We start from the raw sequence: 144,179 nt of genomic DNA on the forward strand, positions 1-144,179 counted from the left end.
AGTAAAAACAAAAAAAAACAATGGGGAAATATGCATTTGTGTCTTACATTTGCTTAAAACACCACACGTGCGAGGCGACCCGTCAGTGGGACCAGGTGTCAAAGTACAAACATCGGTTCCCTCCGCTCACCTGATCCAACATCATGAGCTGCTCTTACTGAACAGAACAAGCCCGGGCAGGTTGTCACGGCAACAGCGAGAGCACATAGTCTCACATAGTTCCTGCGTCACCGGAATTCTATGTATGTGTGTATGTGTGTGTGTGTGTGTGTGTGTGTGTGTGTGCGTTGTTCAACTCAAGCAGAAGAAGCCTCTCATGATCCGCCTTGGAGAGAAAAAAGGCTGAGAACTTAAAATTCCCCTCACGTTCATGTCCCTATGGTGAGCTGGCGTTTTACTGCTATTGGCTGGAATCGCAAGCAGTGTTTCCAGCAGTGCTTTAATTACGGATACTGGGTTAAGTCTTAAACAATGGCTTTATTTCACTGAAACTCTCTCAGAAGTTTATGGGGTAAAATAAATGTGCAATGCAAAAATAAAAAATGATGTCCAGTGTCATATTTGTCATTTCCATTTGGCAGGAGATGTTGATTTAGTAAGTGTGGGCTTGAAACCAGTTCCTAATTAGAAACTGGAGTTTAAATTCAACCATGCACAACAGACAACTAATCATAATCAACAAAAACAACTTAACCACATCACGGGTCACATGCGATGTCACATGGAAGCTTCATTTCTCCTCGGAGAAAAAAAGTAATGTGAAAAAGTTTCATATGTAATGCTGAGTGTATGAGAAGTCATGCATCGCAATGATACTGAAACCATGTCTAAAATAAAACTGGCTTGATTAATGTCAAATTACATGCAAAGAACCTTGTGAAATATTAAACTGAACTGTTTCGCGAATGCAAATGCACTCCTTAACGTTCGCAAAGATAAACCTGTTCCACAGAAACAATCATGAAAAGTCTTTGTGTCCTGATACGATCAGTTATATTTAATACTGAGGCGCAAACTGAAACTCATTATGCATCATCACACACATTTATGTCACATTTAACTTCTAATCAGAGAGACACACACTACCACTTCCTTACTGTCAGCCTCAATCAATCCCTTTAATTCCCCCTTTCTCCCATTTAAACGCTTGATTAGATTCTTTCCACAACAGTCTTTCCCAGAGCTCAGTAGTAAACATGCACACAATAGCATGGCAAAGAGGAGCTATTGTCGCTCAGAGTGTTTGCCTTCTCACAGAGGAATCTCTTTCTTTCAGGGCCGAGAGACTGTTTTCCCCTCGTCCCGCCTTCATCAGGGGTGGTCCGGGAAGATAACCTCACGGAGAAGCGCTGATAGAGATCACATTTGGGAGGACTGGTTGGAGAACGGCCCACTAAAACAGTCGCAGTTGATAGAGAGAGAGAGAGAGATTTCAAAAACACGATGAATGCTTATGAATGGGGAAATGTTGCAGGGTTATGTTGTGGATTGATTATCTTATTTAGATGATTATGTAAAGGGATTTAAGGGATGATTGGACAGGCTGACTTCTTTTTTTTTTTTGCAACCAGAAAATGAACTAACTACCTTGATTAAAAGTAGCCTACTGTCTTTTTAAAACACGCTGTGGCACTTTAATCCTGGGTCAAGCAACATTTAACATCTGTAATTAAAAAAAAGGGGGTTAGCACATGCACCAATTTTGCTTTTGCCATGCTAATACTATAGCGCCAGTGTGAAACAATGAATGTTATAGTAATCATAAACTAAATAGTGCTTACAACAGGCTCTGTGCATCCAGTCAGCGTTACTGACCTTATTGATATGCAAATAAGAACGTTAGCACAGGGTTTGCAACTGTAAAGTGAAATTAAAAAATATCTAAACTATGGTGATGGGTTAACAATATCGAGTGTAAACAGTCCATTGAAGCCGCCTGTTACATGTCATTTGAGATGAATGGTAATGGAGGGAAAGATTATTTATTTGGTTAGATATTCAGGAAAACCGCTTAGATCTTTCCGTGGTTTATCTACTCCAGACACACTCTGTCGATGATTAACAATAAAATTTGAATCCACTATTTGACATCATGCTTTAAAGGTTATCTAAGGTCACCGTGTTGAGTCCAGACCTGTTGTTTAAACTTTTTTAGTTAGGTTGCTCAGCATGAACAACGGCTCGGATGTGTATTGTCTTCAGGGTCAGTGTGTTTTTGGTGTCATGACCTGCGTGCAATTCGACACTGATTCCTCCCTGTGATTAAAAAGCAAGAACTTCCGGAATTCATTCAATACAATATAACAATATAATATGGAAACATTTTAACCATGTTTTAAAGGAGTCTCTTATGCTCATCAAGGCTGCATTTATTTGATCAAAAGTACAGACAAATACAGTAATATTGTGAAATATTATTACAGTTTAAAATAATGGTTTTCTATTTTAATATACTTAAAAATATAATATATTTCTGTGATCAAAGTTGAATTTTCAACATCATTACTCCAGTGTTCAGTGTCACATGATCCTTCAGAAATCATTCTAATATGCTGATTTATTATCAATGTTGAAAAAAACAACAACTTTTTTTTCAGGATTCTTTGATGAATAAAAAGTTAAAAAAAGAACAGCATTTATTAAAAATATTTGTTGTTGTTGTTGTTGTTGTTGTAATGTATACACTACTGTGCAAAAGTTTGGGGTCAGTAGTTTTTCTCTTTTTTTTTTTTTTTTTGTTGAGAGAAATTAATACTTTTAAATGTGTTAAATTGACCAAAAAAAGTGATAGTAAAAATTTATATTGTTAGAAAATATTTCTATTTTGAATATGCTAAATCCTGTCTTTTTAACGTTTTATTCATCAGTGAATCCTTAAAAAAAGTATTACAGGTTATAAAAAATATTAAGCAGCACAACTGTTTCCAACATTGATTATAAATCAGCATATTAGAATTAATTCTTAAAGGTCCCGTTCTTCGTGATCCCATGTTTCAAACTTTAGTTAGTGTGTAATGTTGTTGTTAGAGTATAAATAATATCTGTAAAATTATAAAGCTCAAAGTTCAATGCCAAGCGAGATATTTTATTTAACAGAAGTCACCTACATCGAACAGCTCGTTTGGACTACATCCCTCTACTTCCTTCTTTAATGACGTCATTAAAACCGTTTTTTGACTAACCTCCGCCCACAGAAATGCTCCCTCAACTCTACCGAAATTCGTTTATGTACTTGCGCACTTCTAATAACTTACTGTGTTTACTCAGCTCTTAAGGTGATTTTCTGAAGTAAAACTGAAGCGTCATCTTTTGTGTGATGTAACGTTACAATAAACTTTATTAAACTCATCAGTATATGTTTGATCATCATTCAGACAGCAGACTTGTAGGCTATTATTAATAAATAATGGATACATACAAGCAGATGACAAATACGTTATAATAACCGTAATTAAACTACTAAACTATACCTGTTTCATCTCTATACAGCACTTTGACTCTGTAGGCATTATTGTCCGACTCGAAATGAACACCGTTACTGAGAGTTTCTGATATTATCATCATTTCCATGAGATGAAATTGTCCTGAGAGACTGAGCGCGAGCTCATGAAGCTCCGCCCCCTGTGCCGTCCAGCAGCAGCTCATTTGCATTTAAAGGGCACACACTAAAACAGCGCGTTTTTCTGAGCCCCAAAAAATTACAATTTAAACATGCTGTAAAAAATGATCTGTTGGGTATTTTGAGCTGAAACTTCACATACACACTCTGGGGATATCAGAGACTTATTTTACATCTTGTGAAAAGGGGCATAATACGGGACATTTAAGGATCACTGACTCTGAAGACTGAAGTAATGATGCTGAAAATTCAGATTTGTATCACATTTATAAATAATATTTTAAAGTATATTAAAATAGAAAACCATCATTTTTACATTTTTAAATTTTAACCAATGTTTTTTTTTCTGATCAAATAAATGTAGGCTTGATGAGCAGAAGAGACTTCTTTCAAAAACATTAAAAATAGTAATGTTTCCAAACTTTTGACCTGTTCTGTATATAGCCCGTATGTATGTGTGTATGTATACATATTTAAGTCAAAATAATGAAAAAAAAAGTAAGATTCTGAATCATTTCTAATATAACAAATTCCAAATAATTAAACTGAATAAATAATATGTTTTCTGTAAATGCACTAATTAACACCCAATGCAGCCCACATTTTACCCGTTGTTTTCTCTGTGGTGAAGAACAGCCTGTATTTGTGTCAGTTGTGACGCAGTTGTTGAGGCCACGCCCCCTGTGCTTGATGCGTGACTGTGTTGTTCAGTGACTTCAGTCTGTCTCAGCGGTTATTTGAACTGATATGGCGGGGGTTTGTCACGACATCCGCCGCTCAAATGTGTAACACAACGCGCTGCCGTGAGAAGAGCAGGCTCGCTTCTGCGATTCTCATGCAAATCGATTCACAAGGGCGCCCTTAAATCTCCCTTCCTCCATCCTTAAACACACAGGCACGCACGAGGACAGCTTGCTCCTTCAAAAATGTACGTCTGTTGCCTATTCTTAGTCTGGTGGTATTAATGTAGAATCATATTAGGGGCTACGTCACGCTCATCCCACTCCTCGGTTTCATTTAAACCAAGGTTTATTTCCTGTCACAGGCTGCTTGCATGTCAGGTGTCTTCTACTTTATTGCCCTATCTCACGGAACTGGGACGAGAAGTGAACAGCAGTCACGCCATTGCCTGATATGGGAAGCGACACACTGGCAATCAACTTTAATTGATTTGCGAGATTGGGTTAACGCGCGTGTGCGTGCAGACAGCACGAAAAGACCATTTGGTGTTTACTAGGTTCCCTGGGAGGCACAAATCCCTCAGGGCTGAGCGCGAGGCTGAAAAGTTGTAGTGGAAACAAATAACAAACATCAGCAAGCCTATTTATTGCACAAAGGAAAACATGCCCTGCTTGGCTATATATAACAGATCGAGTAAACAACATGGTAGGCTATGTGAAAAATAATTAATGCACGCGGATATAGCTTAGCCTACAAATAGACACATATGGCACACATTTTATGATATTAATTATTTAAGCTTATGGTCTGTGCATCTTACATCAGCTCCATGCTATTTTCAGACAAGAAACATCCATGGTTACGTGCACAATATTAAATCTGAACTGGTCATATTTCTATAAGCTAAATGTGTCCTTTAAACATGAAAGCTTTTCTTTATTATTTTTAGGGCAAGAATTACAATTAATGAGTTGGTTAAATTAAAAATGACTAAATTAGAAAAAGACGCATGCATCCCATACGACACGTCTTATAGCCTATCTCACGTGTTCTGGGGGTTTACGAGAGGGTTTGGTGAAAAACAAACCGACATTTTATATAATGAAAGTCTTGACCTTATCCGTTGGTCTTCTGTGTATGACTTGTTGTGAGGAATTAAGATTAACAAAAACACGCAAAAAGAAAGAAGGGCATATGGCATTAGAACAACACCACCAGGGTAAGTGACGACTTAATTCATATTTTAGGGTGAACTATCCCTTTAAGCGGAAATTGATGTGGCCTGCATGCTAACATATGCAACAAGGTTTGGTAACATTGTTTTGTTACATTTTAGGATTTTTTCCTTGATTTTTCTGAAATAGCATAATCAAGCTGCACTGTTCAGAAGATGAGCCGTGATCACTGCCAGTATAGCAGCTAGTAGACTAATTTATTGTCACTAAATTTGTTATATTATACTATTTATTATATTGTTTACTTGTTCTGTTACACTGGTCAGGTTTTCTGATGTTTTCAATAAAAGGTTTTCAGCCTTCAATAAAAAACAAAATCTTACAAAAATTGAAAAATAGCATCCACAATACAGGTTAACAATGTTAGAGATTGTGAGAAATACAAATACAGCAATACATCAGAGCGTAAGGTAAACAGCATATTAATAGAAGCATATTCAATACCTCTACGACGACATATTTACAAATCAATAAAACAGTTGAGTGCCTTTTCATTTTTTTTTATCCTAGACCCCACCCATTTCTTCCTACTCTCACGCCACAGCACGCACAAGGGATCGCACGCACACTCTCAGTCATATCCTAACGCACGCAAACACACTCATTCAGTGACTTGTCCTTTCGGCAAGGTTCTATTTACATTACACACTTCCCCACACACATAGCGTGCCTGGATGAACTCTATAAACGTCCCGCAGGCACACTGCCATTAAACAGTGGTGGCTATTGGATTAAAGGGATAGTTCACACAAAAATGAAAATTCTGTCATTAAATACTCACCCTCATTCATTCCAAAACCAGTAAGACTTTCGTTCATCTTCAGAAGACGAACTAAGATATTTTTAATGAAATCTGCGCTTGTCCCTCCACTGACAGCTACACTATTAACGAAACTTTTGAGCTTCAAAAAGATCATAAAGGGGTTGTAAAAGTAATCTTTTGAGCGGTTTAGTCCACATTTTCTGAAGAGACTCGATATCACTTTATATGATGAACAGATTGAATTTAGGCTTTTACATAAACATTCATCAACTTAACAGTTGTGGTAAACAAGCTCAAGTATGTTCGCTTGACGTGCGTTCATTCTCGTGTTACGCAGGGGCGCAACTACCTAGTTTCAGAGGGGTATGCAGCAACAATTTTGGCGCCCCCCCCCCCAAAAAAAAAACCCAAAGAAATAAAGAACTGTGCCATGTAGTCTAATGAGTGAACGAGTGATAGTTAACAGATGAAATAAGTACAAAATTGTCATTGATTAATAAATTTGAAGTATATTTCACAGTGATTAATCCACTGCTGAGACCTCTGTCCCTCTAGGGGGGTTCGGGGGCATGCCCCCCCGTAAGAAAATTTTGTGCTTTTAAGTGTTGAATTCATCAATCTGGTGCACTTTGAGGGTTCAAAATTAAAAGCTCCAACCCATATTCAGTGTGCAAATTAAACAAAGAAAAATTCAAACCTTTTTTAGTAACAGTGTCTGTCTACATTAGACTGCTACATAATAATATAATATTAGTCCCATGATAGTAATAGCCATATTTTGTAAAACAAATGCACTGAAAAATAAAGGAAACTTTCACAAATAGTTTTGTACTAATTTCTATACTTAGATGTGATTGGGCCAGCCCAGTGTCAATCAAGAAAAGAACCAATGGGCCGCTGATCTAGCCTACGTGTTTAATGAAAAATGTCAACAACAAAAAAAAAAAAAAAAAAAAAAAAAAAAAAAGTTTTTTTTTTTACTAATGTATTACAACGGCACTTACCCAGCGCCGCCAATTAAGCAAAACAAAACGAATGGGCCGCCGATGTACTAGTTTTGTGGGCCATTGAGACAAAGACAAAAAAAAAATAGCCTATTAGATGTATCGGCCCAAAAAGCACGTCGGCCCACCGGGAATCTCCTAGCCTACATGCATGGACGTCACACTTTAAATCCTACCTGTTGCCTTTGACCATCCACTTATTTAGCTGCTGGCGCATCAGTTGACATGCCATCTCCTTTTCCCTCTTTCTTTTTCTATTTTTAGTCCCGACAGCTTTTTTGCTTTATCCATCTTTATCGACTCGTACCTGGTCGCTCAGCGCTCACGGCGTTTAGAAACGCACAACAGCAGCTACATATAGATTTAAAAAAAAAAAATTACCATCGCTTTGGCGCCCCCCTGGTGCTGCGCGCCCCTATGCGCTGCATATAGCGCATACCCACTTTTTGCGCCACTGGTGTTACGCAGCATGTTTGAGCTTTCGCTTCTGTTTATTTTCGCTGATGAATTTTTATGTGAATAAAATCTGTTCAACATATAAGCCATCTTGTCTCTTCAGAAAATGTTGACTAAATTGCTAAATTCATATGGATTAGTTTTACAATCTCTTTATGAACTTTTTGAAGCATCAGATTTTTTCAGTTAGGCTAATTGCGTATACTGTCAATGGAGGGACAGAAAGCTCTCAGATTTCATTAAAAATATCTTCATTTGTGTTCTGAAGATGAACGAAAGTCCTACGGGTTTGGAACGAGAGGGGGATTCATTAATGCCAATATATTTTCGTTTTTGGGTGAACTATCCCTTTAACACGACATACAATCACGATTAAAAAACGGTGCAATATTTCATATATTAACGACATTTATGTAGACTATCATTACTATTTAATCATGACAGGATAAAAATCCAAAGGAGCCATTACACGCAGAAAGAGCTTTCAGAGTAAATCCCGTTGCGTGTCTTCCAGGGTTTAGCATAGAGAGACACATAAGGTCGGGGTTTCGAGGATTTTCTCTGAAAAAATCCCCTCAAAGCCCACTTGTTTTATTTTTATCACACACATCCGTGCTATTCTGCTGTAAATGCGGATCAGCCACGAAGGCACACAGAGCAGTCGAGCTAATCTGCGTTTTTAGACATGATTCACAATTCATCTCATTAACTCAAACTGTCAAAGATGCGAAACATGGGCATAACAATATCCAAGGAGGATCCTTAAATAAATACAGTTCTGTCAGTGTGTGGGTTATTATGTGAATCACTCTCATGCGCTCCGAGAATACTCAGCATTCTTTTAGTCTCTACGTAAGTTGCGCAGAAACTTGCGCAGTCGTCGTGGTAACTACGTAACGCTTAAGTTTCACCTCTTTGGCGTGCATTGATTTATACGACTCAAATCTAACAGTTTTTTTGTAGCAAACGGACAAAATAATGGGTATGTAAATACGTTTTATCATGTAGTAACGTGAGTCTCTTCACTAAACTGTTGAAAGCAATCAGAAATGTCACCAACTATGTACGTTTTAGTGTTCGAGCTAGCGAGTTTTGTTATGCTTCGTTGGCTAATCTCTTTATGACAAAAGGAAAATGAAAACAACACGACAACTAACCCTTCTGTATTAAAAGCCAAATGTTTTAAAAGGATGGATTGAGACTAAATAATATTAAATGTATTATTGCTCTTGTTATCCAATGTGTGATGTTATTTTAGTATAATTGAGATACTATTATAGATTTTAATACTATTATTTTTTTCAGTTAACGTTTATTTTATTATATCAGTAATAAAAGTGTTTTTTTTAAGTTTTTAGTTAACTATAACTCTGATGTGTGATGGTTTGTATTATAGTCTCTATCAGTAAAGTCAGTAAAATTCGCATTTTTTCCCCTTCTACAGAGAAGATCCCTAGGGAGAGCACTGATAAAGAGGAAATGGAGATACACACCCCCTCATACCCCCTACCCCTGGAAATACAGCAGGTAAATAATGTTAATTTCACAGTTTTACACCCCTGCTGCGCAGATGTAATTGCATAGGTTCTCAGTTTTGTTGCTATTACACTCCATCATAATTACAGACACTTCACATCTCTGCGTGATAGAGAGGGAAGTTTGATATTGTGTGATCCGTTGTGCTCCGGGGCAGCTGGCGAGAGATATGAGAAGACCAGCATTCATTCTGTCTGATTTATCAGGTGCCTTTGTGTCCTAAAGAGGTCACGTTGCACTGGGTTGTTCAAAAGAGGTTTATTATCAAAACCTTCTTGTGAGTAGTTAAAACATTCAGACTTTCTACATTTGCCTTCTTGTTCACTCACAGCTCACCAGTTTACCATCTGTATTTCAGTATTTAACATATTATTAAAGTTTGCCAGGATGACATTCTTGACAAAGGCTTCATTGAGATCAACAATATCAATGTTTTTGAAATGCCAAATTGATTTGACATGACATGAGAAATCAAATTTGCCTCAATCTTTTGACATGGTCTTTGTACTATTAAAAACATCCTGCAATTTTCATAGCTTAAAACATCCTCCTCATTACAAACAAAGCATTTATTTAATGAAGCTCCAAAAATGGCTTGTTTGGATTTTGTGGGATGACGTCACATGGGCAAATACATTTGCATATGACTGCCTCCAGAGCAAGACATTGATGAATACATCATCACATCATAGGCCCCGCCCACTGGCGTTCAGTCGCTTAACAGCCGGCATTCGCCTACAGTGGATGTGTGCGTTGCGTCAAAAGCAAATAGAGCTCATTATTATCACTGACACTGTCTACACTGATATAGCATACAGATAGAGCTGCACAATTAATCTTTAAAAGATTGTAATCTCGATTCAAACGCCCACACAAACGTTCTTAAATCCTTAAATGACGGCGATTCGCTAGTGTCTTTTACACCTTTGACAAGTACAATCGCAGCGAAAATTTAAATCTGTGTTTGCGCTGCCGCTGAGCCAGAGAGAGCAGTTGTCATGAATAGGTATGAAACAGCTTCACAAGCAGTCTTTTCAACCACACAGTATCATTATTTCTGTCTTACAATAATAAAAAATCATCACAGTAGTACTAAGGTAAAAGTTTATAGTTCAGATACAAACACTGATGTCTACGGTAGCGATCAAATTAAAGTAAATCACCGTTTGAAAGTAACTTGACGCTTCAAATAAAGATTGCAATTACATCATTACACCAGTAGGTGGCGACAAGTGACTGTTAAAAATTTGTTTGCCATTGAATCATCAAGTCTTTTAGCCTGGGTTTCCCCATGCTGCCTTGCACACAGTGCAATTTTATTCACGCTGCTAGGCAGCCTGGACATCATGGACCAGATATTCACCTCAGCGAGGGGACCAATCACAGAACGGGGAGGGAGCAGCAAGACGATGACGACGTCTATGCGACACACCGAAGCAGTTTGTTTATATCTATGGATCCAACATGGCAGCAGACGCGAAGTTACCTTTCGACGCAGCCTTAGATAGTGTTCTAAGTAGTTTAGAACGCAAGTTTATTTCGTCTTCTTCCTCGTCGAATTTCTGTTGCTCTACATACGTCATCTGGTATAATTGAAACGATTGGCTATGAGCTACGTACAGGCGCATTTGATAGACATTCATCGCGCCCAATAAACGGCTCTGGGCATTCGTAAACCACGCCTCAAATACGAGAAAATTAACATGTGGTTCCCAGACCCCGTCTCAATGAGACGAGGTCTGACGTTAGCCAGGCTACAAGTCTTTATGAGTGAGTCCTTGAATCATTCATACAAACCGATTTCTAAGAAATTTTTTTAAATTTAATATTTTTTAAACTGACTGCAGCAATTAACATTTTGTCAGAACCATTAGTAAATTAGTTTAGTTGTCTATTCGTGGGAGAATCATGATCCATATTTTAAAGAAAAAAAGTATTTCGGTCATGCTCCACGTGCTTGAGTCTGTCGACAACAGGACAAATGGAAGAGTGACAGAACGTTCGCTTTGAGGCGTCCAGTTTAAACAGCTGGTTTGTCTCTGAAGGATCCCATTTTCGATGGGAGAATCCATATTTAAAAGAAAAAAAGTATTTCGGTCATGCTCCACGTGCTTGAGTCTGTCGACAACAGGACAAATGGAGGAGTGACAGAACGTTCGCTTTGAGGCGTCCAGTTTAAACAGCTGGTTTGTCTCTGAAGGATCCCAGCATCAGGAACAAGTGGATGGATTATTTTTAATAAATAACGTCTGAGAATTATATGTTTGTTCAGAGCATTTGACTGCAGATGTTTTGTAAACGAGGCACAGTGTAATGGAGAGTACTTCAGTTGTAAGATGAAGCAGCAGCTGTATTGGATCTGACAGCAGCTGCATCACAAACCGGTTAAATGGCAGTTTTATATGGATAATGTTTTCTAAACACGTACTCATGTGCCAGTAATAACAGTGGCCGTTAACTGACAGCCCTTAAAGGAGCAGCGCCTTAAACTGGATCATTTCAGACTTGAAATTGAAAATTTCAGACACTTCAGATTGAAAATGATAATTTTCCCACAAATATTTTTTTTGTGTGCAAAAAACAAAAATAAATAAAACCTTTAAAGTAGAATAAGCCTTTTTATTTAAAGCCTTATACGGTGTATTTAAAGGGACTGTCTACCAGGAACATCACAGCTATTTATATGCAATGCATGAAAGGATATTTTTGCTGTCTGGTTTGTCAAAGGCACTAAAACTCAACATGCGCTGACCATGTTTATCTCAGAAAATATATTTTCTGACATAAGTCACATGTACACATTTTGCCCTAAGATGCCCTCAGTTTATGCAACGTCTCTACATAGGGAGGATCCCAGTTAAATGAACAACTTATGGTATTGTGTTCTGCGGCCCAGATTCATGGCGTGCCGCTCACATGCTGAAAATCAGCTCACAACTATTATCCTTGGGCTATAAACAATTAATATAATTATTTGTATGTCTCGTAAAAAGTATCTTTCACACAAATCATGTTTTTCTCAGATGTCGTAAATCTGACGTTTAACAAATAGATACATACCTTCTCTTTCCTGGTCATTTCTGATTAAATTCCCTTCCTGTTTTTTTCCTCCCTGGCTTTAACCCACATCCGCCTGTTTTAAAATGTTCAGCCTTTCCACTATTCATTTTTGATGTTAGCGTGGCAAGTGGCTCCACTGTGACAAGAGAAATGATGGAGATCCCACTGAGTCTCACTATGGTGCCTCTCTCTAGCTCTGCTTCTCTCTAAATTATGAATGGGACAAAAAAAAAACAGCCACATTTTGCAACCTTAGGAGACATGCGGGGATAATGGCGGCACATGTTGCGCGTTCAATGGCATGAAAGTATCCTCAGCTCGCCCCGCTGCTCACCCTCTCCACGCGCTAACAACACCTCCTCTCGCCTCTCACGTGTCTCTGCTGGGTCAAAAAACAAACTCCTCTGCAAGTATATATTGGCTTTGCTGTGTAAATTATACATTATATATATATATATATATATATATATATATATATATATATATATACTGTATATAAGTTAATAGCTGGGAACTTTATCAGGAACTGCATGAAAAGCATACGGTTTAAATGGCAAGAATCATGTTCTACTTTTACCTTAGTGGAAAATTTGGCATCAGAGGTTTATTGAGGATGTCTTAAGATTTGTTTCCATCCCAAACTCCACATGGCGACACAAGATTGACACAGGACACACGACCAATACGTGAGTTTAAATGTTTTTTTTATTAGAGGAAGCCTTTCACATAGCGACTGGCTCAGACTTTCACAAGTCTCAGAGTTAAAGTTAAGTCTCAAATCCTGTATGGTAATAGTTTTCCTAGTTTTTATTCAGATTTTTCCTTATTCATTGAGTCATACATAAAATATCGTTAAAAATTTACCTTTTTTTATAGAAACTATTACTTTTTATTCAGAAAGGATCATTCAATTGATCAAAAGTGACAGTAAAGACATTCGTAATTTTACGAAAGATTTTTATTTCAAATAAATGTTGATCTTTTGAACTTTCTGTTCATCATAGATAATTTGACGCTGAAGACCGCGAATAATGGCTGCTGAAAATTCAGCTTTGCCATCACAAAAATGCAGGCTTGGTGAGTCTAGACTTCTTTTAAAAACATTACTAATGAAACTTGAATGTTGTATATCTATGTTTTAAATGTGTTTTGGAGAACATTTACCTAAAATATATGATTATGTGAATGATACAATGACCTCTGCATTGCTATATATATTCATCTATATAATAATACAATATTTTTTACTCTCTGGTTCCACAAAGGAACTGAATTTATTTGAATATAATTATATATATTTTAAATGAAAATACAATTTCATGGCTAGCAAAAGAAATATTAATGGCTGGCAAAATTTCTCATGTGTTGGAAGGTGTAAATTTGTATTCTCTTCCCATAGGCTTCTAAGTTATGTATAGATTATGGATGAGTTGTGAGCTGAATTTTCCTTCTTTTAAAACTCTTGAAAAAGCCATTGCAAAAAAACAAGTGTTCTTATTTCTTTTCCATAAGAACAAATGGAAAACATCGCTCCACCCCCATCACTTCCAGCTTGTTTGTCTCTGCGTGCGTTGGGCTGTAGATCAACATGCGGGCAAAGGTGATTCTTCCCAGCCACTGCCCTTCTTCTCCTTCCACGCGAGGAAGTGTGCGTGAAGGCGGAAGAGGATGGAGGGAATTGGGAGAACTCATCCAGGCGTCAAATTCACCCATGACTGCTGAAGGCCATCGTCTACCCCCCCTCCCCCCCAGCCCCAAGTCCTATAGTCTTCATCCCCCTGTCAACGGCCATCCTGCTGTCATGTAATGTGTTGGCACTGTGGGTCCAGATGAGAATCTCAGCATTGGCTCATGGTACAGTGAGCACCACGGGGGGTCTTTATCACCACGAAAATCCACAAAGCTGCAGTCACGAACCATCCTCTCATTGACGTGCCCCACTCACTCACAAACCCTCTCACTTGCTTGGAAACATAATTTAGGGAAATAACATGATCAGCAGTGTCCGAGACTATTTCATGGCTAGTAGGAGATGAGAGGAGATCAAATACAAAGAAAATGAGAGGCAGGAATTGACACTGGAACCAGTTGGGTTCTGGCTTCTGGAGTTTTAAAGGGATAGTTCACCCAAAAAATGTGATTCTTCCATATTTACTCACTGTCATGACATTTCAAATAGGACCGTAAGTAACCACTGTTGACATTGTCCCCCCAATAATCAGGATATGAAGAGAGTTTCAACCATTATAACAAAAAGTGTTTATGAAAAACATTGCCTACCCTAGCTTTAAACCTTACATTTTTGTCTCTTCCTCTTCCCCAGTGGTCTAACAGCTCGACAATGGCAAATATTAACTACAAAATGTAAACTACAATATATATTTAAAAATGCTTGTGTTCCAAATTAACAGTAGCATCACGAAAAAAAGGTCTTAAATGCATAATTTCAATTCATAACAGGTTTCTTTGTGTCGCGGTTGGAGGACGTTTGGCAATTTGCCGAGGTATTGGGGGTATGTTGCGTGCCTGTAACACTGACCCATTTCTGACACGGGATTTGAGGGGGGTAGATGAGAAGAGGGGAGGGGTGAGTAGAAAAAAAAGATTAGGGGTCTGTTTCTAAAGACCATGCCACATAAACCGCTCTTGCCTATCAGATAACCTCTGATGCTTCATGATGATGGCAGAAAGCTTCCAGTTAAATTAATGATGGCTCTTTCCTTGATAAGAACTTTGCTGTTATCTTCAGCCCCCTGCTATGTGTCTTATGTTTAATTCATCTTGTGGCAAGTGCCATCATATCAATTAAAAAGACATAGAATAGGCTTATTTTGGCTTTGACATGACCTTAAGTGGGAAGTGTGTAATTTCTGCAAAACTAACAGCTTTAAAAGGAATCTATTTGTGTTAGTGTGTACAACAACATTGGTATAATTTGGGATGACCTGCTTGTCAGAGAATAGAAAACAAGGGCTTGTCTGAAGTCATTATTTTTGCAATTCTCTTTAGTGCTGCTAATAGCACAGAAATTACACGCTTCACCTTTCATTTGACTTCCCAGGCTGTTTTATAATGTCTCACCGGCTTAACCGCCCAGTCAAATAAGTTTACTTAATCTTTTTTTTTCTTTTATTCATTGATGGTTATATAAAATGAACTTTTATATCGTTTTTTTGAGAAGGAATGTAGAAGCAGGGCCTTTGCTGTCTTGAAGTATCCATCCAGCTCGGTACAAGGTGTGTGTGTGTTAGCATGTGTGTGAGGACGCCATGTGTGTTTGAGCACTAAGTGGAAGTGTCAGTGCCTGGGGCAGAGGGCTCCCCGAGGGCCATCACTGTCACGGGAACACGTTCCTACTGGTGGCAGACATCGTCCCCTCAGGCCAGCTTGTGTGTGTGTGTGTGTGTGTAAGCCTATGCATGCGTGCCTGTCTCTCAATGCGTGAGGGAGAGAGAGCGGGGGGATCAGGGCTTTCAGATTTCGTGCAAATGTCCACATTTCTCCGGGAGGCAGACGATTGCGTGTGCGTGTGTTTAGACAGTTAGGTAAGCAGGATCACAGACAGGCTTTAACTGAGACGGGGTCAGACTCATAGAGAGTGTGTGAAAAATCCAGCCGTGATCCAAGACACTGCATGACTGATTAAAGAAGAAGAGATTTTAAAAAAACTTAACAACTTGTTCATGATTCTACAAGTGAAACTCGAAAAATTAGAATATCGTGCAAAAGTTTATTTATTTCAGTGAAACTAATATATTATATAGACTCATTACATGCAAAGTGAGATATTTCAAGCCTTTATTTGTTATAATTTTGATGATTATGGCTTATAGCTTCTGAAAATTTTCTACATTTCTGAGATTTTGAATTTGGGGTTTTCATAAGCTATAAGCCATAATCATCAAAATTATAACGAATAAAGGCTTGAAATATCTCACTTTGCATGTAATGAGTCTATATAATATATTAGTTTCACATTTTAAGTTGAAATACTGAAATAAATGAACTTTTGCACGATATTCTAATTTTTCGAGTTTCACCTGTACAGTGCGTGCAGATCAGTCCTGAAAATAAGGCTTTATTAGGTGTATTTATTAGGTGTGTTTATTTAACCTTTATTAGGTTAAAATAAGGTGTGTGTGAAAATTCCATCCATGATCCAAGATACTGCATGATTGATTAAAGAAGAAGAGATAAAAAAACAAAACGTAACAACTTGTTCATGATTCTACAGTGCGTGCGGATCAGTCCTGAAAATAAATGACACTGAGTGAAGGTGTGAAAATGACTGGTGAGAGATGAGATCATACAAATGCAAATAATGCATTCGTCTTGTCCACTCAGCAAGAACCTCTTTAATACTTCTCTTTTCACAAGCGCTATAATCAGAATGAGTCGCAGGCCATACATATATATTTACAGTAAAATGACACAGCTGCAGGTCCGGTTATCATAAACACATGGTTACAGTAAGTGTAACAGAAACTGATGCTGACACAAAAAATGAAACTGCAGTGCCTGACCTCTTCTGTAAATTTTTGCTTGTATTCACAAATGTAAGGAAAGGGAAACACATAGGCTACAGTGTGCTGTTCAGATCAAGGTTTAATGGACTTTGGTGTGGCATTTGCACTCTGACAGGTCTCTTTCACTCCGGGGAGGAGTAGCAAGGCTTGGTTGTTTGTCATTCTCAGACGATCTTTATAAAGCTGCCACTGGATTCATTGAAGTGTGGCGGTGTACAGAACTGACTTGTATGATAGAGAAACATAATCAATGACTAATTTGTTCGCCCTGGACTCCTGGCAGTTTTGAGTGTGTGTGCAGCGGATGATAGGAAGTAGGCGGGTGGGTAGATGGATGGATAGATGGTAGATAGATGGATTGATAATAAATAGATGATAAGTATGTAGGGAGGAAGGTAGATAGGAAGATGGGTAGATAGATAGATGGATGGATGGATGGATGGATGGTTGTAGATAGATGGTAGATAGTTGGTTAGATGTATAAATTGGTGGATGAATAAATGAAGTGTTGGTGGGCAGACGGATAGATAGATAGATAGATAGATAGATAGATAGATAGATAGATAGATAGATAGATAGATAGATAGATAGATAGATAGATAGATAGATAGATAGATAGATACATAGATAGATAGATGGGTGGATGATAGATAGATAGATAGATAGATAGATAGATAGATAGATAGATAGATAGATAGATAGATAGATAGATAGATAGATAGATAGATAGATAGATAGATAGATAGATAGATAGATAGATAGATTGATAGATAGATGGTGGGTGGATGATAGATAGATAGATAGATAGATAGATAGATAGATAGATAGATAGATAGATAGATAGATAGATAGATAGATAGATAGATAGATAGATAGAGAGATAGATACATAGATAGATAGATGGGTGGATGATAGATAGATAGATAGATAGATAGATAGATAGATAGATAGATAGATAGATAGATAGATAGATAGATAGATAGATAGATAGATAGATAGATAGATAGATAGATAGATAGATTGATAGATGGTGGGTGGATGATAGATAGATAGATAGATAGATAGATAGATAGATAGATAGATAGATAGATAGATAGATAGATAGATAGATACATAGATAGATAGATGGGTGGATGATAGATAGATAGATAGATAGATAGATAGATAGATAGATAGATAGATAGATAGATAGATAGATAGATAGATAGATAGATAGATAGATAGATAGATAGATAGATAGATAGATTTATAGATGGTGGGTGGATGATAGATAGATAGATAGATAGATAGATAGATAGATAGATAGATAGATAGATAGATAGATAGATAGATAGATAGATAGATAGATAGATAGATAGATAGATAGATAGATAGATAGATAGATAGATGTATTTGTGAATATTTGTGATAGATCATCTGTGTTTATACTTGTGTTTGTGTTCAGATGGATCATTCGGAGAAGGCCTGTCGTTATTGTGGCGTGAGTTATCTGATCCTGCACGAGTTCCAGCGTCTGCAGGAGCGTTTGTGGGAAGTGGAGAGAGAGCTGGAGCAGGAGAGAGAGAAACCCCTGAGAGAAGAGCTTCAGGCAGCCTACACTCGTCTGGAGGAGCTGAACACATCTCTGCTTCAACAGGAGGACACGTGAGTCTCATACCTCATACATCTGATGACATGAACATAACACAGAACGTTTCATTTCCTCTTGACGATCATGTATTTTTAGATCAGGGTGGGTGTTTAAACTAGGCTTTAGTTTTGGGCAACAGGCATTTTCAGCTTTATTTATTCACTATATTAGGTTGTTGCACACATGCTGCATCTGCAGCTCATGAGATTCATTTTGGCATCCCAAAGTGTGATGTTTGGATTCTTTGTTTTGAGAGGTCAGTAAATCCCTGCTGATAAATCCAGAGCTGATCAATCAAATTTAGAGCTGGTTATAGTACTGGTCTAACTGGTGAACCAGCATAGTCATGCTATTCTCAAATATGCTATTCTCATGCTACAACCAGCTCAGCAAAACTGAGCTGGTTGTAGCAGGTCCACCAGCACTCCTGCTTCCCATGATGGACCCTTATACTTGTATTTTCAGCAGGGATGAATATTATACCCTGGCTCGTTGAGGAGAGCTGTGCTTTGAGCCTTCGATTTTCACCCATGACACTCCAGAATCATAATGGGTTTTGGATGGGCATTCACATTTTCTTCAGAAAGTGTAAAAATCTTGTATCTATCATCCCATTGCTGTAAACCATCAGAGACTTTATGGCAAAGAGAAAAACTAAATCTTACACCAAATCCCATCGTCCCCTTAAAAGTGAAGTCAGATTCTATAACCTGTCAGTGCTTCGGAGGAACTATGATTTTATACCACTGATTTTCCTCTTGCTTCTCATGGAGCTCGTTTTCTCACCGGCTGCAAAATTGTTAAGCGCCCACAGCCCAAAATATATGAATTAACTGATCGAGAAAATGTGACACCCACTGCATTACATACATTCTGTCTTTGACTTCATACAGCATCCACCCACCTCTTACCCAGAGCGCTTACAGTTTGGATTTACACGTCATCCTACAAGTCGAACTAGTTAGTGAGTCAGATCATGACTTAAAAACTAATTTTAATATATACGGTAGTCATCTGGTGCACAATCATATATATTGGTATGTGTTTGTTGACACATATAGAGCTTTTGTATATAGCTGTCGATAAAAGGTTCTCTAGTACAACATTTTTGTGGATGGAAACCTTTTTGAATCAAAGACCTTACATTGTCCAAGACAGTATACAAAGGCCACTCATGTAGGCAAAGATATGTCTGGAGGCAATATATTAAAATAATAGCATAAATTACATAGTTATAAAAAAAAATTAAACAAATTCTTAATTCCAGTAACTGAATGTCCTTCAGGGTTTACAGACTTAGTTACGAAATAATTGACATGACTTTTCCAGTATTTCCTGATTACTGGTTAAGGTTTTTTTTAAACACACAAATAGCAATTAATCTGTGATATAAATATTTTAACATAAAACAAAAGGAAACACTTAATGAAAAATATATTTTTATTTGTTTAGCAGCATGTTGTGAGATAATTAACCGACCATCAGAGAACCATGAATATGCGAACGTGTTGTTAAATTATTGAAATATTACTTTAAAATCTAAAAAGTAAATATATTGGGCTCACAAAAACGTTTGGGAACCCCTGTCTTACAGGACCTTAGCAGGCCGGGGACTCCGGGCCCCTGATGATGGGTTGTGTGTGTATGAATGCACTTGTTAGTGCGATTACTTCGTGTTCATCTATATGCGTACGTGTGAATAGTTCCTCGTGCTTTGAACTCTTCAGCTCTGCTTTCCCTCGTGAGTCACTGTGGGAAAGACGTGCATGTGTACGTCCTCTCTCCCAGCTGACGTGAATGCCAGGCATAATTACACCGCCACAGCAATAAAAAATGAACCTCTCAACACCTACGCCTCCGTAGTTTAGCTCAGACAGAAATTCAGAGAATGAAGAGAGAGGTGTGAAGCGAGTGTGTGATTGTGTATCTCATTTCTGCGCTCCTTCCCGGTGTTGCTGATAATAATAGCAGGTTGTGGTGTTCGTGTGAGCTCACGAGAGAAACTGAACAGCGCAGCAGTCGTGCTTCTAGAACGGCCCCCACCGATTCATTCATGTCCAGCACATTCCAAATCCGACACGACTGAGCAGCGTGCGCAAGCGTGTGTGTTTGTTATGTGCTAGACTTCTGAAACGAGGACACAAAGTCACTTCTCTGCTTTTGGGCTTTGTTTGTCCAGTGTAAATTCATGTTCTAGCTGCATTTCAAAATCAATTCAAGCTCTTTATTGTCATTTCAATATACACTCACCTAAAGGATTATTAGGAACACCTGTTCAATTTCTCATTAATGCAATTATCTAATCAACCAATCACATGGCAGTTGCTTCAATGCATTTAGGGGTGTGGTCCTGGTCAAGACAATCTCCTGAACTCCAAACTGAATGTCAGAATGGGAAAGAAAGGTGATTTAAGCAATTTTGAGTGTGGCATGGTTGTTGGTGCCAGACGGGCCGGTCCGAGTATTTCACAATCTGTTCAGTTACTGGGATTTTCACGCACAACCATTTCTAGGGTTTACAAAGAATGGTGTGAAAAAGGAAAAACATCCAGTATGCGGCAGTCCTGTGGGCGAAAATTCCTTGTTGATGCTAGAGGTCAGAGGAGAATGGGCCGACTGATTCAAGCTGATAGAAGAGCAACTTTGACTGAAATAACCACTCGTTACAACCGAGGTATGCAGCAAAGCATTTGTGAAGCCACAACACGCACAACCTTGAGGCGGATGGGCTACAACAGCAGAAGACCCCACCGGGTACCACTCATCTCCACTACAAATAGGAAAAAGAGGCTACAATTTGCACGAGCTCACCAAAATTAGACAGTTGAAGACTGGAAAAATGTTGCTTGGTCTGATGAGTCTCGATTTCTGTTGAGACATTCAGATGGTAGAGTCAGAATTTGGTGTAAACAGAATGAGAACATGGATCCATCATGCCTTGTTACCACTGTGCAGGCTGGTGGTGGTGTAATGGTGTGGGGGATGTTTTCTTGGCACACTTTAGGCCCCTTAGTGCCAATTGGGCATCGTTTAAATGCCACGGCCTACCTGAGCATTGTTTCTGACCAAGTCCATCCCTTTATGACCACCATGTACCCAAATTGGTTTCTTGAACATGACAATGAGTTCACTGTACTAAAATGGCCCCCACAGTCTCAACCCAATAGAGATCTCAACCCAATAGAGCATCTTTGGGATGTGGTGGAACGGGAGCTTAGTGCCCTGGATGTGCATCCCACAAATCTCCATCAACTGCAAGATGCTATCCTATCAATATGGGCCAACATTTCTAAAGAATGCTTTCAGCATCTTGTTGAATCAATGCCACGTAGAATTAAGGCAGTTCTGAAGGCGAAAGGGGGTCAAACACAGTATTAGTATGGTGTTCCTAATAATCCTTTAGGTGAGTGTATATGTACATATATATATATGTAAAGTCGGCACACCATGCCTCCAAAAAATGTCTTTACATACTCACAAAGGTGACATTTCAAGCACAAAGGCTCTTCATCACACTGACCTTTGTGAGAGTCTGTTAATAAATTGATATATTGTTGGAGCTGTGGTGTGCTGACTTTACACTTTTTCTTGTGCAAGTTATTTTTGGACAAACACCCACTTTGAGCAATGTGCATGCTTTTGTTTTGTGCTTATTTGGCATGTTATAAAGAAATATTTTTTTATTTTCTACAAAAATATTAAGCAGCTGTTTTTAACAAAGAAATGTTTATTGAGCAGCAAATCATATTAGACTGATTTCTGAAGGATCATGTGACATTGAAGACTGGAGTAATGATGCTGAAAATTCAGCTTTGATCACAGGAATAATTATATTTTTAAATATAATAGAAAAGAGTTTAAGAGTTTAAATTGTAATATTTCACTTTAACAATATTGCTGTTTTTTTTTTTTTTTTAAATAAATGTAGCCTTGGTGAGCATAAGAGACTTCTTTCAAAAACAATATAATCATGTCAGGAATCCTGAACGAGAGAGGGCCCAAACGCAGAGATGAGTGAAGAATGTTTGTTCACAGGACAGTAGACAAGGCACAAGAAGGTACTGGAGTAGTGACAGGCCAAACATAGGGCAGGACACACAATAGGAGAATTGGCTGGTCGGGTTGAGACAGCAAAGGTGTGACGGCCAATGATAGAGACAAGACAGTGGCTCAGGGAACCAGAGGCTTGACAGTGGGTGATGAGACGATTCGGCACCAGACAGGAGAGTCAGGGACTGGGGTGAATGGGATGCAGGGCAGGAACCAACACAACACAACAAGAGATAACAAACACAAACCAGAACAAATAAAAACTGGCAAAAATAAAACTATATAACTGGAATCTGAAAAGACACAAATATAAATTCCAAAAACATAACCCTTATTGTTTTATATATACCCTTATTATATATATTGTTTTTGTATATATACACCCTTATTATATATATTGTTTTTGAAAGAAGTCTCTTAACTTGCAAAACAAGAGAAAAGCAAAATGAGTAAATTCTACAAAAAATGACAGGATCCAAAAACAAAAGAAATCAAAACAAAACTGCAAACTTAAAGGAAACTAGAGAGAAAAATAAGAACTAAAAATCTAGTGGCTCGAGAGAACTGGAGCAAATGACTGGAACTTGTCTAAAGTAAAAAAACACACATGAATATCAAAAGAATATCAAACAAGGAAAAACTAAATCTAGCACTGACTGACAAGATCTGCAAGCAACATATGAACACACACAAGAAACCAGCAACATATGAACACAATCAAGCAAAGGAGGACTAAACAAGGGGGCGTGGTCACGGGACACAAGAGGAGCACATGACAAACACAGACAAGACAAAGCCATGTGCTGACACACAACACACACATAGAGACATGAAACAAAGACGACACAGAACCTGGACATATTAGTCAGCATTTTCTACCCAATAAAATATTTTAGAGCTTGATATAACAAGAAAAATATAAATTCATTATTGAAATGGCCATGATTTTTTTTAAGATTATATTAATTTCCATAACGTTTCTAGGTATAGAAATGGTCACATGACCTTTAATTTGACAAGTTGCGTGAGTGATCACTAAAAAACAGCTCACTCACAGATGATCATTTCAAATCATTTAAATTAAAAAAAAAGTAAAAAAAAAAACAAACAAACTATTTTTGATTCTGATGAGATTAAAAGTGGTGATATTGTGGGTGAATTGTTTAGACTGTAATTAATTTGCCCATTTTTGCCAGTTTGAGACAGATTAGCACATCTGATGCAAGATCACAACTCAATCACAACCACCTTTCAAAGAACGGATGCTTTGCACACTATTTGATCTCGTGTTTCATAATGTTTGTTCTGTTTTACTCTTGCATTGAGGGAGCACTTCTCCTGAGAAAACAGTGTTTCTGCTCTTGTTGCTTCTGTTTGTATTTTGAAAGATTGCCTCCATTTTCCTACACCTAAAACTTAACCACACTTATTTTAACAGCTCAAATCATGCATCACTGTGTGAAAAAGAATTGGGTCAGTCAGCTTAATACGCTGATTGACAACAGCTCGAGTTGGGACTTTCGGTTTGACTCAGACAGATCTGCGACCTGCTAGTGAACCCTCTGAGGTGACGCGAAGCAAAACTCTTTGCTACAGAAAGGAAGAGGCAGATGTGAGGTGGCAGTAAATGGATCGTGGGAGAGACAGCATGTGGTAGATGTAGATAATTCAGTGGGCAACAACATCCGGGAGAGAGGTGTGAGAATGGCACAGACATGTTGCTGTGAATAAAGGCTTTGGCTGTAGGCTTAATGAATTCTGATGCAGGTTTTAGGGAAACTTTCAACCACACAAAGAGAGGTGAGAGAATGGCACAGACATGTAGCTGTGAATAAAGGAATCAGCTAGGCTTATTGAATAGACAGAGTTCTGATGCAGGTTTTAGAATAACAGCTAAATAGGGGACTTTCAACCTAACAAAATAAAGTTAAAGGTGAAGTGCATCATTTTTACACCGCTAAGCACATTTGTGTGTGTGTCTGCGTGCGTGTGGCTTTCGCAATAATATAAATTCATCGGGCGAACAGCACTGTACTGGATTTGGTGGTTTTTCAGTTCCTCATCGTGCGTCTCTCAGCTGTATAGAGAACTTGATATCTTGGTACTTCTTGCACGCATGTTTACCAACTGCTGTGTGCCTGCGGTGAGCCTGTATACGTGTAGATAGACCTCTGTCACTGTGAGGGTTAATGTGTTTGCATCATCCAGAGATGCAGCTGCCATATATGCACATATACACGTAGAGCATGAACAAAGACACGCTATTTGCCTGTGGTTGGTGCAGGAAGTGGAAGAGGGCAGTATATAGGTGTGCTATTTTTCTCAGCATGCTTTTCAAATACACAAAACACATACTTAAAGCCCTATTCGGACGGGATTAACTTTACAAGGGGAGATGGAGTAATGTAATTTTACCACGAGACATCTGTAATATTAATGGCCAATTCACATGGGATAAGATATCTCAGCAAAACTAGCAGAAGTGGGAGAGTAACTCGTAACTCCTGTCATCATGTGTGAATTACGTTGCTTCTTGATATTACGTGTGCGAACACATATAACCTATATTTATATATATATAAAACAGTTGTCACATCGAACAATGTATTAATTAACTTCAGGTTGGATTGTGTTGGTAATAGGCACTTACCTAACGTTAAAAGATGTTTCGTGCCTCTAACAAGTGCTTTCGATCTTCTCTCTGATCTGAATGGTGTGTGTGAAACACTTGAGTTTTGTCACAGACTCGTCCCAGCGTCTAGAACGCAACTGATGCTTTTTCAAGCGTCTCCATACTTGAAAAACCGCGGGAAACTACTTTTAAACAGGAAATTATTAAATATTTACGTACATATTTACAGCGGGTCTATTCGCACGGGATTAGTATTACCTGAGGTCATTTTTCTGGACCTTTTTACTGAAGGAAAAAGTCACTGTAATCTTTACTGACATTGCCCGACATGATCACTGAGATGCACATTCAGACGGGACTAAAATCACAGAGAAGCTCTGGTAATATTACTTTACCCCATCTCTCCATGTTAAACTAGTCCCGTCCCAGTAGGGCTTTAGACATTCTGCATACCATCTGAAACATGATGAAAATCGTGAATCGAGCATGCGCTTATTCAGATGTGACTTTGCACTTGTCGTATCAAGGTGTGAACATCATGCTTTATATGGCCGTACATTATTTATATGCTAATACGTGTTTGCGAGGTGATGGAAAAGAGTTTTCTTTTTGTGAAATTATGTCTGACAGCTTCAATTAGTTTTGAGATATGAATGTTGAAAGGGCCGAGCCGTGTTTAGCTTTGTTCTCACCTTAACTAACAGAGATCGACAGGCCAGCTGTGGTACCTGCTCTTCAAAAAACATCTTCAGATATCTTGTGTCTTCTAATATTACTATTCTTAAAAGATGATTTTTTTAACTTCATATGCTTTGTCTGTGGTCCCCAAGCCAGTGAGCGGTTGAGCAGTTCCTGTTTTCTCTCTGCGTGAGTTCAGACAGAGGTCACACAACGGCTTCTTTCATTATTGATAAGTGGTTCCCTTAGTCATGTGAGTGTGTGAATTTAAATGACCCCCTGGGTCTCCCTGTAGGGCTTAAAGGTCCCATATTGTCAAAAATGAAATTTCCTGGCTTTTTTTTCATGATAACAGAGGTCTTGGGGCGATGTAACTACCATATAAGTTTCAAAAAGTCAATCGACAGACAATTGCACACAGCCTGAATAAAGTAGATGTGCCTTTTCACGAGCCGTTGTGACTTCCGTATAAATGTGATGTCTGTCACCAAACACTGTACACCATCCCTCCCTCCTTTTGCCCAACCCCCAGACAACATTGTTGCTGATTGAGCAGCAACAACACAAAAACATGTTGAGAAAACGCTGTTCAGTCGATGGATGTAGAGGCCTGCACTCCCGTGGGACCCAACGCAATGCGGGCGTAAGGTAACCTGGAAATCCAGAGTTCTCGCGAGAGCACAAGTTGAATTTGCTCAGTGAGTTACTCTGGCGTCGAGTAATGATGCTCATTAAATATGCCCTTGTATCCGAGCTGCACCAATCACATCGGGTTATCTGATATAGGCGGGCCAGAGGCGAGATGACGACAGCGCTGTGACGTCGAAGTCATTAGTAAACATTGCAAGATGGCTATGGATGAACACCAGTTGTTTGAAACGGCTTTGGCCGCTACAATGAACGAGTTAGGCTTGGCTTTTTATCTAAAAGAGGAACAGAAGACGGCGCTCGAATCGTTCCTTTGCAAGAAGGATGTTTTTGCTGTTCTGCCGACCGGATACGGCAAGAGTCTAATCTCCTAGTTAGCTCCGCTGGTAGCTAAGCGTATGGGGCTTGTTGTGATTGGTCGTAGTGTTATCCAATTGCGTGCAGTGAGATTTTCAAATGCGTGCTTGGTGCCGCCCCTCGAGCTGGCCGATTTTCATTAGTCGATGCCAGACCATTAATCTTTCAGATTTAGGTCTGGATTTCCAGGCTAGGCATATGGCTAGGCTAGGCATATGGTACTTGTGTGTGTGTGTGTGTGTGTTGCAGGAGAATAAAACGATTTGCGGGTCTCCCGTAAAATAGAAATATCTAAAAATAAAACATCTAAAAACTAAACTAAATTGTTATTCATATGTCGTACAAATGCGACAAGGATAACTAAAACTAAATAAAAATGATTTACAGGCCAGAATGAGTTTCTGTTTATAACATGTTTGCAGCGTTGAGCAATGTAGCCAATCACAGACATATGTGTTGATTTCTTGAACGCAATGGCCAATGAGATGCATTTAAGATAGAATCCCCTCACCGCTCAAAACTGAGTTTTTGTTCAGTGCTGAATTCTGTTGGCAAATCCTGTGATTAAAACAAAAGAAGTGTTGACATTATGAAATATGTATTGTGCAGTCAGCTTTATTGATAATAACAGAGCTTTGTGAGATCGCGATGAACTGAGATATCAGCTTTTTAGGAATTATTCAGGGAGCGCACTTTGCGCTATTTCTATACACTTTGCCAAACCATGCACGTTATAGCCTATGCTTGCTTTTATGTCAAATTAACAGTGGTTTGTGAATGTTTATGCTTTAATAACAAATAATTTATCACCATCATTACAGGTGTTTTATTTACCTTACTTGTGAGCATCACCAAGCCACATCAGGCTACAGCATACATGACCCTAGTTATCTGTGGTTGGCCTGGCCGTGTGTCACTCAGAAAACAACAGGCCAATCAGAAGAAAGGCTCATGAATATTAAGTAGACAGACCAAAATCGACCTGTTCTTGGCAGAGCTCCTGAGAAAGGAGCTGTGAAAATATATTGAGATGGTTATTGGTACTTATACCGCAAATATATATTCTCAAGGTCATCAAAACCTAAAATAAAACTTCAGAAAGGTGTACAATAAGGGACCTTTAAAGGATTAGTTCACCTCAAAATGAAAATTTCCTGATAATTTACTCAGCCTAATGCCATCCAAGATGTTCATGTCTTTCTTTCTTCAGTGGAAAAGAAATTAAGTTTTTTGAGGAAAACATTTCAGGATTTTTCTCCACACAATGGACTTCAACGGTAACCAAATTGTTGAAGTCCAAATCAGTGCAGTTTCAAAGTGCTCTGAAGTGCTTCAAAGGGCTCTGCACGATCCCAGCTGAGGAATAGGGTCTTATCTAGCAAAACGATTGGTCATTTTCTAAAAAATTACAAATTTATTTACTTTTTAACCACAATTGTTCGTCTTGTGCTGGTCTGCGACGTGCCAGGCATTACGTAATTTCAAAACCTTTGAAGCACTTCAGAGCACTGCCTTGATTTGGACTAGGGATGGGAACGACACGGGATTTGGGAAATCGACTGTCGAGGCCCATGTGTCGACTTTTTGTCGGATTGTCGGCCTTTTTTTTTTCTTTTTTTTTTTAAAGAGCAGCAGCAATGCGGAGGGTGGAAAATATTCTACATCAGGGTCCGAAATTAAGGCCAAATGCGGGTAGATTTTCTGTTTGGCGAGTAAATCTCAAAAGGCTATCCGCCACACTGGCGGGTGAATGTTCATAACAAAATATGAAATTTTAAGCGCGCACGCACGAGCAGAGAGAGAGCGAGTCCCGGCCAGGCGTCCTTTTGACAAGCATCCTTGACAGGGCGGCCAGAGCTTCTTTGCAGCTCAAGTCGGCGGCGGTGTGTACGTACCTACAGTTAACGCTCTTTCTGTTGACGGCGCTGGGGAAAAAACTCCCGCCACTGTAAGAAGCTGTCGCCGCCCATTTGTGTCCTCCTGCGCACCCATCAAAGCCGTGCAGAACGTTCAGCACTCGCGGATCGCGCATATTTCCGCTGCTGCTTCTGTTTACACACCATGGTCGTTCTTTTCTCGAGAAAAGGAGTTTTCTCATAGCGTTTGCAACGCAATACTCGTTCCCTTATCTCTCAGGGAACCGAGGTTAAAGTAACCGAGGAAAAGTAATAAATTAAAAGCCAAAAAAAAATAAAAAATGCAATTTGGAAATCCCACAAGCCCCGCCCCCTCGACATGTCGACACTCTATTTTTTTTGTCGAGTGGAGCATGTGTCGAATGTCGGTCGTTTTGTCGATAAAAAGTCCCATCCCTAATTTGGACTTCAACAATTTGGTTACCATTGAAGTCCATTGTGTGGAGAAAAACCCTGAAACGTTTTCCTCAAAAATTGTACTTTCTTTTCCACCGAAGAAAGAAAGACATGAACATCTTGGATGGCATTGGGCTGAGTAAATTATCAGGAAATTTTAATTTTGTGAGCTAATCCTTTAAGTAAGACCCCATCAGCATCATATCATTAATGGAGCTCTAAACAATGTTAAACCCTGACTCATTAGTATCCATGTCAGATTTGCATGTCACGGGCAGGGTCAAAAGATCGACTGATGCATTATGGGATTGGATTTATAGATAGGTTTACAGAATAGATTCATCTAGTTGAGGTCTAGGGCACTATAGGGGATCCGGCAGGTTTAAAAGGGAAGCGTGGAGAATGTAAATCAGACACTCTGGGCTGTTTGTGATTTTGTTCTTGATTTGTCAAAAAAGAGGCTCTGAATGAGTCAACGAAGGGATTAGAGATTCAAATCAGGCCCGTGTCATGCCACTTTATCAGGAAACTGGCTGAAACGCTTTCCTTGATGTGCGGCTGCAATATGATTTTAGTTGCTGCTTATAAGCAAAGCATCTGTTAGAAATGGAAAAGGAGGAGAAATGATTTTAGTGGTTCTTGTTGTGATTATGAAAATTACACTCCCTAATAATTACTCTGTAACACATAAACACTGCAAAGAGATCAGGCTCCATCATAGGAGACTAATTATTCTTAACCAAAAATGACTTATTTGTATTTACCTTTCTATTAATTTCCCAAGCCAGACTTTAGACAGTCAGTAGAAATACTAGCTGCAGTATGTTTTTATTTATTAGTGAGGATCATATGTCAGATTAGTCAAAAGTGACAGTAAAGACATTTATAATGTTACAAAAGATTTCCAACTCAAATAAATGCTGGTCATTTGAAATTTCTATTCATCAAAGAATCCTAAAAAATTTTTTTATCACAATTTCCACAAAAATATTAAGCAGCAAAAACTGAGATGTTCAGATGTTCCTCTCAGTGCTGGAGGTTTGACTAACACAAACCACATACAGAGACATTCTGACATTCCTGTTCGTCAAATTGTCATGCTGATATAAAAATTATTTGTATTGATGTTAGAAACAAATGCAAAATAGAAGAATTTTTTGGACCCCATTGTGCATTTACACATAACACTAGAAATCAACACAAAGCACATTTGGGTTGAATTAGTTGAAATAGAAAGAACGAAACCCGTTAGAGTGATGTTAGATGATGTTAGATTACATGCTTGTCCTGCTGTTACTGAGAGCAACCAAGCAAACAGAACTAAGTCCTGCGAGTCTGAGTCAGTGCCAAATCATGTTAACACACCCGCTCACTCACTCACTCTTTCTTTCTTTCTTTCTTTCTTTCTTTCTTTCTTTCTTTCTTTCTTTCTTTCTTTCTTTCTTTCGCTCATTCTTTCTTTCATTCGTTCATTCTTTTTTCTTTCTTTTATTCGTTTGTTTGTCTTTCTTTCTTTCTTTTTTATTTGTTGGTTCTTTTGTTCTATTGTTGTTTTTATTCTATTGTCCATACGTTCGCTCGCTCACTTGTTCATTAGTTTCGTAAAGCGTGAGCTCTATTTTCTATCCTTTCTTCCCTCACCCCATCAGCCTCGTCCTCTCAAACCCCAGGCCTTGCTTGTATTTTTGCGTACGTCTGCTTACACTAGATGCGAATACAAAAGATATTTTGTGTATGCAAACCCATAGGCCTCATTCACCCACCTGCACATAATATGCATTTGATATACTTTCATGTGTCTGGCTTGTTTGGGAAAACATGAGTAGGCCACACATTTAGCTTCAGGCACACACTGAAGACTCGACGGTTGTGATGACAACAGAGTAAACTGTAAAAGAGTAAACTACAATAAAGGCCTCCTGTTGTGGGTTTGAAGGAAAGGAGAGTGTCACAATGATGCACATGATTTTCATATTTTAGCCGAGTGTTTTGTGATCTCATTCAAGACCCAAATGCATAAACTTTGGTGAGCCTTGGGGAAAAGCGGATGACTGAAACCTTTTTGACTGAAATAACATCAGAGGATCACACATCCCTGAGAGAACGAAAGTGTGAGTGTGTGTGGTTTAGTGTGTCACCTCTGTTTGTGTGCATCTCATTTTGTTTGTGTTTTATGATGTTTGGTTTCCATGAATGATGCCATAGCAATGATTATAATCAAGGAAATACTTTAGGATGGGAAGGACAGGCTCTCTCTCTGTTTTACGCACAATGCACTATTGCCCTTTTGAAATTTGCGTGCTACTTCTATTCTTGTTTTCACATTACCGCTTCATTTGCTCATCAGCGCCAAGTAATAAAATTAGCCAGACCGTACATGTCAGTTCAGTTAATTAGGATAGGTTTTGTTTGTCTTTGCAATGATTAAAGCGTACTTGTATTAATTTTCCAAAGGTTTGAGCGTGCATAGTCCACATAGCTGCTTCTCAGTAGCCTGGTTCTTTCAGTAAGACAGTGATTTAGACTGCAGCTCTTTGAACTTCTCGACTGATCGGGAATGTGACCATGAGTCACGTCTCTGATCTGTGTTCATTACTCTAATGCTCCCCAGCTTCACACTGCTGATCAAAACCTCACGTTCAAGCGCTCACTGGGTCTTCCGGCATGCCGAAAGAAGCGGAAACGGCACATTCTGTTGGCATGATGCTGTATTGTACTATCGTTGCATAATTTATTTGGTGTTAGATGGTATGATGTTGCTTCTGTTGATCACAATGACTGGCAAGAGATGGTTGGATGTGTGTTGGCAGAATAGACTTGAAAGCGCACGAAGATGAAGAATGCAAGGAAATTGTTTTTTAATTCAATAATCCAAAGGATACAGGGCAAAAACACTGGGTAACACATTCACTTAACAAAGATGTGACCGGACGAAGACAAAACAGGGAGTATAGCCTATATACACAGACTAAATGAGGTAATTAACGAATAACAGGTGAACACAATCATTAATCAAACACACTTGGAAACTGGGGCAAATTATAGGGCAAACAGGAACAGAACTAAAACACAAAGAAACTAAGCCAAAACAGAACATATATGTGACGCCTACTAAGTATCTCCATCAAAAGATTGAGGACAAGTATAGGCCAAATATACATAGACTTTTCTGTCAATATAAGTCAAATATACTTAATGTAATTTCTAGTTTAGTCCTGAGAAGTACATAAAAAGTTGATTGAAATTATATGAGACTTTCACATTTTTAGTTTAAAGACGTATACTAATAGCACAGTTGAATTAACTTCCATTTTGTAAGGGTCAAGGGAAGGGAATTCTTTTATGCATTCAAAGATGGCAAAAATGTAAATTTAATGATAGAAATGGTTTAATGGTTTCCCGCCATTGACGAAGTTTTCCGACTTTCTGTGTTTTCACTGTCATACGGTAGGGGGCGCTGTTACACATCTACTGAAAGAGTAGAGAATCTCCAGATCAAAACACATGCGAAGAAGAAGCAGAAACAAGTGATAGCAAGCAGATGCACATGTAAAATAACAAGATCACTAACATTAAACAGCATATAAATCAAAACTGCCGAATGTTACTGAGTGAAATGTCGAGCCAGGACGAGCTGCAGGACTGTGAAGCTTTGAGTGTGTTGATGGACTCGATCGACTCCATCTGTGTTTTGATCATCGTTCCAGACGTAGTCTTTGACAAAAACATGATTTTCTCAGCTTTTTGTTCAAAATGTAGCTTTTTTTAATGAAACTTACCTATTGATAAAATAAGAAAGCATGAAGCTTGAATAAAATGTTGTTGTTTTTTTTAAAGCAGAGGATCTGTTCTTTCTGTATTGCATGTTCAGATATTCATACAACAAAATATTCTGTGGGCCATGAAACTTCTGAGAAAATGATCAAAAATGCTGGCGGTGGCTTTTTCAAAAAGGCTGGTGGGGAAAGAGTTAATTAAAATCTCTTATAATTTTAAAAATGTATTTGTAAGTTATGCATTTTTATGTTGTTAGCTTAGCAATATGGTAACATCAACTCTACTGAAAAATTGTTGATTCGTCTGTGTGCTTCATATGAGGAGCTTATGCCTATGAAGAGTGTTCAAAATCCCTCACTTATGAGTTTCCATTTCAGCTTAGACGGCAGCTGCGGATGTAGGCAGTAGACAGCACGCAGCTCGCTTGGCATTGGAACGAAGCCAGTGACACAAATGTCTATAAGTAGCATAAAATCATTATCATGGTGATTCACCATTGCATGCACACTGATAAATGTGCGGAAGCACACGTGCACTCAGCCTCCCAGTGAATCACACATTAATAGAAAGAGCAGGTCGGTTCACCGGCACGCTCACGCACTGCCAGTTGCTATCTGTTATCACGATTCTTTCAGCCTCCTACACGCACACACGCACACACACACACACACACACACACACACACACACACACACACACACACACACCGTCCCATAGACGAGAGAACAGCAGAGTCGTCTTTAGTCTGAGATTTGCAGCCCATCATCACGACTCTTGGTACACACACACGCACACACACACACTCACACACACACACACACACACACACACACACACACACACACACCGTCCCATAGACGAGAGAACAGCAGAGTCGTCTTTAGTCTGAGATTTGCAGCCCATCATCACGACTCTTGGTACACACACACACACACACACACACACACACACACACACACACACACACACACACACACACCGTCCCGTAGACGAGAGAACAGCAGAGTTGTCTTTAGTCTGAGATTTGCAGCCCATTATCACGACTCTTGGTACACACACACACACTGTAGGCAGCTGACACTGTGCTCTAATTCTGATTGAGTAGTGTGAGGTAATGAACCAGATATTGTGCACTACTGACCTGTGTCTCATTAAGCCTCGCTTTGAAACAACAGGACCCGCATACATTTACCCATGATGCAGCAGGACCTCTTGACAATGCTGACATCAATCTGCACTAAAGCTTAATGTATGGATTTGTGAAACAGTCTGTAAGCTGCTCATCTCTGCAAGCTTTCTAAATACCCATAAGCCCCATTATTTACCTGTGTGGATGGTGGGAATGTAAAACGCAAATAACAGAGACATCTGGAGATGAATATAATGTTTCGTGTTGCTCTCTCTCAATGCCCTTAAATAAGTGATGAAGATTCTGGAACAGGTCTCTCATGTCCTTACAAGACTGTAGCGTGTGTAATTTTACAGACAGTTCTGGGTACAGTGCATTCTGAAGCCATCTGTGGCTACGCTATATATTTGAGCATGGCTGGATCGTCTGACAGCAGAAGTGAGAACAGTGCATTCTCACTCTTGAGAATGATTTGTTAAGGGAAAAATGAAGAGTCGAAATAACCTCGTCTTTCATTTCCTTTGTGGGGTTTTTGAAGTCCTTATTTCACAGTATGAGCAGAGATCGTATATCAGATATGTCAGGCTGAGAATGTTAATCTGGAAGCAGTTTTTGCCACTTATGCACTTTCAATTCCCATACACACACTGTAATAATATAAAAATAATAAAATTAAATTGATCTGGCAATTTAACATTATCCATAATAATAGAGTATTTCCATTAGGAGAACTTTAATAGAGTGTGTGTCTGTTTTTAGGTATTTTATTTAGTTGGGGGCCTTAAGCACATAAATGGGTAATTTCGCGCAAATTCATCTAAAAGCGCCAAATTTGGCACAGATGTAGCTCAGGTCATACCGAAATGATTTAGCTAGGGCGCCGGAGCCAGCGACCCTCGGGGCCAAGATGGCGGCCAAATCCAATATGGCCGCCGCCCGAAAAGGGTTCCGGCTTTAACTTTTGAACCACATGAGTTACAAATACAAACTTGATATGTTTTTCAGCTTAATTGATCATGAGAAACACATAGGAATGTTTATATTTATGACCCAGTATATCTGGACCCCTTGATCCTCCAATTCCAATATGGCCGCTGTCCAAAAAAGCAGTTTGGGCTGTAGTATGGGGCCTTACACACCATTGTTCGCGCAAATGCATCTACAAGCACCAAATTTGGCACAGATGTAGCTGAGGGGATACTGAAATGATTTAGCCAGGGCGCCCGAGCCAATGGTCCCTGAGATCAAGATGGCGGCCAAATCCAATATGGCCGCCGCCTAAAAGGGTTTCGGCTATAGCTTTTGAGCCAGATGAGATACAAATACAAACTTGATGTCTATTTTACCTTCTTTGACCATGGGAAACCCATAGGAATACTTACATTTATGATTGGGTATATCAGGACCCCCCAATAACCCTAAATTCAATATGGCTGCTGTCCGAAAAACGGTTTTGGCTACAAATTTTGAACCAAATGCGCTACAAATGAGGATGTGGTGTCTATTTTATGTTTATTGACCACAGGAAGTCCATTGGCATATTTATATTTATGCTTGTGTAAGTCTGGAACCTGTATTCTTTTCAAGACTGTGGTTGAAAATCCTTTTTTTTTACCACAACTTTGAAGGTTATTCTCAATGTTGATTCATTTCCTTATAAAAGTGAAATGGTTTTCAGTTTACCACAGGTGAATACATTTCAAAGTGTAATCATATAAGAAAGAATAAGACACAAGTATTATTGCAAGGCAATATTTATATTATATCAAATTGTTAAAATAATAATATAGTCAATTTTTCCAAAACTCTTAAAGGTTTGCTTAGCATAACAAAAAAACAGCAATAAAATAAAAAACAACAGTGAATTATCATTATCACTCACAATCACTGGATCTCTCATTGTCTTCACCATCATTGTTTGTACAAGCACCCTCACATGCACATATAGAAGTGCAACGAACTACGGCTTTACAGCACTTACAGTGCCCTCTACATGCTGTCTTGCAGCCACAGTGGAGGAGAATGGTGCAGGCTTTACTGGCGTCTCCGAGATTAGTCCAGTAAGGTTCCCAAGTCTTGCTCGTAGAGTCCCGAAACCATCCCCATGCATTGAACTCTGGGATATCTTGCTGGACAGCGGTTGCCTGATTCCAGTAGAAGCTGGCCTGCAGCAGTGCTCTTTTGATGTGCTGAATCAATGCAGCTTGGGTGGGTGGCAGGTTCTCGAAAGACTTGGTACCATTCGAGAAAAGGTGATGTCTAGCTTCATTAACACGGCTGGAACCACAGCTCTTGCTGTACATGATGATGACCATACGCTCCAGTCTTTGGACATGGACGTCATTGTTGATCTGTTCAGGCTCCAAGGTGAGGGTAACCAGAGATTCTGTGAGATCTGGTGTTGCCTCCCAAGCTGCCCATGCACTCTTTTTCCCATGGCACAGAAAGGGTGAGGTTGTGTCACAGCCTGTTAAAGCGTGGAAGAGTGGTAAGGCTAGTGACTTCTGGGGACCAAGATCCTTGCCGTCCTTCGGATGAGAAGTAAAACCGAGGTCCTGACTCTCTGTGGTCATTAAAAATCCCATGGCATTTCTCATAAAGAGTAGGGGTGTAACCCTGGTGTCCTGGCCACATTCCACACATTGGCCCTTACCAATCATGGCCTCCTAATAATCCCCTTACATTGAATTGGCTCTATCACTCTCTCTCCTCTCTCCACCTATAGCTGGTGTGTGGTGAGCGCACTGGCGCCGTTGTTCTGTGGCTGCCGTCGCATCATCCAAGTGGATGCTGCACACTGGTGGTGGTTGAGGAGAGACCCCTGATATGATTGTAAAGCGCTTTGGGTGTACAGTAGTACATATGAAAGCGCTATATAAATGCCTCATTCTATTCTATTCTATTCTTGCTGATTTCATGAGCAGGAATGTCCCTATAGTTTTTTCCACCTGCAAAGCCGATCCAGAGCTCTGTGAGGCCGAGTGTGTTGAAGAAGCGGATGGCAAGGATGACAACATCGCTGTCGACAGTCTGGACAAATGCCTTTTTATGGCCATTGGCCCCAGCATGTGCAAGATGCAGGATTATTCTAGTGCTTCTGGATGATTACAAGGCTGAAGGGCAGACATGTCATACCCTGGTCTGTTGGAGAGTACAGCATCTTTCTTGGTGGAAAGGAGGAGTTTACCTGACATGCCATGCTTGGTTATCTCTTCACTGATATATCCAAATAGTTAAATATATAACAATATATCCAGTATATACTGTATATAATAGATATATCCAGTTACATTTTGGAATTGGAGTTCTCCTATCTCCTTTAGTTCTTGATCCGGTTCCTCTGCGTTGGTGAGTTTGTGTTTTGAGGTTCTCCTCTGGATATGTGTCAAACACAATATCCAGTCACGTGACAGATTCATAGCTCATGTGTGACCTCACAAACCCAGCAATATTGGTGTTAACGTAGTCATGGAATGTTTTTTTAAGTAGTTGGCCGGACCATTTGGACCATGAGCTATGAATCTGTCACATGAGCTCATCATGTACAGCAAGACCTGTGTTTCAAGCCGTGTAGATGAAGCTAGACATCAGTCTCTCGAGAACCTGCCACCCACCCAAGCTGCATTGATTCAGCACATCAAAAGAGCACTGCTGCAGGCCAGCTTCTACTGGAATCAGGCAACCGCTGTCCAGCAAGATATCCCAGAGTTTAATGCATGGGGATGGTTTCGGGACTCTACGAGAAAGACTTGGGAACCTTACTGGACTAATCTCGGAGACGCCAGTAAAGCCTGCACCATTCTCCTTCACTGTGGCTGCAAGACAGCATGTAGAGGGCACTGTAAGTGCTGTAAAGCCGGAGTTCGTTGCACTTCTATATGTGCATGTGAGGGTTCTTGTACAAACAATGATGGTGAAGACAATGAGAGATCCAGTGATTGTGAGTGATAATGATAATTCATGTGAGAGACCATGAGAATTCACTGTTGTTTATGTTATTGCTGTTTTTTTGTTATGCTTAGCAAACCTTTAAGAGTTTTGGAAAAATTTACTATATTATTATTTTAATAATTTAACATAATAGAAATATTGCCTTGCAATAATAATTGTGTTTTATTCTTTCTTATATGATTACACTTTGAAATGTATTCACCTGTGGTACACTGAAAACCATTTCACTTTTATAAGGAAATGAATCAAAATTGAGAATAACCTTCAAAGTTGTGGTAAAAAAAAAAAGATTTTCAACCACAGCCTTGAAAAGAATACAGGTTCCAGACTTACACAAGCATAAATATAAATATGCCAATGGACTTCCTGTGGTCAATAAACATAAAATAGACACCACATCCTCATTTGTAGCGCATTTGGTTCAAAATTTGTAGCCAAAACCATTTTTCGGACATCGGCCATATTGAATTTAGGGAATTTGGGGGTCCTGATATACCCAATCATAAATGTAAGTATTCCTATGGGTTTCCCATGGTCAAAAAAGGTAAAACAGACATCAAGTTTGTATTTGTATCTCATCTGGCTCAAAAGCTATAGCCAAAACCCTTTCAGGCGGCGGCCATATTGGATTTGGCCGCCATCTTGGTCTCAGGGACCATTGGCTCGGGCGCCCTGGCTAAATCATTTCAGTATCCCCTCAGCTACATCTGTGCCAAATTTGGTGCTTGTAGATGCATTTGCGCGACAATGGTGTGTAAGGCCCCATACTACAGCCCAAACTGCTTTTTTGGACAGCGGCCATATTGGAATTGGAGGATCGAGGGGTCCAGATATACTGGGTCATAAATATAAACATTCCTATGTGTTTCTCATGATCAATTAAGCTGAAAAACATATCAAGTTTGTATTTGTATCTCATGTGGTTCAAAAGTTAAAGCCGGAACCCTTTTCGGGCGGCGGCCATATTGGATTTGGCCGCCATCTTGGCCCCGAGGGTCGCTGGCTCCGGCGCCCTAGCTAAATCATTTCGGTATGACCTGAGCTACATCTGTGCCAAATTTGGCGCTTTTAGATGAATTTGCGCGAAAATGTGCTTAAGGCCCCCAACTAATTGGAGTTTTCATAAAACCTTGCTTGTTTGTTTGATTTGTGTGTGTGTGTGTATGTGTGTGTGTGTGTGTGTGTGCGTGTGAGTGAATTCCCTTCTATTATTATCAGCCCTTTATGGTATCCTGTAATCCTGTCATTTTCCTTCACTTTATTGCTATTGAGATTAAACGATCTTTTATGTCTTTAACGGGTTCATAACCCATTCTTGATGTTAGATATATGTGTGTGTGTTTATGTGATAATATAAAGAAACATACTACATTTCATTCAGATTTTTAATCCTCACTATGTCACTCATGCTCAACAAGGTTGCATTTATTTGATCTAGCATACAGTAAAAGCTATAATATTGTGAAATATCACAATTCTAAATAAATGTTTTCTATTTTAATGCTTTCTTATATGTAATTTGGCAAACATTTAATGATGGCAAAGCTGAATTTTCAGCAGCCATTAGTTACTCCAGTCTTCAGTGTCACATGATCCTTCAGAAATCATTCTAATATGTTTATTAGGTTACACTTTATTTTAAGGTGTCGTTGTTACAGTGTAATTATACATTTAAATACTAATACTAATTAACAACATGTACTTTTTATATGTTTTGGGTAGGATTAGGGTTTGGTTTAGGGTTAGTTGCATGCAATTTTGCATAATTTACTGTTATTACTATGGTAAGTACATGTTGCATATCGTCACCTTCCTAAAATAATTAAATTAATAAGTCATTTTTTGACAGGTTTTTTTTTGTGCATTAGTCATCTCCTCATGATGCTGGCCACCTCTGGTAAAATCGCCCACATCCTCAGTTGAACAGATCATGCAATTCAACCCCTGTAGTATAATGGCCTATTTCAAGAGTGTGACAATTTTACAAGTTTTTCAAGATGGCAGCTGCATCAAGAAGAACGAAAATCTACTTAACCTCTGAAGTTAGGTTCAGTTTTTGGTGTTTTCTGAGAAACCTGAAAAAATGACTTGGGAAGGTGACGATATGCAACAGAGACAATGTAAAATAAAGTGTTATCGTTTATTATCAATTTTGAAAACAGTTGTGTTGCTTAATATGTTCGTGGAGATCAACTACAGTTCAACAGTCAGGATGTGTTATGCTTTCAAGAACAGCACTGATAAATCCATTTAAAACCAGAGAAGTTTGAAGGGCATATCAATTTAATAATAATAAGAAAAATTTATTTCTCTAAAGCAAACTAGTTTCTTAACTATTTTCCATTGCTGTAGAGGGCTGTTAACTGAAATGAGTTTTTCAAAAAGCTATCCAACAGCTGCTGCACACCAGAAGCTGTCTGAAACGCAACATATCCAACGCGTGTGCACAAACACTAGGCCTTTCTGAGTTCAGCTACTGATAGAAGGGGAAACTAATCCATTGACGTTTTTTAGATCTGCATGCATTCTGATTTCTCACACACACAAACAGATGGTGTGGATGAAATACATGACTTCGCCACAAGAACCCAAGAATCTGCAGCTGGGAATCTTCTGAGGGTCTAAATTTATTCATAGTCTTTTACCAGCACAAACACAAACAATAGCGCTCACACACACTTGCTCACGCTCTTAGGCACACGCAAACACAATGACACTCCCAGTGATATCACACTTATATATCAGGTTTGATAATCCCCCGTTCGTGATCTCCCTTTGCTATAGCCACCATGTCTGTGTGAGAACCACAAAAGCCCATAATACTCTGCAGCCTATATATATACAGTATATATATGCCCTACAGACGTCTGTGTTTCATTTAGTCGCACACACTCCACACACACAATGCGTAACGCAACCCTCCTGCTCTGTGGCTGGGCCGCTCTCCTGCCATTGAACTTTTATTGAGGGAAAAAGAAAGGCTTTTTATATTTTGGAAAATCAACAAGTGAAATGTTTCCACACAAGCAATATTGTTCCATATATAAAAAAACAAAAAAACTCAACGTTATAATTATTGTCTCTCTCTGTGTGGTTTCCAGCACGAGGGCCCTTGACCTGCAGCTGTGCGTGGTCACGCGTGAGACGGAGAAAGAGCTGGAAAACGAGCGCTCTCGCCGCCTGCACCTCAGGTAAGGAAACGAGGGAACAATGGCGTAAGAGAGACAAAGGAACGAGAGCGGCTGATTGAGTCATGCGAGTGTGTGAGGAGTGTTTGCAGTAGCCACTTCAGCCACGGCACGACAGGAAGAGATGCAGATGGGAAACAACTGTGTGCGTGTATGAGTACACTTGTGGGTGTTTGTAGGTTTGTAAGTGTGAGAAAAAATACAAAGTGAAAAGGGAAGGAGAACTAAAAAGAGAACAAGCGTACATTGATTTGAGCAGAATAGATTTCTGTGTAGCTGAATACTGGTATTATTTAAAAGAAAAAGAAAAAAAGACATGCTTGACCACTTAGTCACAATGCTTACGTAAAGACTTATTAGGGTTCCTTAAAGATATAATGTTCCAGCAAGTTTGCTTGATCAATCACCAAAGAAGCATGTCAATTTTACAGTTTTTTCCAATTGCTAACACACTAAAATGATTTGCACAATAACTGCACAATTATTTAAACTGACACACAGAGAGCAAAACCTCTTCTCAAGTTTTACACACATTTTGCAATTCAAAATGGCACTTTTTAAACACACTGAACGCGGTTCTCTGCATAAGACACAACCATCTGACATAACGTCACATGTTTGCCATTTCAAAACACTGCCATTCAAAATGACACTACATGAGCTGATTGGCCGATACATGTGTCACCTGAACAAACACCTCAATGCTTCGTTGTTAACACTTCAATCTTATTCAGTTTACTGTTTTTTTTGTGAGCATATTCTTGTTCAGTCTGATGTACATATATCTGCTGTGCATATGTTGCACTGACTTGTTTGGTGAAAAGAAAATATATATATATCAACAGCATGTGTGTGTATGTGCAAATATTTCTGTGCATGTAAACAATCTGATGAATTTTCTACAATTTGAACTATTTTAGTATTATGGCAAAGCATACTAAAGATGAGAGTGCTTTTCATGATGCCCAACAGTGTGTAGTTGGTTAGACAAAAATCTGCTAATATGAATGAAGTGTGTGCCATTTTGTGCAAAAGTTTGATTTTGATTATGCTATATGTAGTTTTGGTTGCAGTGCTTCATTTAGCAGGATATATGAGGTATTTTGCAGTTTGGGTGTGTGGTTTTGTGAATTGTGTTAAGTATTTTAATAAAACCAGCCTAGTTTGCAAAATTGTGTGTTAGCAATTGGAAAAAAACTGTATTCAGGAAAAAAAATTCTTGTCAAAGTAATACAATTTTGTTTTGCAAAAATGAGTATACCCTCCTGAAAGTCACTAAAAATAAAACATTTCTAGTGCAAATTAAAGGCAATTTTTTATCCATAGGTGATTATGTTGAACTGAAAGATTTAAATAAGTGTTATTTATTATTATATTTCTCAGCATTACCCCATGCAACTCGTGTTTCATGATTCATCACTCATCACACAACTTCCCATATTCTGTCCCATTCATTCAGTCTTTGATGTTTTTCTGAGACACCAATGGCTTTTTAAAGTTGTGAATTCGCTTTAATATGGCTAATTTCCTGACTAATAAGTTGTGGTTAAGACAAGTTTGCCCAGGAGTGTGTGTATTTTTAGTTTGTTCGAGGCTTGTTCCTGCAGATATCTGCTGTTTGAAATGTGAACAGTTAATAAATCAGGTGCTGTGAAGTGAAGCTGTCATGAACGACTGAGTCTCGGTTGACTGGCAGGTGATAATGCAGTCGTGAGCTCTCTGACAGGCGTTTCTCTTCTTCAACCGTCTATGTGGGCGGCACACACAAATGCCATGATGGCGTCATGCTGCAAAGTGCTTGTCTATGAGAGGTGTGTGTTGGGGAATGTAAGCGAGTAAAGGAGTGTGTGGCAAACTTTTATCTGTGGTTAGTGTGCCTGGAGTTACTTGAAAAACCTTTTTCTAATTTGCTCTGAGTTTGCTCTCGTTGTCCCATTTTGAATTGGATTATTTCAGCTGATGTCTGACACCTGGGCAGATTTTTTAGAAATCTGTCAAAAAGTCGTAGTTATCAGTTTTTAATATGCTGCCAAAACTTTTACAATTCAATTCAATTCAACTTTATTTCCAGACTCAAGGTCCATTAGAGAGAAAACATACAACAACCTACAGATACAATACAAAACATTTAAAATAGACAATTATGCCAATACCTTCTCATAGATTACTGGTATCCCACCACACTTTGCCTAGGGCTTGACAACAGCATAATAATAGCATTCTGTGAATTATCCAGCCGACAATTACATTTATACATCAAATTTCTCATTAAAGCCATAAAAGTTTTCTTTAAAAAGGTTTATCTTAACCTGATCTGAACACATTTAAAAAAAAAAAATCACCAACATATTACCTTGGGGGTATAACATTCAGCGCTGCGTCATCATCACACATTTCATCATTAATGAAATGCCCCAAAAATGTTGTTTTAGTGCATACATTTAGTACTTGCCCTGACAAATAAAAATCTGTAAAATTAAGGTCCTTATCCCCTTTTGTTCTACATATCATGGCAACACTCTTCTTTGCATTATATTGCACATCATATTTAATCCCATAATCAGAGCAGACATTTAGCAGCTGTGGAAAGCCAGCACTACTTGGAGAAAAAATTATCTCCAGATCGTCAGCATACATAAGATAATACAGAAAAGACAATACTGAAAATAAACATAAGGTCAAATTAAAGGTGCAATGTTTAAAGTAACACAGCAGCAGAATACAGTTGTCAGTCCTGTATTTGAGCCCTTAAGACGGTTAAGTTCACACACAGTTCAGTTATTTATGGGAGTGACAACCGCATTCTATAACCAAACACACCCGTAAATTTTCAGGACTTTTTTCAAGGCCCAGAAAGGTATTAAAGACATCGTTAAAATAGTCCATGTGACTACGGTGGTAGTTGCGCACAAAAGGTATTCTCGTCGCTTCATAGCATTACATTTGAACCACTGTCATCACATGGACTATTTTAACGATGTCTTGACTACCTTTCTGGGCCTTGAAAGTTGCAATGATATTGCTGTCTATGGAGGGACAGAAAGCTCTCAGATTTCATTAAAAAGATCTTAATTTGTGTTCAGAAGATGAATGAAGGTCTTACGGGTTTGGAACAACATGAGGGTGATAAAATGATGACAGAATTTACATTTTTTGGTGAACTAACCCTTTAATGAAGATTTGACGGATGATCTAGTGGCTCGATTGGACTCATGTCATCAAAACTCAAAAGTAATTAAAAAAATTAAATAAAATTACACTTTTAAATTTAATGGATGCTACCATCTTTGATATTACTTGGGTCACTGGGATGGTTACTGGTTAGAGAATACGGGCTCGACTACCGTTGCATGTTCATATTGATGGTACTGTAAGTTTTTGTTTGAATGGGACATTTCGAAACTCACAGTAAAGAAAATGATATATAGTGGGTGTTAATATTACATTTGATTTCTGCGGTCTTACATTGCACTCCATCAAAATGTATCCCTGGATAAACAAAATGTTCTATTCTGTGTTCCTGTGCTTTTAGGGATTGTAATGTTTTAAGATAGTTAAAGTGTTTCTCTTGCTGTTTTTTGTCCTGTCCCGGTTGTGCAGGACTCTATGGAGTGCAGTCTTAAAGTCCCCCTGTAGTTAATCATTTTATCCCTTAAAACTGATCACCAATGTTTTTCCTTGAAAAATAAATTATTCATGCCTTAAAATAGCTCAGATGTAACTCTACACCCTTGCCTCATTTAGTATATGCTGTTCTATGAATATGCAAATGAGCCCCGCCTCCACTCACTCACTCAGCTCAGAGATCCACTCGTTGACGATCACGCGTTGATCTGATTGGTTACAAGGTAGTTTGTGACATCAGAAACACCAGCGATTTCAAACCGTGTTTTTGGTTCACTGCAGTTTTAAGGAGAAAATTCTTAGCATTGGAGTTGACATGAATTTGTGCATAGTTTGTCTTAAAGCATATTAAAAACAACACATAGAAATTTAAACAACATGAAAAGCTTGATTTTCACCACAGGGGGGACTTTAACACTTGATGTATTACGTGCCAGTCAAACATCGGAGGAACTTTCAAATCATTCATTTTGACCCCATTTGCCAATGACATTTTATCAGCCAGTAATTGCTAAACAATTTGCACATGATATGTACAGTCTGTCTTCTCAAAGACAAGTTTAACTTTGCTTCTAAATTTGAGATTTTCCACAAATAATTAGTCTTTTTTTAGAGCAACAAGAAATTTTTAAAAACGTCTAACTCTATAAAGAGCTCTCGAATGCCTCTCAATGTCCTATTATTCCTTTTTTGATTTATTTTATAGTTTTCAAGACCGTCCCGAGATGGCAGTTCACCAAGTACTCATCCTGAGATGGTAAACTATAATTGATGGCTCCATTTGATCTTTTTGCACTGCAATTGCCAGGCTTTTAAGCTCCAGTACATGTTTTCACTGTTTACTGTGCATACTTCACACTTCGCTGCTACCTAGAAACATTGTAAAATCTTCCCTTTGAGATGTTATCTAACATATTTCCACATCGATGTCAAAGCAGAGTGTGACCCTTGCGTTGAACAGTGTGTTGAAGCCACTAGTCATGTGAAAAGACCTAATGCACTGCAATAACAATTTGTACTACAGACATGAATGATACTTCAAAATCATGTGACTCATTGAGAAGAGTTAATGAGTTTGCTATTTTTTTAATATGGACATGGAAATTATGTTATTGCTTACTCAGTATTTTTTTTGTCCATACAGTGAAAGTAAATGGGGTCCAATGATGTTTCTGACTCTATTGATCTTTATTGTATGCTCAAAAACAGTTAAAATTTTTTCAAAGTATCTTCTTTTCCCATTGAAGAAAGAAAGCCATAGATATGTCATGACCTATTATATAGGAGTGTGTGGCGATGTGGTAGCCTATATATTGATTTTCTCAAGATGCCTTTCACATTTCTCAAAGCGTGAAGAAATAATCAAAGTGCTCTTGTGTGGTCTTACATTGCACTCTGTCAAAATGTATCCCTGGAAAAACAAAATGTTCTATTCTCTGTTCCCGTGCTGATAGGGCTAGTAATGTTTCATGATGGTTAAAGCGGTTCTCTCGTTCTCTCATTCTCTGTATTTCTTGCCTGTCCAGGCTATGGAGAACTTTATGAAGTGCAGCATTAAAGGGTTTGTTCTAGGGCTGTCACTTTTATGAAAAAATTCTGTTCGATTTTTGAGACATAAGTGTTCATTGAATGTTCATTTTCCATGTCTAAAGACGTTTCCATTTTAAACGCCAAATATGGGCAAATCCAAGGACAACTAACAGGCATTAGGACGAACGTAAAGAGGGGGCGCTTGGCACAAGTCAGCAAATATTCCTGATGATTTATTGGCATGAAGTTTCGTGCACAATGACAAACAGGAGTGCAACATTCTCGGAAAACAATAAGCAGAATGGACTGCCATAACATCAATGAACAACATTACTGCAGTCTTCAGCATGGCTGTGTTTATGATTAGAAATGTCAAACAAATTTCGCCTACGAAGGCGATTGTAGACCGTAGCCCAAATCTGTATCTTTATGCATGAGACTGTCTGAATACTGGGAGAATTCACATTTTTGGAGTAAAAAGAGACACATTATGCAGAGGTATAATTTGCTGTTATGCGTGTTTGTCAGAGCCTGCAGTTGCTGTGTGACGCGCGTTCGCTACGGGCGTATTGTGACGAGCTGGACGAGCTCCGAGAGAAGGCTGTTAAAATCGATTTCCTATTTTCGTTTTCGAAACTTGCGTTGGTTGGTCTGATCGATTGTGCAATCGCAAAGTGACAGCCCTAGTTAGTTCACTCAAAAATGAAAATTCTGTCAGTAATTACTCTCCCTCATGTTGTTCCAACCCCGTAAGACTTTCGTTCATCTTCGGAACACAAATTAAGATATTTTTGATTAAATCTGAGAGCTGGATCACTCCTCCATAGGCTGCTATGGGATCGAAACTTGCCGGCCCAGAAAGTTAGTAAAGACAATGTTTAAAACAGAAGAAAATGAAAAGTTGAATGAAGTTGTTATTTTTGTTGTTTTTTGCGCACAATAAACTTGATAATTTTAAGGTTGAGACACTGTAGTCACTTGAACTATTTTAACGATGGCAGATTAAATTAAGCCTATGAAGGAGTGATCCAGCTCTCAGATTTAATCAAAAATATCTTAATTTGTGTTCTGAAGATGAACGAAAGTCTTACGGGGTTGGAACAACATGAGGGAGAGTAATTACTGACAGAATTTTCATTTTTGGGTGAACTAACCCTCTAATGTGTTGTGCGCCAGTCAAACATTTTAAACACAGTACTCAACTTTCAAATCATTCCACTGATAAAAGAAAGCCATAGAGGTTGACTGATGACAGAATTTTAGTTTTTGGGAAAACTATCCCTTTAAGGTTTTCACCCGGTGAATGATTAAATGGGTGAAACTTACATTAACACAAGGACCTAAATGAAGTTCCAAACATACAGTAGGTTTGGGAGGAGGAGCCCAATAATTCAGTCCTGTCAATCATCATTACAAGTGTTATAGGGGGGTTGAGCTCGGAGCTTGAGCTGAGATTCGGGTTCGAGCCTCTGTTGAGGATAGAAAGCCAAGTTAGTTTTCCATTAAATATTAAGAGTGGCATACTTCTTACTTGAAATGATGAAATCAGTGTGGAATAGTTTGACTTGAGCCTGTAAGCAACCACCCAGAAACATGCTAAAAATACTCTTAACTCTATAGCAATGCTCTGGCAACCACCCACAACATTCTAGCAATATACGGTATTAAAAAATGAAATATTGATATCATAGTAATATTACACACACACAATAGTATTATGAGTAATCCAGCACCAGTAACTGGTCGACACTCCAAGATGTGTGTGGGTTTATTGCACCTTAATACTTGTTTCCACCCACCATAAAATGGAAAAAATGAGGTTTATAGTGGACATGACAGGTGGAGCACTCAACCCGCACCAGAAAAAAGGGTAACACTTTATTTTACAGTGTCCTTGTTACATATGTGACACGTACTTACCATAGTATTAACATTTAATTATGCATAATTACATACAACTAACCCTCAACCAAACCCTAATCCTACCCTAACCCTATAGTAAGTACATGGAGTTGCTTAATATTACTCAGTGCTTAAATATATAATTACACTGTAACAATGACACCTTAAAATAAAGTGTAACCCAAAAAAGTTGGATTCGGTAAAAAAGAAAGGGTGTTAGAATCGCAGTCAACATTTTTTTTGTTCACGTTTGTACAGTTAGGATTACAAACACTCTTTACATACACTCATATTTTGTGTGTGATTCATTGTTAATTTTGTGTTTTCTCTTATTTTGGGCCAAAGTTAAAGACAAATCTGACTGTGTTATTTTTTGTCAAAATGTTAGATATGTTAAAGGGGTCATGACATGGTTTTGTTTTTGTTTTATTATGTTCCCTTAGGTGCAATTATAGTATTATTATAGTTTTTTGGACAAAAAACTTTTAAATTTGAGTGATTTATGACCTTTTCCCACCCTGTTTCTCATCCTCTGATTCAAACAGTCTGTTTTGGGGGTGTTTCCCCTTTAAGAGTTCAGTGTTAACGCCCACTGTTATGATTGGCTAACGTCATTGGCTAAAAGTAGTTTTAAGATGAAATACATTACTTACAGCTTGCGGCGTCGTTGGGACCCAGAATAGTTGGCATGGCCTGATCTTTAAGCAGCAGTTTTCTGGCAAAGCCAGCATCATACTGTGATTTATTCTCAAAACAGTCATCCTTGAAACGTAGAGAACACACGCTTAAATTAACACTGCCGTGACTGGGACGTTCGCAAAAAATAAACTGCATCCATTTTTCCTTGACGTCTGGATCTTTCGGCAGCGGATTCAAACATTTTGTTTGTCCACAGCCAGGAACAGCACATCTACGTGGCATCGCAATCTTCTTGTAAACAGACCCACTCGCTGCACGTCGACTGAACACCTGTGGGCGTGAAAACCAATGCGTTGATGCGAAACGAGGCGTAGTTGTCTTGCGCTGGAGGCGGTCATATGCAAACGACTGGTACGTCACTTCGTACCGTGACGTCACTTCTTACTATGGATCCCCAACGAGCTGTAATTAGAGCTTGATTAAATAAATGCTTCGTTTGTAATGGGGAGGACGTCTTAAGCTCTGAAACTTGCAGGAAGTTTTAATGGTACAAAGACCTCTTATATACCAAAAGATCAAGGCAAATTTGGTTTCTCATGTCATGACCCCTTTAAATGTTCATGTTAATGTACTGAAAATCTGATATTGTGGCAACCCTACACCCTAGCACTGTGGCGGCTGCTTGCATTGACAATCGTTACTCATATTTTCATCAGAAATTAACATTCAATTATGCATAATTACATGCAACTAACCCTCAACCAAATCCTAATCCTACCCTAACCCTATAGTAAGTACATGTAGTTCCTTAATATTACTCAGTGCATAAATACATAATTACACTGTAACAATGACACCTTAAAATAAAGTGTAACCCAAAAAAGTTGGATTCGGTAAAAAAGAAAGGGTGTTAGAATCGCAGTCAACATTATTTTTAGGATTGCAAACACTCTCTACATCTCCATACAGTCATATTTTGTATGTGATTCATTGTTAATTTTGTGTTTTCTCTTATTTTGGGCCAAAGTTAAAGACAAATCTGACTGATTGTGTTATTTTTTTGTCAAAATGTTAATAGACATGTTAAATGTTAAAGTCAATGTACTGAAAATCTGATATTGTGGCAACCCTACATCCTAGCATTGCGGCGGCTGCTTGCATTGACAATCGTTACTCATATTTTCATCAGAAAATATAAAAATGTAGTTGAAGAAGAAGCCTTTCCCTGAAGGTCGATGAAACGAGCGCTGAAGTACGCTTCCTTTATTCTCTACTTCACAAAGATATGAAGTAGATTTCAGCTCATCTTTGAACTGCCTCAGTCATCAGAGCACAGAGAAAATGAAATGGTGCGATTCTTAGATGTCTTTCCTCCTTAACCCCCGAGCCGTAATGTTAGCATCACTTTAAAAGCCCCTTTTCATGTCTGGTGTGTGTGCATATTCAGTTTCTGGAGTGAAGTGTGCTCCACATATGGGGCTTGTGCGTGTGTAGCGCGAGCTCTCTGTAGCGTGAGGTCTAGCAGTCTGTTCGGTCAAAAGGTTTATATCCTGATTATAGACTACGCCCCAGCGGTTCACAGAAAGACACGGGAAGTATAAACTGTTTGATCCATGATCACCCCTAGGAAGGTGAAGAGCACCAGAATGCTGATCATGTTAATTATGGGAAGTGATTTATAAAGACCGTTATGATGAAGTTAAGGATCTGAAACTGGTCAGGCTGGGAATGCTGGGAAGCAGGGGAAAGGAGGCTTAAGCAGCTGGCCAGACACACACACACACACACACACACACACACATCAAAAACAGGCCATGTGCTGTCCAGACACACTCCAGAAACACTTCAAACCCTGAGAGCGCAACGAGAACTAAAGAGAGGAAAGGAATGGGGAACAAAGACAGAAAGAACGAAGGGTCAATCTGAATGGGTCAGTCTTTGCACTGCAGTCCAGTTTAACTGACAGAGCCAGATGTGCTTCCAGGAGAGACACACATCTGTCTATCAGGGTTATTGATGAGGTTCTCGACTCTTTTCTTCTCTCTGGTCGGGTCTCGTCGTTTCATCTCCTCTTTTCTCGTCTCGTTTCATCTCTTTTTTGTTTCACCTCTTCTTTTCTCCTCTTCTCGTTTAATCTCCTCTTTTCTCATCTCGTCATTTCATCTCCTCTTCTTGTTTCATCTCCTCTTCTTTTCTCATCTCCTCTTCTTAGTTTATCTCAGTTTTTTATTTTTTCTTATTTTCCCATCTTTTCTCATAACATCTTTTGACAATAGCCATTGTAGCCATTTTCATTGTTCCCTTGTTATAAAAAATTAATTCCCATGATTCTCTTCCACTGTGTCGCTCTCTCTTTTTCTGCCTCTTTTATTGTCTGTCTCCATGTCTCGTCTCGTTTCCTTTTCTCGTCTTTTCTCATCTCGTCTCGTCTCCTTTTCCTGTCTCTTCTCCTTTTCTCTTCTAGTCTCTGTCCTCTTATCTAATATTTTTTAATTTTCTCTTATTTTCTCATCTTTTCTCATAACATCTCTTCCATGCCTCTTGGTTTTTCTTGCATCTTATTTAATCTCCTCTCCTGTTCTTCCTTCTCTTCTAATACCATCTCTTTTTCTTACCATCTCATCCTCCTCTTATTTCATCCCAATTTTCTCGTCTCCTCACCTCTTTTCATCTCCACTTCTAGTCTCCTATCTTCTTGTTTAGTTTAATTTCCTATTTTTTCTCGTCTCAGCTCATCTCATCTCATCTCGTCTCGTCTTTCTCATTTTGCCTTTTTAATGTAATTCTCTTTGTGTCTTCTAGTCTCCTCTCCTTTGACAATAGCCATTTTTCATTGTTCCCTAGTAATGAAAAATTAATTCCCACGGTTCTCTCCCACTGTGTGTGGCTCTCTCTTTCTCTGCCTCTTTTACTGTCTGTCTGTCTCCATGTCTCTCCCTAACACTGCCATGTTTACCTGTTGCCATGACTGCTAGACAACTGGATGAGTGTGTGCTTGTGTATGTTTGTTTATGTGGTGACAGACTGAGATGGGGGGATGGATACGCATATGGTTGGTGTGTGGTCGCGGAAGAGATTTCATATGTGTGTGTGTGTGTGTGTGTGTGTGTGTGTGGAGTTGGCGTCCTGTTTATCCACATTGAGACTTCTGGCTGCTCTTATCTGCCGCTGTCTCATGATGATGATGTAATGCTGGTGGGAATGAGAGGGGTGTGTGATGTAGTGCAGCCGAACTGACACACTTCTTCAAATCTACAAACCTCATTAAATCACCCAGTGCTGACACCCAGCCAGAAACTACGAGAAGCCAAAAAGACACAGACTGTCCCATAGAAAATGAATGGATTTCTAAATGAAGGTCCAGCAGGAGCATGTTCATCTAATCCTGTTCATCACAACACTAGTGCATACTGTATAAACAGCTGCTTACCAAATGTGTTTACCGTCAGCTCACTCAAGGATTATATGAAAATGTCAAATCATAACAAATGAGACATAGCTTAAAATGAACAGGAGTGCAAATATCCCACCCACACATAAACTGTAAACTTTATTTATCTAGGCTTATGTCTGAATATCTAGTTTTGTGTTCAAAGACTTGACATACAATTTTAATGGATCAAAACTGATACACACAGCATGTCAAGGATTCAGAATCAACAGTGATTTCAACATTGATATTTTTTAAATCAGTATTGATTGTGCTTGTTAATCAGATCACAACTGAGACCTCTTTATTATCTCAATTGTTTCTCCTGAATATCATTGAGATTGAATGTTGAATGAATGTGCTCAGATTGGCAAAGATACAAAAGTGTGCAATAAAAAGTCCCAGCAGATGTTAAAGGGATATTTCACCGCTGGAAAGACGAATGTGTATTTAAATTGGGTCATTTATGTAGTAGAAATGTGAAATTATTTTAGACGTTGGAGCCTTCTAGACTGAGAAATGCCAGAAAATGTATTTTTGGCTCATGTGGATGAAAGACAACAACTCCCAGAATGCACTTGCTTCACTGCCCTACGAGGCCACGCCCAAGACACGCCTACCGGTTACAGAGTGCAGTATCGGGAGAAATGATACAACTAGGATACTAGTGACTCGAAACTGATAAGACGGCGTTTTATCGTGAGATCCCCCTATGGGCGGGTTGAAGACATGCGGAACGAGCTCCTCCTACTGGCTGTAGTCTCTCGCCTCTGGACAAAAAAGCCTCCGATGACGCTAAATGACGATTTTTGCGTCATCTGAGGTTTTTTTCCAGACACACAATACAGAAATCTCTCGTCTCAGGGGGACATGAGGGAGGGAAGCACGGTCACTCCAAAATACTACCGGGTTTCTACTGATACAAAGCTTAAAGGGATACTTCACCTCTGGGAAGATGAATGTGTATTTAAAATAGGTCATTTAGGTAGAAGAAATGTGGAGAAATTTTTGAATTTGGAGCTTTCTAGACTGAGAAAAGCCAGAAAATGTATTTTTGGCTTATGTGGATGAAAGACAACAACTCCCAGAATGCACTTGCTTCGCTGCCTTAGGAGGCCACGCCTACCGGTTAGAGAGCACAGTTGAAAACAAGAAGGCTAGCCTAACTAAGTGATGAGTTTGCCAGGGATTTAGAGACCCAAAATGTCCGGGATTCGGCTTTTGCGTTCTACAGTCGCCATTCATCATGTTTACTGTGGCGAGCAGGACGAGGCTGACGGCCGCGGGAGAACGGCGCAAGGCCGGTGGCGTCATTACTGAGACGCGCCGGGTCTCGCATCTCTCACGGAGGAGCGGGAATTTTCTTAGCAAGGGTAAAGCGCACATCAACCGATCACTTGTTTAGCGTTCATGTAAACACTACAGTCAGATTCACCGAATTCTCGGAATTAATTCAGTTAGATTGAAACGAGAGGTGTGCATGTAAACAATGAATGGCGACCGCAGAACGCAAAAGCCGAATCCCGGACATTTTTAACAGTCTCACCCGCCGGACAAGTCCGGGAAAAGGAAGATGGTAACCCCTACTTACTCAGCTTTCTACTATTATTCAGCTTTCTCCACAGAACAAGAGCATGCTAGCTTAGCTTCTAGGGCTGTAACGATACACCAAAGCCACGATTCGGTGGTATCACGATTTTTGACCCACGATTCGGTTCGTATCACGATTTTCTTTTCTTTTTTTTGGGGGGGGGGGTGATTTTTATTAAAACAATATTTTTTATTAAATAACATTTGCAAAACCTTTATAAACTGAACACCAAAGAACAAGATTAACTATGCAAATTATTAACAATATAAATAGCCATATATAAAATAAATAAATAGCCAAAGCTATAACACTTCTGTTTTCTTTGTAACAAAATACTGTTGAAAAGCAAACAGAACTAAACTCCATTGTGGTGATGATTCGAGCATGTTGAAAATTCTCCTTCAATCAAGTTCTCTTACATTTACAAAGTAGGCTAAATTAAATGGCTACTGTTTCACACTGAGGTAACTGAGGCTTACTGCCTGTGCTGCAAACCACCAATCAAACCTTACAAATTGAGGTAAATTGTGTTTTTTCTTGCTTTTCCCCAGTCTTAAAGTGAAAAAGGTAGTATTTAATTAAATACATTTATAGTGAGATTACTACATTTTATTTAATTAATCGCATTTATTGTCAATCTGTGTTCATTTTGACCACGAACCATGCGCTGTCACTTTAATTCAGCGCGTGCAGCACAAAAGAAATACTTGTTGCGGAAACGATCGCTGCACTGCTGTATACGCACGGCAACTGGAACGGATCGACGGACGGCAACCGCGTGCAGTCTGAAAGCTCTGACCGGTTAACATGGGTAGGCTACGGAAAAAATATGCACCGCATACGCACTGCAAACGGAGTATGTGTGAAACGGCCGTTACTCTGAGAGTTGGAAGGGGTGTGTCGCGATTTTGCCTTCTCACACCGCGAAACAGGATCGTGGATCCGAGTGTCGCGATTTCGATTTCATATCGCGTATCGTTACAGCCCTATTAGCTTCCAAAGAAAGACGGCTGATACTGTGTACATTCTGTGAGTGAGATCCCACCCTGTATGGGCGGGTTGTAAACATGCGGAACAATGCCATCTACTGGCTGTAGTCTTTAGCCTCTGGACAGAAAATCCTCCGATGACGCAAAATGACGATTTTTGCGTCATCGGAGGATTTTTTCCAGACAAAAAATACATAAATCTCTCGTCTCAGGGGGATATGAGGGTGGAAAGCATGGTAATTCGAAAATACTACAGGTTTTCTACTAATACAAAGCTTAATGCTAAATCCTGAAGTAACCCTTTAATGCTAATCGGTGAAGTATCCCTTTAATGTTCTTAAACGTCTTGATTTTTCTTGTCTCTTTGCTTCTATTCTCGTCTGTTCTTTGTTTTGGCCAAATTTTGCTCAAAATAATGTCACACCGCTTTGTTCTCTGAACTAAACACTTCATCTCTTCTTTTCCCATCAGCATTTAATGCTTCTCCTCAACTTTTCTTGTCATCTTGTCTTGTGTCTTCTCTTCAAACAGAACTCAAATGTTTCATCTCGTCTTTTCTCATCTTTTCTCTTTTGTTCTCGTCAAACATTTGATATAGTCTCTTTTCTTGTCTCGCCTCTTCCCCTCTTTTCAAAATGAACACAAACATTTCATGTAGTCACTTTTCTTCTCTACTTGTCCTCTTTTCTTCTTGTCTTCTCTTTTTCTCTTAGATTGCCATATGGCCAGTTTCCTGAGCCAGTATTGTTGTCTTGCACAAAAGCAGTGTAGAAGAAATGTAGTATTCTTCAGTATAAAATAGAGTCTTTTGAGTAATCCTCTTTGTGCGTGTGTGTGTGTGTCTGTGTGTGTGCGTGTGTCTCTGTGTGTGTGTGCACATGTGTGTGTCAGATCGAGGTTTGCACAGCAGCAGAGGCGTCTCAGGGAGGCTCTGGTCCTGCTTCAGTCGTCTCGAGGGGAGATGACGACTGTTAAGATCCAGTTAACTCACTTCCTGGAGACATGGGACAACAGCAAAGCACGGATACTGCAGAGTTGCATCAGTGCTGACGCAGGTAATTAAACACACACACACACACACACACACACACACACACACACACACACACACACACACACACACACACACACACACACACACTCTTGTACATCTATCTTTATGAGGACAATTAATTGACACAATGCAGTCTCTAGCCGCTTACCCTAACCTTACCCATCACAACTAAGTGCCTAACCCGAACCCTGACCCTAAACCGACCCTTAACCTCATTATAACCTGATCCCTAAAACCAAGTCTTGACCCTCAAACAGGCCTTTAAAGGCTCTCAGAAAGTGAGGGCCGGCCAAAATGTCCTCACTTTACTCTTTGTCCTCACTCCAATGGTCTAAAACTCAAACTGGTCCTCACAAAGATAGTTGTACAAGTACACACACACACACACACACACACACACACACACACACACACACACACACACACACACACACACACACACACACACACAACAACCACTTGCTTGTGCCCTGTGAACTTTAGAAGACATGTGTATGTCTGTGCATGTCTAATACACACGTGTTCTGAGCAGATGCAGGCAGTCTCATGCTCAGAACACACGCCAAGGGTGACAATCACAATATATCTTGTCATGGTCTGAAATTAAAATAGAACACACTCTCCCTCGGCCCGTGGGTGTGTGTGTGTTGGTGACTGTGAGATGTAGGGCACTCTGTTCTCGCTGTGCTGAGATAATTGCAGTATAATGATAATAGAGGATGTGAGATATTTAATATCAGGGAGCTGGAAGAGAGCGTGTCAGTGAATGTGCCTCACAGTATAGCGTGTGTGGTATTGGGAGTCTTGTGGGGCTGACATGTAGACATTTTAGGAAAACATAACAAATACATTCACCTGGACACTTTATTAGGTACACCTGTTCAACATTTTGTTAATGCAAATGTCTATTCAGCCAATCACATGGCATGTGGACATGGTCGAGACGATCTGCTGAAGTTCAAACAGAACATCAGATTGGGGAAGAAAGGTGATTTGGCTTTGAACGTGATTTAAATTTTTGCTTTCTTTTTCTAATTAATCTAATTATTCTGTACAGTTTTGAAGCTTTAATTTCAGAGTGTGGTTGTCCATGTTTTACTTTTTTTAATTTTTTTATAGTAAAACCTGACAGACATATACTGCCTTTGGGGTCAGGAATATTTGTTTAATCAGCACTTTTGATCAAACGTGACATGTATAATGTGAATGTATCTCGGTTTTCACAGAAATATAAAGCAGCACGACTGTTTTCAACATTTATGATAATCAGAAAAGTTTCTTGAGCAGCAAATCATCATATTAGAATGATTTGTGAAGGATCATGTGACACTGAAGATGGGAGAAATGATGCTGAAAATTCAGCTTTGATCACAGGAATAAATTACATTTTAACATATATTCACATAGAAAAACAGTTATTTTAAATAGTAATAATATTTCACAATATTTACTGTATTTTTGATCAAATAAACAGCCTTGGTGAGCAGAAACAACTTTTGAACAGTAAAACATCCTCTCAAGGAAAACAGCTTAATTAAAGGAGCTTAATGAATTGTTTGGGGTTAAAGGTTAAAGTTGGGAGAAGGGTTAGGCTTGAGGTTAGGGTCTGTATTCTGATGTGGTTCTCAAACTGCGGTGGCACACCATACTGTATATTTTTTGTGTTCCATGTTTGATTTATAATATAAACTTTATTTATTTTAATATAGCTTAATATAGCATACAAGACTCTTGTGTCTACTAATGCATAATGTATATTCTTACTTCTGCCAGGGTTCCTACGCAGTTTGATTTAAGTAATTTCCAGGTCTGGAAAAGTATGGAAAAAAGAAAACAAAGTGTGGAAAAATATTTTGTTTCACTATTCAGTTTTCCAAAATATGAATTAATTTCTAAAAATAAATTGTCATACAAGCTGAGTGTTTTCATGGCAAAAGTTTAGTGATCGTTTAATGATTTTCGAACACGACTAAATGAATTCAAGGCGCACTTTTCATTGCACAAAACTGTTTGTCTTTACCAAAAATCTACAGTCTACGGTTTGGAAATTTGTATTACTTTGAGAAAACCAATGAAGAAAAAAAATATATATATTACAGGTGACTGTACTATATACTAAATATAATACTGAAAATAATGCTGTATGAACCATTTATGTTAAATAAGTCTGAAAAATCTACAGATTCAACGGGTTGGAATTTTGAGTCTGGAAAAGTATGGCATTTTGAAAAGAAAAATGTGTTTCTGGATGCGAATAGGAATTGTTTTCTTCAGTCTGTGAGCTGGCACAGCCACTCTGATCAAAACACCACATTTTTATTCAGTGCACGAAGAAAAGGAAACAAAAAAGACACAGTGACAATCAAAACAGTATTATTGTGTTCATTTTATGAAGCACCTCCTTCAGAATGGCTTGTTTTGACACTGGATTCAGCGCTCCAGTTTGAGCATTGTGTCAGTAATGTAACCAGCCTGACAGAGCAGTTTCAAGCACTTCTTGGCAGATGTTTTTTGTTCAAAATTTAGTATTAAAGCAAATTTTGCATTAATGTGTTTTAATTAAAATTTAAATAATGAATACAACTCTTAGCAATTAATACACCCTTCATGAGACTTGTAAATAATCTATTTTTATCGTAGATGTGCTGGGAAATTTACTGCAACGTGTCACACAGAGGAATGTGTTGCCGGTTTGGACGCATGATGCTTCACTGCAGCTTTGTTGATTAAAATGTGAGCAATCAAGTTTAGTTTACTTTAATTCTAACCAGACTGAGATTTTGTTCTGAAAAATACTTGGTGTTCCTTGATTCAAGACTGGCATGTTTGAGGGGTCGGTGCAGATCGCCCTTTTCTGCTGTGTAATGCTTCCAGATTGGGCACAGGATTAGGGTTAGTTAGTTAGGGACATTCATGCAAATATGGTATGTGTGTGAGAGAGTAAAGGTGCAGTTAGGCCTGTCACAATCATAAAGTTTTGTGCTGATGATTAATTGTCATACAAATTTTCAGTTTTGTTCATGTCACTTACAGTGTAAACCTAATACATCATTTATATATATATATATATATATATATATATATATATATATATATATATATATATATACAGTGCTATGTATAAGTTTAGACACCCATACTAAAAAGAGGAATAAAAAATCATCTTTTGGAAACTGAACTTAATGCCTTAATTAAAAAAATTAGGAAAAATCCAACCTTTAAGGACACCAATTTTCTTTGTGAATGAATAATGTATCGTAAATAAATAAATATTCTTCCTTAAAATACAGGGTGCTTAAGTTTGGACACCCCTATGTTAAATTCCCATAGAGGCAGGCAGATTTTTATTTTTAAAGGCCAGTTACTTCATGGATCCAGGATACTATGCATCCTGATAAAGTTCCCTTGGCCTCTGGAATTAAAATAGCCCCACATCATCACATAGCCTTCACCATACCTAGAGATTGGCATGGTTTTATTTCAGTTAGCCTAATAGCTAGTTTGATTTGCATTGAGAGATGATCTTATGGAAAGTACTCCATGCCAATCTCTAGGTATGGTGAAGGCTATGTGATGATGTGGGGCTATTTTAATCCCAAAGGCCAAGGGAACTTTATCAGGATGCATAGTAATATATTCAGTTATACATTTGTACTCTGCATCGAAAATATGAACACGCTGTTGCATCTGTAATTTTTAAGGCTTATTTTGTGGCATTAGTATAGGGCATTTTAGCAATTATATGGCCTTAAAGATCGGTTACACTCACAGTGTGGATGAATCATGTTTGTGTCGAAGACTCAGGATCTATTGAAGAGAACTTATGCGACACAGAAACTCTTAAAAAGCAAAAACACTAATTTTTGACCCATTAATTAAATGTAAGCGATCTCGCTGTTCGAAGCGCCTGTCATCAATGTGTCGTGAATAATTAAGCAAGGCATCTTCTCATAGGATGAGGATATAGGCCCATATTACATTTCTTAATGCTGTGAAAATAATATTTTAAAAAGTTAAAATCAATTTTCATTCAATTTTAATTTTGGTCCACTTTACATTCACACTGGAGCCCAGCAAACTAATATAATAATAAAAAACTACTTTTAGAGCATGATACACAGTTTTGATAAACAGTCCTGATTCTGGTTGTTTGGTGTTTTTGTGGGTTTGACAATTACTAGTGAACCGATGTGACTACACATTAAGAGAGATAGTTATAGTTGTCATGTTTGGTTTTGGGCTTTGTTTTTACTTTCATGTTTCATGTCTTTTATTTTGTAATTTGGCTTAGTCTAGTAGGTTCCTGCTTTTGTCATGTGATTCCCTTCCCGTCATGTGCTTCCTTTAGTCTCTTGTCTTATTGGTTCATTGTCTTATTGTGTTCAGGTGTTTCTTGTTCATTGTCTCTGGTCTAGTATTGTCCGTGTAATCTCAGCTGGTGAGTTGTTTTCATGTTTATGTCATTGACCATGTCAAGCCAAGTCTTTGTTTTACTCACTTTGGATTAAAGTAAATACACTACACTTGGGTTCAGCTGCGATTTGCCTTCAGTGGACTAATGTTCCAATAGTGAGGGCATAAGTGTCAGTATTTTTCAGTTGATGTATACAGAGATGTATTATTGTGCATGTAATTATGCTAAGAGATTGTTTGCATGTTTGAAGGCGTTTGTTCGGTTTACACATTGGCATGCAAATCGCTTCATGCACTGATACTAACGCATGCATACTTGTGTGTCACTCAAAATAGTTTTGGTTAGCAGACGATTCAGGTGCCGTAGGGTGAGTTAACCTCTCGCTCACCCCATCACCTGTCTCCTCCCCACCAGCGCTCGGGACCGCCTTCCTTCTGCCTGTTGCACGTTCCATAAAGCTGCCAAATTCCTGCAAGTGCCTGCGTGTGTGTGTCATTGAGAGGTGAATGAGTACAAAAGGCTAGAATCCTTTGAACCAAGAGACAGGTATTTTGTTTACAGTAGCCTAAGGAGTGTTTAGGCTTTGCTTTTCGTGCTCCCTCTACCTGTCTTTCAGCATGTACGTGTAACACTTGCATTTTTCTAAATGTGCGTATGTTACGCTGTCTGCTTGTGTTGGTTCAACAGAAAGCACTCCTAGGATGTTATATTTGGCTGTTTGTGTGCGTGTAGGTTCTGCTCTGCTCAAAAAGACAGCTCATGTGTGTGTGTGTGTGTGTGTGTGTGTGTGTGTGTGTGTGTGCGCGCGAGTGAGCGAGTTGGTAATAGCCAAACCGATATGGGTGTGGGCGCAACAATTATGCGCTGCTACCTGTCTGTCTGCTTTCCACGGTCTTGAGACATGAGGGGAAGATGAGATGAGAGCAGAAAGGTGTATATAAAGGAAGGTGAAACATGACACAGGAAGAAAATTAGAAAAAGGATGAATAGAAAAGTCTTGTGGGTTATTTTCTGCTGTGCTGAAGTAGGTTTGGTCTTTCTTAAAGTATAAATAAACTATACAAAATAACCAGGTTTTGTATTTACCTACAAAATGAAGTTACCTGTAGGTCAATTGCATGCCTTAAATTTTTTTTTTCAATTGATTTATTCAAAAATATGTAAATTCACTCATAGTGGACTGGAATACAAATAAATCCTCATTAATTAATACAATTCTTGAAAAAGTTTTAGAATGTTAGTAAAAGTATTTAAGAAAATGAAACAATTCGAATTCCACACAGTGGTCCTGTCCCAAACGAGTCCACACCTTCGTGACGTAATGCCGCTTTGACTGTCGGGTGTAAGTCTGATGCAGAGCTCGTCTCAGTGCAGGGTTGACGACTGTGCATCACAGGCGCATGTGACAAACTCCCTACAGTCTTGTGGGCTTAAAGGACACATGCATATGACGGCCATTGTAAGTCCACAAAGACTGCAAGTACACTGTAAAGGGTTAGTTCACCCAAAAATGTAAATTCGGTCATTAATTACTCTCCCTCATGTCGTTCCAAACCGGCAGGACTTTCGTTCATCTTCAGAACACAAATGAAGATCTTGATGATGAAATCTGAGAGCTTTCTGTCCCTCCATTGACAGTCTACGCAACTACCACTTTGACGCTTCAAAAAGTTCCTATAGAGATCATAAAACTAATCCATATGAATTGAGCAGTTTAGTCCAAGTTTTCTGAAGAGACTCGAATGATTTATATGATGAACAGATTCAATTTAGGCTTTTATTCACATATAAACATTCATCAACTCACACATCAGTTGTGGTAAATGAAGCTCAAGTATGTTCGCTTGATGAGTGAGAGTGAGGTTTCACTGAACCAATGAGGTTCATTCTCGTGTTACGCATCACGTTTGAGCTTCTCGAGAACCAATGAGGTTCATTCTCGTGTTACGCATCACGTTTGAGCTTCTCGAGAACCAATGAGGTTCATTCTCGTGTTACGCATCACGTTTGAGCTTCTCAGGAACCAATGAGGTTCATTCTCGTGTTACGCATCACGTTTGAGCTTCTCAAGAACCAATGAGGTTCATTCTCGTGTTACGCATCACGTTTGAGCTTCTCAGGAACCAATGAGGTTCATTCTCGTGTTACGCATCACATTTGAGCTTCTCAAGAACCAATGAGGTTCATTCTCGTGTTACGCATCACGTTTGAGCTTCTCAAGAACCAATGAGGTTCATTCTCGTGTTACGCATCACGTTTGAGCTTCTCAAGAACCAATGAGGTTCATTCTCGTGTTACGCATCACGTTTGAGCTTCTCAAGAACCAATGAGGTTCATTCTCGTGTTACGCATCACGTTTTGAGCTTCTCAGGAACCAATGAGGTTCATTCTCAAGTAACGCATCACGTTTTAGTCAAAAAACATTTGAGCTTCTCTTTATGTTCGCTGATCAATGCCCTGTCCCAAATGTCCAGGTTTCAGAAAGATGCTCACATTTGCCAAGCCCGACGAGCTCCGCTGCAGAAATCTACCCAACAGTCAAAGCAACATTACATCACTAAAGTGTGGACTCAGAGGAAGGCCTCGAAGGCTTAGGGTGCCATTTGAGACGGGGCCTGTCTTTATTCTGGATGTTGGGTGTTTTTGTTGGTTTGTCCACCTTTTGCAATTACTAGTGAACAACTAAAGGGATAGTTCACCCAGAAATTAAAGTTATGTCATCAGTTGTTGTAAACGGATTACAGAATTACTAAAAAAAAAAAAAAAAAAAAAAAAAACAGACATTTCTCAAAATGTCGTCTTTTATGTTCCACAGAAGAAAAGCATACAGGTTTGGAACGACATGAGGGTGAGTAAATGACGACAGGACTTTCGTCCATTTAACAGATTAGTAAAAAGTTGAATAAATTGTTTGGGTGGATACTTTACTTTAAAATCCCTGTGAACCGGAAGTTCTAAATGACTTTTCTCCAGTGTTGTGACGTATTTCCAAGTGAAAGGGAATATTGAACAGAGGGCAGGGTTTTACTTTACCTCCTCTCCATCTCTGCTCATAGCAGACTAACGGTTTGAGGGGAGTGGTTAAAGGTTGTATTAGCGATTTCAGGCCCAAAAAAGGCCCAAACATAAACGATCATATTCACCTAATCTTTCTTAACGATCCGCTAGCTGCCCGCCCCATAAGCAGGCCATCAAAAAAACGCGTCACTGTAGGCAGCCTGGGGTATGAAAAACAATTGGTTTCACCAACCACTCAAACCCAAAATAAATAGTGTTCCAACCAATCACCGACAGGGGGTGGGTGTTGTGAGGTTTTGCGCTCATGCACGCGAAGTCGGAGAACACGAGCGCAAAACCTCACAACACCCACCCCCTGTCGGTGATTGGTTGTTTTTTTTGATGGCCTGCTTATGGGGCGGGTAGCTAGCGGATCGTTAGGAAAGATTAGATGAATGTGATCATTTATGTTTGGGCCTTTTTTGGGCCTGAAATCGCTGATACAACCTTTAAGCATTTTCAACCCAAGCCGTCAAACTGACGTCATCAGAAAAGGAACGCCATTCCAGACTGGAAGTAACTTTTCAGATTTTGATTAAAGATTACCACGGCAAACAATTTTTTTCTGTGTATTAATTTGCACGGATTAATTGTTCACCACAAGACTAGCAATATGCGTTAACAAAGTAAATAGGGTCAGTTTTGATTTCATGTCGACTTTAAAGTAAAGTGCAGCAAACAAATTCTTTTCACTGCTGTTTCTTGCAGGTTCAGCTGATCTCTCCTCCACACTGCTGCCTGTTGTCTGTAGAGAATAGTGCAACCAAGCACCTGATATAAACGCTTCTGAGGTGCACACACTGACTTCAACAAGACTTAACTTGTGCTCATGCTACACCCGTCACATACTACACCACTGACATTGAATCTTCAGATTAGTGCTTGATCAATGACCAGATCTGAGACTTTTACATTGGGTTTCAATCTCAGTATACAGTATTTGGTTACCATTTGGTGCTAGATAGCAACTCAAGTAACACTTTCTTAAAGTTACAATAGTAAATAAAATACTTTCATTTTTCAGTCGATATAGGTTTTATTCAGTAGTCTTTGGTACGGACTTGCCCCTACAGTTCACACAGCCTGGGAAAACCAAAAGCAAGTTCAGACATTCACACAGGGCAGGGCTTTAGATTGCACCCCCTTTATGCGCACACACACACATTATGCATTAGTATGCTAAAGAGTTTCATCCAAAGCGTTCACTGAACCCTAACCCACGCTGGGTCAGCACTAGCAGCTGCTGTTCAGGTGCTTAGTCAGCTGAGAGAGACAGGTAGGGTTTGAATGTGTGTGTGTGTGTGTGTGTGTGTGTGTGTGTGTGTGTGTGTGTGTTCATGAGACAGCAGGTTTGGAAACTAAATTCAACTGAGTTGATGGTAACACCCCATGACCCGAAGTGCATCAATCAGCAGACAGAGGCTCGGCCTTTCTCTCTCTGTCCGTTCTGATCTATGTGCAAGCTCTTCATTGGTCTGGGTTGCTGACATGAATTACTGCGCCCGCTGTTGTTGTTAAAAGTTCTCTGGTATTTTCTCACCCATCAGAGAATTTCCTTTTGTAGTTGTCTTTGCTATGCAATGCATAAGCACTTTTCTAGAGTTATGAATTTTTATTCATTTACTTTGTGTGTCACTGGATGAATCTCAAAGGATTCAGGCAAAATATTTTCTCAACCGAAAAAAAGTGGAGTAAATCAGATTGACTCTTAAAAATTACACTTTTATAATATTGAAATTTTATATCATTAAAAATAACTCTTTCTATGTGAATATGTAGTAAAGAGTAATTTATTCCTGTGATCAAAGCTGAATTTTCAGCATCATTACTCCAGTCTTCAGTGTCACATGATCCTTCAGAAATCATTCTAATATGATGATTTGCTGCTCAAGAAACATTTATGATTATTATCAATGTTGAAAACAGTTTATATTTCTGTGGAAACAGACATTTTCTTTGATGAAATTTCAATGAATAGCATTAATTGGACATAGAAATCTTTTGTAATCTTATTTTCATTTTTGATCAATTCAAGGCACCTTTCCTGAATAATAGCATTAATTTATTTGATTTTATATTATTATTATTATATAATAGCATTATTTAATTTTATTTGATATACATTTGGTAGTAATATATAGAGATTACGGTTTTATTATAATTTTTTATTTTAAGTGTGGCCTACGACTTTATAAGTAAAAAAACAACAATATAATGGTAATAATGTTTTTAAATGTTGCATACGTGTCTATACTTTTTGTCCCACCATGTTTATGTACTTTAGCCCTGCCCCAAATTCTCTGAAACTGCTAGCATCCATTGAAACGGCCTGTGTACTGTGTCATTATACAGTCTGCTGTAGAGGGTGGGAACCATGCTGACCGGATTACCCTGCACCTCACTGAACTCATTGTGTTTCCAGCAGGTCAAATTAGTCTATGCTCAGGCATCTTGTTTTTATCATTATGTTTTGCATTTGAATTTATCTCAGGAATACTTGCAGGACACAGCACTTCCACTACAAATGATGACAAACAATTGAAAAAGTCTAGTTTACATCTGACCTGATAAGTCTGACCACTTTCACACATGCATTTATTTCCAGAGTGTGCTCGTCTGAGTCTGGAAGTGGACGGGTTGCAGGCGGAGCTGAAGAGTCTGCAGGTGGAGGTGCCAGGTTTGAGGTCATACCTGAATCAAGCCAGAGAACAGATGCTGCAGTTGGAGAACCAGGTCCAGTCCCACAAACTACTGCAGAACCAAAACCAAGAAGCCCAGACTCTCATACAGGGTGTGTAAACCCACAGTTTAAAGGTGAAGCGTGTCATTTTAGCGCCATTAGTGGCACCAAACAGAACTGCAATTATGATAATATTACATTTAAAATGCTCAGGAGGTTTCACTTTCATTCTCTCGGTTTCCTCCATGTTTGTCTGTTTGCCATCCATATAAATCCATGTACATCTGGTGTGTGTGTGTGTGTGTGTGTTGGACAGGTGTTTTGGGGTTGCAGTCTCACACCATTTCAGTATCCAGACATGCTTATGGTGTGTTTCACTAGCTTTTTCAGTTCTTACGTGTGTGTTTGTGTGGTGTTGAGCGTGTGTTTGTGTTAGACAGGTGTTTAACCCCCCTGCTTGTGTCTTCATGGAGCCTCTGAAACTCTCAGTAGTGCAGTTAACACTTTTGAAACGTTTCCCTTGTCAATAAGCCAACGGCCCCTAACCTTCATGAGCAGCAAACAAAGAAACATCACAAATGATTAACACATTATTCAGTTGTTTCTCCTAGACAGCAATGAGAATAAATGGAGACTTTTGTGTAAAGTTAAAGATTTTTCTCCAGAGAAAAAGACAGCAATCATCTTTCTTTCTCTAAAGTTTTGGAATAAATGATGCAACACATTATAAAGTTGTTTATAAGGCATTATGCATGAATTATAATGCATTAAGTATACCCTTATAATGCTTTATAAATACAGGCTTCATAGAAAGTGTTACCATCTTGGTAACATTATACATATCTTTACTGTCACTTTTGAATCATTTAATGTGTCCTCGCTAAATAAAAGCATTAATTTATTTTTCTAATCAATCATACTGACCCCAAACTTTTAAATGGGTCTCTATATTCCAGGCCAAATTATCTGAGCTGTACCATTCACATTCATTTTCAAGCTCTATACTCATATTGAATGGCAAAATGTGTCTTTTCTCTTTTTTTTTCCTATAAGAATTTTAAGAAAACCTCTGAATACCCCTGAAAAAAATGAATACCTAAATGAAATGCGGCTAAGAAGTCTAAATATGAAAGAGCATAAAAATGTTCTTCTGAGAAGTACTTATTACCCTAGAATCATTTTTGGAGCAGATTGATTTTTCCGTCCAATGCGAGGCAAAAGAAAGGGAAAAAAAGGGAGCAAAACAAAGAGTGTATATAAGTATACCTTGACCTCGCCCGGTCATGTTAGGGTGACCAGAGAGCAATTATCTGTATGCTTCTAAAGAGGAGAAGCCCCCCTCCTCTGCACTCCTCTACCCCCATCCAGAAAATGTCACGCTGACACGGGCAACACAGTAGAGAGCACTTTCACCAGAAAAAGCACGACGTCACCTTAACCGGTCTCAGCCTCTCAGAGCCGGCCAGACAGCCAGTTCACCAACAAACACACAGAACAAAACAGCCCATTTTTCCTCTGAATAAAAGCCCTCTGGATCGAGCGTGTAGCGAATCGACGTGATCCCCCCCCACCAGCCTCTATGCAGTTCTGGAACATATCCTGTTGTGATTTAGCAGATCTGTTCGCCAGCACAAACAGTTTGAGAACAGAATGACCGCTTCCTCTGGACTGTGGTTTCAGGTGTTTATGACTTGGCCCTCAGTTCTTTCAGATACAAACACGTTTGTTTCCCGTAATTTACTGTGGTTTTACACCCCCTGTTCTCTATCTCTCCTTCTTCAGCTGCTGTTTTCACAGGGATGACGCAACAACCCAATCATTGTCTCTTCATTCGCTAAAGACAATGCTGTGGTGCTTTTCCTCAAGAGATGCGTCTTACTAATAATTTCTCCCTGGATCTCTAAAGTCTCAGCCTCTCTGGGGTATTTTTGTCCTGTGGTTTAAGATGCTAATCATTAGGAGAGTAGGAGGAGAGGTCAGAATGACTCGCTCTGGTCGCTGGCTGTAAAGGGCAGCATCTCATCGACTTCATCCATTCAAACACGGACTCCTGACTGCGGTTACGTGTGTGTCCGCGTGTTCCTGCTCGTTACATTGACACCTTTGACACCTTTGCAAATTTCAATAATTCTTCATGCAAACTGGTTCATCTTATCTCTTGTGTGTCTTGTCTAATTTGTTTTCTGTTCACATTGGCACCTGAAAAGAGCCGTTTATCCATGCATTATTAATAACCTTTGACAGTCACATAACCACAACTCTGCATGTAGTTTGAGTATAGGCAATAAGAAAATCATAAAAATAGTAAATGGATTTGTTACCTCAATTATCACTTTCAGTCATTTGTAATATATTTGACTTAAGTAGTATATAGTATATTTGACAAACCATGTAATTAATGTTCATAAAGTGCATTTTCTAGGTTTCTTTTGTCACAATCTGTGATGCACTTGAGTTGGTATTAGATTAATTCTGCCTGTAATGAATTCAGTGCAATTCATTTCAAGTGTGGTTAAAAATGAGGCGAGTTTAAATTCATACATTTATATTACTTTAATGGCATTTATTTCAAAGAAAGATAGCATGAGCAAGCAAATTCTTTACGCAAAACATGTTGTGATATAATACATATAAATATGACCACTTTTATATTACCACCTTCTTTACCAGTGGATCTTTCCAGTCATTTTGATCAGGATTTTTAAAAGTTATTTTAATTCCAATTGATTCAATTATCATTCAGGCCATTTGGTGAACCAGTTTGACCGATTTATTGGAAATTAAAATCACTATGGCTTGCGGGCAAGTTTCATATTCCCACCTTTTTTGACCAATTCGTTTCCATGATTTATGACCTTTCCGGTCATCCGATAAGGATTTGTTTAAAAGTTATTTTAATTCAGATCAATTTGATAATCATTCAGGTCATTAAATGAACGAGTTTGATAGATTTATTGATAATGAACTGCCTCGAAAGAACAATTCACTCCCAAATCTAACATCAACAAACTTGCAAGCGAGTTTAATTCCAACATAAGCTCTACATATGAGCGATAGCTGTACAGAAACACATATCATTCACAATGGAAATTTCCAGGTTTCCATGACTAGTCGTGGAAGGTTTTTGTCCACGTCAAACGTTTTTTGGAACTTGTTCACTATGACCTGTTAGGATTTGAGAGGAACTTCACAGCCACTAAAAATCACCTTGAGACCAGGTAGTAATTGCGAACGACTAAAAGTGGCATTCATTCTGAAAAAAGCTCTAACATCATTTGTTTGCAGACACCTCTTGGTTTTGTTATCTAATTAAATGACATAAATTTTAAGTGTAGCTTGGCCACTTTAAATACTAATGCTGTCATCACACAAAACAAGTTAAAGAGTGGCTTGTACGGCCGTATTTTGTGACTTCGACGTCCCGCGTGTCAGTGACTCCAGTAGCACAACTCTAAATCTGTGGCTAGTCTGACTCCTACGGTTTCCTGTCATCCTTCCTCCCTCTTGTCTTTTAAAATATCTCCTGTTTCAAACCCTTGGCCGTTTGTCCTCTGTCAGGATAATGAGAGTGGGTCCGACTCCTGAATGCTGCATCGGATGTCAGCGAGCCGAGATGATGAATGAGAATGCTTTCACTGGCCCGTGTTTGGGTGTAGAGTTCGCCCTCAATTATGTCTTCTGGCAACTGATAGGCTCCAGATTATGCTTCAGTGCTTCATGAGAAATACAAAGCAGTGAGGGAGAGAGAGAGGAAAAAGAGAATTACATTTATTGGCAGGGGAGGAAGCGGATGAATGAGGAAAGAAAACCAGAGGAACATTTATAGCTAGTGACAAAAGACAGTGAGACAAAAATCTGTTTGTAACTTTTGCCAACTGTAGATGTTGAGCCAAGTCGGATTTAATATCGTGAACATTTCTGTGTTACACGAGTTTCCTGAAGCATTCCTTAGTCACCTGATCAACACTGTTAAGCCTGTTAAGGGCACATGGTATCATGTTATTGATGTTTTACAGGGTACATCAAGGATTTTTGTTTGTTTTTACAGGCCTGAAGGAGGAGGCGAAGACTCTGAAAATAGATCTCCAGAACAGCATGCATGAAAAAGAGCATGTGAAGAAACTCCTAGAGTAAGTTATTTTTTAATAGTCTACACTTTCAGTGCATAAATTAAAACATGGTAATATTTTGAGGATAATTATGGTTTTTCCATTATTCATATATATTTTTATTTTATATATACTGTTTTTTAATGTTTTTCAAAGAAGTCTCTTTTGCTCACATATTTATTTGACTAAAAATACAGTAAAATCAGTAATATTGTGAAATATTGTTACAATTTAAAATATCTGTTTTCTATTTGTATATATTTTAAAATGTAATTTATTCCTGTGATCAAAGCTGAATTTTCAGCATCATTACTCCAGTCTTCAGTCACATGATCCTTCAGAAATCATTCTAATATGCTGATTTGATCTTTTGTAACATTGTAAATGTCTTTACTTTATCTTTTAATTAATTTAATGCATCCTTTCTGAACAAAACTATGGATCTCTGAATATATGTATATATATATACAGTATATATATATATAAATGTACTGTCCCCAAACTTTTTAAAAATGAACAAATTAACAAACACAGAAAGTGATTCCAGTTATATTGTTTCTCCGTGCCGTAGTTGTTATAGTTGTGGTTATATTTAGAATTTTTTTAGAACTATATCTTTATCGTTTTCATTATAGTTATCGTCCTTGGTGTGAACAGACCTTTAATCAACCTACATCGCAAAGAAAGCACTTCTTAACAAAAAAAGGAAATTTTTTTTTAGAGTGCCCGTTTTGGATGTGAAGCACACCTGTGATTAAAATGCCTTAAAATGCTGACTAGGTAGGCAGCTCACTAGGTTTTGTAGCACAGCTTTAGGGCCCTATTTTAATAATCTAAGCGCATAGTCTAAAGCGCAGAGCACAAGTTCACTTAGTGTGTGTCCGAATCCACTTTTGCTAGTTTAACGATGGGAAAAATGGTCGGCGATCCCGGCGCATGCTCTAAAAGGGTTGTCCCTATTCTCGTAATGGGTGTGTTTTGGGCTTTACGTGTGTTAAACCAATCAGAGTCTCATCTCCCATTCCCTTTAAAAGCCAGTTGCGCTCGCGCCATGGCGGATTCGCTATTTACATGACGGAATTTGATAGTGCCAACAATACGCCTGAACACACCTCGTTTTCAGACCAATAGCCCATGGGCGCGCAAATGCATTTGCTATTTAAACAATGCGGCGCAGGACGTGAAAATGATAACTATGTCGGACTGAAACTAGCAAAAAACACTTGTCATGTTTGGCGCTGCATTGCGCTGGGTGTAAGATAGGGCACTGTAACAGTATTCATGATACGCACACACGCATGAGTGCTAATGTTATTTCAGAGGTTGACACACATTAGGTGGAGTATTCTTAACAAGTGTTTCATCCTGATTTACCCAGAATTCAGTGTTCTACTCTTCATCATACACACTACATCCAAACATTCCATTACAGTTCAGTATAACAGCATTATCTATGAAACACCCCCTCCTCACCTCGAGAATGATTTAATGTGTGGGGAAGAGGAAAGAGCAGTATTTTATGATTTGCTCGGTTGGGTAACAGCCATCCATCTTCCTCCCAGTCTGAGAGAAGCCGTTTTGTATTATATTTGCATACAAATGCACTGCCGTTCACACCAAACAAGAATATTTATTTAACCAAAGAGATCAGGATATCTTCCTTGGAATATGTGATGTATCTCCTCGTGAAGGGGGTTTATTTTCTTTTCTTGCTGGAGGTGCCGAAGGAGCGAAGACTTGCGAGCTCTGTGACCTGGCAGCGCTTGAGGAAGAAACATTTTTGTTGAGTGTCAGGTGTTGCTTCACACTCCGCACACCTCCCTCGGGTTCATCACGTTACACACACTGACTCAACGTTGGCTCATACTCCTTTTATAATCTATCCCAACTTCTGTTTTTCTGGCTGCTTTTCCCCCTTTGTAAGCGAAGGAGCCTCGCGGTGTGTGTGTGTGGATGAGCTGTCAGAACGCTTTGTGGCAGGACAGTGTGTGTGATGTGACAGTGGGAGATCTGGTGTCGCTGTCAGGGTCGCTCTGGCATTGACAGCTGTGTGTGTGTGTGTGCGACGGGGCTCGTCGCGTGCTGGTTCTTTCTGCCGTCTGCACTAATGTAGTTTGGAAGATTGATAAACAGATCTGATGCAGCCAACAGCCCTCCATCTTTACAAAAACACACTGTATGTACACTAAAATATGTTTTTTAAAGACATTAATACTTATATTCAGCAAGGATGCATTAAATTGATGACAGTAAAGATATTTATAATGTTTAAAAGATTTCTTTTTAAAATAAATGCTGTTCTTTTGAACTTTACATTCATCTAAGAATCCTGAAAACAAAAATGTGTGCGTGTGTATGTGAGCGTGTGTGTGTAATGTTTGAGAGAGAGAAATTATACGGAAATTGAATAACTGAAGCTATTTTGGCGTCTAAATAAAAACTTTCGGTAGTGCGATCAAACACAATCTTACTGAAAGCTCATTTTTTGAGATATCAACCTTAAGTTTGGACTCACTGTCTTCTGCAGAACATAAAGGTTTTTTTTTTTTTTCATAAAATGGAAGTAAATCAGATCCAATATGGTTTTGGACAAATGGACAAAAACAGTTCTTCAAAACATTTTCTTACTGTAGATTTTCCAAAAGAAGAAAGTAAGTTATACGATGTGAGGGTGAGTAAATGATGACAGAATTTCCTTTTTTTTATTTTTATTTTTTTATCCCTTTAACCTAATTTAACTTATACAAGCCAATAATAACACCTGCATTATTCAACTTTCAACTTTTTTTTTTTTTTTTTCATGAGAGAACTGTAGACCTCATGAATTAGATTGCGCTCGGCAAATGCTAGAACAGCATGACGTGTGTGTGTGCGGAAACTTGTGCCAAAGCTTTGATATCTCCATATCAGGGAAGAAAGAGCAGTGTTTGTATGCAGCATGTGTTCCCATGACAACTATGCAACCTCTAACCCTATTTCACACATATCACACACACACATCTGCCGAGCTGGTTTGTTTCCCTGGCTACGCTGATACATGTCAGAAATAGTTAGGGGTTATTTAAAATACTCATGGAGTGACAGACCACCAATGTGATTAACCTGCAGGGAGAGAGAGAATGGAAAAGAGCAAGACAAAGCGATAAAGGGGATGAAAACTTTTGTAAATGAGCTGGACCTCCGCCCGGTGAGATATGAAGTGATAAACAGCATAAGTTATGAAATGTGAATATGCAAAGCATTTCACTGGACCTTCTCAACTGATGAACTGAACTCAGTTACCTGGAGTTTAGATATCACACCCTGTTATATTCACAGTTTTTCAGCAGAAAAACATGATACCTGGTCTTGCATGTCTCACTACGCTTCAGTAGTGTGAGAGTAGCACCTTAGGCATGAAGCGTGTGTGTGGAAACTCGTAACGCTGTCTAAGAAATAGACTCTCTCAGATTCCACCTCCATTTGTTACCCATTAATAAACCTCAAAGAAGTACTGTCCAGCCATTATTATAGGAGACAAAAGAAGAGAATGACAGGGAGAGAACATGTTATTATACCATTATTTTTTTCTTGTATACCTTTTGCTTATATTTTTTTTTTTCGTTTTGTATTTACGTGGACTGGAATGAGCAATAAAACCTCATTCTGATTCAACTCAACTGAATAATTTGGGCCTTGTAGTTAATTATTCAAATTAAATGTATTTTAATGTACCAAGTTTGGAGGTTCATAATTTATAGCATTAGCTGATTTGAGTTTCTTTCATATGTGAGCAAAATATAACTTAAATATACCCAAATCATGAATCAGAGTAAATCTGTATCAATTTTCAGCCATTGTTTTGGGTGGTGCCTAGATGTGGCTAGATTCCCTTCTTCACAGTTTCTGCTTTTTTTTTGCTTTGCCTTTTTCCCCCAGTCACTCAGGAAGGTGATAGCACACCTCTTCTGAACAAGGTGCATAATTTGAGGGATAATTCATATCTTTATTGCTTTGTGCCACAGTTCAGTGCTTATGGTTAGGGGTTTAATCAAATACATTAACCCCTTGCCCGTCATAGGGCCACTGGTGATCCCAACTTAACGTTGTTCAAAATTCATTACTCTTTAAAACATCACACTCTTACTTGATCTGGACAAACTCAGCATCATAAGGAAGGTTTAAGACTCCAGCTTCGATATTTGACCACTGTTTATGATTTAAGTGGTTTGCATTGACATTAATTTCTTAATTTATGCCAGGAGTGCAAAATAATTCATCTGTAACGATCATTATTTTGAATAGAAATTATCACTCACAAAACATTCATTCTCGTCTTCTCCGGTTTATTTGTGGTCAAATACATATAATAAACAGCATCTGCCAGGGTTATTAGTCCAATAGTGCGCATATTTGGAGAAAAATGATTAATTATCACATGTTTGTACAATATTTTGATCATACAGAATAAAAATTCTGTTCATTTTCCACTGAATTATGCGATCTTTAGAGCTCAAACAGCGCACAGAGCGAGATGTGTTTCTCCTCTTCCTGATTTGCGTCATACTTGACCTCAAATCTTTATTATTCGCTGTACCAGCTGTCAATCATCTTCACGTGATTCAACGTGACCTCTTTTTATTTTGGGTATGTCATGTATGCAGCAGTGGGATAGTTCACCCAAAAATGAAAATTCCTTTATCGCTTGATAAACTTAAGGTTGAGCCACTGTAGTCACCTGGACTATTTTAACGATGTCTTTACTAACTTTTCTGGGATGGCAGATGTTGATTACATAGAAGCCTGTGGAGGAGTGAGACAGCTCTCGGATTTAATCAAAATACCTTAATTTGTGTTCTGAAGATGAACGAAAGTCTACGGGGTTGGAACAACATGAGGGAGAGTAATTACTGACAGAATTTACATTTTTGGGTGAACTAACCCTTTATGTATGAGTGTAGCGAAGTTAAAAGGCTCAGGGAACATGGAGGTGGGAACAAACTTTAAACTAAAGTAAAGCGGCAGACCCTCACGGACGACTGCCGCACAAACATAAACACAACACAACTTAGGCCACACCAACACAGGTAATTTCAAAACCGCAGCTTTTTCTGTGCGCTTTGGCTGTTCGTCCACACGCAAACGCAGTATCTGGTCACTGAAACCAAACCTTTTTGAAAAATCCTGCCAGGTTGAAGATTTTCAGAAACTCGGGTTGCAGTGTTGTCGTGTAGAGGCTGAAACCGGAGATTTTGGCTTGTGACGTCAGAGTGTGCGCTGTTATCTCCTTTGTTTACGAGAGGCGAGTCTGTGCAATGGCGGATGTAGCCAAAATACTTCCGCTAATAACTGTGCTAACAAGGCTTATTACATGTATACAGATACATGCACAGTTCTCCCATTACACATTGCGGAACAGAAGTGTCAGAGAGCAATACCACGCAGGTCACTGCTAATGACAACATGTTGTTAGCCGACCAGAACCGGTAATAACCTGTTTTTCAGGCTTCTGATTGGCCAACATGGCTTTAAGGTTAGGGTTATATCGACACCTGTTGGTTTGGCATCCTCTTGACAGCGCTTCATAGCGTCGTGTTTTCATGTGGACAGAGATTTCTTTAAACCATGCTTGTGTGGACACGATTTTGTTTTTTAAACGAAAGAGGAAAAACTCTGTTTATAAAAATACCCGTGTACGTGTGGACTAGGCCTTAAAGTCCTCTCGTCTTGCACTGTCGTCACTCCTCCTTTAATCCCTCTGGAGTTCCTCCGTGAGACTCGAGACCGGTGTGGGACACACATGACGCTCATTTGCAATTGCTCCGTTCCCACGGCTCTCGGCCCCACCCTGCTTGCCACGATGAGCTAAAGTCACTCAGATCATTTATTTCTATCAAATCTGATTCATTCTTTAGGAGAGGCAGGCTTCTAGTGAGCATGTGAGAGTTACAGATTGCGTTCTTGTTTTCAGGTCCACATGACCTGACATCTGCCATGTTTTCATCCAAACGGAGACATCCATCTTTAACATGTTAATCCCATAATCACTTTCTCTTTTTCTCTCTCTCCCCTTTTCCTCTCCCCCTCACTCTTATCTCTAGTGTCACAGAGATCCAGGGGAAATAAAAGGTTATCTTAACCCGCTGTCAGATAGCAGTATGTCACAGATCTCAGCAAAACCTTCAGGCAACAATAATAAACAAAGAAAGAAAGGTCTTTACCAAACCTCCATAAGACGTTCGCTCAGCTCAGCTGGGAGACACCAACTCCCCAGTTTCTCCCCATACTGGTGTTGAGGGAGCCAATGGAGTAGGATGGGGAGTGTTGGTGTGAGAGGGTGAAAAATATTTGTGAGTTGGTCTGATGGGGGGATTCAGAAGGCTTAGCAGTTGACAGACGACACCCGCAGGGAATCTGTGTCGTGCCGACCTTGAGAAAGAATTGGAGAAACTAGAGAACGAGGGAATGAGACAGAGAGCGAGAGACTGATTGTTATTCAACTTAGCAATGCAGGGATTTCTCTGCTATGTTGTGCTTTAACATCAGGCCCCAGGAGCAAGAAAAGAAGAAAGAGGAGAGGAGAGTTTGGCGTTTATTAGCAGCCGGGCTCAGACATGCAAGGTCTGCACTTGTGTCCTGATCGACAGGAAGGTCAGTCTGAGAGCCAGAGGGAGAATGTGTCCTGTGTGTGAAGTTATCTGGGCTGAGTGGGGCAGATTTTACCTTCATTGCTGGAACGAGGGAATTCTAGTCAGTTCTGATAAGCCATGCAATCATTATTTTCATGTTATATCCGATAACCAGTAAATAGCCAAGTTCTATACTATACTATCTTTAAAAAGATTATTTAAAAGTAAATTACATTTTAAAATATATTAACAATATGTTAGTTAAAATTAGTTATTTTACATTTTTATAATATTTCACAGTATTACTGTTTTTTTTTTTACTGTATTTTTTATCAAAAACAAATGCAGCCTTGGTGAGCAGAAGAGACTTCTTTCAAAAGCATTAAAAAACTATTTAAAAATCGTACAGACCCCAAACCTTTGAAGTGTTATTATTTCGTATAATTAAATTAAAGCACAAAAAACTACAATCAGCCATTTATAATGCTACATTTTAATATACATTGTAAAAAAATATTATATTATATTATATTATATTATATTATATTATATTATATTATATTATATTATATTATATTATATTATATTATATTATATTATATTATATTATATTATATTATATTATATTATATTATATTATATTATATTATATTATATTAGCAAGATCAATAGCAAGTCCATTGCATTTTATAATATATTATATTATTGTTTTTATAATATAATCGATGGCAAGTCCCGACCATGAAAGAAAAACAAGAATGTGGGTTTATATGTACATATGCAGTAAATGTTTAGATGTTGCATGACACAATTGCTTGACTAGCATGCAGAATTTGAGAACGTCATGGTGAATTAATGAGTCAAAGCAATGACAGAGTGATAGACACACATGTAAACACTGTCTGGCACGCATTAAACGAAAGCACGCTCATGCACACACAGGCATATAATAGCCCCCTGTTAGCATATTAATAGTCTCGCTTTGCCAGACTTTTGACTGGCTGAAGTTTGGACCAAATTGCAGGTTATTGTGGCATGACATAAAGAGGCCGTCTATCTGACGTGTTTCGTTATGGGTAAACCTGAATAATAAGGATCCATGTATTAACATTAGTTATCATTAATTAAGATTAATAAATGCTGTGGAAGTATTGCTAGTTACTAGTTGTTAGTTTCAACATTTACTTTTTTATGTTAACATTTGTTAGTGCACTTTGACCTAAAATGAATAAACAACGAATAATTGCATTTTATTAACAAACACTGACAAAGATTAATAAATGCTGTAAGAGATATATTGCTCATTATTAGTTTATGTTAGCTAATCCATTAATGTTAAAGGGGTCATGATATGGATTTTTTTAAATCATTCTAATAGGTTCCTTGAGGTTCACTTATAATGTCAATAAAGTTTTTTGCACAAAAAAATATATGTGAAAAAACTATTATTCTGACCCTCAGTCTGAAATAAAAAGTTTTAAGGCGCTGCTCCTTTAAGGCTAGTCAGTAAACGGCCACTGTCATGATTGGTTAACGTCAATATATATGAAACAGTATCAACGCACATGAGTATTGCACATTAATAAGTGTTTTGAAAACATTTTCCATATAAAATGGCCTATCTTGCGTTTTATTTGTAGCTGATTTATGCTGTGTCTGGTCTGTTCTGTGTACGTGGTGTTAATGGTTGATGGTATTTTATATAATGTACAGCACCTTGGTCAACAATTATTGTTTTTAATAGTGCTATATAAAATAAAGTTGAGTTGAGTTACTGACAAAGCAAAACAAACGTTCATTCACTCTTCCATTTGTCCTATTATCGATGTCAGAACTGTCAGAAACTGAACTCGTATCTGTATACTGAATCAGTGTAGACAGCATCAGTCATTATAATGAGTTCTTTTAGCTTTTGACGTGACGCTTTTTGAATGACCCCTGTTAAGCGACTGAATGCCAGTGGTCTATGATGTGATGTATAACTATTGATTGAAGGAATTCATGCAAATGTATTTGCGGTCACAGACCCCGCAATATCAAAACAAGGCGTTTTTGGAACTTGACTAAACAAATGCCTTGTTTATGAGGAGGACATTTTAAGCTATAAAACTTGCAAGATGTTTTAATGGTACAAAGATCTCTTGTCAAAAGATCAAGGCAAATGTGATTTCTCATGTCATGACCCCTTTAACAAAGACCTTATTATAAAGTGTTAACATGATAAGCAAGTGAGTCTGAAGAATAATGGTAGTGCATAAAATACCCGAGAAATTAGCAGAAATGTGTGACTTTCAAATATTTGAATATCTTTCACATAATTGAATCCACAAACTTTGCCAAATCCATTAATTTATTTTTTTTATTCATTATACTGTAGCACAATTTTACTTGGCGCCACTATTGCTTTCATTCTGTGTTTTATTAGACTCCCACATCCACGCTTGTCACCTCTGTGCTCGCTTACTGAGTTTCAGATTATTACTCAAACTACAGAGCAATGTTACAAAAAAAACATAACACTTAACAGCTGTATGTCAGATTGTGTTTCCATCTATTTTCCACCTGCTTTCTTGTTTTCACCTTCTCCGTCTCACTCAGTGAGATTTCAACACCCATTCTACCCTGGATGGTACCTGCTAACATCACACGCGGACGTGCCCTGGGCCACACTCGTTTACACGCCATTGTTTAGCTGCTCACGCTGAGATGCTGGTGTTAAAGCGCATGCCAGAGGGACATGCTCGGGTGACTTTTTTTGGGGAAGGGGAATTTTTTCAGTATCTTTTGCGCTCACAGGCAATAGAGGAAAGAGAGAACAGATGTTAGCGGCCGCTGCTTTAAATAAAAACACATCTCTGTTGTCTTTCAGGATAAAGTCCGTGGAGAAGGAGGATCTGCAAGCGTTGTGGAGCGAACAGACCGCCACCATAGAGAGGTACAACCGTAAGAAGGAAAAATCACACAGTTGTGCTTCGATTTGCCAAGATATCAAAGTCTGAAACCAAAAGCAGAGATTTCAATATGAACTAAATGTATGTTATACATGTATAACAGCAATAATGCAATAATAACCAACAGCAGCAGCATAGCAGAACTACTCCACCAAGACCAAATACATTAACATTGTCATATCCATTACCATGCTAACTCTATGATAGAAATAACTTTTTTAGAAATTAATTGTAACTTTAAAATGAATCATTTATAAATTACCTATAACCGATCTATACAGGTGGAGCTGGGGAAGGTGGAGGGTTTCAGAGAAAACTACTGTAAACACTGACCAACTATTCAAATGTTGAGCAGCAAAGCTCATTGGCTCAGATGAGAAAGGAACCAATCAACTTGTGGCGTGTAGTTAACAATGCAATTGTCAGCCGGTTGCGTTAGCCTGCTCCATCTACAGTTTCATGATATTTAAACTATGATAATTGTTATCCACATTTTATATGTTGACAACTGATTCAATTTCTATTTTTGTTAAGGATTTTTTATGTCAAACGTCATCAAAATTTAAACTTGTCAAAACAATGACAGGGCAACCTCGACAAATAATTGTTTTCTCTTGGAAGAGAAAAACAGTAGTTTCTCAGATACACACAAATACTGAACTCAATCACCAGTAAGTTATAAATAGAGGTATGTCAGGCATCTTTGGTCACATTTTGTCTGTTTTGATTGATGTCATGGTCCACTAAACTGTGCACAACCATGAACTATTGTGTATTTGTTTGACTAGGGTGTGATTATGTGTTTGTCCATGTAAAAGTGTGGTGAGTGTGTGTTTATGTGTGGCAGAGACAGAGTTTGTTAGTGTCTGTCAGTCATCTGCGAGCGTCTCAGTGGATTGATGCACATTCCTGCCTGTGGTTTGAAGTGCTGTGTGCTGTTTGTCACGACTGCTCACCAGTCTGTGATGGAGAGAGGACGACACGCAGATAAAGAAAAGCTGAAAAGACCTGAAAGCTTTTCACAGAGTGACCTTTGACATAAAGACACACTGGCAAATACCACAGAACCCATTACAGGCATCAATCGTAATACAACCCGTCATCATTTGGACTGTTTCTACAGCATGGATAGAAGACAAGTTAAATCTCATTTGATACATTTTTTTGTGCCAAGTACTCCAAAAGGAGGATAAAGGAGAGAAGATGAGAGAAAGCGGACCTGATGAAAGAGAGACCTGATGCCTTTGAGCTTAGAAAGCGGCACGTATGTGCGTGATGATCTGTGTTTCGAGGTCTTACACCCTCCTCCTCCTCTCCATGTATCACAGCTCTGTTTCAGACCGAGTGATATTATATAGATATTAAATTCTGTAATGTGTCAGCAGGCTTAAGCTGCGTGTGAAGCTCCCACTCACAGGGCTTCGGGTTTCAAAGTTCCCCGCACCTCACACACACACTCACGCATACACACACTTCACATCTCGGTTTTCAAAGCTCCTTTAATTTTCACCATCCCATTGGAGCCACGATATCTGCAAAGTAGACTCATATGTCACAGGCGCTAATGATTTATTCTGATGACAGATATCAGACTGAATCTATTTTAAATCCGACCTCTGTCATCTTTAACCACTGTTCTCACTCTTCCATACTCAAAAAGTATGGCAGCTTGAGTCCGTAACGCCCACAGAGAAGCCCATGTGCTCCCCACATTGCTTTCATTTCGCATTTAGCTTTATAGCGAACATATGTTAAGCTTCAGCATTTTCTTAATTGTTTAGGCATTCCAAAGAAGCCAGTGTGTACTTTGGGAAAATGTTTTATCCACGTGATTCAGGCATACAAAAAAATCCACAGATGTGAGCGTTCCTGTGGGATGGCGCTTATCTTTTAAGGACACCAGCTCAGATCTAAGGCCATACCACTTCCCACCCCGTTTTTTGGCTGCCTGGTTCCTCTTAGAAGAGCCAGAAGAGCTCTTTCGTCTTATGGAGGAAACTGTCTGATCTTTAAGTGATAACTGTTGCTCATGGGAAGTGTGTCATTATCACACCTTTTCCCAAAGTGTCTTCCTCAATCAGCGGGAGAGGAGGCTGGAGGCCAACAGATAAGATCGGCTGTGTTTGGGAATTTCCTAGTTTTGTCCTGCAGGGAAAAGATAAACAAAGAGAAATAAAGGGAGAGAAATAGAAATGTGACGGTTTCTCCAGGACATCCTTCTTCAGGCAGGTAAAGGATTTTTTTTTTTAGTGTGTGATAATTGTGAAGAAGACCCTTCCATTTCATGTCAACATACATATGCCTATTCACTCTGCACTGCAGGACTGTACCATTGGAGTTTCAGGGCCAGTTTTCTACATTTCTAGGACACTAGTTGTTTTGTGACAGCGCCACCTACCAAATTGGATGTCTTTCTACCAAATACTAACAACTTATAGGGCCAGATTTACTAAATTTACAAATTAGAGTGAGAGTGCAGTTCCAAGGTAGCCTGGTTCTACCAGACTCTCGTACATTTCATTTGTACAGAGAGTCTGGCCTCGCTCCATTGAGAAACGTTTACTTCCTTGAAGGCGGGTTCTCTGTTAAAGTTCAAAACTATTGGATCTGCACAGAGTCACTCAGGATCTGCCATAGCCAATCGCTAACGTGTGGTCGTCCGAATGATCAGAGGATTATGTTTAGAATAAGATGTCTGTCTTTTATAAAGTTTATAAAGCGACGAGAATACTTTTTGTGCGCAAAAACAAACGAAAAAAAAAACGACTTTATTCCACTATTCATTTCCTTCTCTCTGTTCCTCGAGTCTTGATAAAGCAGCGCGTCTGTGTGTTGTACGTCACACGTAGGCTCACTATTGGCCAACGCTAGTCATGTGTGTGATCACATCAACGTCATCGTTCTCAGCCACTCCCTCTATTCGCTGATTGGTCCTACAAAAAATTTGTTTCTGGAAACCTAAGAATATACAGCAGTCCCAGACGTAGTACTGAAGGAAAATGAAATTGAGCGGAAGTACGTAGGAGGGCGGAGCCAGGCTTGTTCCAGGGTAGAAAAAAGGAAAAAGGGCAAGAGTGGAAAGTTCTGCGTGTGATCCACTGATCATTTCCATAATGACCAACACAATCTACCAAGAGCAGCGCAAATTAGCATCGGGTTTAAGACATGCTTTTATTGGGCGTTAAATGATGGTGCAAATACCAGTGCATTGATGAGCTCAAGCCTTAGTAAATCACCTGGCATGATTCATTTAAATACTTTCCTCCTATACATTTTGCAGACCCTAATGATTTTGTAAGATCTCTTTAAGAGTTTGTGTGTGGATGAACACAAAACCTATAGTTAGACGTCTACCTAGATAGCATTTATACGCATCATATGCGTGCTCGTTAGGCAGAAGTAGGTATTAACCAAGTGACTTTTTCTGCAATTACATGGTTTCACCAGTAGGTGGCTGTGACTTGTCTTTCAGTTAGTAATTGAATATTTTTTTCAACCAATTCATTCAAACACTGATTCATTCACAAGCCAAACAAGTGACTGTTTTAATGAACCAGACATTAATTCATTCATTTAATCTGATTAATTCAAACAAGACTGGAGTAATGATGCTCAATATTCAGCTTTGCATGACAGAAATAAATTATATTTTAAAAAGTATAAATATTTCACAATATTACAGTTTTTACTGTATTTTTTGATTAAATAAATGCAGCCTTGGTGAGCAGAATAGACTTTCAAAAACATAAAAAAATCTTTACTTTTTGAATAGTAGTGCATTTCATTCAGTACTAAAACATGTAGATAAAAATAATTCCATCTACTGATAATTTGACGCATTATTAGTGTGTGCTAAGTATTGTTTGTGCTCAGGTATCGTGTTTGCATAGCGACCAATGCCAGCTCTATTGGAATCACCTGTGAATATTCGCTCATGGTGACTTAGTTAACTTAGACGCCTGCTAGCATAACCAGTTTACTAGCATCCAAAACTTAATTTTTACAACATTGTAGGATGTATGTAGGCAGTATGCAGTGAAGCAAGACTCGTGGTTTCAGAACAAAGCTATTTATTTTGTGTGTTCAGATATCTAGCTTTTACGTGGTTGTAAACGGTTGCATGTGTCGTGATTTCAATGTGTTCACGCTTTCCCCCGAAGGCTGTCCCGAGACCTGAGGGAGGAGGAGGAGAGCCGGTTGTCATGTCAACGACGATGCGAGTCCATGAAGGAGCAGCTGTTGGCGTGGCAACAGAAAGAGGAGGAGGTAACCCGGAGACTGGAGCGGGCGGAGGACGAGATGAAGGACCTGAGAGTTGCCCAGTCCACTTTACAGCAGGAGAGGTCTGTTAGACAAACACACTCGCTAGTCAGTCACACTCCACAGCAGGAGAGAAGAAATAAAGTGTTGCTTGCGACACAAATACGTTTTTTTTTTCAGCCACACTGTACAGCTTTTTTTCTCTATCCATGTTGCATCCCTCCATCCCACCTGCTCCTCTCAATAGACTGTCGACACGTCGGGACCTGTAGGATATGACTCAGTGTTTGCGAACCTGTTTCCTCTCTATCTGTCTTCATTTACAATGGTAAAACAAACCAACGAAAGCTGTTATGCAGAAGCTGTGCTCCAACTAAAGCTGTGCGTTACTGGAATATTACCAGGATTAAGGGGTGTTATTAGGCATGATGTGAAGCAGAATTAGGGCTGGTTCACACAGAACGCATTTTCCGGTTAAAAACGTGAGACGCAGGGCAATTGAATGGGAAAAAAATGCAAGGTCTAAAGATGATTTTTTTTTTTTTTAAGTTGAACAGACGTCTATCTAGTCTGTGTGAACGACCCAGAACGTTTTTCTGCACTCCACTGCGCTGCTTTTCCATTGTTTTTCTATGTAAGCATGCCATAGACAGATTTGCCACTGTGCTTGTGTCTCACGCATGACACGTAATTTGATCAAAAAAAGTTAAACTAAAAAAATGTTTCTTTACTCCATCCTGTATCTCGCAATGGATTTTGATTATCCATTGTTTCCACTGCTTATTTTAATATGTGTTTGACTGACATGATTGACCATTGCGACGATCGCGCATGATACATCGTTCTTAAAATGTGACACAGAGGTAAAATAAGTAAAATTACAGAAGATGCTTTATTGTCAGAAAGATCTGATGCAGTTCAAATCCGCCTTTTGCCGAACTCGCTCTCCTCCCTTTTCCCAACATATATAGAGATCAGAAATGCATTTATTTTCAATAAAAATGAAGAAAATACTTGAAAAGTGTAACGTCTAATTAATAATTCTTCTAACGTCTAATTAATAATAAAGCGTTTATCGTTTCGGATTAGAGGTTTGTGTAGGGAAGGCTTTAATATCCCAATATGGCAACATCCATTTAATAATTTTAATCAAAATAATCATTTACACTCTGTTATTATTGAGTACCGTTTAATGTACAACAACACTGAGATGCTAATAATATCTGCCTCTATTTTAGAAGTATAAACAGCATCCAACTACCATTTACACTTATTGAAAAGAAAATAGGTCTACTGCTATTTTTACAGTGTCATCTATCGCTATTTAAACTTAGTGTAAATAGCAGCTGCCAAAAGTATTTCAACTTTCTAAAAAATGCATCTTTCCATTCCACTTTTATACTTTTGTCTCGTGTTTTTAAATTCAAAAAACGCATTCTGTGCGAATGGCCCCTCAGAGATGTATAGATCCCTAAACCCCTCTTCTCCTCCTCTTCTATTTGATCTTCTATTGTTCTTCCCACCTGTTCATCAGGGTAATTGCAAGTCAATTCACATCTGTCTTCTCCTTTATTAGGGCCTGATTGTATCAGTGGCCACCTGTGTCTTGAGTTTCTGTTTTTCTCTCTGTTAGTGGGCTTTTGTTACGTCCCAGCTGTTTGTGTGTTTGGATGTCTGATGTTGTTTGCATACACTCCTCTGTCCCTGAGGTCTACCTGTCTGTTAGCAACCAACATCACAGCCTTGTCTTCACTGTCTTTTGCTTAGTGTTGTGTTATGTTCGTCCTCAACGGTTTACATCTCAGCTGTTGCGTCGGTTAATGGTCTTGTTGCCATGCCACTCACTTCTCACATGTTGATGTCCAGGCTTGTCAGATGTTGGGTGGATGCTATGGAATTGCTAGGGCATTTTGTGCGGTTTCTAAGGCATTGGCAATTATTCGGAACAGATCTGTGCAAGAAAATGGTTGATCAGCTCGTTGGTCATTGTCGAGAACAACTAGAACCTGTCACAGCAAGCATCACTATGTTTTATGAATGTTTTCAGTTGCAGTATGCAGTGTATTCTACTAGTAGTTGTCTACTCGTGCCTGACGTTCTTGTGTGCTACAGCAAAGACTCCTTCTCAGAGATGTGTGTCACTTGGTCAAGTGCTATTCAACACTGTTCATTTCAGCCCAGGGCAAACACTTGCTTTTCTAAAGATGTATTGATCTAATCATTGAGCAGTAAGACATGGGCTTTGTTCGACAGGCTCATACTTGTGCTGCAGGTGAGGTGAGGTCAGAGGTCGCAGGTGTTTGAGTAATGAGATGGAAATGAGTGCTTAAGCTGTCATCCTCTGAGAAGCAGTGGTGCCAAAATAACAAAATAATTAAAATAGCTTGAATGTAACTCGACGCCCTTGCTTCATTTAGTATTCGTGGTTCTATTAATATGCAAATGAGCCCCGCCTCCACTCACTCACTCAGCTCAGGGATCCACTCGTTGACGATCACACGTTGACCTGATTGGTCACAAGGTTGTGACGTCAGAAACACCAGCGATTTTGGATTTTGGTCTTTGTTTCACTGCAGTTTTAAAGGGGTCATGAACTGGATTGTTTTATTATTTTATAATGTTGCCTGGTGTGCCCTTATAATGTTAGTATGATTTTTACATCAAAAATTGTCATAATTTATAAATAAAAGCCATTTTTCCAAGCCTCATTTCAGCTTCAGATCTGAACGCTCCGTTTTAAGGGGCGTGTCTGCTGTGAGACTGCAGTGCAAACGCCCACTGCTGTGATTGGCTGACATGCTTGCATATGAAATAGCTATTATTACATGAACTCTCTCGAAAACTTTTACTACGTTTTTACTATTACAGCTATCGAGATTAACACATCATGAAAAGTATCGTTTAAAGCATTATATTTAAATCTATTCCATCACATGAAAGGTTGCAGCATGATGAGCACTGAAGAGATGACAGACAGTCTGTTGATCGCGTGAATAAAGATCTTATCATTGCAACGCAATTTTTGCACTCTCACAAATGCTTACACCAAATCACAATGCAAACACGATGTGAATACACAGTAAGAGCTTCGTTGTGTAGTGTAACAGTGTCATTATTTCATCACGAGTTTGGTAAGTGTCCAGATAAGCTCTCGCGGCTCGCGCTGTGCTGTTTGATTGACAGCTTGGGCGATTGGAAAGGGATCGTTCTTTGATCGCTTTCTGTATATAATTTAATAACAGTTTAAAAAAGATTATTTTCATAATACTACGAGAAATTATGTGAAGTTGATCGTTTAGTCACTGATGCATAAACAGTATTGAACGATTTTAAGAGAAAGATATCTGAACTTGAATAATTACACATCAGAAATCACTGATCGCAGATCAGGCATTAGAATACACATGGTTACTTACATGTTGCTGGCAGATCCGTGTCGGGAAATTGTGATTGACTGATTTAATAAAGTTTAACCATGCTGGAATCCGAAGGAAGCTTATGCAGACAGTCTTCTTCCACGAACAGGCACGCACAATATTTAGTAAACAGCATGTTTATTGCTTGGAAGTAGCTCCATCCGGTTTAGCAATCATCATGTCGTCTATTTAGCATGTTTGGGCGAATCGGTGGGCGGGGCTAAACAGGCCGTGTTGAAGTAGGCGTTGATCTTCTTTTGTGGAGGCGGTGTTTTATCCTCTTTGACGTAATAGATCCCCACTTTGAAAAACGAGTCGTTTGCTGAGCCTGATGTCTATAAAAGCTTTTATTGGACTAACAAGGTAGTTTTCAGTTCTGAAACTTACAGGAGATTATTATAGTATTATGATCTCTTATATGTCAAAAGCTCAAGGAAAATTTGATTTCTCAGTTCATCACCCCTTTAAGGAGAAAAAACTCAGCAATGGTGTTGACTTATGAATTTGTGTATGGTTTGTCTTAAAGCTCCAATATGTAGGGATTTTGTAATAAAATTAACTTGCACAGTGTGATATATTTCCTCCAGTTATGTACTTACAATATCTCAAAAGTCTCCAAAGATTTTTTATTTCAGAGAAATTCCGATTTTAAATAACTGGCCGTCCCGGAAAAGAAATGTCGCGCCTCAGTGACGCAATGTCCGCTCTCTCTATCCTTCTTTCCGGTGTGGACCATGTGATAGGATATTCCACCACACCGGATTTTTTTTTTTTTTTTACAACTTTATTGAGGTTTTTTTCTTATCACAATAAACAATAAAGACATCTGACAAAGAATAAAAAAAGGAATAAAATAAAAAATATGACCCACATCACCGGAATATCGCATGGTAAAATGCGGAAGTGGTGGTTAAAGCGTTATAGCCATAGACTGTATGGTTATAGCTGTTATGGATCACGAACTCTTTGGCGAGTATTGAAGTGCCAACAAAACGAAAGCGTCCATATTCGGATACACGCGGAGTCACGGACTGTGTGACAAACGGAGGAATAAAACCCGGATAAATTTCGGCAGGCGTTTTCGAGATGGAGAGAGCTGCGCGTCTGGACTTGTCAGAGACTCTCTCGCGAGTGTATTGAGACAGGTAAGACATGCAACTGTCAATAATAGCACGTATAAACAAAGTTATATTGCTCTTTGTACTTTGGTAAGGCTTTTTATCACGTGTGGTGACCGAGATTATGGCAGTACAATTACAATCGGAGATGATGTTAAAAAAAATATTTAGTCATTACTTGCAAATGTTCGTTCAAATTTACTTTTAGATATTGGTTTGAACACGTTAAACAACACGGCATTAACCATAAAAAACGTAAAACTGCACAACATTAACCAAACAAATCATTTGACAAATAGCTGTATGTTGTAACGGGATAGCCTAATATAGCATAACATTTCACGTCCCTTGCAGTTCATTAATTATGATGACATAAAATAATACGATAAGACATACAGGTAATACAAAAACGAATAAATTACCTCATCCGTGATCATGATTCATTAATTCCATTTAGATACATCGCTAGATGGTGAAAACGCATTATAAACCACATCTCCCATCGTCACCTCCTTCATAGCGTCATCAAGCTTCGCCTTTGTTATTGTTGGAAACTGCGCCCTCTTGTGGTCAAATACCAAAGTCACATACTGGAGCTTTAAAGCATATTAAAAACACCACATAGACATATAAACAATGTTAAAAAAGCTTGATTTTCACCACATGGGGACTTCAAATGTTTTCAAATAGATGTTGTTAGCTGAGGCCATCTTCTTGTTGTATTGTGTTAGTTTAGCTAATTGCTGCAGATATAGTGTCAATTGCTGCAGATATAGGTATATACTGTACATGCGTCTAACTACGGTTGCTGACGCTTCATCAACTTTGATGGACAGCTTTGACTGTTCCAATATGGCGGACGACTTATATATATAAGTATATATATATATGTGTGTGTGTGTGTGTGTGTGTGTGTGTTCAGCAACCCAAAAAATGGCAATTCAACTTGTTCAAACGGTGAAAAAAAGAGAGCCAACCAACTGAGAAAGGGTTACTGATCCGACCAAACCCGATGAAGTGCCATCTGTCGGTGCAGTGTGAATTGGCTTTTAGAGCGGGGGAAAATCCAGCTTGTCCTCGGAAGCAGTAATAATCATAAATACTAGCAGTAAAAAGTGAGTCTAGACTTACAGTAGACATGCACAATCATTATAGCCTTTCTTTTGATTCCAGTTAAACTGAGTAGTTTTTGTATTGTGTCTGATTTTGATTCTAAGCGGGGGTGCTTTGTCCGGGGAATAGAGAGGCAGTGCAGCCTCAAGACAATTTTCTCATAGAAATCCTAATGACAAAAAAACACACACATCAAACGAAAGTGGATTAAGAAAAACAAGAAGGGCAAACTGTGCCTTCCTTCAGACGTCCACCACACACACCGCTGTTTCTGAGGCATTGTGGGAAGGAAGGAAGAATAAACACTTTGTTAAAGTGCAAAGAAGTTAACAGAATGTCCTGACCGTGTGCTTGAACTGTGCGTGCTGTCTCAGTTCAGAGGAACAAGCGCTGAGGAAGCACACTAAAAGACATGCGCCTTGTGTTCTCACACATATTCAGTCTTACAATAGCAGGGTTCTGCTGTAACCACGCTTTGCCAATTATCACAGTCCCCGCTCGTGCCTTTCAGAACAGATTCTGACCCCTGTTCTGCTCTATAGAGGACATTTTGTCCCTCAACTCTCTATTCTCGCCCACCAAACAACCACTGCTTCAGCCTTTTTATAAGCGCTGAGTCATAAGAACAAACCCCTCTTTCATGCATCCGCATGGATCACAATGGCACTGTTGATGTTTTTCATAGACTCTGAGAGTTACTCTTCACTTCTGGTCTCCCACACGCACAGCTCAGGGTCATACAACCACAATCACCTAACCCCGGACAACAACAAAACACACTTCAGAGAGTGAGAGGGGCAGGAAGATGACGCCATCACTTTTAGGCCTTTTAATAGATCGTTCAAAAGTTTGGCGTCAGTGAGGTATCTTTAAAGAAATTAATAGTTTTATTTAGCAAGGATGCTGTTATTTTGAACTCCCTATTCATCAGCTGCTTTGTTTAACATTTTGTGTGGTCAGAAACCAAACCGTGTTTTTGAGGCTGTCTTTGGTTCGCTGCAGTTTTAAAGGGATATTTCACCGCTGTAAAGATGAATGTGTATTTAAATTGGGTCGTTTATGTAGTAGAAATGTGAAATTAGTTTAGAATTTGGAGCCTTCTAGACTGAGAACAGCCAGAAAATGTATTTTTGGCTCATGTGGAAGAAAGACAACAACTCCCAGAATGCACTTGTTTCGCTACCCTATGAGGACACTCCCAAGCCACGCCTACCGGTTACAGAGGGCAGTATCGGGAGAAATGATATGACTAGGCTACTAGTCGACTCGAACCTGAAAAGACGGCGTTTTATCGTGAGATCCCCCTATGGGCGGGTTGAAGACATGCGGGACGAGCTCCTCCTACTGGCTGGAGTCTCTCGCCTCTTGACTAAAAAGCCTCCGATGACGCTAATGACGATTTTTGTGTCATCTGAGGTTTTTTTCCAGACACACAATCCAGAAATCTGTTGTCTCAGGGGGACATGAGGGAGGGAAGCACGGTCACTCCAAAATACTACCGGGTTTCTACTGATACAAAGCTTAATGCTAATCGGTGAAGTATCCCTTTAAGGAGAAAATACTCAGCAATTGGTGTTGACTTATGAATTTACACACGGTTTGTCTTAAAGCATATTAAAAACACCACATAGACATATAAACAACATTAAAAGCTTGATTTTCACCACAGAGGGACTTCAAATGTTTTCAAATAGAGATGGTGGTAAAAAAAAATGTATTTCATTGCTTTTGCATTCTCTCACAAAAGTTTTCTGTTTCCCTGAGAATCTTTGTGTTCCCTTGCGAAACTTTTGTGTTCTTTGCGAGCGAACACAAAGTTTCTGGGGGAACGCAAAACTTTTGTTAGAGAACGCAAAAGCACTGACATAAATTTTCCTCCCATCTCATATTTTTTTCTTTCACCATGTCCCTTTAGCGGCTCCTGACAGATCATATTCACTATGGTGTTTATCAAACAACAAATATAATCTGAAAAAAGCAACAAAAAAATATATCAAGAGGACAAAACTGAATCTTTAACCTGTTTTTGTAATGTAAAATTGTAATTGTCACATTACGTGCCAAATGCTTAATTTTTTTCCCTCATACCCATGAGCCATTACACATTTAGTGATGGTGACCATTAGCAAAGCTGCATGGAAAATCCTAGTTACGCTAATCTTCTCTCAGAACTTTTTTGTCATGTGCTTTTTTTTTCCTCTTTCCTTCCAACTTCTTCCATTTTCAGAGCATTTGCTTTCTATCTGCCACTCCGATATTTTTCCATTGATTTGATTACACAAGTGCAGTGAAGTGTGCACATTCCAGACTGGGCTTATTTAACACTTGTGTTCCTGAGAGCCACTTCTTCCAGACATCCCCCATTATAGGCCATCTCTCTGGAGAGCCATCACACAAGTGCTGTCAGAGAGCTGCGTGTCTGTCAGTCCCCGACCAATCTAACTTTAATAGTATACAGCCTCACGGCACGTAAACCCCTAGACCGGCGAGATGAAACATTCCCTCTCTCTTAGTGGGAAAAAAAGAGAAAGAATACGCCTGGAATCTTTTGTGTGAGCGCCTCTGTCTCGGGGGAATTATGGCAACATCCATTAACGCATACTATAGGGTGAATCAAAGTTATTTTCAGTGCGTTATACTCATATTTAAGGTCTAAAATATTCTGAAAGTCACATTCAAGGCACGTTTTTAACTGAGAGGATAGGTATGTAGGAATGCTGGTATGTGGAGATCTGTTTTTGAGGACTTTGATGTTTCTCCTGAGCTGTTTATGTTTGTTTTCGTGTGTGTCTCAGTCTTCACCAATCCAGGATGGAAGTAGTCTGTCTATAAAGTCGCAGTTTCCGTCTCGTGGGAGGAATGTTTGAGCCACAGAGGAATGTGCTGTAAAAATGGAATTTGTGCCAAACTGTCTGTCTGTCTAGTCACCAGCGTTCCTCAAATCCCCGCTGTCTGTCTCGGCTAATAGCAGAAGAGCTTTTCAGAGGCGCCCAGAAGCACGGTTTGATGAGTCAAACTATAATCACGGTTTAAAAATGACGACAAACAGGAAGAGAGAAGCATCTTGGGCCATGTCTGCTGTCTGTACATGACAACATATCCTGTTCTTTATCTGTATGTATTATTTACAGTTAAAGTAGTCCTTAAATTATTATATTAAGACTTTGTATCTTTAATATAAGTGTATTTTATTCCTCTTATATTTTATTTATACGTTACTTTTTAAAGGTTTTGGGTGACTAATATTGTTTTGGGGTTTTTTTGGATCGAAAGAAGCCTTTTGCTCACAAAAGCTGCATTTATATGATTAAAAACACAGTAAAAACAGTAATATTGTGAAATATGTATGTTAAAAACAGTTTGCCTGCTTCATTTTTAGATAGAATGTTCAGAAGAACACGGGAATCTTTGTAAAAGAACAATGTAAAGTATTTTCTGTCAACTGAATGCATCTTTTCTAAATAAAAGTATTAATAAATCTGACTAACCTGAAACTTTTGAATGGCAGTGTATGTTTTTATACTTATAATTATATGTATTTTCTCTTATATTTCTATTGGAAAACTACGGAGCCCCTAAAGGGACATGGTGAAGAAAAAAGAAAAGAAAAAACAAGATTATTTGGCAATGCTTTTGCGTTCTCTTGCAAATGTTTTGCGTTCCCCCGAGAAACTTTTGCATTCACTCTCTAAAAACACAAAAGGTTTGATAGGGAATGCAAAGATTTTGCGAGTGCGTAGTTTCTCGGGGGAAACACAAAACAATTGACTTATGATTTTTTTCCACCACCACCACTACATTTATTTCCACCACCAAGTCTATGTGCTTCATAAAAACAAAATAAAAAAAACAAGTCGAAAAAGACTAATACAATTGTTGGTAACACTTTATTTTACAGTGTCCTTGTTACATATGTACTTACCATAGTAATAACAGTAAATTATGCATAATTACAGGCAACTAATCCTCAACCAAATCCTAATCCTACCCTAACCCTATAGTAAGTACATGTAGTTGCTTAACATTACTCAGTACTTAAATATATAATTACACTGTAACAATGACACCTTAAAATAAAGTGTAACCCAATTTTTATTTATTTGAAAACATCTCTTATATGAAAGCTTATAGATAACAACTTTATGAGAAAAAAACAGGTGTTTTTCTCCAGCATATGCATGTCTAGCTGTCCTGCTTGCCTGTGTTCAGTGTGAACGGTGAATGTCTTCAGCTGGGATCAGCAGTTGTTGTGAAATACTCATTACTCCGTCTGACTTTGTTGGCCATGTTTTACGGCCAATTCTCCATTTCCTTTGTAACATTTTCTCTTCATCCCTAAAGGGCTGCGGACCAACATTAGTCATAGTTTTATATAAGAATGTTTTATGACATGTGACAATTAACAAAAATAACAATTATGCTTCCATAACAACTGTATAAAAATATTCTTGCTGGTAATGCATCATAGTAATGTGTCACCGTGACTCTTTGAAGTCTTGTGCAGTCGTTTAATTAAAACACTGTGTGTCGTAATGGCCTAATACAGTATGTCTCCTCTGTCTTGTAATATTAAACAGATCAATCATGTCGTAGTGGTTTTAGACGGCTCAAGTCCTGGCAGGTATGACAGCCTGAGTCAGAATTAGACATGTTGTAAATGATTTGCTCAATGATGTTAAATGCATTTATGATAGCCAATGTGGGATTTATATAGTTGGTGAATTCACTGAAGACTTTCTTTTCACAGGGAGGAGTTGAGAAGAAGTCATGTGGGAGAATTGGAGAGACTGGAGGAGAGCTTGAGAATAAGGCTGAAAGCTGCAGAAGAGCACAGTTCAAAGGTGAGCTCACAAAATACAAAAAAAAAAAACCTGTTAGGGCAGATGAGATGAATTATCTCTAATGATTTATGATGGGTAATTTGTTCATAATACATTGTTTCAGTCATTTACAATATCAGAAGGACAGCATGGCCTTTTCACTATTCTGAAATTTCACATTTTCACAATTCACAACTTTCACATCATTGAAATTGTAGTTGGAGAATAACTCGTGTTAAGCCCTATTCGGGCGGGACTAGTTTAACATGGAGAGATGGGGTAAAGTAATATTACCAGAGCTTCTCTGTGATTTTAGTCCCGTCTGAATGTGCATCTCAGTAATCATTACGGACAATGTCAGTAAAGATTACGGCGACTTTTACATTCAGTAAAAAGGTCCGGAAAAATGACCTCAGGTGATACTAATCCCGTGCGAATAGACCCGCTGTACATATGTACGTAAATATTTCATCATTTCCTGTTTAAAAGTATTTTTTTCCAAGTATGGAGATGCTTAAAAAAGCATTCAGTTGCGTTCTAGACGCTGGGACGAGTCTGTGGCAAAACTCAAGTGTTTTCCACATTCAGATCAGAGAGAAGATCGACAGCACTTGTTAGAGGCACGAAACATCTTTTAACGTTAGGTAAGTGCCTATTACTGACACAATCCAACCTGAAGTTAATTAATACATCGTTCGATGTGATAACTGTTTTATATATATAAATATAGGTTATATGTGTTTGCGCACGTGATATCAGGAAGCAATGTAATACACACATGACGACAGGAGTGACGGCGATGCACAAATCGAGTTACTCTCCCACTTCTGCTAGTTTTACTGAGATCTCTTATCCCGTGCGAATTGGCCATTAATATTACAGATGTCCCGTGGTAAAATTACATTACTCCATCAACCCTTGTAAAGTTAATCCCGTCCGAATAGGGCTTTAGTCTCACACCCATGTTGGCTGAACGTCTGATGCATAAGGCACACTAAATGAGAAAGACTTTCAAATTCGTCATCTGATTAGTTAAAATCTTCATTTCCTGGAGTAGTGTGTGTCGCGTACTTTAACTGCGCCTGGAAAAACAGTCGCTGTGAAGCCAAACCCCCTCATGGAAGAAGAAAGCCGTCATGTTTACAGCTGTGACGATGAGCACCATTGTTGCAGGAAACTTACACAACATTCTTGAATGAATAATTTATTAGTTGCACGCCGGTCTGTTATCATAGGTACAATGACTTTACATGTTCACACCGGCTCACACGCCTAAACATGCGCTAAACAAAACAAACTTTACATGTCCTCAGACGTCATTAGCCAATGAAAGCTGTCCAGACCTTCTGCCGTCAGTCTGAAGATCTGGATACGCGAAGCTAAACTCTCAGAGACCCCTTGTGAGTTTACTAGACTTTACTGGGGAATTATACAGCTACAGAGCGCCAGAGGAGGCCATGGTGATGGAAAAAGTATGAGAAGAAATACATTATTCACTAACATTTGACAACCAGAACATGAAAATCTGTCTTCATTTTGATCAGTATATCTGTTGTTTCATCATTTCAAATCTAACAAACTTCTTTTTTGTGAAATGTTTTGCTTGACAAATGTGCTTTGTGCTGTGTTTATTTATATATTTAGAATAAATGCCACTTGTTTATTTATGTATGCCTTTGGGCCCAATGTATCAAACTTTTACTGGATATATTCCCTTTGAACACTGAAGACACAAATATAGTGTTTTTATTCCGTCCATAGAGTCGCTATCCTAGAGAACTACAGGCACATTTTCTTTCTTTTCCTTCTGTCTGAAGTTTAGTTTAGTTTTTTTTAGTTTTTTTTTTTATTATTTGACTTTCATTGATTTTTTTTTGTGGGTTGAGGTCTGCCCTTAGCATGCTAGTATTAAGAGGAATGCCGTTTGATTTAGTGCAAATTACATTTAAGACCCGCCGGTTTCCTGCCGTTAACACAGACATGCTAGTCTAGTGTCTAGTGGAAGTGGTCTCTCACTGACACACACACGCACACGCACGCACACACACACACACGTCTGGTTTACTATCTTTGTGGGGGCTCTCCATAGGCGTAATTAATTTTATACTGTACAAACTGTATATTATCTCCCTTTACACTAACCCTACCCCTAAACCAGCCCATCACACACACACACACACACACACACACACACACACACACACACACATGCACACGCACGCACGCATGCACACACAACACACATTTTGTTTACTATCTTTGTGGGGACTCTCCATAGGCGTCAATGTTTTTTATACTGTACAAACTGTATATTATCTCGCCTTACACTAACCCTACCGCTAAACCTGCCCATCTCACACACACACACACACACACACACACACACACACACACACACACACACACACACACACACACACACACACTGACACAGACCCTGTTGTTTTCTCTCACACGCACACTGTCTGCATTCTGGGCTCCATGAAAAGCCTGGTGACCTTGGTCATGCATGAATACTAAAAATACATGGCATGCCAGCATCACTCTCTTTGCTGTTTGTAATTGCGCTAACCTTTTTATTCAGCTGCTGACAGTTCAATATTTCAAAACCCACAGTTGGTTAAAAATCCTAGTGTTTGATATGAAGCGTATGGTCACTGAAAGACTACACAGACAGCTTTATTTGCCTTCTCCCACCACAGCAGGCCTAAACTAACCATAATGAAAGGAGATGAAATGGATCTCATAGCCATTTTGTCCTGTTAGCTGTTTTACTCTTCAGTTTTTAAAGACAAATTAACATTGTGTTATTCACTCCACATGTAAATAAGGCAGAAGGTGATGCAAGTGTGCAGGTGTTCGGGGATTTGCATGGGGCTTCCTATTTGGTTATGCATTATGATGTCAGTTTTTAATTTTTATTGTTGGTCCTTTTTGTCTATTTGGAGTGTTGTTTTAGTATTATTTATATACTATTATAGCATTTATTCATATTTTAAATGAGCTTTCAGTAATTTTATCTGCTTCAGTATTTTTATTCAGCTTAAATCTTTTGTTTAAGTTTTAGTTATTTCAGTTTAATAGTAATTTTAGTACTTCAACTAAAGGCAACATTTCTCATTTTCCTTGCTAAGTTTAAGTTTTTCATCTAATATTTATATTATATTTTATTTCAGACTAATTTTAATTAACAAAAACTACTTTTAATAGTTATAGCTAACAGTAACTACACTGCTTTTTTGTGTTGTGGCTGAAATATACTACATTTGGTGTAATTAATAAATTCATTAGACTGAAGTTTGTGACGTCTGTCAGAGAGTTTGAAGTCTGCCCAGATGAAGAATAGGAAAGATGAGTCTTTTATTGATGTTTCCTCTCGGTTAAGCATACTCTTCACAATCATGTCAAAGAGCGAATGTTTACAGGGAAAAGAAAACACTCGGAAACAGCTACAAATCAAAGTGGAAGTAAACACATTAGAATAAAACAGCAGTCAGCAGCAGAGCGGCCATCTTTCTCTTTGCGCGAGCGTTCACTGTAAGAACAGCACGGGTACAATAACGTCGTACGCCATAGAAGAAGTCATCTTAAAGGCATGTCAACATTCATGTCATGTACACTACTTAACACTAGGTGGCCGTTACAAGTTCAATTTATGGGTCAAGTGCACCAATAATACTCTGATTCTTAGGAGATCTTCTAATCTTTATTTGACCTCATCCCTTATTTAACTCGCAGATGGAGGCTTTACTCCAGCAGAAACAGGCTGAGCAGGATGAACAGCTGAAACAGCAAAAGATGGAGTTAAGACGAGACGCTGAAGCTGAACTGGACATCCAAAGACAGAAAAACCAGGAGCTGCAAAACAAATACCAGAGTGAAAACCAGCAACTGCAAAACAGGGTACAACTGGCTGACCTCTGATCTTCAAGTGTTGATCATGGTTCAGTGGCATCAGATTAGTAAAGCAGTTTTGTTTTCCAAAATATTTCACATTTAGCTTTGCCTTTAATAGATTTTGTGTGTGTGTGTGTGTGTGTGTGTGTGTGTGTGTGTGTGTGTGTGTGTGTGTGTGTGTGTATATATATATATACTGTATATATATATATATATATATATATATATATGAAGACAACATGAATGCACAGATTACAGGTCATCAAGAACATGGCACATGCATTTCAAACTATTTAGAGGAGTTTGCATCATTGGACATTCTTATTTGACCCTTTGATCTTAATTTGAGGAGAAAGAAAAACATGTTTGACTTGCTTGGACTGTTGAATATGAGACTCAACTCAACGCTCTCAGTTTCCCACTGGACTAATTAATTTACCCTCTGATGCATGAGTTATTAAACCACAAAGAAAACAAATATCAAAGTTTTGTTTTACTGCACTTCAAAACAAGAATAGAATCATTCCCTCAAAAATGCTGTCATCTGACCTCTGCAATAGAAGATAAGGGTCAATGTTGATATGATATAATATAATATGGTATAATATATGTTATGTAATGTAATATAAAAATTGTCAATAGACCCCCCCACACACACACACACACACACACACAGCTCCCTGTGTCTGTTTCCATGTCTTTCTCTCTGAAAGTGTTTGGGTTTTGTCTCACACCTCTCCTTTGTTCATGGCCATAAATTATGTCTGATCACTTTCTGTCCGGTGGAGCTTGATATGCCCAGTGTGTGTGTGTGTGTGTGTGTGTGTGTGTGTGTGTGTGTGTGTGTGTGTGTGTGTGTGTGTGTGTGTGTGTGTGTGTGTGTGTGTGTGTGTGTGTGTGTGTGTGTGTGTGTGTGTGTGTGTGTGTGTGTGTGTGTGTGTGTGTGTGTGTGTGTGTGTGTGTGTGTGTGTGTGTGTGTGTGTGTGTGTGTGTGTGTGTGTGTGTGTGTGTGTGTGTGTGTGTGTGTGTGTGTGTGTGTGTGTGTGTGTGTGTGTGGCCAGAGTAAGATCGGTGGAGGCAGGTCTACTGGTCCAGAAGTGATGTTGAGAGCTTTTGTCTTTCTGCATGCCACAGATGAGGAGTTGCTGATCACGGACAACATAGGGAGGGGATTTGGGAGTGAGGGGGTCGTTTTGTAATGTTAAACTTTTTAAAATATTTTTAAAAGATGTCACCAAGGCTGCATTCATTTTATAAATAACACGATAAAACAGTAATATTGTGAAATATTATTACAATTTAAAATAGCTGTTTTTTATATGAATTTATTTTAAAATGTAATTTATTCCTGTGATCAAAGATTAATTTTCAGCATCATTACTCCAGTCTTCAGTGTCACATGATCCTTCAGAAATTATTCTGATATGATGATTTAGTGCTCAGTTATAATCAATTATCACTTAGTTATTAATAGTGGTACTTAATATTATCATCAATATTGAAAATAGTTTTTGCTGCTTAATATTTTTGTGGAAACTGAAAAGTTATTTTTTTATACAAATAGAAAAAGAATAGCATTTATTTTATATAATTATAGTTATCGTCCTTGGTGTGAACAGGTCTTTATTTATAGAAACGCAGACAGCGTAATTAGTCACAGTCATCAGCACAAATGTTTTTTGGTGTGTTTTTTTTGCAAACTATATTTGTCTGTCCCTCCCTCTAGATTCCCGCTCTGGTTCGTTCAGCCACACAGGAGCTCCAGGAGGAGTTGGCTGTGCTTCAGAAGCGCCTTCGTGAACAGGAGGAGCAGATTCGTGAGAGCGCCACCCAGAGGCAGAAGCAGACGCTGCAGGAGCAGAGGACAAGAGAGACACAGATGCAGAACACACACCAGCTCAACATCATACAGAAGCTCAGAGAAGAGAGGGACGTCCTGGAGGAAGAGGTGAGGCACATCTCTACACTGACACGAGTTTGAGGAGGCTCATCGACTCACGTGTCCACAAATGGATTTAACAGACTGCACATTTACACCAGTCTGAGAACTTCATAGGGAGAGCTAGCTGCTATATAGTTTCTACATGGACAAATTCATGCTGGGAAATGATCGTTTCACTTCAACATCACACATGAGGTACAATTAAAAAGGGACTTTTTAGGAAAGAATTTTAGGGATTTCATGTTAAAGTCTATTAAGGAGCACAACATCAATAATTTCAACATTGATAACAATAATACATGTTTCTTAAGGCCCAAACCAGCGTATTAGAATGTGACTCTGAAGACTGGAGTAATGATGGTGAAAACACAGCTTTGCCATCACTGGAATAATAAAAAATAAAATAGATGTTAAATTATAATAAAATTTTACTGTAGTTTGATCAAATAAATGCTGCTTTGGTGAGCATGAGAGACTTTTTTCACACAAAAAAATTAAAAACCTTACAGAGCCAAAACTTTTGAATTGAAATGTAAATTTTTAACATTTCAAGTTATAGAAATTAAACATTTTTAGAACTATGGTATGGAATGATATTCCGGACATTATTCAAAAGGAATTGCAAATTGTATTTGCAATTGCGTTTTCAAAATGTGGACGCATAAAATGTGACATAATCCAAACGCAAATGCAAATCGCGCATTACCGTTTGCATTTTCGTTTAAGCGAACGCACAGTGACTGCCAAATTTAAAATGGAAATGCAAAGTCCGTTTGCAACTGTGTTTCCCATATCTTACGAGTCTTGACCCTGTCATATTTAAATAGCAATTTCAATTACCACGTCTGCTTTTTCACTTTCTCAGCGTCGCGTATGTAGCCAGCCAAAACTCAAATGAAATCGCAATTCCCTTAGTATTTCCATTTCCGATGCCTTACACGGAAACCTGTCAATCAGCGTCAAGGGTGGGATTATGCTATGGGGCGTGTTTGTGTTGGGACGTGACGTCACTCACAGTCAACGGTTAAGAGGTGATGCCCTGAACAGATAGACGCCGATTTATTTTAAACAATGGAGGTAGTTGGTGAAATTGTGGAGGACCTTATGATGCTCGCGCAGCAAGTTGATGACAGTACATCCTCTACAGATGTAGGTAATGTAACAAAAGTCACAAAATTCCATGACACTGAGATAAAGATTTGGTTTTGGTTTAGTTTAAAATGAATATTTCTTAAACCCTCATGTTGTCTTTGGGTTCTGTTTGGATCTCATTTGATATTTCCCCCCCATTCAAAAAAACATATCTCCCTTATCTCAGTGTCATGGAATTTTGTGACTTTTGTTACATTATTTGTCTAAACACACAAAAAAACCTGGGTTTGATTTAACTGGTCTGAAAGTAGCCTATGTATAATTTTGTTTTTGTCCATTTCACAGTTGAGATTAATTTAAAATGATTAAATCCCACATAAATCCAAACAAATTCACTACACCATAAATGTAAAAGTGGAACAAACATCTCTCTCTCTCTCTCTCTCTCTCTCTCTCTCTCTCTCTCTCTCTCTCTCTCTCTCTCTCTCTCTCTCTCTCTCTCTCTCTCTCTCTCTCTCTCTCTCTCTCTCTCTCTCTCTCTCTCTCTCTCTCTCTCTCTCTCTCTCTCTCTCTCTCTCTCTCTCTCTCTCTCTCTCTCTCTCTCTCTCTCTCTCTCTCTCTCTCTCTCTCTCTCTCAAACACACACACACACCAGCCGCGGCGCTACATTTTAGGTCCGGGCCCATCCATTTTCTACTATGGTTTTGTACGTTTCTTCATTCGGATCTATTTGCGATCAATTCCATTCTAAACAACGCAGTTTACATGCTTCGTCCTTGTTACATTATTCATTAAGATAATAATAAATAACGCATAATTATCAGTGAACTTGATAAATGTTGCAGATATGTTTTACTATGCATGCAAACAAATGCCTTTCAACTAAATGCGTGCAAAATTCAGAATAAAATGAATGTGCAGCAATTTGTACAAATAGAGAGTCTGTATACTATACGTGTTGTAGCCATTAAATAAGCTCATTTAGTTTCATATTTGTTCAAATATTATAATGTTATTTTTTCATCTATGTTGATTATGAAAAGTGAACCGCACAAGTAGGATGCGCATATCGAGAGATGTGGGTCAGACATGATTTTGACCACGTTTTGTTTTGTAGAAAGCCTTTTTAAGTGAATTTCGTTTTGTATAAATTGTATCTTAATTTTAATAATTTTTTTATCAACCAATAATTTTTTTATTGCCTGGATTTAATAAATAAGCAGGAAATATAGCAGACAATAAAATCATGGAGGCCCCGCGCGGTCATTGCATTGCTCGAGAACAGGAGCGCATCTCATTCTAACTTAACGAAACTTAACGTATGCCTCACAGACATGAAATATATCTTAAGAAAGCCCAAAATGTCTTTTTAACAATTTAAAACGAAAAGAAAAAGGCTACTCTCTGATTATGTAATCCATGATGTGCATTTCTCTCTATAGGCGCGTTCACTATACGGAGATGACGATCGTCAACTTCATCTTTACAGCTGTTGTTGCTGTTAATAAACTAAAAAAATAATAGGCCTATAATTGTATTAAACAATAAATTAAATTAAATTGTAATTGTATTAAAAAAGCAGCAAAACATATCCGGTTTGTTTTTTAAACCTATGCTAACTACGCATTAAATTCAGGTAGGCTAGTTAGTCGCTGTCCTCAGTGCCGCAGAAAAGCACTGAAACGGAGATGAAGGGGAACCCGTTTTTTTTTTTTTTTTTTGGCTTATTTTAACTGGCCCATCCAGTTTTCTGGAGGCCCACCTACAATCAAAATCCTGCGCCGCTAGTGACACACACACACACACACACACACACACACACACACACACACACAGGTTTAACTGCAACAGACAGCATTTTTATTGAATTTCGCAAATTGAGAACACTTATTTGAAAGGGTGAGAGCTAGCACCGACACTCATCTCTTGTGGTATGTCCAGTAAAGGACGTCCAGGTTCTTTAGTTGTCCTGTCCTTCACAAAAAGCCTATTAGCTACTTCACTGAGGTTGGCAAAGACAACATTACTGATGTTGCTGTTGGTCAAGGCCACGAAAACATTTAACTTATCCAAAATGAAATGGCTTCTGAGTAAGAGGACATCTGTAGAGGATGTACTGTCATCAACTTGCTGCGCGAGCATCATAAGGTCCTCCACAATTTCACCAACTACCTCCATTGTTTAAAATAAATCGGCGTCTGTCTGTTCAGGGCATCACCTCTTAACCGTCGACTGTGAGTGACGTCACGTCCCAACACGAACACGCCCCATAGCATAATCCCACCCTTGACGCTGATTGACAGGTTTCCGTGTAAGGCATCGGAAATGGAAATACTAGGGAATTGCGATTTCATTTGAGTTTTGGCTGGCTACATACGCGACGCTGAGAAAGTGAAAAAGCAGACGTGGTAATTGAAATTGCTATTTAAATATGACAGGGTCAAGACTCGTAAGATATGGGAAACACAGTTGCAAACGGACTTTGCATTTCCATTTTAAATTTGGCAGTCACTGTGCGTTCGCTTAAACGAAAATGCAAACGGTAATGCGCGATTTGCATTTGCGTTTGGATTATGTCACATTTTATGCGTCCACAATTTGAAAACGCAATTGCAAATACAATTTGCAATTCCTTTTGAATAATGTCCGGAATATCATTCCATACTATGGATTCAAGGGGTCATAATGGATTTTTCAAAATAAGTTATTAAAGTTAATAAAGTTTTTTGCACAAAACAAACAAACACACACACACACACACACACACACACACACACACACACACATATATATATATATACACATGGAAAATAGCTATAAAACTTGCAGGGTGGGACAAAAACCTTGCTTTTGTCAAAAGATCAGGGCAAATTTGACTTCTCATGTCATGACCCCTTTAAATAGTAGTACATTTATGAATTTATACGTTGCCCATTTTTAGTTCATGACAACTAATGCAATAACTAATGTGAATCTTATTATAAAATTACCAAATGAAGCTGGATTGAGTTCTTCCTCCAGCCAGTTTAAATAAGCAATATAAAGCGTGAATCTTGAAGCTTTTAATATTAATTGGGCATGATTGTATGTAATTGAAGTTTGGATATTGTATTTTTTACTTCATAACACTGAAGCAAAATTGATTTATCTGATTTTTAAATGGCTTTTTACTGACCCCAAGGGGCAAAAAAGTGAAGTGCAAGAACTCGCAGCAGACCATTAATAATGAAGGCTAATAATAAATGGAGATACTATCAAAACAACCCGCTTGTGCTCATAACTGATGTACCGAGACGGTTGGCAAACCTATAAGTTATATCATGCTGCAAAAAATGTTAAGCAAGCCAAGCATGTCTAAACTCAGCACACAGACAGAGGAGAGAACGGGAATAAATGTCCAGCACCAAAATAAGAAACAGCAGAGGTGACATGAGCATGCGTGAGAGTGTGTGAGAGATGTGCGAATCCTTCTCGTCAGAGAGAGAGAGTGTATTTGGGGCAGTGTTCTGTTGACACGCATGCCTGCGTCTCCAGGGGGCGTCTGTGGTTTCAGTCACGACACTCGTGTCAGTTCTCTCATATTCTCCCACTCGGACTCTAAAAACCCTTTCCTTCAACCCACCCCCACACTCATTCTCTCTCTCTCTCCTGCGTGTCTCGCCAGTTCATCTAGTTCAAGGTGCCGTGACGTGAATTTCACAGCTGACACACTCTTTTATGTGGCCCAGAGCGCAGCGTCTCTCTCTCTCTCTCTCATCTCCCTCCCCGCTTAGAAAGCAAATGGCTTTCTTTTGTGGGAAAGATTTCGCTGCATTTTAAGAATCCATTAAAGCTATCCAAGATCTGACTGTGATATAAAATCGATACCTAAGGGCATTTAACGCTTCACCTTTCATAAGAAGCACCTTCTTGATGTTCTTTTCCCTTCCTCCCCCTCTCGCTCTCTCCTTTTCTTTCATCTCGTCTTTGAACTGTGCCTGCGCTCTTCAGAGGCATCTGAGATATTTTCAGACTTTGGTTGATATTTTTGAGGATTTATGGGGTTGTTGCTGGTTCAAGAGCAGAAGAGGGAAGTGGGAAGGACTGCGGCTCTGTTTATAAATTAAGTTAGTTGCCTACCTAGGCAGTGTTTTAAGACATCATAGACATGCTTTTGGCACACGAGCTGTTCTTAGATAAGAGACCATGACAAGATACTCAATTTTGGCCAAATTTAAAGGCATTTTTTTTTATCCGTAGCCGACAGGCCATCACATTCATTCAAGATGGCAGATGAAAAATAATTAAATCTAATTAGAAAATGACCAATTTTACTTATTATTTCTGTGTGCTATGCATTTGTAGGCTTATCAGATGTTGCATCTTTAACTTAGCAATATGCTAATGTCATTTTTTTAACTGTATAAAACTAATATTTAGTATTTATTTTCAGAAGTAATGGTAACAATTTACAGTATATGGGTGCACTAATATAAATAAATAAATATATGTCAATCTAGTTCAGTCATGAAACTCTAGAGGGCGCAAGCTGATCGGTCCATTATACATTAGCAGAGGCTCAAGCTGATTGGCCTCTGCTGATCCTGCAGCCAATGAGATTGCTTGCTCAACATTTAAATAGTCTGGTTTACTGTAAGCTAGTCCTGCAGCGCAGTTTCAGATTTACTCTGAAATTCAACTTCTTAAGATATGTGAACAGTCTTTATTATTCCAAATCATTAAACATTGTTGTATTATCTTCATATATCATATATCTTCATATATCGATTCATAAATGAAGCAAACAAAATCATGTCTGATGTTTTAGTTGTGTATAAGCAAGGAGTGAATCATTAAACATATAAGCAAGGCTAGCAAGAGAACATGTATTTTCAGTCATCGCAACAGCTCACCTTTTAAATTAAATTAACTTGTTTTATGAAGATAGAATGTGCAGGTTTGCATGTTACCCTGTTTGTCCATGACGATACTTTTGGATAGGCTGTTTGAACACAGCAAAATATGAATAAATGCATGCATGCTTGCTCAGCCTCACAAAAGTCAAACCACTAGATTTTTTGCCATTCGTCAAAGCATGCCCATGTACACAGATGGCAGACGAGTTGTTCTCGTGGCTCTTCTGAGAAGCAGCAGGACATATGTCCTGGTGGTAGATCTGCTTGTTTTGGGGGCTGTAAGTTCTTCAAAAGTGTTGAATTTTAAATTTGAGAGGCGACTCTGACTCCTCTTTTCAGAAGACCACCACACTCCACTGCTCATGCCATAAATGCTAAGTGCATGATGTTTACACAAGTGTACATGAGGCAAATTCTTCATAAGTAGATTATCATTTTTCCTCTTAATCCCTTAATTAGCCATACATGCAGCGTTTGTCTTATGTGTGAGGCTGTTTTAAAATGACTCTTTAACACCTCTCTGTAGAGAAGATCCAAGCCTCTCCTTTCATTCATATCTTAACATTGTCTTTATTTCTGTTTGTATAGTACGGCAATTTTAGCATTTCTCCTTACACTTCATTTCTTTGACAAAATAAACATCTGTCTTCTGTTTATCCATCCTTACACACACACACACACACACACACACACACACACACACACACACACACACACACACACACACACACACACACACAGATGTATTGTTTTTCAAACCGAAGACATAAGCACTGTGTAGTGAAGCATCAGAGGAATTGTGGTTTCACACTGACAGAGTTTCTACTTCATTACAGAAAGACGGTGATTTCTGTGTTGCTGCATTAAATATATATTTTATATACAGTACAGGCCAAAAGTTTGGACACATTACTATTTTTAATGTTTTTGAAAGACGTTTCTTCTGCTCATCAAGCCTGCATTTATTTGATCAAAAATACAGAAAAAAATGTAATATTTTGATATAATATTACAATTTAAAATAACTGGTTTTCAATTTATTATACTTTAAATTATCATTTTTTTTTCTGTGATGCAAAGCTGAATTTTCAGGATCATTACTCCAGTCTATCACATGATCCTTTAGAAATCATTCTAATATGATGATTCATTATCAAAGTTGGAAACAGTTCTGCTGCTTAATATTTTTTCATAACCTGTGATACTTTTTTAGGATACTTTGATGAATAAAAAAAAAGAAAAAGAAAAAAGAAAAGAAAAAAAAAGAAGCAAATGTTTTCAAGATAGAAATCTTTTGTAACAACAATATACACTACTGGTCAGTAATTGGGGGTCAGTAATTTTTTTCTTTTTTTTTTTTAAATAAATCAATAATTTTATTCAGCAAGGATGTGTTAAATTGATAAAAAGTGATAATAAAGAAGATTTATATATATAAAAAATATTTTGAATAAATGCAGTTCTTTTTAACCTTTTATTCATCAAATATATTAGGCAGCAGAACTGTTTCCAACACTCATAATGAATCATCATATTAGAATGATTTCTAAAGGATCATGTGATACTGGAGTAATGATCCTGAAAATTCAGCTTTGCATCACAGAAATAAATGATAATTTAAAGTATAATAAATTGAAAACCAATTATTTTAAATTGTAATAATATATCACAATATTAAATTTTTTTCAGTATTTTTGATCAAATAAATGCAGGCTTGATGAGCAGAAGAAACTTCTTTCAAAAACATTAAAAATAGTAATGTGTCCAAACTTTTGGCCTGTACTGTATACACTGCCATTCAAAAGTTTGGGGTCAGTAAGATTTTTTGTAATATTTTTGACAGAAGTCTCTTCTGCTCACCAAAGCTGCATTTATTTGATCAAGAATACAGTCAAAACAGTAATAGGTAACACTTTAAAATAATGGTTTATTAGTTAACATTAGATAACATATTAACTAACATGAACTAACAATGAGCAATACATTTGTAGCAGTATTTATTAATCTTTGTTAATGTTAGTTAATAGAAATACAGCTGTTCATTGTTTGTTCATGTTATTTCACAGTGCATTAACTAATGCTAACACATACAACATTTGATTTTAATAACGTATTAGTAAATGTTGAAATTAATATTAACTAAGATGTATAAATGCTGAATAAGTATTGTTCATTCTTAGTTCATGTTAACTAAGGTAGTTAACTAATGTTAACTAATGAACCATTATTTTATATATATATATATATATATATATATATATATATATATATATATATATATATATATATATATATATATATATATATATATATATTTATACTACAGGGCCGTTGAATGCTTGAATCTGATTGGTTGACGAACGTTCTAAGGTGTGCATTATTTTCAGGGAAACGCACAGTTAAAGTAGTTCCAGGCAGGTCTTGACCGCATTACAGTTCCATATCACTTCGCGTAGTTAACGGTAATAACGGAAAATAGGATACAATTCATAATAAGAAAAAAACATTTAGCCACATGAGCTTGATCTGGAATTTTCAATGTCTAGCTTCACAATCAATGGAAACATGCAGTTTAATTTGAATAAATAAAGTACATTCCTATCTATAATCAATAGAAAATTAAACTGAATATAGGCTAAATAAATGGATAATCCTGCAGCACGGATTATTATTGCAGATAATATAACAAATAAATAATTATTGATAGGCCTACTTGTTAAAAGGGCTTTGTGTTTCATTTATTTGGCTAGTCTGTCATCTGTCAATAATAGGAAAAAAAAAAGAATGAATTCGAATTAATTAAAAGGAATTGAATTAATAAATAAATAATAATATTGATGCACATGCTTTTCTGTCTCATTATTGCAACATCTCTCTCTCTAATAACTGCATTAATAACTGGGGACACACTTTAAGGCCGGTTATGAATGCAATTTGATGACTGATCATGCCCAAACGCGTGTTCAGCGCGTTCAGTCTGTGTTCAGAGTTGGTGTTTAAAATCTGCTGCAGTCGATGAAAACAGTCAGAGAATGTGTCAGCTAGTCATGTGTGCCCAGCATTAGTCTGCTATCAGTGGCTCAAACCTCCGTTACTGACTCTAAAATGACGTTTTGGAATTAGCAACGGAGGCATTGGTTTAGATGCGTAAGAAATTAGTCCTACATACAAGAGCGTTTTAATGACAAAAACTTAACAAACGTCTTGAAATACATAATCTGAACAATGTTTCGAGGTGTGGTAACTGTAGTATAAGCGGAATAATTGACTTCAGGCCGTTGAATTATTAGAAAAATAATGCACACCCGAGGTGAACGGCCACTCTGCTTCGCGTCGTGACCGCATTACCACCTCGGGTGTGCATTATTTTTCTAATAATTCAACGGCCTGTCGTCAATTATTCCTTACATATATGTGTGTTAAATCTGAACTCTCAGCAGCTATTACTTCAATGTCTTATGATCCTTTAATAATCATTATAATATGCTAATTTGGTTCTCAAGGAACATTTTCAGGATTCCTTGAGAAGAAACAACATTAATTTGAAATAGAATATTTTCACTTTTGTCACTTTTGATCAAATGAATTGTTGAATAAAAGTACTTATTTCTTTTTAAAAAGAAAACTGACCCCAGACTTTAGAATGGTTGGTTATTTGCTATGAATTCTAAAATGGCCGACAGGAGTGAGCCAATGGGAATTATTAAAACCTTAATTTGCTTTACTTTATAAAATATGTGACATGCTGACCTGCAGAAGTCTGACCTCTTAGCTCTCGTCTCTGAGATCATCATCATCTTTCTCCTTCCCCTCAGCATTGCTCATGCTGTGATATAAACTCTCTGTGGCTTCATGTGTCAGACGAGGAGAGGAGTGAAGCAAAGGTCACTTTGTCTACACAAGATGCCCGTATAGCGTTTGACCTTTACTGACACACACACACACTAGTCTCTCCGGTACAGTTAGAGAGTGTGTGTGTGTGTGTGTGTGTGTGTGTGTGTGTGTGTGTGTGTGTGTGTGAGCTGCATGCATGGCTGGTGTGTGGTTATGAGCTGTTGCTGCAGGGAAGAAATTGGGTGTATGTTTTTGATCAGCGCTGGTTACATGAGCTACAGACCAAATCAGGATTAACGCCCACATTTATTGCATCTAGCACTATAATAACCTATATTATTTTGGCAGTCAACTTTATCAACATTTTTTTTTTTTTTACATAAGTTAATGTATGAAATGATTGACAACAGACCATTAATGAAAATTAATGCACACAGAGATGCTTATGCTGCCATGATTTTTTTATTTGTATGTTTTTATTTTAATATGTTCTAATCAAAACAGTCACTGAAATTGAAATTTCCACTGAAAAAAAGATGATTTTATAATTTGGACAAGTGTAATGTGACCTACACAGTTGCAACAGTAGTAGGCCTATTTAAATCATTCTATAATAATAATAATACTGGTTGCAGTATTATTATTATTATTATTATTATTATAGAATGATTTAAATAGGCCTACTATTATAGTAAAAAAATATCAAAAAAAAAATATATATATATAAAGCTAATAAAAAATAAATAAAAAAAAATGTATTAGCTTTTATTCTTATATTTTCAGGTTTAATTTATAATTTTAAGTAATTTGTGCTTTTTGTCTTTTTACTATTAGATCTATTTGGTTTTTCTTTCTTTCTTTCTTTCTTTCTTTCTTTCTTTCTTTCTTTCTTTCTTTCTTTCTTTCTTTCTTTCTTTATTTATTTATTTATTTATTTATTTATTTATTTATTTATTTATTTATTTATTTATTTATTTCTTTCTTTCTTTCTTTCTTTCTTTCTTTCTTTCTTTCTTTCTTTCTTTCTTTCTTTCTTTCTTTCTTTCTTTCTTTCTTTCTTTCTTTCTTTCTTTCTTTCTTTCTTTCTTTCTTTCTTTCTTTCTTTCTTTCTTTCTTTCTTTCTTTCTTTCTTTATTTATTTATTTATTTCCAGTTAGTAATTTTAGTTCTGAAACTTATTTCCGCTATTTGCCAAGGTAACATTTCTCATTTTTGTTAAAAGTTTTTCATATTATATATTATTATAATTATAATTCAGGTTTATTTCAAATAATAAAAATAGTTTAACCATAATAACTTTGAAAACCTGTAACTGCTTCATGGCTTTGCAGTTATAGAACCTTATAGAACCCTTAGAACCTCTGTCAGCCAATCAGAAACAAGCGTTAATGAGTGCCATTATGAATTAATTTCATAATTCTAAACAGGCTGAGACTGTTGAAGTGATCTGTGTACTGCAGTATCTCATTATGACCACTAGATGACAGTGTTTCACATGAAGATTGTATCTGGTGACATCATGCACACATGCTCCTCTGGCTTCTGGGAGAACAGTTAGTGTAGGGAACTCCCTTGAGAGCAAACACATTTCCAAAGGCATGCTCACGTCATCATCAGGACCTTTCCAAGTGAAGTTTCCCTGTATTACACTTTCAAGTGAAATCATCTTAGTGATGGATACTATTTATTTTTAGGCCTTTTGAGCAGATGATGACTCAAAACAGAGTAACTTGATGAATCATTGTCAATGTTTTCAACTTTTCCATTGACATTTCTTATCCTGTTTTTTTCTCACACAGATGACAACATTATCAAAATGCTTACACAGATCTGCAAAAACAAAACAAAAATGCTGTATTTTGCTGTTTTATGCCAGGCCAGTAGTTAGCTATGTCACTTTGTAAAGAAACATTATGCGCCTAAAGAAACACATAATACACATGCGTTTTTGTGGTTTACACAAACACAAAAGCTTTCAAAAGTTTGCCTTCATGCCCTCAAAACGGTATTGTTGTGTCAATAAATGGACGAAAAAGCATTGAAAGCATTTAGTTTTCTGAGGGAATTATATACACAACTAATGAACTAACGAGGGACAGGTGTGAGAAATAACTCAATTAATAACCATGACAACCAAAGACAAGCAGGAACATGTGAACAAAGGAGACAGGAAACAAAGAGAAACAAACTAAAAGTCCTTGAAAATGAAGCCAAAACACTGGCATAAGTTGATGGGAGGAAGGGGGGTATTTTTCAATTTACTGTCCTACTTTTACTGTGCTTTCTAGCTATAAAGGTTGCAAAAGCCAAGGCATTTTCTTGATCTTTAGCTATTTGAACATCGTCAGCTCCGATGTCAAACAGAGCCATTATTGGGTGAATTCTTCATTTAAAACGTGTTTAGAATCTAAGAAACTGACAAACTAAATTTTCTCTGTTTAGAACATGACCGTAACACATGGGTTAGATCTGCCTTGGATGCATTACAGCGATCGCATGTTTCGTCTGTAAAACAGAGAACTTTCATCTTTCATCTTTCAACTTTCAATCAGATCCCATTCACTCGGACATCATCTCAGGTGACTTTAGATATGGTCTTGGATGAAGTGTCAAACCTGAAGACACTGAGAGAGAAAAATCTGTTTTTAGAAGATTAAATTGAACAAGATCACTTTAATTAGCAAAAATATTAGCAATAAAAAAAGTCACTTCATGTAACTATAGGCCCAAATGCTGCCATTGTTTGACAGTTGAATCTAGTTTGGCAGCCGAGAAAAGATGAGCTCATGGGAGTTTCCAAGGGAAAAGCTTCGACTTAAAAAAAAGAACTTTCTCAAGAGAATCGTAAGACTTTGAAACAAATACAATAATCTGATTGTAACACAATTGATTTTACCAGCTAAAGACAATTATACAACACTCACTTATCCAACCACTGGAAGTAAGATTCAAATTGAAGTATGGGATTGCAATCTGCTTTAAACAGAGCAAGTAATATTAATTCCTAAGTAAATAAATCCTGATTTTGATCTACAAAAGGGCAAGTCTGTATCCAAAATCTGAACGTCAATGGTTTATATGGTTTATTTATTTATTCTTTTAGTGAAGTTTAGTTTATAACGTGGAGCGTACCCGTAGTCTTTTGATATTTTAACAACTTCACAGACATAAAATAGATTTAAGATAAGGAAACTTTATACTTATAACGTGGAGCGTATCCGTAGTCTTTTGATATTTTCACAACTTCACAGACATATAATAGATTTAAGATAAGGAAACTTTATACTTGACACAATAAACGATCGGAGTGACGATAGTGGCTCTATAGCCAAAATAAACCGCTACGGGTTCAGGCTTTCTGTCAACAGCTTATTTGTGACACTGGCCGCCTTTGGTTGATGATAAAGCAAGCGAGTCCAGGAATTTTGAGCCGAATCCAAATTTGTCTAATGCAAAAAAGTAATTCCATTCGACTCTATCAAATGCTTTCTCGGTGTGTTGAGAAATAATCTCTTCAGGACGGATGTCTGATGCAGAAGAATGCACAACATTGGGAAGTTTTTAAATAATAATGGAGCGACGTCCGTTAATGAAGCCCGTCTGATCTTGTCAAATATCTGGTATTATATGCTCTTTTTTTAGAGGCCATTACTTTAGATAATATTTTAACATCCACATTTAAAGGGAAAGTTCACCCAAAAATGAACATTCTGTCATCATTTACTAACCCATCCAGACCTGTATGAGTGTGCAATCCCTCTGTGTGGATTTGATTGAATCCTTTAATCTCTTAAAGTTGTAAAGGATTATCCAGATTTCTCTTTTGATCGTGCTTAACTGTGGGAAAGTTTACATTAGCCTGGAATGTTAACAGAAGAGAATCATCATGCGTAAATTAATAATATTTTTGAAAAATAGACTTCATTTCTTGGGGACCTATTGTAATTTTCTTTAGATATTTTCCTAATCTTCGGAATAAGATGAAATGCTGGTTTACTTTTTAACTGTTCGGCAAGAAAACGATCTGCCTTTTTGCCGTTTTCGTAAAACCTAGCTAATGCAAAAACTAAATCACACTCGTTTTTTTCTATCAATAATGAATCAAATATTGTTGGCTTAGATTTTCTCTATATAACTCTGGTGTTGGAGCCATAGCGTATTGGTGATCAATATTCTGTATAGATCCAATAAGTTAACTATTTGTTTATTGAAAAGATGACCTGATATACTAATGTACCGCACTTGGGGCTCTGAAATCGTTCCAGATGCTGTAAATAGTGTTCTTTTGTGAATTATTATTGTTACGCCTCCACACATATGGTTAAAACTGGAGTGGTATTCCTGGCCAACTCAAGGCTTCCTAAGTCTGTTATGATTTTCAGTACGTGTTTCCTGTAGAAAGGCTATTTATGTACTTATTTACAGCTCCTTTTTAATCTCTGTCTGTATTTTTATCTCCTCACACAATACATTCTAGATTTGTCCGTTGAATAAAGACAAACCGCAGCTCACAACCAACTCTCGACTACCAATGATCCAAGTCCATATCCCTTTGAGTTTTTTATTTTCCCTCAAAGCTCCTGACATAATGTAACGAGAAAAGCATAAAGTATAAAATCAGGCATACAAATAAGTGTATAAGCGGACCACAAGCACTTTTAACAGACACAATACCGCATTAACCCTCTGGGGTCTGAGCTGTTTTCTGGGCCCTGGAGGTGTTCTGACATGCTCTGACATTTGTGCTTATTTCTGTTACTTGTGACATTTTCATGGCTAAAGTCTAATTACACTGTATTCAGCACAAACTCTGCTACAATAATATATCAGCAGCATGTATGTAAAAGTTTGTAGTTTTGAGATAATGACATTTATGCGTGGTTTGTGAAAATACAAAAAGAAAATTCTCTCTGAAATAAGGCCATGAAACCCATACTTATTATTTCTTCACAAGACTTTTGAAAATTGTATCACGTAGCCTAGAATATTTGCTCCAAAACTATGTGCCCTGACTGCTCATTCAGATAAGACAATATATTGATTTAAAATTTGTATGACGTGTTTTGTGTGAGAAAGCTTTATGCAGGAGGTGTGATCATGTCATTAATATGTAAGCTTTTCACACCTGAGAAAGACAAAGACCCTCCCCTAATGGCCCTATTAGGAGCTATCAGGCCCTGTCATTCTGAGCAACCTTGCACACAGAATGATGAGATTTAAAAAAGAATGGCTTTTTGATTGTTTGGATTTATTTACAACACAATATAATCCAAAGATACAAAACAAATTACAAAAAAGCACTTACTGAAAACAATGATCCAAAGACAGAGACCTTTGTGCCATTCCTAAAAACATTGTACATACCTTTCATTTCCAAGGTGTTTGATTTTCACTTTACCATGTTCATGTACAGAGACTCATGTGAATGTTGAAGTCAGCAGGACTCAGTGGCATCTGGGCCCTGAAAAAAAAAAAAAGTGAACATACTGATATCAAGAGGCCTGCACGATTTTGGGAATAAATTTTAGATTTTTCTGGTTAAAATTGCTTTTTAAAATTCACAGAATACACACACACACACACACACACACACACACACACACACACACACACACACACACACAAATGTTTCCAACAATATATAATATAATGAACACCAGGTTTGTTGTGCCTTGTAGGAATAGGCTATGCGCAGTGCTGCATAAAATAATAATAACAATAACCTATAGCAGCCTGTAAATCTTCCAAAAGATTTCAGTTACAACTAAGCTGGAGAAAAATATATTGATTATCATATGTTACTTGAAATGTTTCCATTCGTTATGATGATATGAAATGAGATAATCGTAAAAACATGAAGCCATTTGGTGCGTTTTGCTTTTCAAACGCGATCGCGTTCCAAAATATGATACATTCAAACGTGATCGCGCTCCAAAATATGAAACATTATGGTTACCATATACATATCTACGTTTGAGCAGATATCCACAAACACAGTAACAGTAAACACAGGTCTAAATATTATAATATTCACCATATATCTAGCAACAGTTCAACTGCAATGTGAAATTTATGCAACAATAACAAACTAATATGTAAGAATTTCTTACCTTACATCTTTCTTGTCTTCAAATCGCGTTCTTCTTCCTCTGAGGTAAATCCAATAAGCTCATGGCGCGTCTTTCAAACTCGACGAAAAGCAGAGACTTGTGAAGTTTTTTGGTGCTTTGTTTTTGAGGTAACGAGCGCGTTCGCGTTCCATGTGGAGATTTGCATGTGAATCTCTTTTGCGCGCGTGGGCGTGGTCAAATGAAAAATAATGAGCAAGCGTTTGAGATACTGGACATCTTGTTGGTTTTATACAAATTACTTAAACAGAGAATATTTGTTTTCAGTTTGAATCCGATCATTTAAAAGTACACACTTAAATGTTTATAAAGGTATATGGCTCATAAATGTGTGACAAGTATTCGCTGAGTTTGGTTTCAGTTTATAGACATGCTCAAGAAAAAAAAGTTCACCGCGACGGGGAGGCAGAAAGCACACCCTGTTTATTTTCTTTATTTTACAAAAGCACAATGTTTTGATTTGATTTTAAGTGGACACATACAAAAGTAGAAATATCACAGATTCTTTTTTTATATTTCTTTTTTCTGTATGACCATAAATGACGGAGTAATTTAAGTTTATTGTGCTACAATGTGACGAAAATACAGCAAAACGCGCGGGCGCGTTTGTCGACCCCAGAGGGTTAACAAAACTATAAATGCAAACCATCATTTTTGGGCCAATCAACGATAAAGTTATTAATCATCAATACTATTGAATAGCCTGTTAAATGTGCAGTTAGCGATGTCTGAGACACGCTGTTAATATTTAAAATCACCAAAACAAAAACGCCCCTGTATTTTGATAGCCCCGTCCACAAACATGCTATGCAACACAGGCTCCTCCCCCTTAATGAGTGGACACGCCCCTTAATGCTGATTGGCTACAGTTGTGTTTGGTGCTCGATGAGATCCACTTTCAACAGCGTTTCTCAGAAATTGCTTACTGTACCTTTAATGAGCACAGATAAGTAAAGTGTGTTATATAATATAGCAGACCTGTCACTTAAAGCATTTTAAACCTGCTATCAATTGCAGAATCAATGATACACTTAACGAATTACGAAAATAGGGCATTGCAATTGTCAACACAGAGGAAAGCATATAAAACACCCTAAAACTAAACGTGCACTTTAAAAAAAAGGGTGCACTGAAATGTGAAATGTCTCAGGCCTGCCTAGTAGTTAACATGACTCTTCTGTAATTCTCAAGATTGCTGCAATAATATCAGGAGTTATTCACGTGTAGCAATCCGTTGAGCTTCATCAGGCATATTACAAAGCAATGTTTCATCCTCAGCGAACTGGTAGTCGCACAGTTGGAATTGTACATCCTTCTGGTACAGCAACTGTTCGATGGGTTTTAAAGCGAGATTGACGGAAATGTCAGGATAGATCCATAAAGAGTCCGTGTATTCTTCCTCATGTTGTCCGGCCGATTCTATAGCGCTTTTTCCTTCTCCTGGAATTTATGAAAACACACATCGAGTGGGCGTGGAGGAGGACCTTCCCATGGTCCTCTTTGGGCAGAAACATTTATTCCAATTGGGGAGATTTTTCAAAAAAAGACTGGCCTTTCTCACCGTTCTCTAGACTGTATAAGATCCTGGGATTCGCTGTCCGTCACCGGATTTAGAAGTCACCATCTCAATCCAGTCTTGTCTTTCAGAGTTTTATTTCGGCCGCAGCCAGCGCAGTGAAGTTATCGCCCGTGAGTGTGTGTCTGGGCCACACAAGAGACACTGGAAACTTTCCCATTAAGAGATACCTTGACTCTTGGATCAAAGCTGAGATGTTTTCTTTTATCGGAGCGTGTTGCTTTGTTCGCTCCTGGCTCATTGAGAGGTGTTATTATCTGACGGGCTTCTTAAGACTTCCCAGCACTATACTGGTTCTCATTGTGGGCTGGGCATTTACTGCCGATTCGTTCTTACTCATTTTTTCTTGCTATTTGATTTGTTCTTGCTATTAAAACACTACTAAACATGATTTAGATGACTTAAACAGCTCTATCAAAGCGTGTATTATCAGAAACAGTCAGCTCTGCCGACACGCGACAACCTCACGTTGCCAAAAAGGGAAAAACGCTGCACCAACAAGAGGAAAATCATATTAGTTCAACGACATGAAAACTTAAGTCAGAAGCATATTAGACATATGAATTAAATACTTGCTAAAAGTGTCCCAAAAAAGGGGTACAGATTTACTGTAAATTAAGGTAAAGGCATTTTCTAAGTTTAAAGCTACTTTAGCTACATTTTATTTTGTTAGATTTTTGGGTAACACTTTATTTTACAGTGTCCTTGTTACATATGTTACATGTACTTACAATAGTATTAACAGTAAATTATGCATAATTACACACAACTAACCCTCAAACAAATCCTAATCTTACCCTAACTCTATAGTAAGTACATACACTTAATATTACTCAATACTTAAATATATAATTACACTGTAACAATGACACCGTAAAATAAAGTGTAACCGATTTTTGTTGTAACTATGTAAGGGTTTTTATTGGCCTGTGAGAGATATGAGGTTTTCTGTTTCCATCCCTCCACCTTTTTTTCTCTCTTTGATTTGTAGAAGTCCCTTCTTGAGGAGACAGTAAGGCGTGAGTGTGAAGAAAGGGAAGAACTGACAGCAGCGCTGACTCTGGCCAAAGAACAGCTTCAGGAACTCAGATGCTCCACCCTTCAGACACACACCCGACTCTCCAGATCCACAGTTACGAGTTCAGACCTCCCCGTCCCCAGAGTCAATCCCAGCCCTTCCCATCCTCAGATACGCAACCACAACACTTCATCCAAACCGCCTGTTCCTGAGAGTCTTTCTGCTAGCGTGGGAAGAAGTACGGCGTCCTGGCATGGATCGTCCCGGCTAACACCCATCCTGCCCAAAATCAGCAAACAGAGAGTCGCTTCAGTGAACGACCTGTGCAAAAGCTTCGGCAGGGTGAGGAGCGGACCGGACAGACCCTGATTCTCCCTAAAGACCCCTAGATTGTGTGCTCAGTATTCTTCTAGGTGTCACGTCTGTTCATGTTTTTATGTATTTTATTTTGTATATTGTCTAGTGTCATGTGACTCTAGTGTCCCGAGACTACAGTAGTTTCGACATGGCGTGAACGCAGCATTTAGTCCTCATGTTTCCATTGTGCCTGTTGGTGAGTTCTGTTCAAGTCATGTTCAATTACATTTACATATTTATGTACTTAATATAAATACCCTGCAATTGAACTTTTGTTATACTAAACTAATGTACTTAAAGTCTGCCTAAACTGGAACAACTAATTTTGTACTTAATGCACGTTAGTTATCCGGAAGTAGTTCAACTAAAGATATACTTTCAATATCTTGCATTGAAAGACTGATAGTATACAGAGATCATACTATCTTTACTAATAGTGATATTAAAACACATTTTAGGCTTAATATTAAGAAATGTGCATTGTGCAGTAAAGAAGTACTCCAAAACCAGTTTTCCAAACACATGGTGTCATGAGGACAACACTGCAATTCACGTCACGAAGCGTCGTCGTCTTTCTTTGCACACGTTTTTGGGTGGCCATTATGTTCATATTTTGAGTATATAATTAAAATATTAAAATATAATATTTTGAGAAAGTATTTGTAATTATCTGGTCTTGGATCGAGGTATTTTAGGCAGGTCTGCTCTGTTAGATTTCCTTTGTGGTAGACTGTGAGCTTTGTATCTTTGCAGATTGTACACATATACAAACATATTCATTACACACTAAAGGAAAAGAAAAACATTATCCAGCAGATGGAGGCAGAGGTGTTGTCAAACAATACCTTTACCATGTCCATCCATCCATCCATCCATCCATCCATCCGCTTGTCTTATATAGTACACCTTTTGACACATTCAAATGAATGTTTAGGTTTGCATGTGTATGTTTGTGAGAGAGATCAATAGTTTGCTGCATTCATAACGGCACACACTGCTGCCCCTCAGCCAAGAACATACACCCAGATTCTCACACATATTTGAGCCGCCCACAGATGAGCTCACCCCCAAAATGTCAGGCACCAGCCGTACCATCGCCCTTTCATGGGCTAATTTCCCACACAAACATTTCCATGAAATGAAGTCTCATAAACGCTTGCCCACATCCACCCACACGGATCTACCTGGCACACGGATACACACACTCTCCTATTCCTCTCCCGGGTTGGATTCTTGCTTCTTTTATCTCTAACTAACTTTGATCTCTTTGTACCAATGGCTTTCTCTTCGGTCTATCTCTCTGATGAATTTGCAGCATTAGCTGGTGTGTGGCATTGAGAAATCGCTGTCTAAATCAAACAATAGTGGCACAAGTTGAAAGATTTGTACTTCCCTTAACTTTCTATTCATCAAAGCAGCACAGCTGTTTGATGATAATAATAGAAATAAGGTCATTACTGGCTGATAAGAAATGGTACAATTTATAAAGTCGTGTAAGCAGATAGGAGGGAGAAACAGCTCATTTGTGTCGTTCCCAAGTATAAGAGGATTTCCTTGCCATTAATGCTTGGATAACATTAAAAATAATGGCTGCGATGTACATAAACATATACCAACATCCATTGCCATGATTTTTGGCAAAAAAATAATAAAAAATTATAATGTTTTAGTCACATAACATCGGTTAATGGAAATGGCGTCATCTCAATCGTTTTATTTACATTTAGGAAATATCATTAAAGTTTTGTGCAAATCTGTAACGGAAACCAGGCTATTTAATAGCATCTGGCTTACTTAGTTGGGGACACTTAATGTTCAACAATATCATTGCTCGGACTGTATGAGAACTGAAGCTGGACAAGACTTTTTTTTTTTTGCAGAACTTCTTTATAGATGAAATGAACTAATTTAATAATTGATGATCTTTATTGATGACACTTCAGACCGCGTATGCCTGAATGTGCCTGAGAGTCATTCTGCTAGCGTGGGAAGAAGTACGGCGTCCTGGCATGGATCATCCCGGCTAACACCTACCCTCCCCAAAATCAGCAAACCGAGAGTCGCTTCAGTGAACGACCTGTGCAAAAGCTTCGGCAGGGTGAGGAGCGGACAGGACAAACTAATTCTCCCTAAAGACCCCTAGTCTTTTATTTTGTATATTGTCTAGTGTCATGTGACTCTAGTGTCCCATGACTACAGTAGTTTCGACATGGCGTGAACGCAGCTTCCCCGAGAGAACGGTTACTTCGTATTGCGTAGCTAAACAGTGGGGAAACTCCTTTTCCTCAATAATACCAGAGAATGTCTAATAAGGCGAGAAGTTTCACTCTCAGTACACTTCCGGCTTCTGAACTGGTTGCAGTTCCACTCTGGTTCCATATGAGGGCGCTCACAGGACGAGTGCAGAATGAATGGAGGTCTATGGCGCTATACCCATCAAAATCCACTTTTCTCAGGATATAATATTTTGTCTAGTAATTTGAATGTTGTAATCGAAAGGAGATGCAAAGAAATTACTGGGTGTTAGATTTTTTTTAGAGTCACTTATTTGCTTTAAAAAGTCTTTTAAAGTGTCAATGACGTCATACACATCGTACGACCAGAGATACTGCTTTACGGAAATCCTTCAGTCACTTTGGTGCTTTCGCGCTCTGCACTTTCTTTTCTCTCGAGGCATCGACAACGCAGCTGACACAGGGAAACACACAACACAGCTGACACAGGTAAACACACAACACAGCTGACACAGGTAAACACACAACACAGCTGACACAGGTAAACACACGTGCTAGAAGAGATTTTGTTTTGTTTGTTTCTGGTCCCGCTTCGGATGACACGATGCCATCAAGCGGTATCTTTGGTCGTAATCAGTCCTTCACTGACCAATCAGCATTCATTAGCAGAATGCTAGCGTGTTATGGGCAACAACAACTCAACCTGTAAGAAATTGAAAGGACATAAGTACTCGTTCATTCAACTTTCGGCCTATAACCCATGTTGAACTTGCAAAACCTACAATCAAATCTGAGATTTCTCAACGGCAATCGGGTGAAAGAGACAAATTTAGCCGTCTAGCCCCATTGACTCCCATTCATTTTGCACTCATTGTCGATCGCCCCCAGTGGAACTCTGGTGGAACTAAAACCAAAATTCGGTACAATAGGACTTAATAGGGAGTGGGCAGGCTCTCCGTAGACGGACTCTGATAATACTGAAGCCTAAAATGTGAAACGCTTTTGCAGCTGCAGCTGCACAGCTAGCACAGTATATGTCTGGCTCACTCATTGGCTGTGCTGCGGCAACTGCACATCCAATGGCGTGGCACATCTAATATAGACTTGCCATGCCCTATTTTAGCGGTCTCTGATGTGTGTTGGCGCGCTGCTAGCTCATTGGCGCACACAGAATCCGCCAAAGACCACCAGAGACCGCCAAAATAGGGCGTGGCAAGTCTATATTAGAGACCGAATTCGCCATTATAGCAGATTTATCTCCTTCAGCGACACACTTCACGTCTCTTACTCTTCTGCAAGCCTTCACCGTAGAAACAAGCCGTTTTACAGCAGACTACGCCTTCAACACCCGAACATCCTGTGGCCATCCGCCGTTCGACGCATATCCCGCCCTATGTTGTGCACGTCACACAGAAGCGTGTTTTCTCTGAAAATGTTCTCTCTCATGCGCTTCCCCGAAAGATCAGTCACCAGCCATAACACCACCCTTTCATGGACTAATTTCCCAAACAAACATTCCCATGAAATGAAGTCTCATAAACACTTGCCCACATCCACCCACACGGATCTACCTGGCACACGGATACACACACTCTCCTAAGCCTCTCCCTGGAGGGATTCTTGCTTCTTTTATCTCTAACTAACTTTGATCTCTTTGTACCAATGTCTTTCTCTTCGGTCTGTCTATCTCTCTATCTATCTCTCTGATAATGAATTTGTGGCATTAGCTGGTGTGTGGCATTGAGAAATCACTGTCTAAATCAAACAGTAGTGGGTGGCACAAGTTGAAAGATTTGTACGTCCCTTAGCGGCACAACTGTTTGATGATAATAAAAGAAATGTCAGCATATATACAGCCCGAAAGAATGGAGGTGAGCGAGCACATGCCGGCCACGTCCCCGCGTGCCTCGTTCTCCCCATCTCAGTCTCACTCGCCGGTCCTGTTCACTCAGGCAGACCTGCGCCCCTCGAGCGGCGGGTCTCGTCTCCCTCGGCGGATCGGCTTATTTACATCCTGCGCCCGTGGCTAGCTCTGCTTCGGACGGCAAACCGCCTCTTGCGCTCCCCCCGTTTCTTCCCTCATCGAGCCTCGACTATGGCAAGCTATTTTAGCTTAAATTGTACCCAGCGTTACTCGTCGTAATTGCATTTTTACTAGTAAGAATTCAATTAGAGAGCTCTACAATTCAATTCTTACTAGTAGCAATTACAATTAGAGAGCTCTCTTATTCAATTATTACTAGTAAAAATTACAATTAGAGAGCTCTACAATTGAATTTTTGCCGGCCCCACCCCCGCGTGACTCTCTCTCTTTGGCAGCATCTGAAGAAGGGGTTGGTCGGACTCAACGTTGATCCCGCCCCCCCATCTAAACCCAACATGAGTGCAATTGGACAAAGCATGGCCTGCTAGTCATGTTAAATAACCATTCAAACAGATCTATAGCTGCAGTCAAGGGGCCCGCTCAAACAGTGAGAAATAAATGTTCCCCCACAGGACGTTACAAAGTGCGCGCCACTCATACTGCACACTATCACTGCAGTCAGCGCATCGGCTACGACGCGTGCACAACCACAGATAGTCACTGCTCCTACAACAGCTCTAATAGAGCAAGATATGAGTCTTCATTAATCAGTCTGAGCCCGTCATAAGACACGCTCCACTGAAATAATAAAGGAGGGCTTGTGTCTTGCGCTAGCCGGAGCACCCTCGAAAAAACCAATGAAACTTCTTGCCCCTTCCCAGTTGTCACTCGGACCCTGCCCCAGGCGAAAGCCTTTAAAGTCTGTTCAACACTCAGTATGTGCATAAATCACAATATAAGGGTATCAGGCCCCCCTGTGTTAGACGGCCCTTCCCCGAACGTGTCAAACCCTAGCCACACAAGCCTCGTACGTTTACGAAGTGCATGGACGCGGCGTTTTCTCAGGGAGTGAGCGTGCTAAATTATTTCGACGACTGGCTGGTCCTGGCACAGTCGAGAACTGAACTTCTGACACGCAGAGCTTTGATTCTCAGCCATTTGGAATGCCTGGGTCTTAAAATCAACTTATCCAAGAGCAAACTGAACCCCAGCCAGAGTATGATCTTTCTGGGCACAGTTATCGACTCTACAACTATGAGAGCGCGGCTTACACAAGAGTGCTCTCTATACAGCAGCTGGCAGCCTCCTTCAAGGCAGGCGAGCGCACACCCTTTAAAAGTTTCAGAAACTTCTCGGTCTCATGGAAGCTCTCAAAGTCGACCTTTTCACCTCGGAAACCAACACTCACTGTGCAGTGTTCTTCTCGAAGAACAGGGACGTGTTGGCCCATCACTGGCCCAGCCGCCCCCTTTATGCGTTTCCCCCCGCTTCAATGATCCCCCAGGTCATCAAACGGGTCAGTTAGAGCGGATGCCCAGCCCTCCTAGTGGCCCAGAGCTGGTTCAGATGACGGACAAAGTCCCCTGGCCTGTCCCGCTGAGGAAAGATCTCCTCACGCAGGCGAACAGGACGATATGGCATCCGCGACCCGACTTATGGGTCCTCCATGTGTGGCCTCTCAACAGGTACCCGGGGACCTCTCTGAGAAGGTCCTGAACACAATCACTGAGGCTAGGTGAGGCTTTCCCCACTGCGTATAGCTGCGCAATACTCGTTCCCTTACTCTCAGGGAACCAAGGTTACAATAGTAACCGAGTACGATTTAGCCCTCATGTTTCCATTGTGCCTGTTGGTGAGTAGGGCTGGGTATCGATTCAGATGTTCCAAATCGATTCGATTTCGATTCTCGATTCGATTTTGATTCTTAATTCGATTTTTGATTTCGTTTCGACTCAATGAATATAGATTTAATTTAAACCCTATATTTAGAAAAAAGAACAGTGAACATACGTTTACAAGTGGTTAATTAATAAAAATATAGTACCTTTTATTTTAGGTACACTTGGGTGCATTAAAACAGAACCCAACTATATATTTCAAATGCATTCAATGAATAGACAGGATTTTGATGCAAGATGAAAAATTGATGCTGAAAATTGGACGAGTCAGAACAGTCGCATGCCTTGATCAAACAGGATCAGGTTATTTTATGTTTAAGATAAAACACGTCAAATCTCACAGCATTAGCTGTAACATGGAGACTGCAAGCCTATGAACAGTGGAGGAAAACTAATACTGGCTTTTGGGTGATAGATAAATAAATATGGAAAAAATCGACCACATTTTAAAAAATGATTAATCAAAAAATCGATTAGAGTCAAGTCATCTTCATTTATATATCGCTTTTAACAATATAGATTGTTCCAAAGCATATTTACATTGATAATAGGAAATTAAAGTAAAGTGTTTTGGCTTTATAGCAGCTCTAGAATAAAGTTATTGTCCAGCTAAAGTTAGTTTGAGTGATTCACTTCCGTCACAGCGATCATTAGTTATTAACTTAGGGGCCACTTACACGACACTGTTTTAACATAAAATCTTAAGTTCTCTTACGAGAGGTTCTCTCGTATTGCGTAAGTAGCTTACGCATCGGGAAAGTCTTCTTTCTTCGAGATCTGAAGCCAAAAAATTATCCTTAATTTTGTATTCATTGTCAACGCAGTGCAGCAGCCGACAGACCTAGGCAGGCTGTATAAGCGTGCTCATTGGCTGCTCGGCTGCAACTGCTTAAGCCTATCGGTGAGCGCTCTGAACGCGGCAACCAATGAGGGCGCTTCGCGCCCTCCACACCCTTCTAACCGTCAGAATGGGCGTGGCCAGCGTGTATATATTCAGCGCTCACAGGCTAAAATTCTGATTTTCTTGTCTTCAGCGACGCTCTTCGCATCGCTGGATCTTGAGAGCCACCGCCGTTGAAACCAGCGACCAGCAAGCTTAGGACAGCGCCTGAGGAAGCCGGCCGTCTTCGCCGCCTTCAGCCACCCGTGCCTGCTACGCTATCCGGCGACATATCCTTTACATTATTACTGTTTCTGTGTGTACTCTAAAAGAGCACGAGGCGTTTTTGTAAAAACGCCTCGTTTTTGCGGCTCGTGCCGCGCCCCGCTCAGCAACGGAGACCGCCACCTCTCTGCGCTCTCCGCCTGGGCCGCGGGCACGCCGCCACCGCACTCTCCGAGTGCGAAGAGCTTTCAATGTCGACCCTGCGGGCTCGACTTGAAGCTTTCGACCAAGCTGTCGCTCCGCCTGTCCCTGCCGGGCCGCGCAATAAGAAGCGCCGCTCGCAGCGACCACCGGAGACTGTGGTGACTGAGGAGCTCGCCGGAACCTCTCCCTCGAGCTCTCTCTCGCCCTCTCCCTCCCGGCCGCTCAACCGCCGGCTCTGCCCGCGCCGCCGCCGCGTCAGGAGATGAGGTGAATGTGATAGATACCCATACTCTCCCTCTGTTCGAGCCGTGCAATACGCCGCTCACAAGGGATGGCAGAAGCGGACGGTCTCGGAGCGAGTTTCCTCTCCCTCTGTTCGAGCCGCGCAAACTGAGCCGCTCACGAGGGATGGCAGAAGCGGACGGTCTCGGAGCGAGTTTCCTCTCCCTCTGTTCGAGCCGTGCAATACGCCGCTCACGAGGGATGGCAGGAGCAGACGGTCTCGGAGCGAGTTTCCTCTCCCTCTGTTCGAGCCGCGCAAACTGCGCCGCTCACAAGGGATGGCAGGAGCGGACGGTCTGAGCTCTCTTTACGTTACAAGAAAGCTACTACGTCCTCGCGCGTCACTGGTGAAAGGGGAACAGAGTGTTTTCGTCCCGCCGTGGCCTGGACTATAACCTCCATTCTCACACATTTCTCAGTCCCCTCTTAAGTTCAGGCGACTGGAATTGTTACTATTGCAGTATACGAGCCTGTTATAAATACACGCTCGCCTGCAAGCAAACGCTGTCACAAGACATGATGACGCTAACCGCGTACTAATGTATTCTTCCCTGTGGCTCAGTGGCGGAATCCTAGACTGTCAAGCTAGAGATCCGGGTTCGGTCCCCGCTCTCGCGGCAGTTAAAGTTTATGCTGTTCGCTTCTCCGAGCTCGCGGCCAGTTTTTCTTACATACAGAAAACAAGCCCGCTCTCTCCCTCGTTGGGCCGTGCAGATTGCGCCGTTCAAGGGATGACAAAGCGGACGGTCACGAGCAGCGTTCAGCGTGCGCGCCTCACTCACCGGCGAAAAGAGAAGAGAGTGTGTTAGTCTCGCTACGGCTGGACAACCGCCAATCCTCACACATTTCTCAGTCCCCTCTTAAGTTCAGGCGACTGGAAATATTACTATTGCAGTAAACGAGCCTGTTTTAAACACACGCACGCCTGCAAACGAACGCCGACGCGACACATGAGGTCGCGCTTACTGAAAGCCTATGTGATTCCCCTGTGGCTCAGTGGCAGAATCATACGCTTTCATGCGAGAGACCCGCGTTCGATCCCAGCTCTCGGGGAAAATAAAATTTATGCTGCTTGCTTCTCCGAGCTCGCGGCCAGTCTTTCTTACTTACAGAAAGCGAACCCGCCCCTCGCACCACACCTTCTCAGGGTGCTCAAGTATTTTTTGAGCATCTAAACACGAGAGAAGAAAAGACGGTTAAATCCCGCAGCCCTGCGGCTGGACCACCGTCGAAGCTTAACGCTCTGTCAGTCCCCGTTGCCACGGCTACTGCAGCTGTTTACCCCGCAGTCAACGAGCCGGTATCTACTCGCTCGCCTGCGCGCATCCGCCGTTCTCACGGCAACCCAGAAAAATGTCAAAAGAGTATAATGTCTGGTTGCACGGCTGACGCCGTATGTGTTTCTAGTACAGTGAATGTGCCCACGTTCTGTGCTCACCCCTGTACACAAGCACTATACATCCCGTGTCTCTCACAGAGCCCACTCTCATGAAGCAGGCAAAAGCCGCTTTAGTGTTAAAAGTAGGTCACGTGTCCACTTCTCCGTGCCCACACCTACTCACTGCCCGCTCTGTCACACGGCCTTGCACGACCGGTCATGTTTTAAATGTGAGTCCTGTGCCCGCCCTCGAGCGCTCACACATACATTTTCGCGCCTCACACTATATGTTCCCCGTCCAAAGCCACCGGGACACTGTGTGTAAAACGGCCAGCTATCGCTACGTGCGATCCGCCGTATCTAACCACCAAGAGCGCGCGCGCCGCGCCCGCCCCTGAATGTAACTCCTGTGCCCGCCCTCGAGCGCTCACACATACTAACGAACATTTTCGCCCCGACGCCGCCATCGCGCGTCGCGCCTCACACTTTATGTTCCCCGTCTAAAGCCACCGGGACACTGTGTGTAAAACGGCCAGCTATCGCTGCGTGCGATCTGCCGTATCTAAGCACCAAGAGCGCGCGCGCCGCGCCCGCCCCTCCGTTTCGAGCTCTCGAGCCCGCGATGCGCGGCGATCGGAGCCCGGAGGCCATTCTGCCCCTGGCTGCACACGCAAAAGCGTGGGAAACTATTCCAGACGCATCAGAACGGGTGCTAAGCACAGTAAAACAGGGCTATACTCTGCAGTTCGCTCGCCGCCCTCCGCGCTTTCAAGCGCGTATCGAGACCAGAGTGAATGGGGAAGTAGCACATCTACTTCGAGCAGAAATAGCTACACTTCTGTGCAAAAGGGCTATGGAACCGGTTTCCCCTTCCATGAGCGAGTCGGGCTTTTACAGCCGTTATTTCCTCGTTCCCAAGAAGGACGGAGCACTCAGACCAATTTTGGATCTGAGACGTTTGAACGAGGCTCTTATGAGAAGACCGTTCAAAATGCTCACAACCAGACAAATTCTCGCGCAAATTCGCCCGAGGGACTGGTTTATATCTCTCGATCTAAAAGACGCGTGCTTTTCAGATCCTGATAATACCCCGTCACAGGCCATTCTTGAGATTCGCCTTCGACGGTCAGGTATATCAGTCATGGCCCGCCTGTCGACACAGCGCGCGCGCTGCATTCGACGCCTGGCCGCGTCTCTCCGGCCGGGCAGCACCGTACCTCTCAAAACATTTCAGAGGCTACTGGGTTGTATGGCCTCAGCCGCAGCAGTGCTTCGGCTGGGTCTTTTACGAATGCGCCCGCTACAATGCTGGCTGAATGCCCGAGTGCCTCACAGAGCATGGGCTTCCGGCGGTATTCGCATCAGAGTGACTCAGAGCTGCGTTTCAGCTCTGAAGCCCTGGTTAGCGGCCGACTGGTACCAGCGGGGAGTGACAATGGGAGCTATCTCACACCGCAAAATTATCTCGACGGACGCTTCCACCTCAGGCTGGGGCGCTCTGTTCGAGGGCAAACCGGCTTTTGGCCTATGGTCAGACCGGCGGTCGAGAACGCGCTCAGGCGCTTCCTCCCATTCATACGGGATCACCATGTGCTAGTCCGCTCGGACAACATGTCCGTGGTATCCTATGTGAACCGACAGGGCGGTGTCAGATCCAGGAATCTGTGCAGGCTGACAGAACGCCTTCTCGTGTGGGCTTACCGCTCGCTGCGCTCGCTGAAAGCCGCGCACGTACCGGGCCACCTGAATGTCGGTCCAGACAGACTGTCCAGGGACAACATTCCCCCGGGAGAATGGTCTCTGCACCTCCAGACAGTCCAGTTTCTCTGGCGCCTATTCGGCAGAGCGGAAATCGACCTCTTTGCGTCGAAAGACAATGCTCAATGCCTGAAGTTTTATTTGAAGAGCGAAGACGCGCTGTCCCAGACATGGCCCAGCCTCCCGCTGTATGCTTTTCCTCCGATCTCCCTGTTGCCACAGGTCATTTAGAGGATCAGAGAAACGCACCACTCAGTGCTGCTTATAGCCCCGCGATGGGAAAACCAAACTTGGTACCCAGAGCTAGTGAGGCTGTCGCACTCACCCCCGTGGCCGATCCCGGTGAGAAAGGATCTCCTCTCCCAAGCCGCTGGATCGATCTGGCATCCCCATCCAGAGCGCTGGTCGCTGCATGCATGGGTGATCAACGGATACCCGTTGACCTGTCAGAAGGGGTCGTGAACACGATCACACAGTCGAGAGCCCCCTCCACGAGACGGCTCTATGCGTCTAAATGGTCGGTGTTTTCTAAATGGTGCGCTACTCAAAACCTGGATCCGCGCGCATGCGGGGTCCCGCGGGTGCTCTCCTTCTTACAAGAGCTGTTGGAAAAGGGCAGATCCCCTTCCACGCTCAAAGTATATGTGGCCGCTATTACAGCGTTCGCTGAGACGACGCGCGGCCGGGCAATGGGAAGAAATGAGCTCATTATCCGCTTCCTCAGAGGAGCTAGACGGATGAATCCCCCGCGGCCCCCCTCGGTTCCCTCGTGGGATCTGTCCTTGGTCCTGGCGGCCCTAAAGGCTTTTCCCTTTGAACCGCTTGAATCCGCGGATCTAAAGTATCTGTCGCTTAAAACCGTTTTTCTGATAGCTCTGTCTTCAGTCAAACGAGTGGGTGATTTGCACGCGCTATCTGTTAGCCCTGCATGTCTCGAGTTCGGGCCGAATGACTCGAAAGTCATTCTCAGACCGAGGCACGGTTACATCCCCAAAGCGATTGGAACCCTGTTTAGGGCACAAGTTATTTCCCTCTCGGCTCTGCCAGCATCCGATAGTGGGGACAGTGATAACCTCCTATGCCCTGTCCGGGCGCTGAGAGTTTACATCACGCGCTCCGCCGCTTTCAGGCGTTCAAAGCAGCTCTTTGTTTCCTTCGGCGGACGCACCAAAGGTCTTGCCGCCTCGAAGCAGAGCTTGTCCAGGTGGATAGTGGACGCGATAGCAGCAGCTTATGCCTCCAAACACCTGCAGTGCCCTCTGGGCATCAGAGCCCATTCCACTAGAGGCATGGCCTCGTCGTGGGCCTGGTCCAGCGGAATTTCTATCCACGACATTTGTATGGCGGCGAGCTGGGCCTCCCCGTCAACATTCGTGAGGTTTTATAACCTGGAAGTTCCTGCCCTACAGGCAAAAATATTGTCAGTATAAGTGACATGTATGCTCTGCCCAGCTCCCGTGTGCAGACTACGTTCATATGCTGGCGCTATTCTGGTAACTACTCAGGGTGAAGTGTTTGACTCAGACCGGCTGATCCGTTCTGTTTCCTATTTCCCGTTACGCGCTGTTATCGGTGCTGGCCCGCGCTGCTGGCCGCCCGCATTATTCTCTGCCGCGCGGGAATTTTTCTCTTCATGTGAGACCGACTATGTCGTTTTCTCCTACCCTTATGAGTGCTTATGTGCTGTATGGGCTCGCTCCGCCGGCCCTACTGTTTGTACTGTTATGTTTATAGACCGGCCGCGCCGCTCTATTTCATATGCTGCATGAAGTGCATGTACTGCGCTGGCCCGTCTCTCCGACCGGCCACATTTCCCAGCAGAGTGTTTTCCCCGGTTCCCCTGGGATTCATGGGCTGGATGCTCGGCGCACACGGCGTTGACAAAGGGTTCCCGATGCGTAAGCTACTTACGCAATACGAGAGAACCTCTCGTAAGAGAACGTACTCGGTTACTAATGTAACCTCGGTTCTCTCTAGAAGAGGGAACGAGTATTGCGTAACCTGCCGTGTCACGCCACGAGCTTTTGCGCTTCAGACTGCGAAAACCAGAATTTTAGCCTGTGAGCGCTGAATATATACACACTGGCCACGCCCATTCTGACGGTTAGAAGGGTGTGGAGGGCGCGAAGCGCCCTCATTGGTTGCCGCGTTCAGAGCGCTCACCGATAGGCTTAAGCAGTTGCAGCCGAGCAGCCAATGAGCACGCTTATACAGCCTGCCTAGGTCTGTCGGCTGCTGCACTGCGTTGACAATGAATACAAAATTAAGGATAATTTTTTGGCTTCAGATCTCGAAGAAAGAAGACTTTCCCGATGCGTAAGCTACTTACGCAATACTCGTTCCCTCTTCTAGAGAGAACCGAGGTTACATTAGTAACCGAGTACGTTCTCTCTGCGCAGACTTCAAAAACGCAAACCAGTGAGAACGCCGATGGCGTGCAGATGCGTATTACGAGTTCAGTCTATAGGTATGTGCGTTTGAATATATGTGCGCAGGCGTGTAGTCCTTCCCTACAAATCAACCCTCAACGTATTACTTGTCTGGCCTTAACATTTATAATACAGAATTTGTATCGCTTCCATGTAGCCACGCGAACCGGAATTATCCCGACAAGGCTTTATCTGTAGAGAGGTAAAGGGAGGGGAGAAAGGCCTTCAAAGGGGAGAGACTAGTTGACATTTCAGGACTGCGCTTTCGTCACGTCCAGGTGCAGGTCCTTCATTAGATTGGGATCCGGCGGACTGCGGTAAACCTCGGGATAAACACAGACACTAATATTAGCATAGACGCCATTCTTCTTATGATGTAACGAGTACATAAGGATTTATGGGAAGTGTTCCCGGATTTATGCAGCCTAATATGGAATTATAGAAGTCTATAATGTGTTATGTGTATGCTAGGTCAAAGAGATGTGTCTTTAGTCTAGCTTTGAACTGACAGAGTGTGTCTGCTTCCCGGACAATGTTAGGAAGACTGTTCTAAAGTTTTGGTGCTAATTAGGAAAAGGATCTACCGCCACTAGTCGATTTTGATATTCTAGGTATTATCAACTGGCCGGAATTTTGAGATCGCAATAGATGTGAAGGACAGCCCTATTGGTTGAGTTCTGTTCAAGTCGTGTTCAAGTTTTGTTTAGTCTGTTCAAATCAAGTTCTGTTTACATTTGGGTTCTCATCTCAACTCGCCGTTAATTTCCGTTAGGCTGTGGTAGGCCAGATGTCCCCGATTAGAGTGGTCCAGATTTCTGACTGGGAGTCTCTCAGACCAGTGTTTCTCACAGAGAGACAGTCGTGTGGGAAAGCTGTTGACTGTTCTGACCTCTGTAAAAAGCACAGTGAAAATACCAAAACGTATTTGAAATGCATTTATTTTATTTTAAGTATACTACAAATACATTTACATATGTGTACTTAATATAAATACCCTGCAATTGAACTTTTGGTATACTAAACTGATGTACTTTTTTGATGTACTAATTTTGTGCTTAATGCACTTAAGTTAGTTATCTGGAAGTAGTGCTGAAGTTCAACTGAAGTTCAACAACTTTTTCTGTAAAGGCATTCTGGGTGTGTATGGCTACGTCGGTCTCATTTTTGGACAAGCATGATCTTTATTCCAACCTGACTGCCATAAGTTCACGTTCACATGCTGTCTTCCAGTTAAACTCTTGAACTTTGAACCAGAGACTTTTATTCTTGCCTTCCAAAAAAAGTTTTAAAACAAAAGTGTGCTATTATACCTAATTACTAAATATACTAATATACGTAATGACTTAAATACTAACAATTTACTTGATTCTAAAATGAATTTGAAGTAAACTTGTTTTTTGTAATGGTCGGCTCAGCTACGTGACCTGCGATCCTCCTCCACACTTCCGGCTACTGTGAACTCTTTACCTCTTTCTAAAGTGAGTGGAAGAAAGTCTTTAAATAAGTGCCAACCGCAGTCACTGGGGAAGCATCTGTGTGGTAATAATGTCAGTCTCAAAACACAGAAGGCAGGAAGTCGAGAAGAATACATTTTTGTTTGATTTCATCATGTTTATGGAGACTCTTACTGTATCTAGACACTGTGCATATTGAACTTGTTCTGACAGGTTTTTTGTTTAGTCTTTTGGACAGTAAAGCAGCAGGAAATACTCATCTTCATAAATGTCAGAAGGCAGTGTAAAAAAGGGAGCACTTTCATTTTTATGTGGATGGATCTGTGCTGATAATCAAAAAATAGATAAAATATGCCTCAGAGTTAATAAAAAAGGCAATCGCGACTTTCATTTCTTGTAAATGCAATGTTACACCAAACAATGTGGCTTTATATCTCTCAATTGCATCTCTCATATTGATGACTTTATATCACACAATGTGGCTCTTTCTCAAATTGCAACTTTATATCTTACAAATGCATCTTTGTTTCAAAACTGTGACTGTAAATCTCATATTTGGGACTTAGGCTACCTCATAAATGTCACTATATCTCACAAATTTAGCTTTGTTTCGTAATTGTGACTTTAAATCTCACAATGGCAACATTGTTTCTCACAGTGTTCTTTTTTTATCTGTGTCTCACAATTGCCTGGTGTATTTTTACCAGGTGGAAACGAGCATCTATCATTAGTGCTGACACTTGAATAAGTCACATCGATTAGGAATAGGACTCAGCATCCCTGCGACCCTACATGCGACAAGCGGTTTGAAGAACGGATGTATGGATGTATGGATGGACATGGTAAAGGTATTGTTTGATAACACCTCTGTCTCCATCTGTTGGTCTAGTGAAATCATTACAGTTTCTCTTAACAAACCTCTCGGGATATTAATATGGCATTCAGAATTTGACTTATTCAGCCTTTTACATTTTAATTGGCAATGTAGATGTGGCAAAGTGAATTTGTTCCTTCTTACTGATTTTCACAAGATTTAGTTAGTCATAAACATTAGACTTTGTGCATATCGATATTGCTGATTATCCACAGTAAAAGTTCAAATTAAAAGATCTAGATCGTGATCATCAGATTATACAGCTTGATTGATTTAAACTTCCAGTGGGACTAGTTTAAATCAATCAAGTTGATTAAGCTTATAGCCAGTCTGGTTATTTCTAATAAATCCAACCATGAGTTTTTCTGGAAGTCAGTAACTTAGACTACAGCAATGAATGAACAGTGTTCTCTTACTAAAAAGCTAAAAATTAGGTTTTCTGTAAAAACTGTAGGCCTATGTCTTGGATATGAACTGTTCTTTACTCATGCAGTTCATTAGTCATCCTGAATTGGCAAAACGTCTCCTTTATGATGAAAGCAAGAACTGATAAGAATGTAAATGTGTTCCTTGAAATGCAGTGTAAGTCGCTTTGGATAAAAGTGTCTGCCAAATGCATGAATAAATATAAATAGTAACAACACTGTAAAAATGATCATGATTTTAACAGTAAAAGACTGTAAAAATTCTACAGTGAAAAACTGTTAATTGGTTAACAGAAAGTTTCCTTACTATATACGGTAAAAAACTGTGATAGATCTAACGGTACATGTAATTGTAAAATACCGTTAAATTTACAGTTTTTGGAAGTAAAAACGAACAAGTCATTGTAGAATTTACAGTGAAAAAACGTAAATTGACATTCCCACAATTCCCTGCGTGACACTTCACATTTTATGTATTTTTGTTGAAATAATAGGTTTTGTCATAGTTTTCTTAGTTTTTTTCTAATCAGTTATGTACATTAGGGTTTTATGTTACATTTAATGTTGTTAAATTAATGTTTATTGTATTTTTAAAATTTCATGTGTTACCATGATGATGTTTAATGTTTGTGTGAATGACACTGTGCAGCTTCTATAAATTAATATGATCTTTCTTGTGGAAGAACTACTAGTGATGAGCCTTGATTAATCATGTGACTCTCATTACTGCTGTGATTGTTGGTTTGTCAGTGTAATAATATGGTACAAAACAGATATTAATACTTAAATAATTCGGTATCTCGGTAAATTAAAATTATATCATATTACTGAAATCCAATGCTAAATATACATGTTTAAAATGTTAAATTAACATGTAACTCGTAATTATGTTTACGGTTTGATGTGTTTTTTACAGTATTGTTCTGGTAACCACAGCTGCCAGTTTTTTTCCGTAAAAACAACGGGATTTTTTTTACAGTGAATGTTTCCATCATGTCATTTCTCCGTTGTTGTTTGGCAGTGGTTGGCTGCTTGGATGATAAAGTAACGTGATTCATTAGTTCGCTCGTTGTTCTAGCCAGGTTGTATTCCTGCTCAGTTGTCATCAGTTTGTCCATGGAATTCATAACATCTTTCTAATGCACTTGTTCTCAAAAGATTGTACAATCGGCATCATACGACACTCGACTCACAGAAATGAACCTGTTCTAGCCTGTTACCATCCAAGCGGATCTCAATTTCTTAATCATTCGTCGTTACTTTTGTTTTGATTGGGCCAAGATAGTGACAATGTTTCCATCAGGGATCCTCAAATCCGGCCCTGGAGAGACGTGTATTGCAGGGGGTTTTGCAACATTTAGAAAAATGCTGAATTGCCTGGAGTGGCTGAATGTGACATTAAATGATTCAGAACAATTCTGAACAACAACAATTAAAAAAAAAAAAATATTGGTGACAAATAACTGCAGTGCAATTGCTAATTTACAAATAAAAAAAGGTGTAGCTTGTTCCACTGCAAATACGTTTTATCTCTACAGAATAGGCATTTTGAAAGAAAACAATAAATGTACACTACACTTACAGTACATGTTGTAAACATGACTTAGCGCCCCTTTAAATACTAGTCAACATATCTCCTAAAATATATTTCAAGACCTGTAATCGCGGTAACAGGCATGTATAACAGGAAAATAATCCAAAAAAGTTTGTTTCCAGAAGAAAATAGCATCACAGTCCAGCTTAAGTAAGTTCAGTGATGTTTCATTTCTGTAAAAAAAAAAAAAGTTATTAATTTAGTTTGTGCTTCATTTTCACACACACACACACACACACACACACACACACACACACACACACACACACACACACACACACACACACATATATATATATATACTGTATATATATTAGATTAGATTAGATTAGATTAGATCAACCTTTATTTGTCTCACAGGTGAGAAATTTCAGCATTTACAGCAGAAAGTAGATAGCATGGAATAAAGTAATAAAATTAAAAAAGACTATGTTTAGCCTCTTTCTGTCTGCCATTGTAATGCTGCTACTCCAGCATACAACACCAAATAAGATGGCTGACGCCACCACAGAGTCATAATAAGTCCTCAGGAGCCGTGGAAACATGCTTACTCCTGCGGAAGTCCACCAGCTCCTTAGTCTTTGCTGCGTTGATAAGGAGATGTTTTTTAGACTACACCAGACCACAAAGTCATGATTCAGTTCTCTGTACACTCGGTCCTTCCCATCAGAGATGAGACCAACGATGGCAGAGTCATCAGAGAACTTCCGGAGGCAGCAGTCTGAGCTGTTGAAGGTGAAGCAGTGTAGAGGGTGAAAAGGAATGGTGCCAACACTGTTCCTTGTGGTACCCCTGTGCTGCAGACCACTGTGTCAGACCGTCTGCTAACATATCTATATATATATAGCCGCTCTGGAGTAAACCGTGATGCCATCGTCCAGCTCAGTTCTTGTATAATAGAGTCAATGCAGGCAGATCAATATTATTGTTGAATATTAAATTAAATGTTAAATTTAATGTCCCCAATTTTTGGTCAGAAAGGCCACACACCATGTTCACTAACCAGTGTTAATTTCGTTAATGAAAACTATGACGAAAAATGTTCGTTGACGACCTTTTTTCCCCTGACTAAGACAAGACGATGAGAGACGACACCCACGTCATTAAACGATAACTGTGACTATATCAACACATGCAATATCGTTGACGAAAAAAGACGAGACTGAAATGCGTTTAAACATTTTTCAGAACCAAAACCACTTGTTTGTGTCAAATAAAGGAGACGACAACACACTGACTGTTTTTTACGAGCGTTCATGCTTACGGTTGCCAGATTTTATTAATTAAACCCCCAGTCAGAGCTTTTCTGTTAAAAGAACACGTTTTCTACCCGTTTTTTTCAATAGTATCTGGCATGCGCGCGCGCTCTCGACACTGCTGAAGAACCGCGGATGATCTGAAAACAAGACAAGTAAGCTGGAGTTTAGCGATCTTCGTATGAGATTTTCTACTTGAATTAAAGTGTCTTTCAGTCGGTCTGTGTTCTGCCATGAGTCGTTTGCGCTATCTGTGCTACTAAATCTGCGATCAAAATATAGGCTGATATCCAGCAGTGTTTTTAATGTCGATCATATTATACGAGCAAGAATGCAACGTTTCCTGAATATCCACACGATTTCAAATGAGACATTGATTTTATACAACAGTTCAACAAACAGAAGGGTAACATTAAATGATTTACTACATTTAAAACAGTATTGTCAGTAGGCTTATTGCTCTATTTTGCAACGAAAGCCATAGCAGAAACTGCAGCACACAGCGGTGATTCGTGAACGATTCTGTGGCTTAGAATGAATCGTGAGATTCAATGACCCGTTCATAAAAATAGCAGCTTGCTTCCTTACTGAATGAATGAATGACTCCATGACTCACTCATAAAGACAGTGACTTACTACTGGCTTTAATTTAATATTTTAAAAGTACCGGTATCACTTCGTTTTTACCATCATTGCATATTTATTGAACATTGTTTAATTAAAAAAAAGAAAAAAAATGTGTGACTGCACTGCAGTCTAAGTGGAAGAGGGAAAACCACTGAAACCACTGAACTAAGGAAGAATTGCACAAGTGCTCCTGAAGAGTGCAATGTCAATACAGCCTGTTACCTTAATTTACATTTCTTAATTTAATTGGCCTAGAGATAAAAAATTTAGGAAATTTTTTGTTTAAAGACTACATATAAATAGCTACCAAAATTAATGTCGGTAACTGCAGTTTGACTAAAAGTTGACAAAAAACGCAATGACTTTTCGTCAACTAAAACTAGACTAAAACTATGAAAGACAAAATGACTAAAATGTGACTAAGACCAATAAGTATTTTCGTCTCAAGATGAAAACTAAGACTAAATCAAAAATGGCTGCCAAAATTAACACTGTCACTAACAAACCAGATTTTAGAGTTGTGAAAAAAATTCAGGCATTTTGAATTTGTTTGCCATTTGCCTAAACTGATCTGTGGCGAATTAGTGCTCAAATGATTGTCTGATAGATGAAATGTCAAGATACATAGAGTTACATCGGTTCTGTCTTATTGACCTTATTGACCTTCACCCCATATGGACCCAGGACATAAAAATTAGAAGTATATTTCAACCATATTTATACATGGCCTTCTGAAATGCTCAGTTATTATTAGTCAGTTGCACAATCAAGTGGTCAGATATTTCTAAATAACAGCCGCACATCCCGAGCATGAATCTTTATGTTAGCTTTGAGACGGGTAAAAAGGAAAGAGTGTTTTAGTATGGTTTACCCTACAATGGAAGTGCATTATTGACCTTGCATTGTGCAGACAGTTTCATTTACATGTCTCATAAATGATTGAGTGAACTTAATTACTGTATTCCTGACATACAAGAGTATATTTATATATAAATCCACTTTATCACATTATTGTTTATTTTATTTGAAGAAAGAGTCATTTCAGTTAACTGACTGATGGAACATGTTCTGGGAGATTTCAGAAGAGATTTCAGACAGTTGCAGTCTGGAAACAATTTTTTTTTATTATTATTATATTTTTTTTAAGCAGGGCAGTACAGAAAACTGAAAGGAAACAGTGAGACAGAGGAGATTGGGTTGGGAAAGGGCCACAAGCCATGACTCAATTTGAGCCAACTTAAATCAGCCAGAACAACTTAAGAATATCGTCTGTGTCTGCAGTCTGGAGACATCAGAGTCAACATAAACCTGCATCAGAAAACGTGTTCCTGAAGGCAGAGCATGACAAGTTGAGCAATCTCGTCTGCTTTAACAAGGGGACACTGTATAGACGTAAAGAGCAGGATGCAGCTGCTATAGTCTGAGAATTCGGGGAATCTGGGACAAAGTTCATCATGGCAGACACCACGTCTCTTGACATTGCATCTATCAGACAATAATGAGCACTAATTCACAACAGATCAGTTTAGGCAAATGGAAAACATTCAAAAGCCTCATTTTTTCCACAGCTCTACAATGTGGTCTGTTAGTGAACCGGGTGTGTGGCCTTTCTTCTGATCTGACCAAGCACAAATATCTTTAGTTGCAGAATTTATGTAGGCATAATAAAATCACTTAACTAACCCCTTAACTGTCACCCCCAAACCCCCCCCCCCACCCCCCCTTTTTTCGCATAGACATGAAAATCACTATCCAAACTTAAATGGTTGTAATTCAAGAATGCTTTGGAATATAGACATATGGTTGGTCTTGTTTTAAAGGAGACATTATTGTTGAAGTGAAATAAATTATGAAAGTGAAACAGAAAGAAAGTTATATAAGTTTGAGTTTATGAAAATGTACAATGTAAAAAAATAATTATTTATATTTTGTATAAAATATCTATATTACAAAATATATTTTACTCTAAAACTGCAAGAAAATCTAAATATTTCATACAATTTATGAAGTATACATCCAATTCAGTAATAGTATGGGTGGTTTGGCAGGATTTGATTTGATTTCAACCTCTAATAATCACATAAAAAGAGCACATATGTGCGTTATAGCTCGCTGCCGTATCCATAATATTTTTCTAAATATTCAAAACATTTTCAGACCTTTTTTTCTCATAAAATTGAATTGGTGTTATCTTTTGGACTCTTGGCATGAAAACAAACTGAGGTTTCTACCAATCTTTCATGATTTTTCATGTTTATTTCTATTTCAAAATAGGCCTAAACACGCCTAATGAATATGAAATATTCTTGTTGCAAATTATAAACTAGATGTACCGCATGGCGGTACAAAATATGACCGCCGCTCAGGCCTGCACTGGCTTTCCACAAAAATAAATGACGTGGAGCAATTTGGCTGTATTGCGTGTTTATGTATATACCTAAAAAAAGTAAATGTGCATGTCTGTCTGTGTGTGTAATGTGTATGTGTGTGTGTGTGTCTGTGCGTGTATGTATGCGTGCGTACATGTGTGTGCGTGTGTGTGTTTGTGTGTGTGTGTCTGTGCATGTGGATTTGTATGTGTGTGTATGGGTGTGTGGATGTCAGTGTGTGTGCATGCTTGCGTTTGTTTGTATTCCTGCATGTGTGTGTGTGTGTGTGTGTGTGTGTGTGTGTGTGTGTGTGTGTGACAGTTAGGGTTTCCAACTTCAGAAAAGGAAAATGCGGGACAATCATGATTATTTATAGGAAAATGCGGGACAATCATGATTATTTATAGGAAAATGCGGGACAATCATGGTTATTTATAGGAAAATGCAGGACAATCATGGTAATTTATAGGAAAATGCAGGACAATCATGGTTATTTATAGGAAAATGCAGGACAATCATGGTTATTTATAGGAAAATGCAGGACAATCATGGTTATTTATAGGAAAATGCAGGACAATCATGGTTATTTATAGGAAAATGAGGGACACTCAAAAGTATTTGTACTGTATCACACAGTGTACGTCATTTCAGTGTCTGCAGTTAAGTTTGTGTTTAAAAGGTTATCAGACATAAACACATTTGTATTGCTTAACCTATTTATGTATTTAATTCTAAAAATAATTTTAATGTCATACATGAAAAAAGTCACATTACAAACAAACCATAGTTATCTAAAATAGAAAGCTTTTTTAACATTATACACTAGGCTTACAGTTCAAAAGTTTGGGGTTAGTAAGATTATTTTTTTGGGAAAAAAATAAAGAAAGTAATTGCCTACTTTTATTCAGCAAGGATGCACTACATTAATCAAAAGTGACAGTTAAGATAATATTACAAAAGCTTTCTATGTACTTTCTAAAAGCTTTAAAACATTAATAATAATCAGAAATGTTTTTTGAGCATATTATTCCCTCAGGTAGATTACATGTTTTCTTGCGTGGCTGGATGTTAGACTCATGAACAATAATCACGTTGTTTGCATTCGCCAAAATTGATTAGCCGAAATCAAAACGTGGACAGTGAAAGGAAATTACCGTTAGCGCGAGACGAGTCCGGCTTGAAGCGGAAGCGACCAGACGGCAGAGGATGTTCGCAAATCAAACAATGATTTGTCTCAAAACAGTTAATAAAAAAAGCTGTGATTGGATGATGACAGGTGTCGGTGATCATTCTCAAGTGTCGTGGTCAGCACTGCTGCTGTTGCTGTTGTATCAGTCAGTGGTTTATCAGCTTGTCAAAAAACGGGACACGGGAGGTCACGCACGGGACAAATAAATTAGGCCCAAAATACGGGACGTCCCGCCTAATTCGGGACAGTTGGCAACCTTAGTGACAGTATCATCCTAAACCAGCAACCCTTCGCTCAACACCACCATCTACAGGCCGATGAGTGTACAGTCACTAAATGTGCACATAAATGAATTTATTTTATACCCCCCCATGGATGAAATTCTACGAAACTTAGCATACCCCCAGAGGATGTCAAGTTAATCATACACATGAAATATGGTGCAGTTCTGAACATCTCAACTGAAGATAGGGGCGATTAAAGCAGAATAATATTGCATTTTCATTTTTTATGGGAGGGGCGCAAATCACAAATGAGTGATTATGGCCTAGATTGATGTGGGCCCTTAAGAGTAACATACCATACAAATTTCTTCATCCTCGGTTCCACGGTTCAGGTAGTTATTTAGGAAAAACTGCATTTTTGTGGTTTTGGGGGGGGGGGGCAGCGCGCGGGGGGGTGGGGGTGGGTAGGGGGGTGTCCCTGGTATCTTTGACGAAAAATTCAGTAGATGGCAAAAAAAACAAAAAAACTTTGACTTTTTTCATGGTTGACATTAAAATTATTTTTAGAATTAAATACATAAATAGGTTAAGCAATACAAATGTGTTTATGTCTGATAACCTTTTAAACACAAACTTAACTGCAGACACTGAAATGACGTACACTGTGTGATACAGTACAAATACTTTGAGTGTCCCTCATTTTCCTATAAATAACCATGATTGTCCCGCATTTTCCTTTTCTGAAGTTGGCAACCCTAACTGTCACACACACACACACACACACACACACACACACACATGCAGGAATACAAACAAACGCAAGCATGCACATACACTGACATCCACATGCACAGACACACACCCATACACACACATACAAATCCACATGCACAGACACACACAAACACACACGCGCACACACATGTACGCACGCATACACGCACAGACACAGACACACACACACACACATACACAAACACACACACATACACACACAGACAGACATGCACATACTACTACTTTTTTTAGGTATATACATAAACACGCAATACAGCCAAATTGCTCCACGTCATTTATTTTTGTGGAAAGCCAGTGCAGGCCTGAGCGGCGGTCATATTTTGTACTGCCATGCGGTACATCTAGTTGTTCTAAATATAGAAGGGCAACCGTCCCACACACTTAACTGCAATGGGAGTTTTGGCATATGCCCTAAACCATGGTTATAATACTGTGGTGGCACCATGTTACAATAACGCTATCAGATGGGACTTTGATATATACACTAAAAAAATAGCTCTTTTTCTGAACATGATTTAATCCTGGACAGTGAAAAAAACCCAAACGAATCAATGTACAACTAACTAGAATCAATGGTTTTAGTTGAACTTAATCCAGTGGTTTTCATTTCAGTTTAATCATTCAAATAATCCTACATTAATGCTTCTTGTTAGGCCTGTGAGTTAAACAACAACAAACTAAACATAACTTCAGTGTTGGCAGTCTAGAAGTCAGAGGTGGACAGTAACAAAGTACATTTACTTGAGTACTGTACTTAAGTACACTTTTTGAGTAGCTGTACTTTACTTGAGTATTATTTTTTCTGGAAACTTTTTACTTTAACATTTGAAAGACAAATATCGTACTTTTTACTCCACTACAAATCTGTCAAGGTCCTTGAGTAGAAAGTAACATCAGTCAGTGGATGATTTTGGTTGCAGGGGTTGCATTTTAGTTGGAAA

General features: G+C 39.2%; 1 protein-coding gene across 1 annotated transcript; it reads left to right on the plus strand.

Moving 5' to 3' along the window:
• Positions 1-37,609: 37,609 nt before the first annotated feature.
• On the plus strand, positions 37,610-119,779 carry lekr1 (Leucine-, glutamate- and lysine-rich protein 1; the record flags this gene model as incomplete). The annotated part of the gene is made up of 11 exons (XM_081372707.1): positions 37,610-37,929; positions 41,146-41,235; positions 55,829-55,992; positions 66,068-66,253; positions 70,191-70,272; positions 79,729-79,794; positions 83,971-84,153; positions 94,465-94,558; positions 98,276-98,440; positions 100,161-100,382; positions 118,893-119,779. 11 exons carry the CDS (start codon positions 37,610-37,612, stop codon positions 119,286-119,288), a joined length of 1,968 nt encoding a protein of 655 aa, XP_081228833.1. The 3' UTR covers positions 119,289-119,779.
• Positions 119,780-144,179: the final 24,400 nt, after the last annotated feature.

The sequence above is a fragment of the Scardinius erythrophthalmus genome (assembly GCF_964197995.2).
Source record: "Scardinius erythrophthalmus genome assembly, chromosome: 8".
NCBI classification, from domain to species: Eukaryota; Metazoa; Chordata; class Actinopteri; order Cypriniformes; family Leuciscidae; genus Scardinius; species Scardinius erythrophthalmus.